We start from the raw sequence: 118,185 nt of genomic DNA, 5'->3' as shown, positions 1-118,185 counted from the left end.
TATCTCATCCCTTTAAAAAAACCTCACACCTACTTTCCACTCTGTTTAAAAAGCAAAGCAGCAAGGGAAATGTCTTGATAGTTCTCAAATAACAAACACATTTTTTCAACTAAATTTTTAAGCCTCTGTTACACATGAAGAGTAGGTGTAAAATATATTTGTTTCCCTTACAGAGCACCTTTAAATCAACTAAATAAATGTTCCTTCCCACTACACAAATTGTCACTTAAGCCAGTCTTTGTGAGCTGCAGTTTCTACCCATCTCTTGTTTTTGCTGCCTGAAACGCCATTTAAAATATTTTCAGCATCACCCCAAATACAGCTGATGCTTTTTGGAAGCAAGCACTTCAAATAAGGCTGGCTGTAAAGAATTTGCCTGGCACTAAACATCTGCTGTCAGTGCTGTTATCAGCAGAGTGCCATAAACCCTTCCTCACCTGTGGGATGCTAATAGGTTTATTGCAGTTGAGATGAAAGATGTCTAGTCCATAAGCCTATCCTGCTTCTCCCCATCTTCTTTCCCCAATCCAAACACCTGTGAAAGCATGGAGTGTTTATGAAGGTAGGAGTCTAACAGCACTGTTTGGAGCCAAACATAACATACAATCCTCCCTAAGGAGGCTGATTCACCATGGTCCTAGCTATGAAGATTTGCTAATCTAGCCTCTACTCCAACTCCAGCCCCTGCCAAATCTGCTGTGCCTCTAAATCCTGAGCACCAAGACCACTGCAAGCACTTCTTTGGAGCCAGATGTTCTTACTGTCTTCCAGTCCACTATAAATTTCATCTCAAATCAAGCCCCTTAAACTTTGAGCACAGTTCTACCCAGTGAATCCTTACTGGTAGGGTGAACCTTGTTAGAGCATTAAACCTCACACAGTCCAGGGAACAGCATACACATTCTCTAGAAGAAGGGCTGATAGAAAAATCAACTCATTTGAATTCAGCTTGGAAAAATTTCCACTTTATTTCACGCTTCCTGCCAGCAGAATGCAAAGCCTTTTTATCAGACTAAACCTTCTCCAAATCCCTGGGCAGTGGGTAATAATGTCTACTTCTATAGTGTACTTCAAAGCATTTCTTCAAAGCCTTCACTACCTGCACAACACCATAATGACCTTTATTTTACAGAGAGATAAAGCCACGCTCGGGAGCAGTATAGGCCAATCCAGTAAGGTGCAACGGCACAGTATGCTCTGCATGCAGATCTACGAAGTGCTTTTGCTGAGCGATGCGAGTGGTAAATTGGAAAGTGCTTCTAGGTCACAGAACAATGAAATCATGGAGACAGTTGCTCCATGGGCTAGTGGGCATTAGCTGATGCCAGACAGGATGAGGTGGACCTACAGGCAAACATCATTCCTCTGCTCCCACCTGACACAAATTCTTTAGCATTGGGTGCTCTGGGGCCACCTACAGCAATCTGGCGTTGCATTCTCTTGTCCCAGGTTCCTGGCTGCACTGCTTCATCCTACCATTGCTCCAGAGTATCCTTCCCTGGCTGCTGGTGTAGGCTCTCAAAGGGAGGGATGCCACAGCGTGGCAGGGAAACTTGCACAGAAGACCTGCTCTAGACTGGCTAAATTTGCCCAGTTTCCCTAGGGCTTACAGATCAGTGATCCATTTGCAGTTGAGAGGGTCCCATAGGAGTCCTCTGCCTACTCCCAGTCCCCTTCTCCTCTACCCAAGAGGTACTGGGAGATGGGTTAAGGGAACTGCAGACTACCTGCATGCTACAGCAGAGTCTGAGTCCTAAACCCTATTTGGGATCTCTAGAATCCCTCCTTAAATCCAACCCCAAACACCTAAAACAAAGGAAAGACAGGGGACATTTTCACTTGTGAATTTTCATCCACCAGCAGAGGAGCAAGTGTAGATATCAGAGAAATAAGAGTTAGTTACACTTCCCTGAATAATCCACTCTTGTCAACAGAGGTTGCTAATAGAGGCTCTGCTTGGGCATTTGGATGGAAATTAATGCATTGAGGAGACAAAGCCCTGTGCGGTTTGCAGACATGACACTAGCTCAGTGAACGGAAACGATACATCCAGCTTTATGGTAGAAGATTCTTGGTAGACATGTTTATTAAATGGCTTGCCTGCCAAAAGTGCTAAGGGATTCTCTGTTCTTGTCCTTCTGGCTTGCTGTATCACATATCTCTAGGGCTTCAGATGGAGCATCTCCCCATACTCTACACTTTTTAGGCTTTTCCCCCCATGGCATGATCTTAATGAGCATTGCCTTTAAAGCCTATAGGCATCAGCAGATAAGAGACTTCCAGTCTGCCCAGCTCTGAGATTCATTGCACTGAGATATTTTCACTCTTAGTTTCTAGCCTATCCAGATTCCTTTTGCATTATCTTTCTGGTTTCCCTGGTGTTTGTGATCCCTTTCAACTTCATGTCACTTCTGTGAATGCCTGTCATCTTTTTGTTCAATCCTTCTTTAGAGTCATCAATAAAAATGTCAAAAAAGACCAAAGACCAGATCTCTGTGATGCCCTAATAAACATAATTCTATAACACAGTAACTCCCTGTTTAGTATTCCTCTTTGTCTGCAGCCGCTCAGCTGTGATTTGGTCCATAGACTATTGCACTCAGATCATCCAAAGAGATAAATTTTATGATATGATATCAAATGCTTTACCAAATCCAAACATGCTCACAGATTTTTAAGATCAGAAAGAAGCATGAGAGCATCAAATCTGCTCCTTTCAATCCTCAGTTGAACTTGCTAATGGGTATCACTAAAACATCTCTTCCAGAATGTCTGGCGTTGAAGACCCCATGAGATGGGAAATCAAATACTTTGCTTCATTAATCACATATATTGCTTTTTTTTGTTTTAAAAAACTTATTGTTAAATTTGATCAGGCTTTACTTTCTAGACATTGTCTTTGTGTCTTTTTTCTCTAGATTAAAGATTGTCTAGTACCCAGTTGTTTCTCACTACACTTATTGATGTTTCATGCAGTGATCTTTGGGGTTTTTTTTCTTTTTTTTACTAACACTGCTCTTGATTCTGCAAACTCTTCATACGTACCTGCGTGTAGAAGTCAGTCAGTCTCTGTGATGAGGAGAATCTGCTTTCATGGGCAATTTGCAGACTTTGAACTAGAGTTTATAATTCTCCACATAAACAGCTATCTGTCAGTTCTGGCGAGGCTCCCTTTCCTGCACATCTTGCTATAGCTTGTGGGTTCCCTGATGTACTTTAATTTTCATGTCTCCACACATAACTCATTTTTGATCATTTAAAAGCTTAGGTAAGGTTCAAGACTATCTTTAAACAATGGTCCAGATTCCCTACTCACTCAAATGTGGGCAAATGCAGAGCAACTGCTTTGAAGTTAGCAATGGAAAACAGGTATAAATGTCAGGGGAGACAGACACAATCTCTTTTGATATCTCTGGAGCAGGTCATGCAGAAATAGCATCCCAAACAGTATCTGTGACCAGCTGTTCATCCTGTGCCTCCTCTTATTACCTCCACATACCTCAGATCCCATCTCCCAGCTCACAAGAAAACCAACTAATCAAAAAAATGGAATTACCTAATTTTCTTCCCCATTATCTGAGGCTCATAATAGAAATGTGAAACGACCTGCTGTATTTCAGCAGCAAAACCGAAGATGCTAGTTGACTCTCAGATCTCAATTCTCACTACATCATATTTCCATTTGCAAAGGTCAGGGTCAAGCCTGGTGAGGTTTTTTGTTCAGGAAAAGCTCCCTACAGATTAAATGGGATTCTTTCAGAGTTAAAGAGGGAAGAGGGAAAAAAGGAAAGAAAGGGCTGCAGGGTTTATTTAATGGAAAAAACCTACTTCTCAGGTGGTATAATTGAGGGTAGTTTTGCTGACTTACACCAGTTGAAGACTGGGAGCATCGTGTGCCTGTGCTCCACTGCCTCACCCCATAAATTGTGGCCAGGATGATCTAGGCTTCACTCTGTCCTTTCATTTCAGCCAGCAAGGGCTGTGTCATGCCTTTCTCCATGGGAAGGACAGTGACTCACCTGCCATGATGTGGATTCGGGGATTCCGCAGAGCCATCAGCGGAGAAGAGACAGGCGGCTCTCTCCTCACGCTCGTACCTGTGATTAATAGTAATCTCACAGGCAGGGAATCAAGAGGAGGGAGAGATATTTAAACATTTTCTTTACTTGCTCAACCTCTGAGTCCAAATATATGGGTGTCTAGGCCTGGGCTTCAGCTTGAGAGCTCTAAATAAGGAACTATAAGCTATCTTAAGCTTGTAAATCTCCCCGTCATCCCAAGAAATCAACTGACGTCATCAGTCAGACCCGCCAGAACACACTTCATTACACTGTTACTCAGGGTTGAAAGCAAACACTAGCAGAGCTTGGACCTCACAGAGCAAATGGAAGGTAGAGCAAACACGGCACCCGTAAGGAGCCCGCGGAGCCAGTGTCAGTGCCAAGGCTGCCAGCAGAGCTGAGGTGCTGCCTCTCCCGGGCTGTAGCATTAGATGAACGTGGCCAGCAGCTGGCTTCGATGCCGTGCAGAGCCGATGGTGTGTTCGGTTTCCTGGCATTGAGGTTGCCAAGGAAGCAAAGTCGCAGGATCTTCTCCACGACCATCTGCATTGTCTCATAAGGCATCAAATACATCAAGGAGATTTCTCCCCTGGGCCATCATCTAGACACTTGCTGGTGTGTTTGACTTGCATGGTAGTGAAATGCCATAAAGTTACGCAAATTATTCCAAAAGTGGAGAAGGTGAAAAGCTCTTTGCTATGAGCTCAGTGTCACAGCAGTAGGAAATTATTTTGCTCTTGGTTTTGAGTTTCACAGTGTCAGAAAGGCCTACATTTTATATCTGAGTGCCAGACCTCTACATCATTGTCCATGTGCCTAAATGAGTGTCAGCCCCAGGCTATGAATTCAGGCCAGGGTGTGTTTGCCAGGGCCCTGTAACAGCTTTTCATAACATGTTGCTCTCAGACCAGCTTCCCTGGTTGCGTGGCTTCCCACGCGCAGCACCACTCCACAGGCGTGCGGGTGATGGAGGGCAGGGGACCTGCCTGCCGTTTAGTGACCACAGCGGTAAAGACATCGTTTCCTCCCTGGCCATCCTTTCACAGCAGAGGCTGCAGCGGGATGGTGAAAGCACAGGTTTCTCAGGGGACAGTGAAGCCAGAGCGATGAAAGGGAGCAGCTTCGGTGAAGTGAAGAAGGGGGAGAGTGAGTCAGGCACGAGCACTGATCCACGTCCTGAACTGTGGAGCTGCTGTACAGCACATTGAGGGCTTTTTGGAGAGAGAGGCCAAGCCCTGGCTGGCAAAGTTACATCCAGACAGTTGCAGTGATGAATGGGATGTGATTCATGTAGCAAATGTGTTCCCATGGTGGAAATCACTTTGCTGGAGAATTGATGAGGCTTGGCATAGGTCAGTTCATCTCTCTTGGTCCCTCTGCCCTAGATTCTGCAGAACACAGAGACCACAGCTCACCCTCCACCAACCCCAAGCATCGCTCAGGTTGTAAGAGTGACTCAAAGCATCTGCAGGGGGTTGGCTGTATTGGAAGGATGGACGGTTGTCCAGATCCATTTGTGGGCAGCTGAGAGTTGTTTGGGAGCTCCAGCAGCCTGGCTGAAAACAGCTTTGCAGCCCCTACTGAAAAGCTGCCCATGGTAGGGAGGCTGCAGTGACTTTACGCCACAGGCTAGGTAAGCGGATTGCGAGGGAGCAAAGGGGTCTAGAAGAGGGTGTTCCTCAATTGAGGCTGCAAATAAGAGTGGAAGTTGCAATAGATCAAGTCCTTGGTGGGAAACAGCAGGAGGAACGAAAGCTGGAGACTTCTGCACTACTGTGTGTAAAGGTGTTTGGGAGTCCAGGGATAAGATAGTCCTTTTAAGCTCCTACTTCATTCTGCATCAGCGTGCAATCAGGAAATAATATAAGAACAGTGATATGACCTGGGGACAGGACCCCAGTTCTCAATTAATAAGAAGTGAAATCCAAGCAATCTTGTCAATTTTCTTTTCCCAAGTTCAGGATCATCTTGCAGAACCTTTGGGGATAACAGAAGGAAATTTTCCTCCTCGTTGGAAGCATCATTGCCGTGCAACGCAGGCAGGCTGGGAAGAACCGCGGAGCCGCGTGTGGTGGAAGAACAATGCCAGCCTGCCTCAGAGATTGGTGTTGCTGCAGCTTTCTCTCCTGCTCTATTTCAAGAGGTTTTTACTAACTCTTGGGTCCTCTTAAAACAGATTGTGTGATTCTTGGCAGTATATTTTGAGCACCCAATTTGTTTCATGGCACAGAAGCATTTGTGGACCATGATGTTTCTATGTCAACATGTGCTTGAGGAGGTAATTTTTTCACCAGAAGTGGCAGGTGTTAGAATCCAGATCAGAGCTCTCTCCACATCATTATTTTTAGTAAAGGACTTTTTTAATAAGACATGTTGATATGTTTTCTCTATGTGGGATTAAAAGCACTTTAGGCTCATGCACAGAATTTCTCTTTATAAATCTGTGGGAGTGCAGATTTTCTCCACTCTTGCCCACTCTTGTTATATTGCCTTTGTGAAATGGGAATAATAAACCTTGTCTGCCTCCTGAAGGGGCAGAGAATTAACTCTTTGAAGTTTGTAAGAACATATAAATGCCTTGCTATTATTAAAGTTACTACTACTCGGGCTTTTAAACAGCTGCCACATTTCACTTCAGAGGAGGTTGCCTTGAACTGGTAGGTGAAGCGAACGCAGTATATCAGGGTGTCATGCTGAAAAAAAGCTTTGGGATCTGTTAGGTTGAAAGGCACTGTATAAATATGAGTTATTTGTAGAAATGGATTTTATAGCACTATCATTCTCCTCTGGTGTACCTCTTAATCTAAGGGTTTCAGTATCCTTTATGAACACTTAACAAGACCTATATTAAGCTTCAAGCCTCTTCAGTGCACATATTTTACATTTACATTGAGTCAATGCAGCAGGGACAGATCCATTTTTTTTCCCAGATTACACAGCAGGTCAGTGATGGACCTGACTGGCCTGCTTCGGTAATTAGTAATTCATAATGACCTACTGCACAGAAAGCAATGAAAGAAATGCAATAGCTTTAGGAAGAGGTGGCCTCTTCACGCTGCCATGGTTTTGGAAGATTCGCCGCCTCTTTCCCTCCTTGCAGCTTTTCTAGGAATAGGTGAAGACTGATGGTCTCGTTTAACAAATGTAGGCTCCTGCTAAGTGGTTTTGGATTACAGGCACAAGGGCCAGTCTCCAAGCCTGGTGCTTCTGTGTTTGATCTGCATACACCTGTTCCCATACTGTTCATAAATGCCAGGGCAAGAATAATAAATGAAAGCCTGTGAGTGTCCCAATTAATGCAGTTATGGAGATACAGTAGGGAAACTGAGGTAACGAGCTGGTATTTCAAACAATTCTGTATTCAGAGTGCCAAACTTCTGATTGCTAGAATATATAAGCATTTCTTGAAGGAAGATGCATGAGGATTTCACTGCTCCTAGTCCCTACATTTCTACACTGGGAACCTTTTGAATCTGCCTTGAATCTTTGTCAAAGGAACAAAATCATTATTTCTAACCTTTGATATAGTATTTCTGCTTGAGGAAGGAAGAATCAAATTTTAATCCATGATACTTCAGCAGTGCAGAACGACACTGATGGACAGTAGCTGATTCAGCCTGTGTCTCATAACTCCCTCTGAACTTTCAAAGCTGCAGAGCAACAACAGGGCAGTGCAGCTCTCTGGCCCTTCTCAGGCAAAGGCTCTTCTCATGTTGTCCTCAAGACAGTGTGTATGGGAAGGTAGCAGTGTGTTAATGCGGAGTGGAGGAAAGCCATGAAATTAGTTGCTTGATTTTTCTAGTGTCAAGCTTAGACCAAGTTCTGTAAGCCAACAGAGGCCACAGGGATGCATGGACAAGCCCACAGCACTTCTCTGGGCACAAGGTTGCAGGGAGGTTCTCCATCACTCGGTGACCTGTCCCCTCTCCGTGGGAAGCTTCCAGGTCCTCGTGCTGGAACAAGGTCTATGTGCACCGTCTGTCAGGGGACGGAAAGCAGCAGGGTCAGAGTCCTTCCAGTCATCTCTGCAATCTGCTTTCAGGCCTCCCAACCTTGTCTTTACCTTTGTAATACTTTAAAAAGAGCAAACATTAGGTTTCCCCTAATGAAGCCCATGTTTTTGGCCGCACCAGATGGTAAATTTGTCTGGTCTTAACTCCTGTATCTCAACAGGTACATGCAGACCACAAATCAGTACGTGCAAAGGAGACTTTTATTGCAGGGAACAGAGTCTAAACCTCCTTTCTGGGAAGGTGCAGAGCAGGCAGGCACAAGAGCAGGAGGCTGCCTGTGCAAGGCAGCTGCCAGCAGGGTTGTAGGCCCTCTCCTGCTGCCTGTCCCTGCCTTGCCTCTGCAAGCACATGCCGATGTGCCACGGAAGATGCCACCCTGCCCACCTCTGCCCACCCGAGTGGGAGCAGCATGGGCAGCATGGGCAGGATGCTGCTGACTGACAGGGTTGTGTTTGAATCCCTCAGCCTTGGCCTGAAGGGACCTTATCCACAGCCAAGGGGAGAGGTCAGTTAACAAGTCAGTTTAATCATGAGCAGCTTTTTATTTTGCCTGTGAAGTCTTCACTGGCTGCTGAGTTACATATCAGGCAGCTGCAGGCTGGCTCACTCTTGAATTGCAGCTGTAGCCACTGGTTCTTACATGATGCCCAGGTCTGGGACAGTGTTTTAGCACTGAATGGCTCTTGATCCTCTGGCTGCTTTCCAGGAGCCTGAGACATTCACTTGGTCTCTCTCCTTCTGTTGTGCCTACTAGAACTTTTCCCACTGTGCTGGCTCACAACTGCTACATGCTGCATCCGCTGCCTGGAAAGGAGAAACTGCTTGAGGCAGGGAAAACCATGAGCTGGCTTGAGCTCCTGCAGCGATCCACCCACCCCTCGCAAGCCCAGACAGCTTCAGGGCATGAACGGTCTGATGAGCCTCTTCCCTCATCTGGGAGAACTGCTGTTGCTTTCGAATTTATTATCTGCGTAGCAGAAGGCTGTACCAACATATCCTTTATCCTGCTTCAAGCAGCAGTGGGCACAATTGCAGGGGCATGCAGGGGTACGTGCGTGGACCTGTGTGCTCTCCCCTGTGGCTCAGGACCAGGACCTGGTATCCAAGTCCCTGTGTGCTTCCACACCGTCTGGGTCCCTTCACTAGTGTCTTTGCCAAGTATCTATTGATTTCAGGCACACTGAATGCAGCCCCTTAAATGTGTTTGTTGCTTTGTGTCTTCAAAGTACTCAATGAGCATTAGCTAATTCATCTTTCTATTGTGGCCTGTAAAATAGGTAAATATTATTCTTGCTCTGGAGCCAGAGGAGGGAAAACAAGATACAGTGGCTCCACTAAGCTAACCCAGAAAATTGTGTTAAGGCCAGTAGCAAAGACTCCTGACTGTTGATGGCAGTCATCATCTGTGTTGCCACAGGCATACATATGTGTGGCAACCTTTTCTAGAGGAATTAACAGTCCTGACCTCATTTGTCTTCATGGTGATATGCCGAGATGCAGCACGAATTCTGATTTCTAGCCCTGTAACCCACATGGGCTTTACCAAGTGTGGAGTTACCAGAAGGGACAAAGTGGAGCGTCATCCCAGTTCTCAGCATCACTGTGTCTTAGATGCTCAGCTCTCTATGCTCAGCTGCATTTACAGGTGCCATGTGAGTTAGAAAATTAAATACTGTGAGACAGCCTCTTCTTTTACAGCCACTTCATTTACAGCTGCTGAGTAAATCAGATTTTGAAGAGGCATCTGAATTTAGGATGTTTCTTTCCACCAAACCACTGAAATTCCCAGACAGGTGAACTGTGGAGTCATGAGGGTACCCTGGATGTCAAAAATAAAGCCATTTCCTCTTGTTCTCAGTCTGGGCTAAAATTTCCCTATAAAAAATATGTAGCTGTGGGTGAAAACTATTTGCCTTACTTTTTGAATAATGTCTTAATAAGAAAAAAACACAGCCTAAGAGCTTGACCCCATTTTGCCCAGTTTGATGATCAAAAGTGCTTTTGTTCTTCCCGCTGCTCCTGTTTTACATGCAGAAGACTTTGGTAAACAGAGACTGAGGCCGCCCAGGCATCAGCAGAGAAGAGGATTAAACTCCAGGAGTGAGGCACAGACGATACCTGGAGGTGACACATTTTGTATTGAACATTTCATTAGCTCCCACAAAGCTGTCTAGCTGATGCCTGTTCATTAGCCACATACATCCCAACCCAATTGCCCATGCAGCTCTGCAAGGGATCCCAGTGCTTTATCCCAATGGTGTCACATACAAAGCAGGAAAGCTCCAGATTTCAAGCTAGCCCCTCAGCAGGAGATATAATTAGGGAGTCTTGTCCATCAATATTTCACTGCATCTCTGCTCCATGAGGGAACGGGTTGTGGGATGTTTCTCTGTAGCTCATGTGCTTCTTAAACTTATCTCCTTGACAAGTCTTTAGTTTAAACAAAGATTATTTTGGAACTGGATCTGTCAAAAAGACCAGCAGCTCCAGGAAGTTTTCTTGTTAAAATATGTTGGCTCGGCAGCACCATCTTCTGTTCTGCCCTTTAAACAGCCTTAGATGTCACACTTTAAAAATGAGTGCATGTGCCTTGGTTAGCTCGGGGCGAAAAGAACAGTTTGAATAAGATTGAGTTAATGTTTTCCATGCTGGGAGTCGAAGCCATAAAACAGATACAGCACAAGAGATTGGACTTGTGAGTCCAGCTCTGCAGACTGAGGGGCAGGCAGGCAGCAGGGACCAGTGAACCCTTGCAACCACAGGCAAATCGCTCCGAGTCAAGAGGTTTCCCAGGTGAGGTACCTTCACTTGGTGGTTGTACTCCTGCTTATAGGATTTTTCAAGGACTGTGCCCCCCTTGTTACTGCGGTGGCTTTGAGAGAGCGGGAACTCAGTGCCTGCTCTGAACAATCCATCTTGCACACTCGCTGAGCCCCGCATTACCCAGATTTTTGCTGTTGGGTTTGCTAGGCTTTGAGGTGAAGACATTACTCCTTGCCAGAAAAGTTGCTTGATGGTTGCTCTTTGGTGGTGCTGCACAAATGTCAGGTCCCACTCGGCAAAGCCCAGGGAGATCCAGGGACAGGAGAGGAGGCAGGGAGAGGGCAGAGCGGAGGAAGGACTCGGTGAAGCCAAAGCAAACTGTGGAGTTCTCATACAATAGTGAAAAATCAGGAATTACAGGAGGAACTGCTCTTTGTCCCACTTCTCCACAGAAGAGAGATTTGTGGCATGAAGGTTAAATTAGGAGGGCAGCTATAGTAATTTCTCATATCTTTTGGCTGGCTGCTGCCTCCTCTCAGCATCCTGCATACATCCTCCGGGCTGGCAGCTCACCTCCTTCACCTCCAAACACAGCTCTGCTTCCTCAGCCCACCATATAGGCAACTGCCCTTGTGTATCACTACACTGTGAGTAAGTGAGAGAGAAATGAGAAAGAGAGAGAATATCCATATTTACATTTTACTTCAGAGTATTGTTGCAGGCCCTAAGTAATTAATATCTGAGCAGCTCAGATCCTTGTGTGGCAATCATCACACAAGAGAAAAGTGTTCTTATGAAAAATACAACAAAGCCCTTAAATCTAAACCACAGCCGCTTTCTTGTAAGAGACACTCTGTGGCAGGATTCTACAACACAGCAATCAGTCTTGCTTTAATATACAGACCAGGGTAATGTAAGAAATACTTGGAGAGCAGCCACAGCTTTCACAGCAGCTGCTGTTACATTTTTGTCAGGATTAAGTTCATTTGAATTATAGAAAGGCTTGTGATCACCTGCTAGGAAGTTTTCAGCAGTTCGGGAGGCCGAGGGTGTGTATACAGCTATATTTAAATACCAAATGTGTAGCATACTCCAGCACCATCCCATTTGCAGAGCACTCTGCAGACATCCCCTAATTAAGTGTTTAAGTATAGATTCCTTCTTCCTTTATGGCGTGATATGAGCAGATTTTTTTAAAGATCCACATAAATCCTAATTTAATTTGGAGACAAGTGAGGAAGTGAGGAGACTGAATAAAATGGACATCATGCCGTGCATCCCTTTGTTACTGCTGCATTGCTCGGGCTATGCCAGAAGAGGGCTAAACATTGTACCTTTTTGTCGCTGCTTCAGCCCTGCACAATGAAGCCATGAAACGTTCTGTCCCAGTGTAAGTGCACAGATGCCAAGGCAAACCTCAAAAAGGAGAATTTTATTTTGCACAGAGGTCGATGGAAAATGCAGGCAGCAAGAAGGCTGAGAAACCCATGTGGAAGCCTGGACTCCCCCATGCAACCCCAGAGGGAGAAGAGGAGGACGGGGAGCTGGGACAGAAGATGACCAAGAAATGGTCTATGCGCAGTTTCACATGGCCCTTCTGCCAACCACTGACCCCAAAGGTCTCTTCCATGATGTAACTGGGCCAAGCAGTTGGAGCCTGCTTGGCTGCAGTGTGAAATGGAAGAGGCTTACAGGGATTGTTCAGGGTTTTAAGTGTGTTTTGCACAGTACTTGCAGCCTGTGACATTTCCCTCCCTGCTCCAACCCAGGTACAACTGCAAACACAGACCTCTGGGGCTCCCAAAGTTTAATCCTATTAAGACTTTGCCTTTCTGTGCCCTTATCTGTAGGTTTGCAGAATTAGTGGCAGATGGTCCCACGAGAAATACCAGTAACCCGTTTGACTGCAGGAGAAGGCAGGCATGGAGCAGGGAAGCCATTCGCCTCCTGCTTCGCCTCCTGCTCCCCATGGGGTGGCTGTAAGGGATGTCACTTTGCGGGGCTGGCCAGCAAAGTCACCACTGATGCTCCCCCTTCCTACCCTGCCTGTCTTGTCAGCATTGGACCCTGCAATCGCTGTGAAGGTGGCAAAAAAGGGACAGAAAACAAAGAGGCCCAAGGACTCTGACAGCTCAGGCAGAAGGAAAACCTTTCAGGGCGACAACAGCAAGGGCTTGGCAGCTGTGGGAAGTGACCTCTGGTGAGAAGGTCTGGCTTCTCATCTTCTGATAGCAACACTGGCAGGCAAGTCACAGCTATCATTTGACCTGGGGAATGATGTGTTTTAATTGTCTTTTTAAAAATAAATTAGGAAATGGCTAGTGCCAATTTTCAAGAAGTGTCAGAACAACAGAAGCTTCCTAGCACTTTCCAAAATGCTGCCAGAAGGTTGTTCTCAAAGGAATTAATTCTATCTAATTAAATATCTCCACAGTGCTCTCCAAGTATCAAACCAAAACATCAACACGCAGCACTTTGCAGACTAATCGGAATCACACTGAAGATTGCTGAAGTGTTAACAGATGGAGCGGATGGTCATGATGCAGTACTGGGAAGACAAACCTCCCTTTCCACCTCTGCCCCAAATGATGCACTTCATCCCTCATCTCAGCTTACCATCTGTTAAATGCACGGAAAATACTTCCTATAGCATGGATTTACCCAGAGGGCAAGCTAGCTGTGGCACGGAGCAGTGTGGCAGAGGCTTCGAGGGAGCCGAGAGCTTTGTTTTTTTTGTATGAGGTTGAGATGAACAAGGGTGGAAGCCCCGGTGGGATCCAGAGGATTACATCTCACTGCACCACTGCAGCATGACTCTTACTGCTTGCAAACCCTGAGTGTTCACGTCTGCCAGAGGTTGGCTCCTAAATCTCTCCATTTTGTTGTACATTGCAGCAGACATGGACTGGAGGGTTGAGCTGCATCCTGGAGGCAGAGGGCTGCTGCTGAGTCGTGCCCTGGAGCATTCTCTTCTTGGACTGCTAATTCGCAAAAAAAAATCAAGCACTTTTGCTTTCAGCCTGATTCAGTTACTGTCACTACTCCTTTGTAAGTCCCTAGGAAGTGGAAACCTTGTGTTACAGCCGGATCTGTGGCTGCCCTAAGATTTTATTCTCAACTCCTCCTCTTTATCGAAGAACAGTGCTTTTACATCTATGGCCATGTTTTGGCAAGCTGGAGAGATTTTTCACACTTGGAAAATAAAGCTTTTTGAAATGGTTCTTACTTCAATGCCTTCCATTTTATAAAACTGGGAGTATTCATTACAAATCAGTTTAAATGAAGAAAGTGGGAAATAGCAAAGTCCTCAAAAAAGTATAAATAGCCAGCTGAAATTGCTGGTGCAGCTTGGTACATGGTACAATACAGCCATTCAGTGCAGGCTCAATTATTTCTCAAACTCATCTGAAAAGCCCACTAGCTTTGCTACCTATTATGAGCATTTATCCTGTTTATGGGAGACATTTCTACACAGTGCAAACTCTGGATGAGACTCGACGTGGTGGCCACCTGATGCTCCTGAAAAGTCCTCCCTAAGTCAACCTCCGCAGTTCGCAATGAGACATGGTGCCTTAGCACAGCATGGGATCACCTACTTGCCAGACAGGAGCATCTCACCCTCTTAAAAACTGGCAGATTACTGATGCCTTGCAGGAGACAATAAAATTATTCCAGGGTGGGGGGTTTTTTGGCTGTTTTAGTGAAGTGACAGACATTCAGATGAATCATTTGCATGCTGGATGTTTTCTGTTGACACAGATAATCTTGCTGCAGTAGGAAAAAAAATTTAAAAATGATCTTTGGTTTTGTAAAGCCAAATAATAACGGAGATGAACATAAATTATCAGTGCTGTGTATCTATATCCACTTAAAATTTTCTATTTATAGCATCTCACATTGCCGTTGGCTTGATCCCCATAAATGCTGCATAACAGCAACAAGTCTCCCAAGGGTGGATAGGGGCTAAAGATGATTTTCAACAGGAGGGGGAGCTCTCTCTGCACCAACTGCCAGGGAACCACTGCTTGCTTCAGGCAGAAAAAGTCAGGGGAAAAAGCTGCTTACCATTTTGTTCCTTGTGTGTTTTCTCATATGTTTGCAAGAATTTCACAGGCTATTTAGCTGTAGTATTTGGTTTTATAGATACAGTAATGCTCTATAAATCTAATAGTAAAGCAAGCTTCCATGCAAAGTGTGCTTTCATTTGGTCCAGAAAGAAATAACATACCTGTTTAAATAACAACAGCTTAGGGTTTTGGAGAAGTTTGGCACAGGAAGGGAAGAGTACACTTGTCACATCCCTTAGAGGTCTGCAGGTGGGAACCTTCCCCTTATAATTTCAAGAAGTTTACAGAATGCTAAAAGCTGTGCAAGGCACAGCCACACTTGCTATCGGAACTTCCTATTTAAAAACAAACAAACAAACAACACAGTTCAGATCAGATCAAAGTATTGTTGCCCTTTTGACCTATTTTTTTTTTTTTAAATCAAGGACTTACAATTTATTTGGAGGGAAGGGAAGGGAAGGGAAGGGAAGGGAAGGGAAGGGAAGGGAAGGGAAGGGAAGGGAAGGGAAGGGAAGGGAAGGGAAGGGAAGGGAAGGGAAGGGGGAAGGGAAGGGAAGGGAAGGGAAGGGAAGGGAAGGGAAGGGAAGGGAAGGGAAGGGAAGGGAAGGGAAGGGAAGGGAAGGGAAGGGAAGGGAAGGGAAGGGAAGGGAAGGGAAGGGAAGGGAAGGGGAAGGGAAGGGAAGGGAAGGGAAGGGAAGGGAAGGGAAGGGAAGGGAAGGGAAGGGAAGGGAAGGGAAGGGAAGGGAAGGGAAGGGAAGGGAAGGGAAGGGAAGGGAAGGGAAGGGAAGGGAAGGGAAGGGAAGGGAAGGGAAGGGAAGGGAAGGGGCTGAACGATTCATTTGTTGACTCGTTTTTGTGCATTTACAAATATACCACATCTTTGGACTCAAGGAATTCGGGGCACTTTCCTTGTTCAGAGCTCCTGTCCCAGATCTTGCTCCGTTTCTTCAGCATCGCACGCCATGTCTCGCTCAGGCTGCTCAGGAACCCCCTTATTTCTCAACTTTCAGCAATGTTGCTTTTTACTTTGCCGTTTGTCTTGCTCCCTTGCATGCCTGAGGCAAAACACGGACCACCCCCACAGGCACACGCTCCCTCTCCGCCCCGCCGGTTCGACTTCCCGCGCTGCCGCCGGCCGCACAAGGCGCTGTCCCTACGCCCCGAAACCAAACCCAGCGCTTACGGGGGCGGGTCTCGAGCCTGCGCGCTCCAGAGAAGCGACGTGCTCTTCTTTCTTTCCTTTTTTTTTCCCTTTTTTACCTCGGGAATTGTCCCTGACGCTCCAGGTGGGGTTTTCCCGCCCGAGCCCCGCGGTGAGGGGGCGCGCGGCACCGCCAGGTGGCAGCAGCCGGTCTCCAGCGGCGCCGGCGGGGCCGGGCGGGGCGGCAGTGGCCCCGCAGTGGCCCCGCAGTGGCCCCGGCGCTCGCCGTCCCGCCGCTGCGGGGACGCCTCTGCCCGACAATTAGACGTGTCTTTCCCGGGTTGAGCAAAGGCGGCCCGTCCACCTATGCCCAAGTCGGTAATGAATGTCTTTTGGCGGGATAAATGACACGTCGTGACTCCCGAGTCCCTTGTCGTCCCTCGGTACCATCAATAATTTCATACCCGGTACTCCCACTGTTCGCCTCAGGGGTCCAGCTCCCACCCTACATCATCGTGAAGCCAGTTAGGTTTACCCTAGGTGGTGGAGGATAGAGAGAAAGAATCAATTTATTGGAAAAGGCATTAATCAGATAATACAATAACAAATACAACACAGCAGTTCATTAAGATCTTAACACCGTCTGCCCCAACTAAAAAATACATGTACAATATCTACCGATGTAAATAGCACCTGATTTGATAAATGACACGCGACCTTTTCCTGTCGGGAACTAGAGAGTCCTAGTTCTGCTAATAACTCATCATTGCCTTGATGCCATTTTCCACGTGCTCCCAAAGGAAATCCCATAAATTCAATAATAGTAGCATTTGTCAGTTCTGGAACTTGACCTTTAAGATGTTCATATTTCTTTACCTTCTCTGCCGCTGGGTCCACCAGATGCTGGTTTACTCTCATACCTAACTGTAACATCTACTGCCAAAGCTTGATCCCCTTTAACAAATACCAAATCCAGTTTATACAATTCATTTTGTTCATCTATCAGCAACAGCTCCTGAATACTATCCATTCTTTCTTTTCAGCCTCTTCCACCAACAGTTCACGTAGCTGGTTATGTCTCTTAATCTTAGTGTCTTGCACCACAGGGCAGTATCCAATGATATGCAAACAGGTCTCATTCTCCGCTTTTTTATTACTCCCCCTCAGTATCCCCATGAGGGTCCTTTGCTGCACATTTATAACAGGCTGGGAATGGGCACAGGGCAGGGGGTGATTTATCTCCAGCGTCACTGATAAGGGCAATATCAGTAACAACTGGCGGTGTGTTAGGGTGGTTTAGGGTTTGGGACTCCTCGCTGCTCCTGCTGGGTGCTAAAATAGGTCTCTCCTACCTCCATCCTCTGGGATCCCCAAACGGATCTGTGGGAGTTCAGATGTATTTTCTCTCATATTTTGTGCTTCATTTCATCGTATCCATTTGAATATCAGATGGAGTTTAATTCTTCTGGCTGTTAACACACTAGTATGGCAGAGTAGCAGCCCTTTCATTTGACTTCCTAATTACTGCCTTTTTTTTCCTTGCAATAGGAATGTCTTAACTCATCAGTGAGAATTACTTTCCAATGTATTGCTAGAGCAGTGAGTGGCAAAGATGTTTCCTTTTTGCACAGTGTTGGTTTTGGCTGGATTTCAAGTCTGACCTCTCCCTATATATATGTAGGTATATACTAGATGTTTATGCACTGCTGTGGTTGGTGCTAGACAGCAAGCATCGCCGGACAAGCAGAAGTTATTTTTTCTCTTTTGCAAGGGCTTTATCTTCAGCTTAGAACATGGAGGATTTAAGTCTGACAGTATCAGTTTGATTAAGAACATGGAACATTTTTCATTATTTCTTTTTTTGTTTCTTCATTGGAATCTTTGTTGGGATATTCTCAAGCACTAAGAAATTATGGAATCAAAATGACTGCTTAACTCATAATTGCAATAACTCATAATTGCGGCAACTCATAATTGCAACAGCCTTTGGAGTCAGTTTATACCTGACTGCTGAAATAGTTTTATTCACTGATAGAATATTTCTGTCTTTAGCCTACAATACATACCCTTAAAGCCATGACTTATGCTTCAGTCTTACCTGGGGAAAACCATAGGGCTTGTTTTGTTTTTTAGCCTAAGAGAGCCATAGTCACCTCTCAGCTTTGGTCACAAAATTCCTGGCAGAGTAATGGCATTTCAGGACTGATTTAATCTCTCTGTATTTCATAGTTATTTCCATGAGGCACACAGGGGACCTCAGCATTTCACAGTGACAACAGGACTGAGATGTGGACCTGCCTGTGCAAGTCTGCTCAGCCAGCAGCAATAAGGGTCTTGGGGCTAGAGCAGTCCCAGACCCACCTAGAAGAAGGAAATGGGGCCAGTGCACCATGTATTAACCAGTTCCTGACAAACCCCTCTTAGAAGAGGTCCACCAGTTTTCAAAGGTGCACATGCAAGACCTGCATTTATGCACCCAGGTGAGATGGCGAGGAGACACCACACATCTTCTCATCATAGGCCAGGCTCTGAACATGTCGGGCAGCACTGTGCTGTGTGACCGCCTTTCTCTTTAATGGCAGCTTTAACTGAAGCTGGAACACCAGGGATGGAAATTGATGCAACTCTCCCAGGAGGTCAATGGTCTCATTAGGTACATATTTAACAGAAATAAATTCCAGTGCTGAGACAAACCACAGCATTAGAGGTGAAGTCAGAGTCCCCGCAAAACCCACTGTCCTCTGAGCACTGCTTTAATCTCTCACCTACCTTTGGTATTTACATTCATTTCTTCATTAAAGCTTTTTAGTTTACCCAGGGTAATGTGTCATTCTTACCAGAGGAGCTCAAATTTTAGCCAGGTGCAAGTCATGGCAGAGCTTTATCAAATGGCCCGTCGCACTGCACTTCATGACACAGGGAAAACTGCAGTTCCTCAGTAGAAGAGGGGAAGCCCTGGTGCTGGTATTTACCAGCTCAGCCATGCTAACAGCAGGACATAGGGATAAGGCTGGGATGATGTTGTTTGACCCAGCCTGCTGAGGGACAGGTTGCCCAGAGAAGCTGTGGCTGCCCCCTCCCTGGAAGGGTTCAAGGCCAGGTTGGACGGGGCTTTGGGCAACCTGGGCTAGTGGAAGGTGTCCCTGCCCATGGCAGGGGGTTGGAACTGGATGATCTTCGAGGTCCCTTCCAACCCAAACCATTCCATGATTCTATCATTCTATGACCTTCTAAAGCCCTTGCAATGGCGGGCATCAGCCAAAACACCAGTTAACCCTTACAAGTGCTCTCAGGGGTGCTAGATTGGCATTATGTGTGTCCTGCAAAGGAGTATGCATCCTCTAGCACATTCCTCCAGATTTACACCATAAAGCAGGCAAACAGGCCATGATTCTCCATGAGAGGAAGTAAAGCTTCATTTCCTGCAAATTTGTGTCTGTATTACTAGACTTTACTGCAGAAAAATCCCCTCCCCATGTCTCCCGTCACACCCACACCAAGCAGAGAGTATGTGATGTGATGATATGCACACTAATTAGCAGGCTAAAATGCACATGCAGCCTGGCCCAGCAGCTGCTGCCACGCGGGATGGCAGATGGCCACACTCACAGCCTTCTTACCCCGAGCTTGAGAGTTTGGAGGTCAGGTGGGGGAAGGGGTTTTCAGGAGACACGCAGAAACTTCTCTTTGTTTCTTCTACACAACTTTCAAGTGTGGTTGGATTCGACAGTGGAGCTTAAAGTGTTGTAGGAGGCACTGCCAGATCACACAACACAGAGTTCCCATAGGAAAGGGGATAGCAGGCCTGGGCTGGGCTGAGCTGGCTGCTCTCTCACCTGACTCCACAAAATCTCCTAAACATCCTCGGCAAGTCTGGAGTTGCAGATGTCGTCACACCAGAACAAGCTCCTGTTGGCTGGAGCCTGTAGCAGCTTCCAAACTTTGCCTTTTCTGGGGTAACACAGGAATATGTGCTGGAGTTAGAACACATATAAATACTGAAACCAGAAGTGGAGTAACTTTTTTGTAAGAATGAAAGAGTTGGTAGGCTCCCTCCTATAGTTCCTCTTTCTATAGTTCCTCTATACCTACCTGCCCCCTTAGATGGTCATTTGCTCCGGCATTAAGGCAATGCAGAATAAGCTTTAGGCTCGTTCTCTTCCCCGGCTGATTTCACAGCGCACTCGCTGCGTGCTGGCTTAGGAGAGAACAACTGGCCGAGCTGAGAGCTGTGGCACTGCGGGGCTGTTTCAGGGTCAATGTGCACCAACCCCAGTCCTTAGTGCTGTTGGCAGGAGGCATCTTGCACTCCTCTGTCCCAGTCCCCTATTCCCACTCTCTGTGTGCTGGCCCTTGTGCTCAGGGAACTGATCCAGCTGAAAAGTAGAGAAAAAATGAAAAAGATGGAGTTTGAGTCTGGATTAATTCATCGGTCTGGCAGACAGCATGACCACTCGATAGCAAGCATCTCCACAAGAGAAGGGGCTGCTTTCTCTTTGAGCAGCAGCTGATCGAGAAGCCAGTTATTAAAAACAATCTTCCATAGGCACATGCGCTGGTGCCAAGAGCAGCTCTGCTTTCCTCCAGCCCTGGCCACTGTTTCCCAGCACCGCAGTGCCCTCTCCTCATGCTGACGGGTGGTTTCAGCCAGATCTGAGCTGGCTGGAAGCTCCTGGTTAGTTGTCAGCTAAATTAGTTCCCTGACCCACCACCCTGGGTGGCTGCGTGTGGCCGAGGGTGGTGGGAAAGCCATCCATCTCTCCCGTTCAACACTGACATGGATTTGTGCCCAATTAAAATGACTATTAACTGTGGCCTTTGTTAGTAGGATTGACGTTGGCAACTTTTAATCAAGCGTTTGGCTTGCGGAAGAGGTGGAGGAGGGAAAGGATCACTTCTCCATTTACCACAGATATGTTTAAAAAAAAAAAAAACCTAAAAAAAATTCCCCATGAGTAATTTGAGTGTGATACAGCTGGATTTTAAAATTCAGGATTTAGGCGTGGGAGGGATAAAATATATTTTAAATCCCCACTTTCTCTTCCTAGCCAGATGAATTTTACTAAGGATCAGGTTAAGGTGGTGACTGTTTTCCATGTTGGCTCTTGAATGTTTCTGCCAGAACTGGATTTTTATGTACCATAAAAAGGGGAAAGGTGCTGTAATGGAAGTGCTGACACCACTTCATCGCACAGCAGCCCTGCTAACGATGCCCACGAAGCTGGAGGAGCCGACTTGGCAGCTTATATGGGGCCAAGCCTGACAGAAAGGCTCTTTGAAAATAACTTACTGCTCTAAAAATAAACACAAAAAGACTAACCTTCTTTGCACTGAATGGGTGGCAAAATTGGTCTCAAATTTATTGGAGTCCCAGGACATTGTCCAGGGCTTCCCTAGCCAGTGCTGCCACAAGGGTTAATTGCTTGAGGTGTGGTGGGAATTGTTGGGTGTGATTTATTAACACTCTTTATCTGACATAGGAGGTACCTGAAGGAGAGAGGAAAAGCTAGTTGAGCTGGAATAGGGTGCAAGACTAAAGGTGTCTTATCTACACTGTGTCCTTCTGTCCCTGTGGGACTGCAGGAGGAGAGCCACTGGCCACCAAGTGTCCTCCCAGCCCCACACCCCAGCTCTCTGGGACTGTGCCAGGCTGTGGTTCCGCTCTGGGCTTCCTCACACATTTTTCATGACTGCGATCCCTTTCGCTTGTATGAAGTGGAAATCTGTTCCCAGGGAGGAGAAACAAAGGCTGGGTGCTTTAAGCAAGGGGATTTACAAATCTAAGTCACTTGTCTCCCTCGTCTGAGCGGGACGTGACATGTGGTCTTCAGGGAGTTTCCGATTATGTTCCTGGAGGAGCTGCCTTTCTCTTTTCTCCTGTTGAAACGCACGTTGTGCCACAAACCGCAGGGCAAACAGTCGGCAGAGCAAACCGACTGCAGGTGTAGGCAGCAACCGCTCTGCTCGGCGCAGGGCACATGAACCCAGGAGAAGTGGTACTACAGAAAAGAAGTTGCTGTTTTAACACCATGTGAAAGTGCTCCAGCTGGGGACACCACCATTTCTTTTTCAAGAAACCAAGTCCAAAGCTGAGTTTTGAGCAGAGCTGAACTCAGTTGTTTGTGGTGGGGAGAACTGTGCAAAAATCAGGAAGTTCCAAGGCTTGCTGAAGCAGAAATGCTTGTTCAAACTGAAAAATCTAGAGCGAAATTTAAGTGAGCCTGGGGATTTTAACAAGAAATTGTTCTTTTTACATAATGAGAGTTTCTCACAGCAACGCACCAGTGTTTCAGCAGAAAGGTGACACCTACCCATCAAGATCCAGAGCAGTGGAAATGCAAGGGATGCTTGGAAGGTGGAAGAGCAATGGGGACATCACATCACAAGAGCTGGGGAAATGAATTCAGAATGTGTATTTCAGTTTGGAAAAGCATAGGGATTACTTGAAAAGCAGGCAGAATGAGCAGATGTTTTAAACTCAAAACATGTTAAGGTGAAAAGCCCCAGTGCAGCTGTGCTCAGCGAGGCCCCTGGCAGGGTGCAGCACACCCCTTACTGCAGTGCACTGCCTCACTTTGGAAAACATGTTTATTTAGTGGCGGCCAGTGGCTGTGTTTACCCATTCCCCCGTGACAACAGTGTCCACTGTGTGGAAACCCAGGTTGCAGTAGTAAAGCTGGAAAGCTAACAAAGCTGGGGCATCTTTGCATTCACTCCCTTGTGTGTGTTTATCGAGCTCAAACCCTTTTGCTTTGTCTCAGACCACAGCATTGGAAAGGCAGTAGAAAATTCCAGCAATTCCCTCCAGCTGAGCAGAGGCTGCCACGTGGGCAGGTCCATGCATGACCACCGGTCCTCTCCACCATCAGATGTCTTTATGTAACTCCAGACTCAGACTGAGATTAGCTTTCACCCAGAATGCACATTTGCACTTCTTCCAGGGAGTCTCTGTACGAAGCCTTGTGTGCTGCTGAAGGATTTAATTTCATTTCTCCGTACAGCTTGTAAAAGGTTTCTTGGAAACCAGATCTTTGCATTTTACTTGAGTTCACTTATCTGCCAAAAGCTGTTTCAAGTTACTGTTTCCAAGCCATATTAAATGAATCCTTAGGTAAGAAGGAGGTAGCAACAACATATATCTTTGTTGAGAAGTCACCGCTTCTAATTACATTCCCTCCTTATAAGCTTTAATATCAAGGCCTACAAAATGAGGTCAACCTCTATTAAATGTAATGACTTTCCCTGTGGAGCTTGCAATGAAAGCAGCGTCGCAACAAAGGTTTCTATTTAAGCAGGGGGGTGGGGGGGAGTTTCTATTACAAAGAAGTCCCCTAACTCAGTACAGGGGCTTCATTTTCATTTGCTGGCTACAACAAAATGAAAAGATTTGGGTTGAGACTTTAACCAGCGCTTATCTGAGAAAAACAGATAGGAGATGAACCAAAACATGAAGATGGGGAAGAGCAAAAGTGATGTTGCTGCAGCAGCTGACCTAGAACCAGTCTAGCAAGAAACACCTTAAATTGCAGGCAGGTCCCAAGAGGGCAGAAAGCACAGCTGCATCCTCCAACCAAGGCAGGGCCATCATGAGCCACAGCTGCATGCAGTGAGCAAAACGGTTATAGCAAGAGGAGCAGGCTTGCCTCTCTCTTTTTGCTGCAGGCTAGACACAGTTGGCTCCCCATAGGTGCCCTGAGGAACAGGCAGTGTGGTTTGCTCCTTGAGGAGATGAAATGAAACTTGTAATGGATACAGGAGCTAATTCTGAACCCTGCAAAGAGCGCTGTTTATGCAGCAGTGCTGTGACCGTCCTGCTGGGCAGCTTTTGTGGCTGTGTGCTTGCCAGGCAGATGTTGCCCTGCCCAACTGGTAAGTCTGCAAATCTCTGATTTTCACACAGTGAAAGTGCAGTAGTTTGAATGGGCTGTTTAATGCTACTGTAGCTATTTGTGTGGCTCTGTAGCATGGCATTTTAAGCTAGGTAGGCATAATGCTGGCTTAAAAAATAAGCTTTCTTTCACACTGGAAACTGGAGGTAAACGTGGCCATAACTTTTAAAAAATTGCTGTTGTCCTGATAATAGTCTTAACAACTAGCAAAGTAAGTTTGCTCTTTCTTTAAAGGCATTTTCTCTTTCTGCAGCCTTGCAGGCAAAAATTTGCCAGGCAGTTGTTAAAACATTGCGCCTGCCAAGTGCAAGAGGATTATTCTGGCATCAGCTCTTGGCTAATATTAACTGTGCCGCGTTAAGGTCGCCATGTTTGAGGCTGTGTCGAAAGCAGTTTTAGAAAGGCAGCTGCCGGCTTGTTCACCTCCTGCCTCTGGCTGCTCGGCTCTTCTTCCCCCCCCCACCCCCGCTCCAGCTTAGCTCTCTGCTTTACATTTTTTAATCACCACAGTCAGTTGAAATATCATGCAAATGATATCTGCCTTTATTAACGCCTCAGCGTGCTAGTGACGCACTACAGCCTTTCTCGCAGGAAACAAAAAATTACCCTGGGGTGCGCTGGGATGCAGACCAACCTTCTCTGCCAGTGGAGATTCTCGCCCTTTAAGAAAAAGCCTGCAGTAATTTTCCATTACCCTGCACGGTCTTGTCTACGTGGCAAGAATTGTTTGTGGAGGCTGGAGCATCACGGGTGAGGCGCAAGGCCCGATCTGGCTGCCGTTGCTTGGCTACGCGCTCGGCATGCCGGCAGCACGCCAGGCTCCTGGGAAGCACCTTTGTTCCCGAGGAGGGATTTAAGTTGTGCTTCCATGCCGAAGGCAGGGGACAAATGCTGCCTTTCTCGAGCAGCCTGGCAGAACTGGAGCTTCTAAATAGCACGAGCCAGCCAAAATACTCAGTAATAATAATATGCTCGGGGTCCATCTCCTGTGATGGTTTCTCTGCCTTTGCACAAGGAAATGTCTTATAACGAGCTTGTGGTGTTTGTTTGCTGTTGCACTGATCATAACAGTCACTTAATCAAGGCAGTGTGTTGAATTGGGGAGAAATAACGACAGCAAAATCTCCCCCTGCTTTTGTTGTTTCCATCTAATAAACTAGATGGATAGTTGCTGTTCTGCAACTTGATAAACAGATTTTTTTTTTTTTTACGTAAGCTCTGGAGTCCTGATGGGTGCGTCTCTGCTCTAGCCCACTGAGGGCTGTCTGAAATGCCTGAAATATTTCAAATGCCACCAGAAAAATCTGCAGCAGCACAGAGGATCGAGTTTGCATGCTTTCCCTGCTCACTGGGGCTAGGCTTCAAGTACGGCAGCAGCGTTAGGGCAACAGGCATTTTCACGATGTCTTGAGCACGGCTTCAGCTGCAGAATAGCTTATTTTATTTGTGTGAGGCTTGATACTTCCATTAATAACACAGCTTTGTGCTCCTCTGCTAGCAGCCTGTGTTGTCAAGGTCTCTCCCTATGCCAGCAGCCAAACCTACACTGATAACTGTTAAGCAAACAAGTCCTCTCTGTTAGGTAACGCTGCCATTTGCTTTTTGCAGCAGCTCTGGGCACCCTCAGGAGGAACGAAGGAACATGTTATTTTGGGGTGTCTGGCTACCACTGGAAACCTGATAATTGAAAAACTTGGTATAGGGTGGAACACCCTGAGCGTCAGCCTTAATTTTGCTTTGCAGAGTGTGAAGCCAGAGGGGAATTTTATGCTCATAATCTGGCATCCTCCATCACACAGATGAACGAACCTCACCCAGCAGAGCCCTGGCACAGCTACAGAGGGGACCACCTACTCAGCCCTGCTCCTTGGGGGGGCTCCAGATGAATCATGGCTTTGAGGCATCTCTCCCTGGGCATTGGTATAGCCCTACCTGCAGCCCCATCACCCACCAATGTTTGTCTCCTAACCACAACCTCTCTGAGGTTTATAGCTTAAAGATGTGGCTTCCTGGAGTTGCTCTTGAAAACTGGCAATATTCTCTGCTTTCTGTGCTCCTTTTTGGTCCTGCTTCCTCACATCCAGCCCTTCTACTACCTCCTCTTCATCCCTGCTGCTGATGGCTCAGCTGATGCCCCTGCCATCTGGGGACCTGCACAGCACTCCCCATGTCCCAGAGAGGTGCACAGGAAGGGTGGAGCTGGGCATGTTTAGCAGCTTGGCTGTGAGCTCTCTCTCACCTGGATCATGCTTGTCCTTCATCACTGAAGTCTGCCTCGTATGTTGGGAATGACTGAGCAGATGTTTAGGATGGTGAGTTTCCATACCCCAGGTCAAATTTTCCCATATGAATAAACTGATGGTTAGAAACAGCACCTTATCCACCTTAAACACTGCTTGGCTCCCCTTAGTTAACTTTTTAACTTATCTGTCCTTGGATTGTTTTTTTTTAAAAAAAGTCAACTACTGCCTCTTAGCAATTTCCGAAAACCCTGGTATCCAAGAAGATAGGAGTTTTTTGGCTCTTGAAAAGCAATTAGTAGTAGTAGCCCTTTTTCTTTGTTTTCAGATGTGAAAATCAGAACTTCTGAAGTTTTGCATCTTTTCAAGAAGGCAAGTTAATACAGCAGCTTGCAAAGGAGGATCCCTTACGTGTGGCCCTGTGTTGTGTCTGCTACAATGTGCCCCCACTGCGACTTGCCTTTGCTTGGGATTTGCTCTGCACAATAAAAGGCGGAGGGTCTGGTCTGCCAGGAAGAGGGTTTGCCTCCCTTGTTTGAGCAGTTAGGAATGTGGGTGAGTCACTGCCTTGTCTGAGGAATGAAACCTTCCATCCTAGTTTCTTATGCCTTTGTTTGCTTTTAGAACTGCAGTGTTGTTGAAGGTAACTCGCACTCCCGTGGCTTCTCTGTGGCTCAGTCTTAACATCTGGTTTCACATTTTGTATTTCCTTCTTAAAAGCACATAGATGAGACTACATCTTTCTCTGTGTGCTTAGAAGTCCATAGGATCCAGCAGACCTTATGAGATCAGAGCAGGCAATACCACTTCTGTCCCCAGTGAACAAGGCACATTTTTGTTACAACCGGTGCAGCAGGGTGTAGTTCTTCTACAGCAATGTCGCTAATGAAAATAGTGGCAATTTCCAAACACAAAATTAGAAGAGTCTTTGAGGACAGTTTGTTTCAGGAAGGCAAGAAAAGCAGAGAAGAAAACATGTAGGAAAGGGACAAAAAACACAGCCCAGTTTTCTAACTTTTCTGGCTTTCAACTCTTTGATTAAGCTTAGGGATCTGTGGCCATTTTGTGAAAGAATTACCTGATTTCAAAGGTTTTAAATACTTCAAATTATATTGCTACCTTTGAAAATAAGATCTGTCCTTTATGTGGATGCTTAAGTATGAGTTTAGGTTCTTTTATGTTTTGCAGATTGAAAAAAGGAGATATTTTAAAAGACTCTTCATACATATGTTGTGCCATTTTACTGCAATTTGACATCTAATACTGATCTCTCTTCCTTATAATAGATAGCTTTCCTCCCTGGGTTTTTTTTACACTTCGATTTAAGTCTGCCAGTTACTCCCAAAAGCTTAGTATTTATATTTATTCCACAGCAAGCATGTGACTTGTGTGACTGCATAATTACATCAAAATGAATTTGGGTTCTTTTTTGTTGCAAAATGTTCTAGCGCTACAGATATGATTTGAATGCCTGATAAACTCCAAGTATTGAGATTACAAGAAAAACTATCTAAAAAATCCTATGGATTAAGGTCATGCATGAGATATTTAATTCTCCCTCCTGTGAGGTTTGATTGCAGATATAGTCTGCTCCCACTGACTCCTTAAAATGAGAAAGCTTGAAAATTTACTAGACTCTGTCAGATTTGCTTTGCTGCTAGAAGAGCTGGAGGTGTTGAAGAAACAGGGAACTGTGAGGAGAGAAAGAAGCAGGGACCAGGAGGGTCAAAATCCCTGCTGGCTCACAGCTTGAAAGCGAGGAAAGCCACCAAAATGACTCCCTTTCTGCCAGAATTTGATCCACTGTAGAATTAACTATATCAGAAGGGATGGTTCTTCCTCCTCTTTGTTGCTGTGATTGAAGCAGTGTTTCAAGGCTGCAGTTGGGATCCAGGCTCCATTGTGCTGGACCAAAGAATATATGTGCCCTTGCAAGTAAAAGATGCAAGGTGAGAATAGGAGGAACGTGGACAGCAGAATGGTGGTCATGGGGGGGAAGCACCTTGGCACTATGGAAATTCAGTTGTAGGTTTCTTTTTTTCCCCCAGAGGCAGATATATGATCAGGCAATATGCCACAGAGCCTTGACTTGATGGAAGGTAAAACTGGGATTCCTCTCTGTGGGCCAGGCAGTCCCTGAGGCACTGAAGACCACTGCTCACCTCTAAATCTGTCAGGAGCTGATTTTTTTTTTTTGAATAGAGGTGACCATTATTCTTCTGCTTGAGTTTGCTCTGGGATCACAGTTTTTTCCACGAGCTATTGAAAATCATCCAATGGGAATAACTTCCAGTAACTGATTCTGACATTCAAATGGAGTGTATCCTTACGGAGAACAAACCACCCTGTTTTTAACAGTTAGTGATCGGCTGCATGCACTCCCTCTCAAAATAACCTGTGGATGTAACAATTTCACCCTGTTGTAGACATTATTAGTCACTTCTGTCCTTCAAGATGCCTGTAACTAGGGCATCACTGCTGCTTATCTGCATGTCCCAAGGGAGCCTGGTGGTGTTTGTGCAAACCTGATTGGGCTGAGAGAGGGGTGGAGAAATGCAGTTCTCTGCCCAGGATATATTTAGTGAATGCAGCTGTGGGAGGCAACAGGAACAAGAGAGCTCTTGTATTGCCAGAGCTCTGACAGCTCACATGCTTAAATAATCTGCTTTTTTCTTAGCCATGCATTTTCCTCCCTCTACAGTGTTTTTAATTTGAATGTAAAGTTATACCTTAATGTAGTCAGAATTCTTCCTGGAGCTTAAAAGTGAGATGCGTTATGGTGCCAGCCTTGCTATAGCCCTTCAAGGGAAATAGCATTCAGCTTCCACATGCACTGGACTTTCTCCACGGCAAGCAGGGAGATTTAATTTAATTTTCATCCACAGTGGTGTAGGAATACGCCTTTCATGTCCACTGCAGCACTTACTTGGACTGGAAGCAGACCTGCAGGGCTAGTATGGCCCCTCCCAAGCAAATAAACTGCTTCTTGCCAGGGCTGACGAGCTGGGGTGGAGAGGCTGCTTTCAGTATGCTAGGGCACTTCACTGTACTCTGCAAGCTCTGCTGGTCTTCTGGCAACACTGGGAGTGTGAGCCAATATTCGCTGGTATGTCATGGAATTAAAAAAAGAGCACAAAAATAGGTTTACCGGCCTGCTGGGTCAAGTGGGAGCATGTTACTGTTGCTCTGTATTAGGTCTAATTTGTCTGTACTCCCTGGCTGTGTTCAGACTTGCCCCTGGAGAAAAAGACTAAGGCTGGGAATTCCCCATCCATCTTTTTCCCTGGCTTGTTCAGCAGCACAAGACAAGCTGTGAGCTAGTCTGCCTCAGGCATTTAAAGTTTATGACAAATTAAACTACAGAATATTAAAACTGTTTTTTTGGTCTTGTTCTAATGGAGGGGTTAGAAAGGGGCTAGAAAAACAAGACTGGTTCAGGGAGGTCCAAAGTGTGTCTTTGTGTCTGGGCACAGTCCAGGGATGAGGGAGACAGACTGCCATTTCTTTCTTAGTTTGCCCCACTTTTTGGTGTTTTTCCTGAGAGGCTGCAGTGACACAACCTCCTTCCTCTGCCAGGGCAGCACCCTGACCCTTCCCACCCCACGGTGGGCTGCACTGGTTTGCCGTTCCCATGGCAGCGACCTGCACCCACCTGAAATCTGTATTGGGAGTGCAGCTCCTGTGGGTGGCTGTCATGGTTCTGCCACAGGCTGGCACGGATCCTGAAACACATCCAGCTTCTATTGAAATTGTGTGGTATGTGTATTCTGGATATAGCTGTCCCACCTTTGCATGCTGTGATTTAAGGGAGCTTGTTGTTGTGTATCGAAAGTATTTAGTACTAAAGTGTCGAAAAATGCGTCTGTGAACAAATCTGCACTAAGGTCGATGCCGTGGGTACCCACGCAGTGTTTTCTGTCCTTAATCTCGCTGAGTCTGTGCCCGAGACTTGAGTTTTTTCAGCAGTTAAATGGTTAACTTCAGGACTAATTGGCTCTGAGCGCTCCAGTCCTTTGCAACAGATTATTGGCATGCTGGAAAGAGCAGCTCCCTTTCCCTTCCCCCATCATTATAAAAACATGTACTGTAGCGAGAAACCAAATACCACATGGCGCCCTACACGGAGCCCATCAGTGCTCCAGCTCAGTATTTAGCACAAAAGTCCCTTTATATTTGGGAAGCGGAGGGAGAAAATTCTGGAAACGCAAGATCGCGGTGATACCGGCTGAATCAGCAGATTTATTTGCACTGTACAGGGCGCTGGAGTCCAGAGCCCCGCGTAGCAGCCTGCAGGCATCCACTCACCCCACGCCAGCGTGGGGCAGTCCCGGGTGTTTCCCAAAAGCTGAAGGCAGGTGGGAGAGGCTGCTCCGGGCACAAGGAGAGCGCTGTGCGCTCCCCGTCGCTTCGCTGTTTGTCAGGTTACAGCTTTGCGGAGAGCTCTCGGGAGTCCCCGAGGGACTGAATGTAAAGAGAGAAAAATGAAGGCTTTAAAAAAAAAAAAAAAAGTTGCATTTCTGGTTTCCAGCGGGGTGTTTGTGCGTTTTTAGGCAGCTGTCTACAGAGGCAGTCGCCATTTCGTGAAGCGGCGTTAATGCAGCAGGAGGAGACATGTTGTGTTCATGGGAGTCTGTATTTTAAGGTTTTTCTCCTTGGCTTTAGGAGGCTTATTCATTTCACCTTCATCCTCTTTAAGTCCAACGCTTTCATTTTAAAACTTAAGGTAAAAAAAGTCATAACAAGAAAAACAAGGAAAAAAGGGGGAAGTTCTCCTAAGGGGATTTCTGTGCAACCAAAATCAGGTGTCTCTCCAGGAGACTTAAAAAAATTTAGAGTTGAAACGTGTTTCCAAAAATGCCACCAAACCTGTAGTGAGGATAACCAGGATGATAACATGGCAGTGCACCCAGCACCATGGAGGCACAGCTGAGGTGTTCAGGGAAAACATAGCACATCAGGTATGTTTTAAATAGAGTATTTGTTTCTAGTATATAAAGATGTCTGGTCTGTGAACACACGATACTGGCCCTTTGACTTTCACGGGTTGACTTGATCTCCAGTATTGAGATACTAGTTTTGATCTAAAATCTCAGACTACTGCTAGTGTTGCAAAACTGCTCATTTGATCAAAAGAGAAAATACTGATAGTGACAGGAGTGAGATCAGACTGAATCCCCCTCAGTACAAAACTCTTAGAGCAAGCAACAGCAATTTTTGTTAAGGGTCTTGGTGTCGGAGTTTACTTCTTCCACTTCAGGATCTTTCACTTGCAAAATACATTATAAGGCTCATTTGTTTAACAAGTCTGGGAGCTGGGAGAGGGAGCATTAATGCTGACATTTGGCAATACAGGCGATATTGTTGCATTTGATTTTGGTTTCATGTCATTATTTTCTGGTTTCAGAGTCAGGAAATGCTGCTCATTTATTTTTCATGTAGCTGTATTTTTATCCTGGCTGCTTAAGGAGGCAGGGCTTATGCAATCGAGCTGTTAGAGGCCTTGAGCTTTTGATGTTCAGTTTCAACAAATTTCAGTTCTAGAGTTTCTGTGCTTTGGGGGAGGCTGGAGGTTGTAGAGACAAATTAGTGCTTCTGCTAAAGAAAGAACTATGAAATGAGTGCAAAGGCTATCTTTTCTGCTTTCCTTGCTGACCAAGCAACCGGCATCTATGTGCCAGTTGACCGGACAGTAACGTATAGCTCAGAAATATCGCAGCCTCTGCTTGAGTATGGCACAGGAGTGGGGATGCTGCAGCAATGCAGCGCTGGTTGGGTGTGCGGCTGCCGACGATCAGGAAAGCAGGACTCGCTATTTCAGCTGCTCATAAAACACTTGATAACTTCTAACCATGATCTCAAATCCAGACTAGGATTGCAAAAAGTATTAGTCATATTTAAAACCCAGAGTAAGTCAGATTCCTCCATGTTAGCCACATCTGAATTTTGCAAGGCCTTTGGTCTCCTCACTCTGGGTGTAAGAGTGTCTCCTTTTCAAGCCTGTCACCTGCAAAGATTTCTCTTGAGATGGTGACTCCTCCATCACAGAAAAGCAATGTAAAGAAACCTTTTTGCCACCTCAAGATCATTACTTTCTTGATTTACCTTTGTACTCTGCTAAGGTTCCATTAAATCCGCAGGTCAAATGTAACTTGAATGCAGCCTGCACCCATGATCAGCAATATGTATGCTACAGAGTCTAGTATGAAGTTCATGCTCATCTTTGATTTGTCCATGTAAGACTGTGCATTAGAATGATAATACAAAGCATTAAAGTTTTAATATATAAAAATTACTTTTCCAGCAGATGCTAATGTGCCTTTCTGAACCTCTTAATTATGTTACGTTTTCTCCTAAATTTAACTCAATTTTATTAACATCACTTGAGCAGACTTTAGCTTCACTTTTAGTTCCAATTTAAATTATCTTTACATATATATATAAAAAAGATAATCCTTTATTACTTTTGAACAGTTTTTTTTCATGGAGCAAAAGTACTGTTCCTGAATATTCATTATCAGCACCTGATATACTAGCCAGGAGCACAATTTAGTAATTGAAGTTTAAGCAAAAAAAAAAGCCAGTTATTAAAGTGCCAGTGTTTAATTTTTGTTCATGTTATGATAATAAATTATTAAAGCATTTGACTTTATCTCCTATGTATACAAACTCACGTTCTCCGTACATTTTTTTTTTTTCCTCTGGAGTGTTCTGTGGTCGTCTTTATCTTACATGTTAGGTCAGAGTGTTCAAACGTGTACTGTTTAATGCCAGTAACGTGTGTGGCTTGTTCCAAGAAAATTTTAGATGGTTTCCCAGTTAAATGCATTTTATTTTGACCTATTTGCTTCTACTTAAGTCTAACATTTGGTCTCTTGATAGTCAGTATTCTATTTTATGGAAAGGTTTTAAGGTATACTGAAGGAGATAAAGGTGAAGTACCTAGCATAATTTAATATCTATTATTCCTTTGGCTATTATTAATAAAAAAATAGGCAAGAAAAATAAATGTAGGGGAAAATACAAAGAATAGTGATGCACTTATACCTGCATGTGCAAAACTATATGCTTGCTCTTACTCTTGAAATACAGACCTCTGCTTTATGTTCTCTTTCCCTTCTATGGACTGGGTTAGTTCACTTCAGTTGCATTTTTCCAAGTACTGATATACATGTCATTCCTAAATTCACTTCATATGCTTCCAAATCCTTAGGACAACATTCATTTTAGACACACTAAGAAAAACCTGGAGTGATTCCATTGACCTAAGTGTAATTACTCAGCACTGAATTAAAGGCACAGGCACAAACTCCAAATATGTTTGGAGTAATAAGAAGAGATCAAAATTTCAGTTTTTGTCATTAAATTAATTGTTTCTAGACAAAACAAGACACATTTGTAGAGAGAGGTAATAGCTTCTTGTTAAATCCGCTATTAAATCTTGACGAAAATAAGTCATGTTTGGGGTGTGTTTGAACCTTGTTTGGATCTTCCACTGGGTGAAATTGCAATGAATATTGCAGTCAGGTTTTTCGGTGGTGAAGTGCTGTGGATGTCTCACCCAGGATGTCTTGCATTCCCTCTGGTGCATTGTACAAAAAGCCATTGACCTCATTTTGTGACAGGACTAGTACCAACAGTGTTTTTCTTGGGCTGCTTGCGTTTTCTCACCAGTTCACCTTCTAATACTAATCTTTTACTAAATATATAAAAAAATACACTGTGAATGATTTCAAGCTGAGACAAAATTATCACCATTAATGGCTTGCTCAGAGAGAAAGAGTATTTGTTTCAGCATGCAAATCTGTTGCTGCAAGAGTTAAAGCTGCTAATTCTGGAGTTTAGATGCCTGACATGCACAAAACTGCTCTAGTCCCTAGGCTGATGAGCTCTCCTGGCTGGATAAAGCTCTGGCAGGAGCCAGTTTATAGAGAATTGACTGTAGGAAGAAAATATAAAAGCTCATGGGAAACATCAGTCTGACACAGAAGCTATTTCTGTTCAGGTGACATTCTAATCCGAGCGTGTCCCTGATATAGTATCACTACATCAAAAATTGATTGGACTCCACATCTAACAAGGATGGACAAATATGAAGAAGTTTGTTTTGAGCTACAAATATAAGGGGTCTTCTCACTTATAGATATGGTACATTACAACAGGGTGATTCAGTGCTCCTTCAGACTGTCTATAAAATAAAAAAAGTATATGCTTGTAAGATTTCAGAAAAAAGGCACAGTTTCTTTTCACTGCATGTGGCAATTTGCTGAATAATGCATCATTTTGTCAACTATTATATAGCAATCAATAAAATGCCCTGTGGTGTTACCTGCACACAAGAGACAAGAATAAAGATCGTTATGGAAACAGGCTTGAAGCTTGCTTGAAATAAAAATCCCAGTTCTATACTTGCAGTTTTGGAGGACTGGGTTGTTTTTCTTTTCATTCTAGAGTAGCTGTAATTTATCTTGTTCAATTTGAGTGAAATTCATCGTGTTTGCAAGGCTGGTATGAAGCCCTTTACCTGCAAACCTCCAGGGAGATTTACCAAGAAAGTGTAATTGTTGTTGTGCTTGTCATCTAAACTTTCCAAAGTCTGCACTAGAGCTCAAATGGAGAGTTAGTAAAAAATAAAAATTAGAGCTTATAATTGTTTTGGGATTTTTTTGTCCTTGATTTTTGATGTGTAAACACATATTTGTGCTAAGTCCCTTTTCTGCTTTCCCTTTTATGATCTATTCCTCAAACACTTAAGCAATCAAGCTTCACTGGCTCATGTTTGCAGCAAATAAATTTCAAGGATGGATAGATAAAAGCCTTTGGAAAATGAACTTTAAATCTGCACAAGGAAGTAATCATGCTAGAATTTCAAATTATCCAAGATTAAAACAAAACCCAAATTGTTATTAATTTTATTGTCTAGATCTTCTAAAAATGTATTTTTTTTCCCAGCTACATTTAAAATCCAAATATTCTGAAGATTTTGCTTAGAAGTTAGAAAATGTTCTCTCTGACTCTTTACATAACAATTGTGTCATCTATTGGAAAATGGGGAAACCATGTATTTATTTTGAAACGTAAGATTGGGTATGAGTCTTAGTCTTGCCAGTGCTGGTTTTTTAAGAGACTCTTGGTAAAACAATGACCATTTCCCAGCTCAGCAGAACACTGCTATGACTGTATTTACAGCCAGAAGGTAAGATAAAGAACACTGTTTGCAGGTTCTACCTTTTAAAGAGACTGAAAACCCTACCAATGTGTCTAATCCTTCCATGTTTCCAGTCCTGCAAGTTTCCAGGCAGCAAACCTCATCAGTACAGAGAAGTTAAAGTGTGTAAGTCAAGTCACAGAACCTGCCTTTGCATGCTGCAGCTGTAAGTGTTAAAGTTCCTGGGAAGGTACACATTAATTTCTTACTTGCTTTCAAAGGCGATTTCAGTAATAAGCAAAGTTGCATCATTCCTTTTCATGGAAGGAGACATGTAATACCTTGTTAGCACTCTTATAAATTCTAGTCTCTAAGTAGGTACAGGCAAAGTGGTCAATCAGTGTTTTTTCTACCATGTCCCAGTCCTCTTATAAAAGTCTCTTTGGCTTGGCAAAATAGTTTGTTACCTAAAAGCTGACCTTAAAAAACCAGATAATTTCATACAAATAACAGGGGTAAAGAAACAGATTTGTTGTTCCAAGCTCCAGTGGCTTACTTTAAGAAGCAATTAAATATATTATTAAACAGTCACCCAAATTCTTGAAGTTTGAAACACTCTAGAGTTTTGAATTGTCACAAGATTTCATCAAAATAAGGGCTGCTGTATGTTTCCCACTCTCCTTATACCTCTAAGGCTGCTGTTCAAGGCGATCGCTGTATGTTAAATGTGAGCAAATACAGCATAAGTACCTTGACTGAGGTGGATGCTATTACAGTTAAGATGGCAACCAGGGATAATTTAAAGATGATCTGTAATAACAAAAAACTTCAAGTTTCAAACCTCCTTAAGAAAAGTGGACTTGATTTCTCAAGAAAAAATATATATATTCCTTAGGCTAATATAAAGCACAATAATTAATCCTCTCACTAGACAACAGTTACTGGTCTTTTATTTGCTTTATTGTATACAGGAACTCATGCAAAACTGAAATAGCAAGGTGGGTGGGTTGTTCAACAGCTTTTAGATCTAAAATTTGATCTCAGGCCACAAGACCACGTGTACAGAAAGAATACTGATTCTTTGATGCATTGTGACCAACAAGTTAAAAATTTGTGTAGGAAAGACAGTTAAATCCCACAAAAGATACTGGTTCAATTTCTCACTTCCATTACATCTTTATAGTTTTTATTGAGAACTTATTTTTCTTTGAAAACAGGAATAAAAAGAACTGAATCTTGGTTAAAATTGCTTAATTTTGAATAAATCGAAAAAGCACTGGAGTTTAGCTTAGCAGACTAAGATTTTTTTTTTCCTTTACCGTATGTTTATGACACTGATAAGAATTGTTTCTAATTATTCATGGTAATAAATCTTTTTCTTGCCGTTCACAAGGGTCATCGTTCTAAACATGAGCATCATAAAAGTGCTAGCAAACCCCACCATATTAACATAAGCTTATTTTTCAGTGTTAAATCCTAGGAACAAAAAGGGCGTATGTAAAAGTTCTCCCTATGTGTGTAGATGTGTTTGCAATTATTCATTACAGGCTGGAACAAAACTCTGGATTTGAATTCCAGTTCCAGACCCAGAGCAGAATGAATAGCATGAGCTGATTGCTAGAATTGTTTTTTATCCTTGCTGCTTCTGCTCTTACTACTTCTGTTGTGACAGTAGGAAAAACTTTTGCTAGGATCAATAGGCCGTAATTGTCTTAACCAGTCACACAGGGAGGTTGGTTCCATGCTTAGAAGAACTTTGCCTTTATTTACATTTCTGTCGACATTACTCTGTCACTGATGTGAGAGGTCCACAGATGACAGCAGTGCAGGTGTAGCCGTACTCTTACAGTGTCTTTGTGTGCGCTGCTCCAAAATCCCAGGTTTTCAGGAGAGTGATAGAAAGTAATTTGTATCTGTCTGGACAATTACTGGGATTTTAATAGTGAATTACTGAGGAAGGAAACAGAAGGGGGGGTGGGGGGGTGGGGGGGGAAGTAGATTGTTTGGTTTAGTAACATACTACAGATTACATACAAAAACAGAAAATAGGACTATATTCAGGACAAAGTGACAATTTCTGTGAACACACAGTTTGCAGGAAGTTAAATGCCTACCACAAAACAGCTTGCTGTGTTCAAAGGGCATCTGATATCCTGTTTGCATATTCTTTATTGAAATAAGCCAAACTATTATGTTTGGCTTAGGGCCTAGAAAATTGTCATTGATTTCTCCTGAAAAGTGATAGAATTTTGGTTGAAGAAAAGTTTGGTGACATTGCACATCTCTCAGTCTTAAGCTCCTGTTTTCCCCTTCAGAAGGCAGATACAATATTTAACCATTTTGTCAAACGTTGGAGTCAGATCTCAGGCCTTTCCATTATATTTGTGTCTCCAAAGCCCTGTGTGCTACATTTGCACCTTGTGTATCACAAAGAACAAGCTGCTTCACCAATCTTCTGGTATCCTCTGGTACAGAGGGCATGTTGGGGCAGGCAGGGAAGGGGCACTGCGCTGTGAAATTACAGTGAGCTTTTGCATGTTGTCCCGAAGGGATAGTAACAGTCTTCATGGAGCTGGGGGGAAGGAAAAAAGGTTGTAGAAGAAAATAGTTTGGGTGAGTACCAGAAGTGAGGTTGTGTGCCTCCATCTGGAATTCTAGCCACAGATGCAGTCTCAGAAAATAGTTCCCAAATTAGTAATGGAAACATTAAATTGTCTCATTATTATCAGACATGTGGTTCATAAAGCATGGCTGAATTATTTGGTCTAATGATACACAAAGCAAGAAAGTGTCATCTAAAAGAGAAGAAATAAACTGTATGGAGGAATTTGCAGTTCTGTAGAAATGCTGAATTTAGAAGGAAAAAAAAAAGAGATAACCACAGAGGCAGTAGGAATGAGAATTTTGTGTTTACACAGAGCTGACCATGGGAGATAAAAATGTGAAAAAGGAGACGAGCAATGTTCTACTGTTTCATTAGGAAAGAAGAACGTAAACAGTTACTGGTACATGAGCAGCAAAATTGTCTGAGTGCCCCAGCGCTCTACTTAACGTTCACATATGTACAACAAGAAACAGAAGAGGAAATGGATACTTGTGTAAGCTTCTTCAGAGCTGCTTTAGGCCTTGGTGGCCAGGAAGCAAAAGAGCAGCACTGAATATATCTAATGAGGATATTAGACTTCCAGTAATTTTTTGATTACATGTAGCAGCAATCCAGTAAGTGACTTTCAAAAACATTTCTGCCTGTACATGTACATGAATAATTTTTTTTGAAGAGGAATAGTATTATACTAGGTAGTCTGGTATAGTTAGAGAAAATCAGGTAACAGTTTGAGTATAAAGGTTAGGTCTTGTTCAGTTACAATCTTAAACTGTGGCTGGAATCACTACTCTTACAAGGTGCAATTATGTCTTGAATGCCTGATCTCTCCCTTTCATGTGGTTATTGTAAGTGATCATACTTTATATATTTTTCTAGAAATGTACTTGAATTCTGGGAAGAAACAATAGAAAGGCTGGAAATTGTACACTGAACTTCTACTCTTGGTCTTTGCTGTGAAGTCAGACCTTGCAGCGTTGGCTGAAAATGCCGACATAAGAAGTGTTTTTGCTGTGCCCTACTTTGATCTAGTTCCTGCCTTATCCTTGGTTGCCTTTCCCCCGTCTTCACTGCTGGTAGTTTTCCAAGGAGACAGCATCTGTGTTCTGTCCATGCAAACACCTTTACATACAGTTATGTGTGAGTAGTTCCACTGAGAGCAAGAGGATTAGCCTTTACAAGAGTCTGAATGAGAATGAAGTTGCAGAACAGGCTTTCTCCTCTCCACAGTCTCTGTAGACTTCGATTCTTCTTGTGAGGGAAAAAAAGTCTTTTGCCCTTTTCCACCGAGAAGCAGTATCTGCTGTTTTGCTCCACCACTGGTTCTTTGGCTGGAGGCTCCCATGCTGTGGTTGGTACCTTTCTGCAGGCCACCACCATCCCTATCCTATATAAGGAAGTCAGCTTTTCTCTGCATTTTGAAAGGAAATCTCTCAGCTCAAAATCATTTTTCCTCAGGGATGTTAAGTGATTGTTTTCAGCTGACCAGCTATTCTGCTGAGCTGGGTCGTAGAAAAGCCAGATCACTGCTAAAGCCCAACTGCATGATTTCAAGTGCCAGACTAGTTCCTGAGACCTTCTGTAATAATTTTTAAGCAGTTGATTTAATTGCTGCCACAACTACCCACATCATTAGTATAAAAAAGGAAGAATGGAACACCTTTCTCTCTGCTTTTAATGGAGTAAGCTGTGCAAATAAGAGGAGAAAGGCATGCGTATAACTCAAAGTGACTGCTGAAGTATGTAAATATTAATTATGTTCTGTCATGTTTGCTGGGTGTGCCTCTTGCAGAGGAACATCAAAACTGACTGGCCAAGGACAGGCATTTATGACAGTGACCAAGAATGTGGGGGATGCCCCTCTTATCATGCTGATATCTGAAGTGGTTTCCATGGCAGTAGTCAAAATAGGAGACAGTGTCCTGGTGAGGTTGGCATACAAGCCAGTTTCTATGGTTTTGGCTAAAAAAAGCACCTGGTTTTACTTGGGTGTCTGTGGTGTTTTTGAGAGGTATTAAGGAGGACTGGGATTGATGCTGCGGACAGCAAGGCGATGTGGTTGCTCTGGCTCTTCCTGCCAGCGGGGCTTGGGAGCAGGTTGAGGATGTACAACATGGAGGAAGCCCAGAGCAGTTGGCTGCTCTCGGATCAAGAGCAAAGGTTTTTGTGGCACCACTTTTTGTGGTGAGGTGGAGCTGGTGCCCAGGCCTGGCTGGTGGGTGGGCTGTGCCAGGGCCCAGGCCGGGCTGCTGCGTCTCAAGGGCTGACGAGAGCAGAGGCGCTTTCTGTGGGAATGGCGGTTTCGGGTGCGACAGTAAACTGGGCCGTTAGGTGAGGGGTTCTTAACAAGCCAAGTTAGGGGGTTTGAACCTCACTGTGGGTCGGCGCGGGCTGACGAGGGGCGCCCTGGGCGGGCTGAGGTACGAAGAGATTCCTGAGGCGTGGGCTAGAAGAGAAGGCGGCGCTCAGACCAAGCGGGGTCAGGGCTGAGATGAGGCAGGGTGGAGCTGGGGACGCCCCGGCCAGGTGGGGTGGGGTGGGGAGGGGGTGGCGGCAGGGCCCAGGGCCGCCGGCGGGGCGGGCGCTCCGAGCGAGCTCCCCTCCGCCCCCCTCCCCGAGGGGAGTCTTGTGCGGACGGGGCGCGAGCCCGCGGCGGGCGGGGCCCGGGCGTGAGGGGGCGGGCGGGAGCCAATGGGGAGCGGCCGGCGGCGGTCGCTGAGGCGGTGCGCGCGGCCAATGGGAGGCCGCGGCCGCGGTGCGCGCGGGCCCGGGGTGGGGAGGTCGAAGGAGGGCGCGGCGCGGCCAATGGGAGCGGTGCGCGCGCTCGGGCCTGGCGGGGAGGGCGCGGCGCGGCCAATGGGGAGCGGGGAGCGGCGCGCGCGCAGCCGGGGGCGGGGCCTCTGTGTGTGTGTGTGGGGGGGTGTGTGTCTGTGGTGGGGGGGGCGCTGCGCGCGGTCGGTAGGGGGCAGGGGCGCGGGCCCGCCCCTTCCTCGCCGCAGTGAGTAGTGAGCGGCGGCCATGTTGTGCGGGGGGGAGGGGAGGAAGGAGTTGAGAGGAGACGGGAGAGACTCTCTCTCACACACGGCACAAGATGGCCGGGGAAGCAGCCGCAGCTGCAGCCGGGCTCCCGGGCGCTCTCCCCGCCGCTCGGAGCGGGGAGGCCCGGCGAGCGCCCCGGGTGCCGGTCTCGGGGGCTAAGTCGGGCCCGGCACTCTGGGGGTTCCGGGGCGACGGAGGGCGGCGAGCCGGGCTGCCGTGCGGGGCTGCCGACGGGCGAAGGGCAATGGCGGCGGGCTCCAGAGCTCTGCCCGCGCCTCTCCCTCGCCGGGCGGGCGCGGGGCCGTCCTTCACCGCGGGCAAGGCGAAGAGGGGAGCAGCGCCCCGTTCTCGGGGCCCCCGTTGCCTGCCAGCGGGCTACTCTTCGCTGGGTAAGTGCCTGAGTCTCCTCGCTTCTCATTGTCCTTTGTCCTTGGGAGGAAAAACAAAATGTCCTTGGAGCCGGGAGGGGGAGGGGGCGCCTGCCTCTCCCTGCCCCCCCTCGCCGCTCCCTCAGGGGAGCCTTGGAGACCCCCGTTCGTCTCTGTGACCCTTTTTGGGTGAGGGGGGAGCCGCGCAGTTCAGGGAGGGAGCGGCGGGAGAAGGGGTGCCGCAGAGGGAGCCCAGCTCGGCGACCGCCCCGGTGACACTCGGCTCCCGGGCTGCAGAGCGCTCCCCCTCCCCCTGCTCATGCAGCACCGAGGGGGCTCCGCGCACCCCGTCCCCCAATGCAGCACGGAGGATGGGGGCAGCTGCAGACGGGTTCCCCAGTGCAGCACTGAGGAAAGGGGGGGCTGCAGACCTGTTCCCCTCTAGTGCAGCATGGAAGGGGGGCATCTGCAAACCAGCTTATAACTCCAATGCAGCAGTAAAGGGAGGGGGGGAGAGGTGAAGCCTGTACGACATCATCAGTTAAATGTTTAGCCCCAAGCCCGTATCTGTTTAAAGAGCATTTGTTGCCCATTGCTGTTCAGATGAGGATATGTTTTCGTAGTTTGTAAGAACAAAGACGCCATGTCCTTTTCTCTTAAAAATAAAACTTGGTGTTTTTTTTGTGGGGTGTTGGCTTTTAACTCTTTCTAAACCACCAAGAAAAAACAGGCTGCGGATGAGACAGCTTAGTACTTTACTGAAACAATAGATAGAAATTTACTTCACTTGAAAAACAGCAGTTCACGTGCAGAACTTTAAAGAAAACTCTTAAGAATTACGTGCAATATGATTTTGCAATTAAAACGGCGATACAAAAACTTAAAAGCTTAAAAAAAACAAAGCTCGGTCATACCAAGTCTACAGTTTAAAGTTGGCGAAATACTACAGTTGTGATTTAGACGACACTATAAGAAAAGGTAGTTACTTAAAAACGAATTACGTGGTAAGGAAACGAATAGGTTTGTGACATTAAAAGCTTTTAAAAAGCATTTATTGGGTCAGTTTTCAGTATTCAGTTTATGCATTTTTCAGGGAGCTTGCAGTCATTTTTGTTTACGTAGCATTTTTAACGTTGTTTCGATGGTTAATAATTTAGAAGTTGTACAACACCTATTGGAAGTCTTTCTAAAAATGCGAGTTTAAATGGAATGCTTGTTTGTTTTGCGTTGGCTCGCATTCAGCAATTACCAATTTAAGGGTAAAATTGTAATTCCAAATGTATAAAAAGTCACTGTAGTGTAGAGCAAGAGGTAAATATTAAGAACTTTAGTTTTAATTGGAGATTGTGTATAACCATATTTGTTGGATTTATCCGGTGGGCACTTGTACAGGATTATAAAACTCCGGGCAGGTTTTAAATATCGCAGTTTGAGGTAAATCTACATTTTCGGTACTTCCTCAGCAAATACGAATCTATCATTACAACAATGAAAGTTGACTTTTTTTTAAAATATAAATACAAGTTTCAGCAACCATTGGACTTCTATCACCTTTATGCAAAGTGTTTGGTATCTTTATTTTAGATTTGGATTATGGTGGTTTTATAACCCCAGCAACAGTTCTGCAGTGTAGAACAGGTTCTGACATACCCACTTTGCTGAAAAGAAAGTTCTAGCTTTAGGTGGGTGTCTGCTGTAATTTTTTTTAAAAATAAATTAGGGGATAATTTTTTTAAATAGCTTTGACTTGTTTCTTTCAGTTACCGAAAAATAAAATAACAGCTAAGTGTCTCTGAAAAGAAATTAATCTTAATTCTTAATATATTTAATGGTTCTGCGTTTTTGTATATATAAGGTGTAGGATTTTTAATTTAGACATGTTTTAATGTAACATTAAAATGTTTTTTAAATGACCCACATTTACAGAATGATTCCAGACTTCTAGAGTATGAAAGTGGTGATAAATATAACTGCTGCAAAATAAAATGTTAAGCCTTTTCACAAAAGGCGAAAAAGTTGGCTAGAGGTAGTGCAAATATGGTGTTCCTTGTGTTAAAGAGCATAGTTTGGGATCTGATTAAAGGTTAAGAAGCTGAAAGCTTTAAAACTGTATTCTGAAGGGCAAAAAAAGGTATCTTTTTTTGGGGAGATCAAGTAACTTGCGACTTAAAATTCTGAGAAGCTGATGACAGAAGCCATTTTAAAATTACTTTGCTATCACTGTAGGTTTTATTTAATTTTGCATAGCCTACTTCTAAAGACTTCAATGTGGAAAAAAAGTACAAGGGCTGAGAGGTATTGTGTGATAAATTACTCTTAAGAAAAAAACTTAAATTGGCTAGACATTGGATCTTTAAGTCATCCAAAATTAAGTAATGGGAGACAGAAGAGCAGATTGCAGTTATTCATGCAAAAATCTAGATCATGCATGTTGTATGTCAGTCACTCTTCATCTCCAGTGTTTTTCTTCAGCCAAGTATGTACAGGCACCCGTACTTTTATTTTTAGAGTTGAGTTCTAAAGATACAGTTACTGCTATCATAAGTTTTTCCTAACTTAATAATTATCTAAAGATCAATAAATTTCAAGCATCTGACTTGTTCTGCTCTTCTAAAGCAAAATGTTGAAAATTTCCATACTTTCTTTTTTTTAGGTAGAATTCCATGAACAATACCTTATTTCCTGACTGGCTTCCAGAAGAATCGTTCATACCTTACTTTCTTAGGTAAGAGTGGTTATAACTTGTGGTAGTATGTTCATTTCCTTGTTATTTTTTGATCTTGGGATTTGCCTTTTTGCTACTGTGCAGACAGGAAGAAAAAAATCTTATTTTTAAATTGACGGGGACACATTTTATAAATTATCTCGTCTTCCTAAAAGCTTTTTTTTGCAGATATGGGTAGACTGTCTTAAAATAATGTGAAGTTTGTGCTGCTACTTCTGTATAAATTTTAGTCTACTAAGGCTATTTAAGTGGATTGTTAGTTTTTTATATATGTATATACATACATATGCATTGTATTTGGTGGGAAATGACAGTATTTTCATATAAACCCAGAAGTTCAGTATGTCCCATTTCACCAGTGAAAACGTGCATTGAACTTTAGAAATTGTTTGGTTTTTGTATTAAATGAATTTGTAGCATTAAAGAATTTGTATATGACAGTAATAACCTTAGACTTCAGGTATTCATACAGAAGGAGATTTTTGGGGCCTGTTTCTCGTTTTTGGAGACCTGAAATGCTAATGCTTGGCAAGGATAGAATATTACACTTTTGTACTGTATGTAAAATTTTTATTAATAATAAGATGCCTTATGTGTTTTGAAAAAATTTATATCACTCATGAGCACTAGAATTGTAGGTAAAACTTCTACCTTTGTTTTCAGACAAACCTGGTTTTGTTTTTTTTTCTTTAAAGGGTATTTCTGGATATTGTTCTTCCTTCCAAAGATTCAGATGGCTGGTTGGGTAAAAGACTTTGAGCAAAACTCTGTGCTGTGCATACCCAGGTATGTTATACTGTATTGTGTGGGGTTTTTATTATTCTGGAAGTTTTTTTTTTTATGCAAAATAAACATTGAACATTGCAGCTACAGTGTTTTACCTTGTTGAATTTTCTTGCAAGTTTTAGTACATTTGAAAACTGTTAGTACGTACTAAATACAGTAATGCTAATGTCTGCTTGCACATCTTCTAAGATTTTTTTTTTGGGTCACTCATAAATAAGACTTTTTTTAAGAATCTGAAATGACCATGTCAACATGTTGTAAAATAAAGCTGTGCTTATGAGGATTGCCATCTCTAAGGGACATTCAGTCTAATCGAACTTCAGAAATGCTTTTCCTTCAGTTCAAGGTATTAAGGTATTGGTTCCCTTAGCAAGTGACACTCAGAAGCTTTTCTTTTCCAACAAATTGTTTTCATACAACAAACTTAGAAATTCTCTTTTCAGTGTAAATTTTACTTGAAAAGCCTAAACCTGTACCCAGTCGGTATGAAGTATCTTGCTGTCCTTCTTGCAGTATAAACAAATCGGCTTTCTAATGTTTGATTTTTTTTTTTTTTTTTTACACTTTAAGGTTCTGCATTTAGAGACAGAGTAACATGTTATATTTGAGTCATGCTTTCACCGCTGTGTAATTAAAAGTTGGGGATCTTGTTTGCCTGTCTTAACTGGTTCCTTTTCACAGCTTACCATGCTAATGTCCTTCAATACATATTCAGGACCTCAAAGCGTAAGGCGTCTTCATGAAGACATGTGTATCAGCATTCTCAAAAATACTCTTGATAATTTATTTTTTAAAATTGCATAATTTATCATGATAACTTAGAAATACAGATCTTGTGAAGCCCTACCTGAGTGCAGCTGTTCTCTTTGGCTTGGATAAAGGCTTTAGCCTGGTCATATAAGAGAAGTCATACACCGATTTTTGCATAAGCTTTTTAAAAATGTCTCTTTAGGTTGCAGTAAGCCACTGCTAATATGCAAGGCAGAATCCAAATAATATTTATAGATAATAGACATGTACCATACAGCATGGATGTCCAGCAACAAAACACAGCTAACGAACAAGGCTGTTGGGTATGTTCTAGAACTTCATTGTGTAACTGTCTGATACGAAGTTTGAGAATTAGAAGTTTGTATTAGAAATGGTCTGGTACCTTGAGAAGAACAGCAGAACATACTTGAAATCCCACATGAATTTTCAATTTAGAGGGTCAAAATCACAAGATTTTGCCCAGTCTATTACAATGAAGGCAAGAGTAGCTTGATTCACATAAAAGTCTGGTAATGATGGGACTGAACTTGTCTCAAGACTTGCATTCCTAATGTTAAATCCTTAAATGTCTAAAGTTGCAACTTTTGATTCACCTGCTCTTAAAAATAATTTAAAAATAGTGTGCTCAAGAGCAGAGTCATCTTGACTGACCTGAGCATTTTATGATGAATATGAAATTGAGCACTTTGATCTTAATGTTCTTACATATTTTCTATCATCATCAAGCTGGTTGTGCTGGACAGATATTATAATAAAAAGAGTTTTAAATGTCCCTTGTTACTTTTGTGAGCTCTTTGGAGCTGTCTTTTCTTGCAAGAACAACATGTTTTCATCTAGTAAATGGCAGCTTGATCTTTAGGTTAGGTAGACCTCAGTAAGCTAGATGCACACTAATAGGGACTTGAGGAAAGTTTTTAAGTTCATGACCACGGTGGAGCACACTAAGGAGGATTGATGAGGTCAGAATAATGTTCTCTTGTTGAGTCTTAATAACTTTTTCAGTAGAGGAAACTGTTGCTCTGTGGTGATACAAAGCCATGTTAAGTATTTTCATAGAACTAATTTGTAGCATTGGCATCTTATATAGAGAAACATTGTTGTAGTTGCCGAAATACTTCCTTAATTTATTCTAAAAAATAATCTGGTGTCAGGTAAATAGCTTTAAAGTGCCTGACCTCCCCTCACGCTGTAAAAGGAGGTACGCTTTCCTGATTCTTGGAGCTAGCAGTGCCAGTCTTTTGGTGAAGGAGTCATGGACCTATGATGCGAGGCATGTTTTATGTGGCTTAGGCCATACTGTACTTATGACACCTCGTTCTAGAATTTAAAAATAAATATAAGCCACAACTACAAGACTACCTAAAAATATTAAATCCATGTTTATTTTTAAATAGGGAATGGATTTTTTTAATCACATGAGGGCTACCACAATTAATGTGAGTAGTCTGACTAAAAGATTTTTAGTTTGACATTTATTAATGTGAAAAAGGAAATACAGGTGTTCATCTGAAAGTCTTAATTTTTTTCAGTTGAAACTTTTATTTACTAGCTCTAGTTCATGGCTCTTGGCATAAACCTTCAGCTTTTCTGGTGCAGTCTATAGTTTGGGAGTGAATGTGTTCTGGATATTAAAATTCAAAACCTCAAAATACAGTGGTATATTTTATAATGGTGGAAAAATGATCATTTGGGTGGCCTTACGAATGAAATGTACTATGTTGTTAACATCTTGGTGCTGTTTTTACAAAACTCAATTATTTGGTTCATCCGTTCACTTCAGAGTAGAGAAGTTTCATTACTACTAAGTGATACCACCCTGACAAATATTACATTCCTTTTGCAAAATCTTGCTGAGATTAGAATGTGGTCTGATCAAGTGAGTAACTTTTTCAGTAGAGGAAGCTGTTCCTCTGTGGTGATACAAAGTCATATTAAGTATTCTCATTACAGTTTCTGTGAAATTACCATAACTGGATGCTAACTCTAGAATTAAAGAAAACAGGGATGAACTTGAATGCAGATGATGTATGTTTAGCTGTGCTGTAAATTATTAAAAATAGCTGGGAGCTGTAAGTTGAAAATCTTTCAATCATTGACTTTACCTAGTCTTCATATATTAGATCGTAGTTTCTAAGTGGCTTTTTTTGAGTGAAATGGTACATATAAGACAGAAAACGATTTAAAGGGCATAAGTAAACCTCTTTACCTAGTTTATTTCTTGTGCTTTGCATGACTGATAGATGCCTCTTGGATGATCAAAGTGGAGCAACCATGTTGTGTTTCTTCTATGAAGTGCCCATCCACCATTTTAGAAGTACTTCAGTTTTGTACTTCCATTTAATAGCAGCTGTGGATCACACCTAAATCCATGTTTTAAACCTCTAAATTTCATGTTCATTTGGGTATTCTACATGTTTGTGCCAGTTTACTAATGTAACTTTTTATCATTTCTGCTTTCTAAAAGGATCTTTTTCCATATTAATCATTTCAAGTAAATTATATCAACAAAGAAACTACAATTCTGTCATCACAGCTTGCTTTCTACACATCTGAGTAACTATGAATGTGAAGAGAATTTAGAAAACTGTAGAAAATTATGCGCAGTATGCTATCACTGAATAGGTTCATTAATTATTACATATTTAGGGTTATATTCCAATATAAGTAGATCCTGAAAGATCACAACAAAAGCAGTTTGCTTGTCGATGTTAGGTGGATAACTTGTATGGCTTATGATAATGGATGACTTGATTCAGTTGAAATTTATAGGGGAAAAAAGGGTTCATGACTTGTTTTAGAGTTTTAGGTCTTACTTTAATCTTACCTCTGCTTAAGGAGATGTTGGTTAAAAGTTTATTGATGTGGGTTGCCAATAAGTGTTTTCAAAGTTGAGTTCTCAAATTTGGACCTTGCCCATATGCAGATAACTTTGAGATATAGAGAAGATAATCTGTTCTGTATCAGTGTGTTAAATAATTCACTGCATCTAGCTGATGCGACCTCTCAGTAAAATGAGTATTTTATTTATTTTTATGTGAAGGACAGATCATTTAGTTTAGACATACTTGATGCCCAATTGATCTTTTCCAAAAATTTCAAAAAATTTTTTTGTTGTTGTTGCTTTTTTTTCAAGGGATTTGCCTACAGGATGGTGTCTGAATTTCTTGTGTGATTTGCCCAGGTTCTTCAATAGCAGGTTGCCTAGTGATACTTCAGGTTTTTTTATAAAAATGTCTTTTGTACTGTATGCTGTGATCTGCTGAAAATGTTTGGGGTTTTTTTTCATGTTAGGATAGGGTTTTTGTAATACTCCTGGGCTAGTGCTCTGGTCTTCTAGATCCTTAAGTGTTTTGTGGATGTTTGTGTTTGTTTTTTTTTTTTAAATTCAAGTGTTTAATATATCATTTTCCCTACAGATGTGTTGAGGAATTGATTTACTCACTGTAAGCAAAATAACTGCTCTTGGTTGAAGCACTGGTAAGTTGTAATTCCTAATAACATTTACTTTTTAGCTTTAAACCCTGCCCCCCCCCCCCCCCCCCCCAAACAGACATGGCTCTAATGTTTAACTTGCTGAAGTTTTTGGCTGAATACATCCTGAAGTTTTTTGCAGTGTGTCTGTGTGTGCGTGTGTGTTTCTAGAAGGCTCAGAAGGACCACAGGATCATTCTTGCTGGGCTCATAGGAAATGAAGCTATACTTGGATAGTACCCTCAACCTGTCTCGCTGGAGAACAGCTTTCATACCTAGTTGTAGTTCTTTGATCGTCTTCTTCTCAACTCCATATTTCGTTGAGAACTATTAAATTGTAGATTTGCTTGTCCAAAAGGGTTTGGTACGCAAACATTTGTCTCTACAGAGAAGTACTACACATAATTTGGATACCAAATGGTGTGGAACGTATCATAGCAGGAAGAACTTGTCCTACAAGCATCTCATGTTGTCCTTTTATGCTTCTGTCAGGATGAGTGAGAGTCTTTGAGCAGATAGTGACTGTCATCTGTTCTGTGATTGTTCTGTTTCTGTTCCTCATTCATAAAGCTTCAGCTTTGCAGAACACGGTATGTAATGCTGATACAGTTTTCCTGTATTAAACTGCTAGCTGATAGACTTCATTTAGGAATCATTCCTCATATAGTCAAAAGGCAAAATTGGCAGGCTTGAGTAGAAAAATTCATTCAGTTCTATACTGGATGAATATGGGGATAGGATTTTCTCCCAGTTTCCTTAACTAAAAGCAGTTTGGTCTTGATGACCTTTTGCTGTGTCTGGTACATTCTGTGACTCTTGGGAGTTGTGTCTGAAAAGACCCAAGTCCTTTTGTCTTCCTGTCTGCTTAAAATTCAGACTCCTTGATTCTACATTTTTAACTAGGGCATCCATTGCATTTTGTGTACATGAATTAACTTTTTTTTTCTCAGTGGGAAGCTCTATTCCTGTAGAACTATGCTTTGGATTATATGCTTTTCTTTAAAAGAGACAGTTTCTTGGAGACAGTTCTTTCAGCACGACATGCTACCTGATTGAGTAATGTCTGTCTTAGACTGCAGACAGCTTGAGAAAATGTTGTTCCAAGATGCAAATATTCTCTCAGTGGATAGATGGTAGTGATTTTTCACTGTCCAATGGCTATGTATGTTAGCAGAGACCTTCAGCAACCATGCTTGCCTTGAACAAGCTGCCATCGATGCTGGCTCAGGTACTAGAAAAGCAGCCGCTCCCTGTTTGTATTCCAAAGTCCCGTGCTTTCTTCTGATCTACTCACGTGATGTGGAGACTAATGTAGAGCTCTTCTGAAAGGAGAAAGCAGTTTGTGGGGATAAGGTGCAAGCCTCGCTAGGCCATGTTATCGTGGCCTTGTGCTGCTTTTAGGTACAATTCATTTTGAACCAATTTTATCACTGAGTTTTCAGTTGTGAAGCAAAACAGTAGAATTGAGGAACTTTAAGGAATTCAGTTCTTACTGGGCATACATGTGCTCAGTTTTGGTGATCTTTGATTAATGTTTCATTTTTTCTACTACTGTGTTCTGTAAGTTTTATTTGTTCTTCCAGAAGTCTTAAGCTACTCTTTACACTGCACGTATGTGTAGAACAGCATATTTCTTGCTATGCTAGAAGTAAATGTTACTCCTTCCAACTATTCCTCAAAACTCTTCCTGCTGTCGAACGTTGCCTTTTTTTTCCCCAATCACCTGCTGTAATCTCTAAACATGTGACTTGTTTCATTTTTATATTAATCTTCATCTGTTTCCTACCTCTTCCTGTGAGCATTTTTTCTGTTTTTCTCTCATTGGATTGTAAGTTAGCCGTTGTCAGATCTGATTTCTTGAGCAGAAATTTGGCTTTTCAGTTACACATGGAGTAATTCTTCTATCCTTTTCTGTTTTATAATCCTTACCTAAAGCAAGGAGTGAATGTGAAACTCTTAATTGACTTAAAGAAACAGATGCCTTTAGAAGAAGTTGCTTCAAAATGCATTTGTAATCACATCCAAATGTATGGATCTTTAAAGATCTAGTATTACCCTCTCTGGTTAACATAGATAATGTTTAATTGAAGCACTGATTTATTTTTTTTAGTAGAAGGGGGAAAATACTTGAAAACACCAGGAGCTTTATTGAAGTTGGCATACTTTGCTTAATGCAATAAAATTTATTATTTAAAAATAGTCCCTACAAAAGAGTGCATTTCTGAGTAAAGTCACATCTTACCCGAAATTAATTTCTAAATCAGAGAAACATGGCAAACAGCCTTTCTTAGCTAAAAATACCTGATCCTACATAAATTGTGCTTTTACTGCTTGTGCTTACTTGAACATCTAATAGCAGTGAAAGCAGACTTAGGACTGTCAGGAGTACTTAGTTACTTTTTGGAGGTTGAACAGAACATTCGGAGATTGAACAGAAGTTATGGACTTTAGATGTCAATAAAGGGCACGTCTGCTTTTTCCTCTAGTGTAAAAGTTACCAGAGTATGTGTCTTTGAGAATAAAATCTTGCTTTAATGAACTTTGAAGTGTAGAACTTCAGGTTTGGTTTGCTCAGAACCTCATTCTGTCCATTCAGCTCCCTCTGTTGGAGTGAATTCCCTTTACTACCAGTATGTCACCTCATTTTTAAGTTTAAGCTTCGGAGTATGAGAAATTTCACTCTGGAAAACTTTGTAGATGTGTCTTACGCACTTGCGCTGATGCACGGGTGTTTTACATGTTGTTACTGGCCTTCAGTCTCATACTTAAACACAAGGGTTCAGTAGACATGAAATTGCTGAGGCCATGGTTTTGGCCATAAGGGTTGTCTTTAATTGCTGTGGTCTCTTAATAGGTAGAGCAGCAAATGATTAATTGCAAAAAACTGAAGAGAAAAACTTTGTAAACTCAGATGTTGTAAAACTTTTGCCTTAAACCTTTAGGTATGGTTGTGAATGGTTTCTGTCCGTTGATTCAGAGTGTCATTATGTTACCAGTGATTTGGAGGAAACTTTGAAAGTATTACATGACTACCTAGGTCCCTTATTTATCACAACCAAAATACTGTATTTGGAAACAAATACAGTAAATTGTAGGTAATAGAAATGTGAAAAATGGGATGATGCCTAACTGATGTTGCAGAAGGGATGAAATATGTAATCTAACTAAAAATTGGGCTGTTCAGTGTCTTTAAGTGTAGGATCACTGCATATGTGTTGGTGGAGAAAGAGTGTATTTTGCAACATCATTGAAATTTCTTAGTAAAATGTGCCTTAATTCATAAGTAAACAAATGCTGTGAAATCTTTTTTAAAGCAAATGTAGATTTCACATGAAAAAGTGTACAGATGGCTATTAATATTTTGGCCATTACTATGGCATCTTTTTGATGTATGAATAACTTTAGAACAAGGGCTGTTGTAGCATGTTCTTAGTTGTTATATATCATCAGTTCCGTTTACTGCTAATTATTTTACAAGGTCAAGAGAAGAGATTAAAACGAATGTGGTGGGGTTTTTTGCGGAGTTTTTGGTACAGCCACATGTAGGTGAACCTAGTAGGGAAACTTGCCCTTAAATTGGTTTTGGCAGATCTCATTAGTGTCTTAAGGCAACAGGCTAACCCAACTGAAAAGGGCCTTTCAAGGTTGAATAATATGTGACTAAATTATATTTTTGAGAGGTGGGGAAAGCTGATGCCAGTAATTAAATTTTGTTATGTTAAGCTTCTTACAATAACTATAAAAATTATTTTAACGGTCTTATTTATGGGGTTCCCACTGTGTTCAAGTTAGTACTTCTGAATATTTGATTGTGACAATAATGGACGACTTTGATGGTTTATTTTTCATGTTTTGGTACCTTGGTCAAAGCATTAGCATTAAAAATTATTCAAAGTTCTAATTTATTTTCAAATGCCTAAATGGATTTGAAATTAGGCTAGTATACCAATAAGAACTAAAAAAAACCCAACCCCAAAACAACCCCAAAAACCTGTTTATTCAGTTTAGTGTGGGGAGAAAAAAAAAAACTTCAAAATAGATAATCTAATTCCTGGCTTATCTGAGGAAGAGTAGAATTCTTGAAACAAAGAATTTTCTGCAAACTTGAGTGTTCAATTTCTGGTTCTGGAAATGAAGATCCTGTGGTTGAATACTATTTGAACTATGCACGTTGCACAATGAAGAGTGAATTACCAGATCCTGTGTTCCACTTCTCTGTGCTGTGCTGCTTTTCCATTGTATTTAAAACAAGGAAGTCTACAGAGGAATATAGAACAGGACATATGGGCAGTTGTGAAAGTCTGAGGCTTGTTGGACTGGTTCCATTGCTCTTTGCTCTAACTGGTTATTTTGAAATGAGAATGGGGAAACTGGAATGATGAGACAGAGACCACTAGATGGCTCCACTGATTTTTGCTGTACTGTGGGCAGTTTCTGCACCACTTGTGAGAATCTTCCCAGGATTATCAGGGGAACAACATAGTGGTGGAGTTGGCTTTCATACTAAAATGAGGTTAAGGCTATACACATTCAAAAGAATAAATTGTCGTTGGAGTGCAGATACTCAAAATCATGAAGACATTTTAAAACCTTTTTTGTATGTCAGTCTCTTCTACAGTTAGCATTGGTTTTAAAATGATGTTCTTAACACTTAGTAACTTCCTGTACCTGATTTTTGCACGGTAGGAGGAGCTGTATTTTTTTTTAAGTACATGAGCTTATTTTCTTGGAAGAAAATGTAAAGATGGGGATGTTTGGTTTGTGTTTATCCATGTGGAAGTCATTGATCTGTTTGGTTTGTCACTCACCTGTGGGCTTGGTCGCTGTTATAGGAAGAGTAAAGTTGGAATATGGATCAGGAGTAGTACAGTGGTCTTGCTAAAGTCAACTAGTGTAACTTTTTACCATTTTCATGTGACTTCTGACACATCCTTTCCCACCAGTAACTAAACCAGTCATTCTGTTTAAGTGTGTGTTTGCTGTTGCGCTGTATGTCTTTCATGAACTGGAAAACTGGGTTAAGATGGTGCAATGTCTTGTCCCCAGTCACCATCTTTATATAGGAAACCAGTTTTCATGCCTATTACATTGGTTTTGATGGATCTATGTCTTTGAAGAAAGGAGCAGGGACAGTACTTAAAAAATTTTGCTTACTGTAATAAACTTGGTTTTCCACTAAGCAGTGTCAGCTTTAGTAGATGGGTCAGTCCAATAAAGATGGTTGCCAGAGCAAATATCTCAGATTTCCCACTATTGATTTCTCTAGTGTTTTAACACTTTGGAGAAATTTCAGATGGAATTTATGGAGCCTGGGAAGGGTTCTTGAACTTCTGATCATTCCTCCCCTACTTTATAGTTTTGGTTAAAGTTTATATTTTTGACTCTTGAACTGATGATTTGACATTGTTCATGATAAAAGTAGATGTTCTGGAATGTGTGATACAGAGTGAAGCATCAGTTATATGTTTAAACTATCCTCAAGGTACAGTAGTTGAATGTCTTAGTTTAAAGATATGATCTGTATTCCAACAGCATTTTTCTTTTAATTTTCCATAAAGAATCCAATCAGATGAAGCGTGTCAAAAGGAGTCTACGAAATGAGACACCAAGATGGCAGTTCCACTGTTGATTGAGAGGTTGAGGAAATGGACTAATGCATGAGTGCTGTGATATGTCTGTCCAAGAAAAGGATGTTAAAGCGTGGAGTCTCGTGTTATTAAACCAGAGAAGATCTGGGTTGTGATCATCCTATCAAAATGGACTTTGCATTTGAATTAGGGGACCGTATCAGTGACTGTCCAGTGATGGATCTGTTTGAGGACTGGGTGGCAAAATTTTGCTCTCGGGTTGTGCATGCATAACAGGCAAATTCATTTGGTAAGAGATCTGTTGCTGTCCCTTTGGAGAAAATGTAATGTTTTTTTTAAGTGTCTTAATAAAAGGTTTTGGTTTCTTTCACACTTTGTGTTTGTCCTTTCTGGCTGAATATTTATTTTTTTTTTTATTGTGTTGATATTGAAGTGGGTTTTTGGTTGCTATTAAAGTGAGAAATATTGTAGCTGCTAAGCACTAAAGGAAAGGTAAAATTTTGTGCTATAGTTGATTTAAAATGTGGTTTTCATTTGCAAATTATGTTCACTTTGCCATGACTTCCAATGAATTTTTACTCGCTGGTTTGTTCATTCAGGTGCTTATGTTAGGGGTTTTTAGTACTTGGCCTATTGTCAGAGTACTTCTGCTGAACTTTCTGAAGTTATTTTAAGATGGAATTGATATCAATTGAAGGCTGGGCAAATATGACAATAAAGGAGTACTTGAATGTTTTGTCTTAACTTTTTTAGGTATGCTTCTTTGGTTGTATATGGGTACAGAAACTTTCAACAGATTTTCTGGATGACGTACTTCCTAAACAGTCTATTCGGTCTTAAAATTGTTCTGTACAAGTGTCCAATCTGCTTCACTGCTATTTAATGTAGACTTAGCTGCATGATCCTGTACCATGTATTTGATGAGAAATAATGGAGTTGTTTTTGATATTGCTACAGATGACATGTTAACCTTTACAAATGAATTTTAAAATGGTTCTAATGGTCAAAACCCCATTTTCTTTCAAGTTTCTTGTGGATCAAATAGTTAAACTGTAGCCACCTTCCTGTGTAGGTTTCACCTGAAATTCAGTTGTCTTTGTTTTGTGCTGGAGGGCCAAGTTGACAAACCTGGTACTGACATAACTTAGGTGTTTTCTTTTAAAAACAAAACACAAACAAAACTAAGCAAAACCCCACTGTGTTTTTAACCATTTGGTTTGCTCAGACTTCTGTGTAAATACCCATTTTTGCCATGATGAATTGTTCATACCTGTTTAGTCCAGCCATTTTGATGATACATGCTTGCTCAAGTTTGGTTTTGCCATGTATTATATGGTGTTGGATACTGGGACCAACCTAAAGGGATCTCCATTCAGATGAGTGGATTTTCTTAGTGTTACCCAAGATTGCTTGGAATGGTCTTGCATTGTGTTGTTTGGTTCTTGTAGTTAAGGTGCAGGGGTCTTCTGTAAATCAGTAAGGTGAAATTCTTTAAAATGGACAGTGGCAACAGAGCATTCCTACTCAAACCCCTTCATGTGGAAAGATGATGGGTTGTTGGAGGATGTGAATGGCAAGTGTGTGGAGGAGTTGACAGGGACTATCTTGGTTCTACTGGTAAAGTCGATGTTTTTGGGCTGTTGGGGTGCTGTGCCATGGATGTCCTCACAGAAACCCATTAGCCCCTTCCCTCCCAGCAGTCCCCCAGCATCTGATTTCACTGTCTTGTTGTGATGCTTACGAATATGTCAGATGTCCTTGCACTTTAAGGAGTCTGTTGCTTGTGGGAAGACAACTGTTAGTTGAAATACAAGTGGTTAGGGGATGCTTGGATCTCCTCCATTTCCTGTGATGCATCCCCTCGCTACTAGGATGTTGTACTTGAGATGGTGCTTGGTGTCCAGTTCTCCAGCTCGGCTATTAGATGGCTTTAAAATGCATTTGTTGTGTTAAAACCTGTTAATGAGCATTAATGGGTTAAGAAAGTGAATTAGAAATAACCCTTTTAATGGTGTCAGACTTATTTTACAGTAGTGCCTTGGCATAACTGATGAAAAGTGTGTTGCTGTTGGATTTTTGTTGTTGGGGAAAACCACTAGGGAGGCGCTGTCGAGCTGGAGGGGGTTCTCAGCAACGTGGGGCTTTCCTGGGAGCGTGTGATGCTTTTGTCCCAAGCTTTAAGTGCAAGTGTTGGGTGACGAATGGTGGAGCTATTGTCTGGGGATACTGCCACTGCATTGAAAAAAAGCTACCCCTCGGGTGGGGTGAGCCCCAAGGTGGGTTGTTGCTGGCTGCATGGCTGTTAGCTCCACTTCCATTCTTTCAAAATGGCTTGCAACAGCACCACTTCCTGTCCAGGGAGGAAGTAATTTTAGCCCAGGCACTGAAATATTTAGCAAATCTTTAAAACAAAAGGCACAAATTCCATTTCTTTCTGGTTTCAAAAGGGTGCCTGAGCCACATGGGGTTAAGGTGCCCCTTCAGCTGGGGTAGTTGGAAGAAGCTAGGGCTGTGGGGGTAGCAGGCACCCTTTAGGTGGAGGCTATCTCTTTTTTTGGTAGAAATGAAGGGGTGGGTCTATGGTACATCACCTGAGTTGTGGGGTAAATGTAGAGAGTGTCAATCAAAGGCAGAGCTCAGAGCTGGGAAGGAGCTCTAGATGGCGGCTGTGCCTTAGAGAGAGCGCGCTCAGCTCCGTGCCTTCCCCAACACTTTACGCAACTTTCCCTAACTTTCGGGCAGCCTCAGGGGGCCCCCACAGCCCCTTGCCTCTCCTAGGCACTAATCGGGGGCCGAGCGGACCTTTTTCGGGCAGAAAAGCAGCTTTTGAGGGCTCCCTTTTCGTGCCTTGCTGGAAAGAAGAAGCCGTGGAGAGAGCCCAGGTCGTTGTTTTTCCAGCTTAGAAGCCATGGCGTACCTCCATTTTTGTGCGCTCTCCTAATGAGCTTTTTCCCCCGGACATTTTTGTACTAATTATCGCTTCTTTTGCTTTATCGGCATCATATTTTTGGGATTAGAATATATATTTTTTTTCATTCTCTGAAATTCGTATTTTATCATTATAACTCTAAATATTTTGGATCTAATGTTTTTCCACTACCCGAAACTAATATCGACTTGGTCCTGGCGGCGGTGCATGGATCAGGTAGGTGAGCAATTAATAATAATAATTTTTAGATTTCTGCCGTTTTGAGTACTTTGATTTTCGACCGATTTGAGCTGTATTGGGATGACGCAATAAGATACAGAGATTATTTGCATCCAGTGTTACTTTGGGAAAGTTTGCAGGATGCTCCTCTACTGTGTTTATTCTCGGATTTTTCTTTTAAAAACGATTATTTGTTTTAAATCTCCGTTTTGCCGTGTTGATCAGTGTTGTGTATTGTTATAACAATATCATTGCAGCGTCAGGACTTTGTTCCTGATAATGAAAGCCAGTGAAACGAACTGGGACCTTACCTTTCTTTCAACTTTTGACAGTAAATACCTGGGCACAGGACTTCAAAGCAAACAGACACCCCTGACCCCCTCTTAATATTTAAGAATAAAAAGATGATGAGAAATAAGGACAAAAGCCAAGGAGAGGAGGGTTCAGTCCACAGCAATGCATCGAGGTATGATCTATCAACTTACTTTTTTTTTTTTTGTAAAACCTGTGAATACCCTGTTTACTTTGACAGCCTTGGGTTACTGTCAGTGCTTAATACAAAACATTTTATTGATTTTGCTTCCTTTTTAAGGAATGACCTTGAGATTGTTAGCATGCCACACCCTAATTTTTTTGGTAGCAATTTCTGAAAGTTGTGTTGTGACTTAAGGGCCCATGTCATAGTCAAAAGGTACTGTACCTTTATTCAGGGGAGCCCTTTCCTCTGTATTATGTTTTTCCAGCTTTTGAATTTCAGTTTTTAGGTTTTTTGTGCTGTGAAAAATGACCTTGTCGGTTTAGCCATTGCTGCATTGCACCATTTTACATACAAGGCAAATTTTTCTTTGAAGAATCTCAGAAGTCTAAACTTTAACTGAGGGCCATACAGAAGCCTGGTGTAGTAGTAAATTATAGTAAATAGGTACAAGAAAAAGTTACATGAATGAAAAAAACCTCATTTTAAAATATAAACTGGAAAGTGCCTGTTTGTCTGATACCCCTTACTTCAAATTTTATTTGAGGTTGTAGAACTTTGATACTGTTTAGGTATTTTCGAATATTTTTATACAATTTAACCAGACTTTCTCCTGTTGGTGATAGTATTTCATATTATAAAATATACACTGGGACTGTTAACAAGAGGCTCCAAATGCTTTGCTTGTTTGTTTAATGCATTTTTGCTGAGAGTGTTTTTATTTACTTTTGTTGAATAATGAGATTCTTTACAGATTTTTATAAACTTAACCTTGATGTGGGAAAAGTATGAAATACTGGAAATGTTTGTTTGCTAGGAATGCAGAAGTATAATTACTGAATTGCTGATTTTGTATTTAAAGGGTCGGCTTTTTTGAAAATTGGAAATTAAACTGCATTTTTGTTTTCTAGTTTGTAAATAACACTTGAGTTTTGCATTTTGATAATTTTAATTGAATCGTGGCCTGTTTATTTTTCTCTGGTGTTGTCTTCAGTAATTTTTAACCAACATTAATAAAAAAGAATTCTGAACTGTCTGTATCACATGTGCCCTATGTGATGTTTGCAGGTGTTTGAATAGTATTCTCGATGTCCAGTATTTAACCTACCTTTAAACACACAAACTTGAAATAGTGTGAGAATATGTATATAAAATCAAATTGCTGTAACCTTCTAACATAAACTTGGATGGTATTCTGGATGTATTAAAATTGCAGTCAAATTTTAAATCCTGATATGGGTAAGTTTGTTTAATTTGAAATTATTATTAACTAAATTAGCCTCAGGGACTGTTGAAGCATTGCATACAGCACCAATACAGAGTTTTTTTATAATAATGCAGTTTAAAAACACATCAGACTTTCAAACCGTTCTATCTTTATAATACTGTAAATACTACACACAAAATATTGCCTCAGTTTTTTAAAAAATGACTTATGATTCAGCTTATTTAAGTCTTTATGATTTTTTTTAAAGTGCAGATAATCAGCAAGAGCAATAATAGGTATAATTTGTTCAGGTAACTTAAATTAAGGTATTTTACCGGTGTTAGAAACATGCTGAATAGTAGATTAAATTGGAGACATCTCACAGGAGTTCCACAGAAAGAAGACCTTTGGGTTTTTTGACCTTAGGGGTGTTACATTTGCATAGTGTCTCATGTGTGCTTTTGCTGTTTTCACTGAAAGGTTATTTATCATAATTGATCAATTTACATGTAACACCTGTTGTGTGAGGTTACCCTTCTCCCCCTTCACAATTTTTTCTCAGAATAAACCTGCTGTGGGTAACATCCACTCACCTGAAGTGTGGGAACAATTGAGCACAGGATATTTGTAAGTGAGCCTTGTCGAGCTTATTTTTGAGCTGTGAGTCAGCTGAATGTCGTAAAATGGACTTTACTTCCTGAGGTTGACTTGAAGTTGTAGGGGAAATGATTTCTAGGAAGTGAAGCCACCACTTTGCTTTACTGTAGCCCAGAAATGCACTGATGTCTGCACTTCACATGCTGCTGGCCAGCTTTCTCCCCAGTTGTGAGACCAGCTCGGCATCTGTGGAAATATGTGAAGTCCTGTTACATAAACCCTGGTGTGAGGCCTGGGTGATGGAGACGGGTGGAAAAAGTAGGTATGGCCGGTGCCATTCACCTGGGCTGGAGAAGCAAAAATGCTGGACTAGAGAAAGGTGATAAAGCAGAAGAAAATACAACTCCTATACACCACCTTAGTGTCCTGACTGGGGGATATGTTTGGAATTGACTCCTGCCTTTCTAGTCCTAATGAAACACAAAGGCACATGCTGAATAAACAAAAATGCCTGAGAATTGTTCCCAGACAGATGATTATTCTTGGGGAGGGAAACAGTGTTAACTCTTCACAGTTTGTAAGCTGAGGGGTGTACTTGGTGCTTTCCTAGATGAACAGCAACACCTGTCCTTTGTGTATTGACAGTAAATCTTCCCAAACTTGAAGCTGATTGATTTCATGCAACTTTCTCCACCTAGGATAAAAGTTGGTATGCTGCAGTTACAAACAACCACCACCTGTGTATCTGGGACTTGCATTAAATAATTGAACAAAATCCTGGTGTGTTTTCTAGCATCTTCTGTGCTGCATTTTTGAAAGGCAGGTGGTGTGAGAGGGTACATCCATGGTGCAGCCCTAATGTGAACTTCAGAGGCGAGAGGCAGGCTGGGGTCCCCCTGACATCCGGGAGTGAGTTTTGTAGGGGATAACAAGTAACACACGATGGATACGTTGTTTTTCTGGTTTCCCCTGGCCTGCATCTGTAGCAGTTGCTCTTGCTCCTCCTAAATACCCTTGTGTGGGAATGGTTTCTGCTACAGCAGCTGCAGGGCTGAACAAACCCTTGCATCTGTATCCAGCCCTTGGCTTCCCTAGCACTAAAACATTGGTTTTTGGGGAGAAAAAAAAAGGTTGCAGTGGGTTAGATCTCAACCTGGTGTTTGTTCAGAGAGCTGGAAGCCTGAGGTCTGAAATGGTGGGTTTTTTTGCTCAGCAACCACCTTACAGAGGCAGAGTGCTCTGCAGCGTGTGCTGCAGCCTTCACAGAGCAGAACACCCTTGTTTTACGTGGCAGCCATTTTATGAAGATGTAGCTACATGCGAAAGAGGATTTGGGGGGGGGGAGGAGGAAACGAAGATGTTAAACAAAAATTGCCCTCTGTGGCTGCCGATGAAAGCAGAGGGCATCTCTGTGTTGTTTTGGTAGCGCTCGGGAAGCCCCGATTCCCCGTGAAAGGAGAGGGAAAGGCTGCACCGCCTGGCATTTTGGTGCGGGTCCAGTTCAGTCACAAAATGGCTGTTCCTTTGTGCCGCATAGCTGACAGACATACTGCATTGCACTGTGTGTACTCTAAAAACAGCAGGAAGTTGCTGGTGGGGAGTTCAAAGGCCATCTTGTGCTCGCTGGGGACGGGGATTGGCTGCGCTCGCTTGGTAACAGGCGGACGGTGGCGGCGGCTCATGCGGAGGCAGAGCTGTGCCTGCGCGTGATGGCTGCGCACGCCGCACGGCCTCTCCCACGCCAGCCCCGGGCTCTGCTGGGATGTACTGGGCTGAACTGGGAGCGTGGCTGCCTTCCCTCGCTTCCTCTCATCTGGCGGGCGCGGGCTTTTATGATTTTCTTTTTTTAATAGTGCAGGCTATTTTGAGAAGCAAGGGACTTGAAAAAGGAGTAGGGTTATTTTTGGTGTGGCTTTTTTCTTTTTTTCTTTTAAACTTCAAAAGGAATTGCAGAATATCGTAGTATTCCTGGAACGTCTGGCTTTTTTTTATAGCATTATGGCTTTCATCATTCTTTAAGTCACTAAAACTCACTCTTGCTTTCAGCGTGCATTTTGCAACTGATGTTCTTTGAGCTGAGTGGAAACGTTAAACACATTTATTAAAACGCCTTTAACTACGGGTTTCAAATTTTTGTCCAGGCTGATGGGTTATTTTTTAGCTGTTGTGGCCATCGTGTATGTACAGTCTTTCAGTTTCATTTGCACTGCTGGATTCTTTAACAAGGATTTTTTTTTCTCCTTTTCAAGCTTTAACCCTTTATGAAACTGTCTGGAGGCTTTTTTGAAAAGGGAAAATGCTTGATCAGTGCAGGGCACGAAAGGAATAATGTGCAAGGAATTCATATGAATAATGATGTAATCTGTGTGCAGCACAAAGGAGATTGTTCTTGTTTTGCTTTGTTACTTCTGTTTCACATTACCCTCTCAAAGGAAATGTCTCATCTAATTACGAATGCACAATTCTGAGACTTTCAACTTCTCTGTTTCCTGTTTCGTGATTGCTGCCAGAATGGATACAATATATACAGCGCTATAAAAAAGGCTCACCAACTGCAAGAAGCTACATTTAGCTGAAATTTAATCTCTTCTGGATTGTTCTTTTTAGTTAAACATCTTTAATCAAATTTTATGTATTCTCTAAATGCATGACTGTTTTGCTGAATAAAAATGAAGAATGGGAATAAAGAGCTCACCTGGTTAATTCTGTAATCCTGCAAAGATGCTTCTGTGGCACACAGCGTGTGCTGCTGCCGGGCAGTACTGTGCATGTGTGCACGTGCATGCACACATGCTCCCACACCACTCCTGCTTAAATTTATTAGTGCCTTCAGCCAAGAGAAGTTGATGTGGCTGAGATTGTAGATTAGAGCCTGTTCCGCTTTCTGTTGGCTTGATGTTTCACCTGCTGTACTTTGAGGGCAACAGTTACCCTTATCTGCACCTTCCCCCATTTCCTTTACAAGCTGAAGCCAAACTCTCCCACGGCTCAGGGAGAAATAACATCGTGTTGCAGTGCCACGGGGTCATACCCCAACTGCTCGTGGGAGATGGCACTTCTGAGAACATGGGATCTCACGTGTGTGTCTTGGGAGCGGTGTGGCTGGCTGCATTTGGGCTACAATAACCACATTTGCATTAAAACAAACACTTCCACTGTTAACTTTGTGTTAGAGCTTTGAGAGGGCTCAGAGGGGGGAGAGCCAGGAAGGCAGCGATGTTTAATTTGAATCTCTACAACTAGGTAGAGGGAGAAATCAGTTCCCATCTTTGTTTTCGTGTTTCACCTCTCGTCTCGGAAAGCGGTTCATATGATTAGCAGGTTACAGAGTTGCTAAGCCTGGCTCTGAGGAATTTTTATACTGGCGTGTGTCTTTATTCAGATTTATCACTGCTAGTTTTAAGGATAGCAGTGGCAAATGCAGTGAGACTAGCCCCGTGGTTAAATACCTGGGACTCTGAGCAGGAGTGTAGGGACTGAACTGAACCTCCTGATGCTATGACTTTTGAACTCAAGACAGCTAAAACGAACATACGTTGGGTTGTTTTGGCAGTTTATGCTGAAATTGTGTCTCCTGATACATAACCTGGAGGTGTGTATATCCACTGTATCTTGTTTTGTATTGCAGACAACAGTTCCAGCAGGAATTGCAATGATAAATTAGACTGTTAAGTTCTGAAGATGGAGAAGCGCTTCTAAGTCTCCCATTGCCCCTAGCTGAAATCCAGCTCAGGAGGGTGGTGATAATGGATGGAGGAAGATTCTGTTCTGCATTATCTCTCCTCTCCTCTCCTTCAAGGAAAATAAATACAAACAGCATGGCACTGGGGGAGGGGGGGTTACCATAATTAGATAAAAGCAGCCTTCTAGCAAAGGATGTACTGTTCCACTGACATGGTGTCTTACATAAATTTTTCTGGTGTGTTTTTATTAAAAGATGTGTGCTGAAATGCCATTTGAAGATGCTCTTTCAACAAGTGGTGGTGTGCTTGTAAAGTCTGCCTTTATATCCTGTAAAGGATACTTGAAATGAAAGCAAAAATGACTAGATGAAAAATTCACATCTAGTGACTCGCAGTGAAGCTTTTGTAAGTCTGTCACACTGTTAATGCCTCCTTTTCTTGGAGCAGGGAGTGTCTTTTGGATAGAATAAGAAGCAAAATGTTGGTGAGTCTTCCCAAATGTGCAGTAGCTCTTATTAGATCACTGCTTGTGCAGCACCACTGTTAAACTATAATTTTCAATATACAGCTTGCTTTATATTTATTTGTGGGCTGAGATAATCTACAGTGCAGTATGTGTGTTTTCCTGGTCTTGACTTCTAAGGTTAAAAAAATAAAGAAGTTTGAAACAGTGATCTCAGATTCCCTTCTGGTATTGTGTTGGTAACGCTTGCATGGCGTTTCGTCTTGGCAGGGCTTCTGTGGAGTGTGTTTGCCAAGCACCGGGTGCTTCACAACGCTTCATGGCTCACAAACCTTTACCCTGGCTATGAACAAGTGTGTTGCAATGTCAGGAATCCACTGACTCCAGAACACCTGGCTCCTTAGAAAAAAATTGTGTTGTAATTATTTCTGTTTCTTGCAAGTTTTATTATTACTAGGTATAGACGACTTATAGAATTGCTAATATATTAATTATAGGAGTAATTTGTGTCTCTTTCATGGGGAGGAACCTCTGCTCTTAACTACAGAGTTGTGACAGGGTGAGAGCTTTGAATGCCATGTGCTATCAGTAAAACGGAGGCTTAATGATGAGCCTTAAATCTCTCGGTTAAAAACATCTTTTAAAAGTCACTTGGAATAAAACCCTCAGGCCAGGTCAGACTCCCCTCGTCTGAACTGCAGGTCATCTGGAACCAGAAAGGAATTTGTCCACCTTCATGTTCTTATTAATGATTTTGGGTCCTAAATTTCTGTATTGCTGCATTTCTTTAATCTGTTAGGTCTTAAAGGAAGTTTGCAAATGTTATGGGAGAAAAACCCACTACCCTTCCTGTACTAATTTAAGCCAAAACTGTGTGTGCACGCTCCAGTCCCCCCTGCATCTACATGTCCTTACAAAAAATGGGATGGTGCCTGTGTGCAGAGTTCCCTTCGTGCTGCTGCTGCCTTCAGCCTGGCTGTGTCCTGCTGTGACAAAGCAGAACCTGTGGCTGGGATGGCAGAGGGGCACAGCCGCTTAACCCCTGCCTGCAGTCTTGGCCTTACAGGAAGGTCTGTGTCCCTGGGCTCCTTTCCTTGCGTGGGTGCGAGGAGGTTGGCAGTGGTGGGTGCTGCCGAGAGCCAGCCTCGGGCCTCCCATGGATGGTGCATGTGGAGCGCTGAAACACTCCGTTGCCTTCCCAGGGAGGGAGAGATGGGCCGTTTTCAAAACCCTGAGAACTGCAATTGTCCTTCCCCTTCTTTGTTAGGGAAGGGGCAGGATGCTGCCTTTGGAGATTCTCAATGGCACTCCTTAATCAAGCAGACAGGTTTTGATTCCTTTTGTCCCTCTGCTGCTTTTCTTTCTTCTTTTTTTTTACTTTCCCACTAAACATCGCAAGCATTTTCAGCCTCTGGCTCAAAGATCAGAGAGTGAGCCAGCTCTCCTAATGATGAATGAACTGCTCGTTTTGCTCGCTTATGCAAGCATAATGTGGTGTCTTTGTAGTGAAGAAAAAAAAAAAAGCCACTTTTGGAAAATACTTGTCATTCAAGGTGGCCCAATGTGCTTTACAGGGAGCTGCAGCAGAGTAGCCAGGGATATATTTAGCTCACTGGGTGCTCAGGATTACTTTGCCTTTGGCATTTGGGAGTCCTGTGCCGGGGCAAGCAGGAGTGATCAGAATGTGTGTGAAGATTTCCCTCTGCCTCCTCCCCTTCCCCTCCTTTGAGCCAGGCTGGAAACCTGCACAACCCAATTCAGATGGTTATTTAGATAGGATACCTGCTGAGTCCTTAATTCCTCAGTTGTTACAGTAGCACCGTGGCTCTATTGTGCCTAGTGCTGTGTAAGTGTAATTAACACCCAGGCAGGCTCTGCAAGCAGGGTTTACAGCCACCTGTGGAAGTCAAGTGTCTGTTCTCCATGGTAACTCTTCTCACTTGCCTATTTAAGAAGAAGAAGGTGCCTGGTCACAAAATGAGGTTGGGGAAATAGTTTCTGTTTTTTGAAGGACACGTAGGTTATCTGGTAGTGGCAACCTGGTAGCCTTGGAGTGTTTGTTGTGCCCCTTGAGTTTGCCAGATTATATTGTGAGTATTCAGAGTTAAGAGATTTGCTTCTAAACAGTATGAAGAAGCTGACTCTGTTTAGTATAGTCTAGTTTAAATTCCTGCTTTAGGGCAGATCACTGTTAAAAATACATACTGCATATGGGTACAGATAGCAGAGTAGCTATCTGGGATACTTTTCCTCATCTGCCCCTTTCCCCCCCCGCCCCTTTCCACTTTGGCTGCAGGAAGTAGGGGAAAGCTCTTTCCCCAACTGACCCTTCTCAATGCTTATCACTCAGAAAATCTTTGCTTTGGGAGACAGGCAAGCACCAATCACTCTTTTTAATAGACTTCAGAGTAAAATAAAGGGAACTCAAAAAGCTAGGAATGAATTTATCTTCAGTATCACAATGAGTGCTATTCAGTTAGCTCTCCTGTAAGCTCACGGTGCTGTCTGTCTGGCCTTGGCTACACTTACTATAGTGTTTACTCATGTTTCTTTCCCAAGGCAAGGAATAGGTCCCATGAAGTCGTTAGTCCTCTGTGGTCCACATATTATCATCCCCTCTTTATCAAATGTTATTCCCTCTTCAGCAGATGATCTGTAGCCAGAATCAGTCTGGTGTTTCTCCCTGACTTGTTTAGCTGAGAGGTGAAATTTAATGTGGTTTGGTGCTTTTTTACAGCTACTGTGTGACTTGGGTGCATGGGTCAACATTTGCTGATGGGGCTTGTTTTTCTTTGCAGTATATGCAGGCATTTCATGTATGTTTCTATACAGTAACAGGGAACATCCCATTTATAGATCAGATACTGAGAGGAAATGTTTAACAGCAACATGTCATGCAGCTGAGTCAGTGCGTTAGCATGGTCAGTAGTTTGTCACTGTGTCTTTGTACAAGAGTTTGTGCGCAGGTCACTTTAGGAAGACGCACGAGTTTAAATAATTGAAAGTTGGTGTCCTGGACCGGCTTTGGTGCTGTGTGCTTTGGCCGGTGCCACTGGTGGGTGGGTGAGGCTGGCAGGCCTGGCTGAATGGCTGCAGGGGCCGAGAAGCCTCTTTCACTGGCAGAGCTGGATCTGACAGTTACGCCTGGTCTGGAGAAGATGTCCTGCTCGGTTCAGAGAGGCGCAGCTTGGCTGCCCGCTGCTGTGCTGTGGGTGGTTGGTGCCGCATGGGAGCAGGTGGAGTGGGTGGACCTGGGTTCCAGAACTTGACCCTGCTGGTGTCCGTTTGAATGGAATGTTTGAGCTGGTGCAGGCAGTTGGCTGGACACTGCCCGAGGGGGACGTTGAGGAGCCAGGGGTGGCCAAGCTGAGCATCTGGCTTGCTGCTGCCCCAAAATTGGGGTCTTGCTTGCCCCTTTTCTCCTGTGCAACTCCTCTGCGATACCAAACGTGGTGTATTTCCTGGTTTCTGTGAAGGCTTGGTCGTGATTTGAGTCGCTAAAGCGATGTTTCTCTGGGCTATTGCTACCCAGTTCAAGTGGCTCATGGAGAAGTTCAGCAAGTGAGTCAGTGCTGGTGGAAGCACAAGGTGAGTGCTGGGAACATGGACTGTAGGGTGAGGGTGGGCAGGAGAGGGGAGGGGCTGTCTCCCAGCTACCTGCTGTTGGCCTTTGGGTGGCAGCGAGCTGCGATGTGGATGGACACCTGGGTGTCAGTTATGCACAGGACACGTGGAGCTGTGTCCAACAAGGTGTAAGGGTTAAGCTTACGTTTGCTGGAGGGGAACAATAAATTTGGTTTCTGACATTATGCAGCTCCTGATACTATGCTGCTGTGGGAGTTTGTGCCAAGAACCTTCTCGAGCCTGCATGAGGTGGTTTTGCTGGTGCTGAGTCCCTGCTGAGATGCGAAGCCCGGCAGAACATTGCCGTTTGGATTCCACCTTGTTTAGATTCAAAATGTTCACAACAGTTTTTAAAGCTAGGAGAAGCTTGGCTTGTGGGAGGGTCTTGGGTCATTAATCCTCCGTTGTCCCCCTGGATGAATTCTAGTTCTGTCCCTCAAAAGCAAAATTTTGAAGTCTGGCGCAGAATGGTATCAGATAAGAGCCATTCCCTCATCAGCTCTTGGTTCCAGAAGTGTGTATTGGGTCATTTCTTCAGCTTGTCTTGCACCTTCTGGAAACATATCTACTGTTTGTACTTGTTGAGAGCTTATAAAATGTTTTGTTGCTGTTAGCAAAGATGATCCCCTATAAAATGAAGTCATATGTGAAATATTAAACGCTAAGGCTGGAGGCTTCAGGCGCGCTGTAATTGCCTTGTAAACTTAGATGCCTGATTGTAAAGGGCCTTATCACTGCCATTCAGCTACTTATTTCTTGGAAGCAATGTGTCCTTCTTGGTAAGGGATGATTTGGTTTTCTTCCCCCTCAAGTAAAGAGCAGACTCTTAATTAAAACAGAATTACAACCTGAAGTATTACTTAGAAGCCAGGGGAACATAATTGGCTGAGTCTTAGCAGATCTCAATTTTTATAGGAGTTTCTCACTTCAAGGTTGGACCAGTGGTTGGACCAACAGTCCAACTGTAGCTTTCTTGAGGTTCACAGGTGCTTCTCTGCTGAATTTGGAGGAGGGTGGGCTGTTTGAGTCATGATTTTTGAGACTATTAATTATAGCTTATCCCCCACTTATAATTTAATTTAAAGTAGGTCTTGTTTGGATGTTAACTTAGGGGCATTAAAGCACTTACATCTCCAGTTATGTACAGTGTAAGGCCTGAATTGACATACAATGTTGCTAATTGTTCACACTCTGTTGGCAGGTAGAAATGCTTCCTGATTGTCTTGGTAACAGAAAGGATTATTTTACAGAATAAGTCTTTTCAGTTCTCTTTATTTCTACATTGATAGAATAAAAAAAGACAAGCATATACCCTTTTGTCTTGATAACAGGTTGTTTATTAAAGGTAATTATTTGCATCAGCCTTCAAAAGGACATACCAATTCTCATCTAAATTTCTTTCCTTAGTAGGGAAGCATGTGCATACCTGTACATGCAGATGTGTACGTCATCTGTCTCTGTCACTAGAGAAGTTGCCCTCTTTTCAGAGGACAGTTCACATCTTGGAAAAAAGAATTACAGTGTCCAGATAATGTTGTGGGTAAAGCACATGAATTATCGCTCTTGATGTACGGAAAGGCTGTGTCCCTGTGTCCTTGAAATAAAGCTTAGGGAGAAACAAAGAGCTCCAGAGTAGGAGGAGGCCAGTAATTGCTGCTCTGCCTTTAAACAAATATGGTCAAAGCTGTCTGGCCTCAGTCTAGCCTGGGTGGTTATAATTTCTTCCAGCTATTGGTAATAAATCTGATTGAAGAAAAGTGTCTTCCTCCTTCATGAATCCCCGTGGAACGTGGCACACCAACATGGCTCAGCCGCAGCCTGATGTTGCCCCTTTGCGTCGTGACAGTAGAGGTTTGGATGGCTCCAGATCCCCTTCTTTAGGGTTGAGTCTCTGTCCCTGCAGGAGGCTCTGTGGGACGGTGTCCTGCCGAGCCCTGCCCGTGGAAACCGGCTGTCCTCAGAGCTGCTGGAGTGTCATTTCCTTGAGTGGTGTGGCAATGCTTCCTAATAAAATTCCCTTGGTTTTCTTGAAAAAAACATGGAACTCTGGAAATTCTCCAACGGAGAAATTTCATCACTTGCTCTAAGTAGACTGGGTTGCAAAGTGATGTGTGTAAGTGGGGTGTTGGGAGCAGATGTCAGCAGATCTGTGAATGCTCAATGAGAAGCTGTGCGGAGAGCTGCAGGGTGGCAGGCGAGCAGGGAGAGACGCAGTGGACGGTGCTGGCAGTGGGGTGTAGCAGGAAAGCACAACGATGGAGGGCTGTGGTGGAGAAGAGAGGACTGGACGTTGCAGAAAACGTAGAGAAAGGGACAGGCGGCAGCAGGATGTAGCGAGATGTGTGGGGCTGAGACTTTGGTTATTGCGGAGAGGAGTGGGACAGGCAGGAGCGACCGTCGGCCTGGAAAGGTGGTAGTTCAACTTGATTTTCCAGCCCAGCTAGGAGGAAGCAATCTGATACCCCTGTCTCCTTCAAAACCAAGCTGGGATGATGAAAGCAGCAGCCATCGGTGGCGGCTCCCCCTCCACTCCTTGCTGAAAGGGCTCGGTTTCTGTTACTTCAGCCTTAGAAATTCTCGCTCACTCCTGTTTCTTTGTCCCCTGCGCATGCTACGCTCTTCCATCTTACCACTTGGGAACAGACCCAGAGCCGCAGCCGCCACTGCAACGGAATCGCAAGATGGTGGAAGAGGGATGGCCGTAAAATGGCGGCCGGGAGCCTGGCTGCGCGCCCTCGCCGGCGGGATTTCTGGAGCAGGTTCCCGCGGCGCTCGGCTGCCGCCCTCTGCCCGCTCCCTGGGAGAGACGGCGGCGGAGCTGAGCCGCTGCGGGGGGCGGCTGGAGTGGCTCCGCTGATGCACGAGCTGCTGGCGGCCAGGCCTGTTAGATTTCACAGATACCTTAAGAATTTTTATCTGAGAGTGGAAGACTTATTTCCGGGGTGTAAATTAGCCCTATTGGCATGTGGCTATACCTGTGAACAGGAGCTGAGTCTAGTGATCCTGTCTCCGTAGCCTGTGTCGATTTCTGTAGAACTGTATGTAATCGTACACATGCTTTTGCTTTTTTTTGCCTTTGTATTATTTCTTTCTTGAATTGTGAAATCTGAGCAGAGCCTTTGATGCATCTTGTTACTTCCATAGTTTTGTACAAAAGGAGAAAAATTAAAAATGTGGCTTCCCTTTGCAAAGTTTTCCTGACTCTTCTTTCATGATGTTATATCTGCAGTATGCTCTTAAATATTATGAAAGCACCCAGCTGCAGATCAAGAGCTGACTTGTAAAGAGATACTCCTTGTTCAAGAAGTTTGTAGTATCGTTACTGCTGCTCTGTATTTTGGTCGGTGACAGAGTGGGGTTTGTAATGCTGCCTTATTAGCATGTATGTTACGTTGTAATGAGGTTTCAGTTTTCTTTAATTGGATTTTAAAATGAGAAATAGATGTTGGAGTGATTGGGCAAAGGTATTTGAATATTTTGGCCACCTAAAATAGTTTGGCCTCTCATTGTTTTGTTTTGTTGAAGAGCCTGCATTAAAATGAATATTCTGTGTATTAACCCATTGTAATATAAAGAGGGGGGGAAAAAATAGTTATTTGATGTTCTGCTCACCCATGATTGGCTGTTTGAGAAGTACAGTCTGCACAGCATTGGTGTAATCCTTTAAATAGGAACTGCCCCAGCCACATGCCTGTATAAACTCCTTTCTTCTGCTTTGTTGCTAAATTTATTCCTTTCACAAGAAGCAAGATATTTAATATGTAGTATTATGCATACATTACTTGATGCTGGCCTCTTTTAGAAATTGCATGTCAGATTTTTGAACCACTGACTGTACTAGGATGTAGTGGAGAGCTCTGCTGGACCAACTGCTTATCTTTAATACAGCAGGATGGTCTCTGGATACTCCAGCTCCCAACATACTTTACTCTTGCTAGCTCTGAGTGAGCCAGATTCTCCCAGTAGGGCCTGTTCTGCTGGTATTGCTAATGCTTCTCTTCGTGGTACCACCACTCTTTCTGTTCTGGTTGATGAGCAGGAGATACTGCACAGTGATTTTTGAGGCTCATGTTTCTTTCCCAAGGCAAGGAATAGGTCCCATGAAGTCGTTAGTCCTCTGTGGTCCACATATTATCATCCCCTCTTTATCAAATGTTATTCCCTCTTCAGCAGATGATCTGTAGCCAGAATCCGTCTGGTGTTTCTCCCTGACTTGTTTAGCTGAGAGGTGAAATTTAATGTGGTTTGGTGCTTTTTTACAGCTACTGTGTGACTTGGGTGCATGGGTCAACATTTGCTGATGGGGCTTGTTTTTCTTTGCAGTATATGCAGGCATTTCATGTATGTTTCTATACAGTAACAGGGAACATCCCATTTATAGATCAGATACTGAGAGGAAATGTTTAACAGCAACATGTCATGCAGCTGAGTCAGTGCGTTAGCATGGTCAGTAGTTTGTCACTGTGTCTTTGTACAAGAGTTTGTGCGCAGGTCACTTTAGGAAGACGCACGAGTTTAAATAATTGAAAGTTGGTGTCCTGGACCGGCTTTGGTGCTGTGTGCTTTGGCCGGTGCCACTGGTGGGTGGGTGAGGCTGGCAGGCCTGGCTGAATGGCTGCAGGGGCCGAGAAGCCTCTTTCACTGGCAGAGCTGGATCTGACAGTTACGCCTGGTCTGGAGAAGATGTCCTGCTCGGTTCAGAGAGGCGCAGCTTGGCTGCCCGCTGCTGTGCTGTGGGTGGTTGGTGCCGCATGGGAGCAGGTGGAGTGGGTGGACCTGGGTTCCAGAACTTGACCCTGCTGGTGTCCGTTTGAATGGAATGTTTGAGCTGGTGCAGGCAGTTGGCTGGACACTGCCCGAGGGGGACGTTGAGGAGCCAGGGGTGGCCAAGCTGAGCATCTGGCTTGCTGCTGCCCCAAAATTGGGGTCTTGCTTGCCCCTTTTCTCCTGTGCAACTCCTCTGCGATACCAAACGTGGTGTATTTCCTGGTTTCTGTGAAGGCTTGGTCGTGATTTGAGTCGCTAAAGCGATGTTTCTCTGGGCTATTGCTACCCAGTTCAAGTGGCTCATGGAGAAGTTCAGCAAGTGAGTCAGTGCTGGTGGAAGCACAAGGTGAGTGCTGGGAACATGGACTGTAGGGTGAGGGTGGGCAGGAGAGGGGAGGGGCTGTCTCCCAGCTACCTGCTGTTGGCCTTTGGGTGGCAGCGAGCTGCGATGTGGATGGACACCTGGGTGTCAGTTATGCACAGGACACGTGGAGCTGTGTCCAACAAGGTGTAAGGGTTAAGCTTACGTTTGCTGGAGGGGAACAATAAATTTGGTTTCTGACATTATGCAGCTCCTGATACTATGCTGCTGTGGGAGTTTGTGCCAAGAACCTTCTCGAGCCTGCATGAGGTGGTTTTGCTGGTGCTGAGTCCCTGCTGAGCTTGCGAAGCCCGGCAGAACATTGCCGTTTGGATTCCACCTTGTTTAGATTCAAAATGTTCACAACAGTTTTTAAAGCTAGGAGAAGCTTGGCTTGTGGGAGGGTCTTGGGTCATTAATCCTCCGTTGTCCCCCTGGATGAATTCTAGTTCTGTCCCTCAAAAGCAAAATTTTAGTGTCCATGTAATTATAGTGTCCAGATAATTTTGGGGATAAACCACGTGAATTATGGCTCTTGATGTACGGAAGGGCTGTGTCCCGCTGTCCTTGAAATAAAGCTTAGGGCCTGGAGAAACAAGAGAGCTCCAGAGTGGGAGGAGGCCAGTGTTCTGCCTTTAAACAAATATGGTCAAAGCTGTCTGGCCTCAGTCTAGCCTGGGTGGTTATAATTTCTTCCAGCTATTGGTAATAAATCTGATTGAAGAAAAGTGTCTTCCTCCTTCATGAATCCCCGTGGAACGTGGCACGCCAACATGGCTCAGCCGCAGCCTGATGTTGCCCCTTTGCGTCGTGACAGTAGAGGTTTGGATGGCTCCAGATCCCCTTCTTTAGGGTTGAGTCTCTGTCCCTGCAGGAGGCTCTGTGGGACGGTGTCCTGCCGAGCCCTGCCCGTGGAAACCGGCTGTCCTCAGAGCTGCTGGAGTGTCATTTCCTTGAGTGGTGTGGCAATGCTTCCTAATAAAATTCCCTTGGTTTTCTTGAAAAAAACATGGAACTCTGAAAATTCTCCAACGGAGTGATTTTTGAGGCCGCATTCTCACCCATGTGTGCAGTGCCTGTTCTGGGAAGGAATAGCTTCTGCTTCAATATGCCAGTGGAGAGTGTCTGTTTGGGACCGTATGGTTCACACTTGCATTTAGGCTATTCCAAGCTTCTTGTAGTTTGGAGATGGCTCAGGTTTTCTTGCTGCATATTTCAAAGCCTGTGACAGTACAGTTAAAATGTGATCTCTTCTTTCTCTACCATCAGTCACTCAGCATCCGAAGAAGCCTCTGGCTCTGACTCCGCAAGCCAGTCTGAAAGCGAGCAGGGCAGCGACTCAAACAGCAGCTCGGAGTCCTCTGAAAGTCAGTCTGAATCTGAAAGTGAATCAACGGGTTCAAAATCCCAGCAGACCCCTCCTGAAACCAAAGAAAAACCTGCCTCTAAGAAGGAAAGGATAGCAGATGTTAAAAAGGTATTGCCCCTGCTGCTCTGCATTAGCCACGTTACCCCTGTACCCATCACGAACGGGCAGACAGCAGGACCTTAACGAAGCTCTCTTCACCTTCCCTGCCACTTCGCACAGTGACCAGACAGCCTCTGACCTTTGGTGTCCCCAAGTCACTCGTTGGCTTTTTGGTCTGTGTGCTTTTTCCCTGCTGGTGTCATCCTTGTGAGCAGGAGCTTGTGTGTCTGCTGGAACAACCCTTTGGGCACCAGATAGATAGAGGTGGGGCTGACTGGTGGAAATGAGGGGCACACACCTGGTCATCAGTACATGGCCCTGTCATTTCATTCTCTCCCTCTGCCTTTCCACTCCTCCCTCCTGTCTCTCCTGTCCTTCAGAAGTAGTAAAGCTTCCCTGTATGATATATAAACAGAATGCTTGTCTAGGATTTGGGACACTTCAGTTTGTTTCCATCACTGTCTTCCTCTTAGAAAAAAGTAAAGAAAAAAAAGGAGGAAAAAAGATGCTTAACTTTTATTATTTATTATAGTGGTTCTTTGTTGTGTTTTTTTTTTCTGAAGCTTCCCAGCTACTCCCTAGCAATACTCCCCTCAAATAGGCAAGTTTGCCCTCCACCTGTTGCTGCACAGGAGGAAAAGGGATTTCAAGTCTCTAATGCACGTGGTGCACCTCTGTTTGGCGAGAACCTCCCCAGTGCAGCAGCTGTGCCTTGGGCACCTGCTTTACCCAGGTGGAGGCACCTGAGTAACACAGTGTAGTGTGAGGTGAGAAAGAGGAACCCAAATACCCATTTGGGAGACAGGAACTCGGTGAACTGAGTTTACATGGAGAGAGGAAAATCAGGTTAGGTCAGGGTTTTGTTGTTTGTTTGTTTGTTTGTGGTGTGTAACTATCCTGTTGTTCTTAGCTGTGGTTTGCACTTTGCACAGCTTGCTCATGAGAGGGAGTTTTATGGAGAAAGTTGCTATGTATGTAAAGACTGAGAAGGAAGGGCGTGCTTTCAGCCTGCACTCACCACGTACCTGCAGGGGAGAAGTGAAGGATTTTGTTACCAGCTGCTTCTCACAAATCTCTAGGCTGCCAGCTGAGGTCCTGGCTAGATCTCCTGTGTTCAGACTGCATTTATAAGGCAGTCGTGGTAAAACAATATTCAAATTCCTGTTTTATTGTTGATATGTGGGGACTGAAGGAAGCTTTATCTTCCTCTGTGAGCTTCTAAGAGCATGTCCCTAACAATAAACATTAAAATTATCCTATGAGGGAGCGCATCCATACACAGGGTGATAATTAGCGTGGATGAAACATGAAAAGGTCAGGGCACCCTCTAATAAGAAAGCCTCTCCCTTCCTTAATTTCTCTGTTAATGGGTGTTTTCCTTAGCTAGGTCTAACCTAAGCACGTTGATACCTGTTCCCCTTGAATAACCAATGCAATTAATTATTATATTATTGTTTATTTTGTATTTCTGTCTAGATACACCCATGAAGGTGAGGTTAATTTGCGTTAGGTGCTATTCAGATTTGTCATGGGAGTCGATCCCTCATCCAAAACCTGTGCCATTTAAAAGATGAAAAGACAAGTTCTTCGTACGGTTCGGGGAGTATTTTGAGTTTTTCTTTCACGTGAATTTGCCTCATCTGTACTCGCATGCCCAGCAGATACGCACCTTTGCAATCTGTCTGTTCCAGTGTTATCCCATTACTCCTTTAACAGTAGCAGAAAAATTGCTGGGCTGCAGCCTTGTATTAATCACGCTGTCAGTCCAAGTCGCTGCTGCATCTGGCACTGTATTTTGATTTCCTTTTCCTGCCAGTGGCTTGCAGAGGCATTTGAGGACTCGAGGGAGAGAAAAGCAGAAGGAGTATGAATAGGTTTAGAAAACTGTAAGAGGATAAGGTCTGCTGAGGGAGAGAGCAGCTGTTGGTGTAGAAGTTTGAGAGACATGGTGGTGGTTTGTATCTGCCCTATAAACCTTCTGGTGTCCTGTGTCACCAACACAGTTCTGCATTCATATCCCTCAGGGCATCAGTTCTTGTCTCCCCCTTCTCCTCCTGTCCATCCAGCAAGAACAAATGCATGCTGTTATACACAGTGTATGAAACTATTTAGGGCCTGGTTACAGCAAAGAGAGCACAACCATTCCCAGTAGTCAGCTCTGCACATCCACGTGTCCTGCGCTGCCAAACCACATTCGCATCAGTGCATTCAGGAGAAGAACCAGCAGCACCACTGCCTTGCCTTGCCAAAGGACAGGGTGTCCTGGTCCATTTGCCATCCGGGCTGGGCCACAGAATTCACTTTTGAAGTTGCTGCTGGCGATGTCTCGTCACTGGGCTTGTCTGGCAGCTGGTGGGGTATTCCCTATGGAAAGGAATTTTGGTGGAAGCTGTTAGTGACAGTGAATTGTCTGTTTGAGTTGATCGGTCCATTCATTCCATGTGCGAGGCGTTGCCTCCTTCAGCACCATTGCTCGCAGAGGGCTGGCTGTCTCGATGCTATATCCTTCAGCCTGAATGAGCTGGAGGGTAATTTGTACCCTGGTGGAAAGATGAACCACTGTAAGGATAATGCTGAGATAAAACATGGTGCTTTAGAGTGTTACCAAATACCCCAAAAGAATCATAATCCTTTTCAGCCAGTTTTTTAAAGTGTCCAGCTACTGGTTGCTAATTCCCTAATGGTTTTATGCTGATTTATTTTAAAAACATTCACCATCAAACTTCTAAAATGTCAGAAATAATTGGGGTGAAGCAGGCCTTCTGATGGTCTGTTTATTTTGCAGATGTGGGAAGAATATCCTGATGTTTATGGGGTTAGGAGGTCAAACCGAAGCAGACAAGAGCCATCGCGATTTAATATAAAAGATGAGGTAAGGAAAAAAAAAAGGATGAGGGATTACTGAACATATAAAACCAACCAAACCCAAAGAGCAAAGGCAGGTCTCGTCTGCATTGCCTTGTAAACACAGAGTCCTAGCTTGGTGTGTGTATGTTGGAGCTCACAGTTAAGGTCCCAGTCCTGCAGTTGGATCCTCTTGGCCTGAGACCTCTGGAGTCAGCAGGACCCTGCGTGGGCTGAGATCTGCATGCACTGATCTGATTGCTGGAATGGGGTGTAATGCAAGTCATGCTCTGCTGTAGAAACATCCTGGAGAGAATGAGTCTGTGTAGAAAGAAAAAACCAAAACAAAACACAACACAAATCCAACCAGGAATAAAGGAAACTTCCCAGAAATACCTCATAACAACAAAGCAGTCATTGTTGCCCATCCCGGAATGGATCATGCTGATAAATGGCATTTGTGTGTGTTCAGCTGTATGAACCGTCAACTCTGGTTGAATACTGAGGAGTCTTATTCTTCAGTTGGAGGTGAGGGTGGTCAGAACCTGGCAGACAAACCTTCTAATTGTTCCTTTTTCAGATCATTGGTTTTTTTTCTGACAATTAGCTGCCACCTTCATTTGCATCTAACAGTCTTTCTGCATAGAGCTTTTCATCTGCAGGTCTTCAGGAAGGATGAGTAGCTATAGCACAGAGGAAAGAAAACCAGGGAGAGGCTTAGACCAAAAGTAAAGCTTGGGGCTTAGAGCTAGGTACAGAAACATGCAGTTGGGAATCTGAGGATAAGCAGCCAGATTTTCAGCAGAGTGGGAGCCCAGTGGTGCTCTCTGACAGTCAGGCTGTTTGTGCTTTGCCACTGAAAGGCGCATTTGGATGCTCGAGGGGTCCGAGTCATGCAGCAAACACAGGTCTCTGGCTCCTTACTCTGGTGCGTTATCCTTGAGCCTTGCAGCACCCCCAGTGCCACCACCTGCCCCTCCAGACTCCTGTGCTGGATGTCCCACATAGCGGCAGGTTAGGAAGGGGCTTGGGGCACATCATTGACTTAGCTTTTGTTTTCCTTTTCAAGTTCGGCAAAGCCCAGGCTCGCTGGCCGCCTCTCTGTGCGATGCCCCGGCATGCACTGTGCTGGCGATGTCACACCCACCACTGACCTCCGCTGCAGACCCGAGTGCCCTGTTAGGGGCTCAGGTAAGTCCCATCTTTTTTTGTTTTACAATATTACGTGGTTTTGCAAATGTTGTTTTCTTTTTCAATATCTTTATTTCCTACTACTTAAGGTACGATAAAGTTTTTTAAAAAAAAAAAAAAAAATCCGAGATGTAAAAACTTTGCTATACCACAAAATATTGTAAAAAACAAAAAAAAAGTCCTGCAAATGACCCCACTGCCACCTTTGTGAAATGGAAAGCCAAAATTAACAAAATTGGACCACCCCCTTCACCTCTCTCTCCCCAAATCAACACTGACTGGTCCCTGTAGGGCAACTCCCATCTGCAGCAGAGGCCGGTGGAGGGTGTGACGTGTCAGGAGCACAGTGCTGGGGCCTTGCAAAGAGCAGGAGGAGATGAAAAGTCTTGCTTTTGGAAGATCTAAACGCCAAGAGGGAGGAAATAGCGTAGCTCAAGCCTGCTGGAGCTGTCAGAAACCCAAGGCGCTTGACACCTCTTAAGATTGCTTTTTACCTTCACAGGGTTAAGCCTGTCGCCAGTGACCTGCTCTTGTCGCTTGCTGCTTGGGACTTCCAGCACAGTGTCTAGGAGCTTTTAATTGCCTTCTTCCCTAATGCTTCTCTGCAGTATTAACAAACAGCATCACCCCGGCAGCGTGGCAGGCTCAGAGCGCACAAGAATCAGCCGTCGCTCCTCCCCATGTGCTGCCCCGTGACTCACCCTGGTCGGGGGAGATGGCGTGTAGGTGGAGGTGGTTCAGGTTTTGGGGCACTGTTCAACCACTAGTCTGTCCTCTGAGATCAACAGTTGGGGCAGGGTTATTTCTGTGTTAGAAATTACTGCCTTCTGGGAACTGCCCAGAGGCCACCAGGCACCGAGCTGCAGTCAGAGAGGGTGATAACTTGTGATCAGTACCGAGGTGTGGGCTGACAGATCAGGAAGCGAAAGTGCAGTTTTGCATATGGGTACAGAGATGCGCAGAGCACTAGAGCTGTCTCCAGGAATAAGAGCATGTGTGAGTTTTTTAGTAAAAACAGTACTTGCCCATGCGTTTTCTTTGCAGTTAATAAATCAGCTTCAGGTTTCAGCCAGGGGAAGTGAGACTTGCAGAGCCAGGTGCCTTTCGGAGTGTTCTGGGGTAGTCGAGAAATAAATGTGCCCAAAACAGATGCAGTCTTTTTGCTATAAAAAGAATGATTTGAGATTGGAATTAGTAATAAATGGCATGGTGCATCTTTTCTGTGAGAGGCCACAAGTCATGCACATGAGGTGTTCCCAAAATGCAGCTGGTTTTATTATTGAAAAAAAATCCTGCTCATTTACATTTTAATTAATGCTTTGCCTCATGTCTTTGCTGAAAGTTCAAATGCTACCGGTATTGCTGGGAGAGAGAAGTTCAGCAGACGTAAGAAAACTAACCTGGCGAGCTGAGATTCTAATCCAGCTTTTCTGGAGCACTAGAGCTTGGCCTCTGTTAAACCTGAAATGAGCAAATCCTCACTTTGACTTTAGTCTGAAATATTTATTGCCTCTCTTTAAGCAAGTCTTCATCTCTCCTAGTAGGCAGCATGAGCTGAAGAGGCTCATCTGGACCATGACAGTGGCCTTGAATCTCCATTTGTCCTGCCCTGGGCTAGCGGTGAGGACACTCATGGACAATCTGTAGGACCAGAACTTCAAAGCTGCTGCTGTGTTGCTCTGCTTGGTGCTACGTATGCAGCATCATTATATTTTGTACAGTGTTGCTCCACAGCAAAATACAGCATAATTAATCTAGTAAAAGTGTGCCTACTTTATGTGCTGGGAGAGAGAAAGAATAAATTAGATGGGAGGCGTCAGTGAGGCGTGGAGAGGGAAGGCTGATCCTTTCAGCTGGAGGTGGGGAAAGCAAATTGCAAGAGACCAGTTTCTAGTCCAGTTGGAAGTACTGGCGCAGGAGGAAGTTGGGCATGTTTGTAGCATTTGGTAGGGAAAGGGGGGACTGGGGAAGGCAAGTTCTCGTTCCCTTGGCCACGGCAGCAGCACCCCAGGGGGGTAGTCTAAGCCCAGCAGAGCTTTGCCAGCGCTGGTACTCAGGCTCTGAGAGCGAGTGGTGTGCCCCCGGCATCTCTTCCTGGGCTGACAGAAGCCCTGCTGGGGACTGGAGATGGATTTTGTCAGCTTAGCTTGTGTCATTTGGGGAGGTGACGTTATTAAAATTCAAGTTCCACGCAGTTTCCCAACCAGTCTACTTCCTGATGATGGCAGGTGGCAGGCTGGAGTGCAGACGGGACCTCAGGTGCATGCTCTGGACCTGGCATGCTCCCAGCTCTCTGGTTATCGTCTGCACTTCCTTAACTGAGGAATTTACCACCAGCCAGAGCCTGTGGGTTGATGCTGATAATGAGTGTTACAAGCACAAGCTCTCTTTGTGCTGCAGAGTGCAGGGCAGAGGTGCACATCTCGCCCTTGGGCTGATTTGAGCAAGTCGGCATACGGTTTTGCAGCTGGGTCCTGAAATGTGCATTTAAGTGGAATTAAGAGGTTGCTAAAATGTGCTTATGCTTTTTTTTAAAAATGGTAGAAAGCAGCTTTCAGGCAGAGTCAGGATGCCAGGAGGAGCTGGTGAGAAGGAGACATGGGTCGGTGGTAGGCGAGGGAGTGGGGAGGAGAGGCTGAGTCACGGGTGGCTGCACGTGCGGGGCTGCAGGCACGGTGATTCCCCGCACTCGGACTGGGAGGATGTGGGAGCACAAGGCAGGCAGATGACTCAGGCTGGGGACTGGCTGTGTCAGAGGATACAGAGCTGGGCTTGACGTGCATCCAAAAAAGACAATGGTGTCTTTGAAAAATGTAACTGAAGGCGGCTGAATTGCAGTCACAAGTTAAAGTTTTCAAGGCAGGAAGAGGTGAGGAAAAGACAAATGTCTAAGAGATGAGCATCAGCTTTACAGAGGGAGCGACAGAACAGGGGGAGAATAGAGGCATTAGGAAAACAGACGCTAGAAACTTGGAAAATGGGATTTTGGCAAATAAGTGGGAGTTAGTTTCAAAGAGCCAAAGGTTGTATTTGGTTTTCTCCAAATCTGATCTTTGACACAGAGCAGAAGAAAAATCCACCTCTCTTTACTTGTGGTTTGCCAAAAGACAGCAAAAAGTAAAATGCATTGAGGGACAGCTCTCAGAAAACCTGCCAAAAATTGGAATAGCAAAGCAGCACGCATCAGAAGGCGGATAAGAGATTACAAGAGAGAAAGAAAACTGAGGACTTTAAAACTTCGCTTGTTGAAACTAATCTGTGGAATGCCTGGCTTATGTTGCAAGGGTAGGCAGGGCTTTCCGTGATGTTTGTCAGTTACTTGCTGCCTGGATGCTTGGTAAATGAGACAGGGATTTCATGCAGGGCCATGAAACAGGTGGATGAATGTGTGTTCCTTAGTAAGATACGGTGCAAAAGGTATTACTGTGTCACATGTAAATGTGACAAGCTTTCAATCTAATGTGGCAGCCAGTATTTCAGCATATTTTAATGGAAACACTGATGCAAGGGAGAGGACAATTTCTGTGGTGGAGAGGAAGCTGGACAGTGGAAATAAAGGATACAGAAAGCAAGCAGAGGGATGGGCCAAGGCTCTCCAGAGCCTCGACTTTTTCATGTTGCAGCTCACACCATTTCACAAAATTCTTGTGTGAACAGCTCTCAGTTGTAAGCTTTGCTAGCTGTATCCAGGAGAGTGGTGGGTGGGTGTACCAAGAGATGCGAACTGATGTACCTGTGGTGATGGACAGACATTACCTAGAGCTAGAGCTGAATGCTGGGACAAAAAGCAATATGAAGTGGAAGATTTCCAATAAGCATGTAGAGCAAGGAGTCTTGGAGGCTACTTTCTATCATTTTAATACTCCTTTAGAAACCTCACATTGGTTTCTGCAGTTTTCTCCCTGCTGATTTGTATTTTCTGGGCAAGTATATAAGGTGAAGTCATCTGTTGGTTGAGGGGTGTTGTTTGTGTGGTAATCTGTTTTTATGGTTGATTAGTTTTTACAAAAATGGGGTTGTGTACAACCAGCCTAAAGATATTTTTTTTTTTTTAGCTATCTTGGTCTGTAGGAGTTAATGACGCCCACATTTAAAATAGTACAGCAAGTTAGAATATCTCTAGATATATTTAGCCGTAGAGACTTCACTGGTGGAGACTGGAGGATTAGGAGGAAGGAAAGCAGCAGGACATAGCTCTGACTCAGTCAGATTCTCAGTGAGTCAGGAAAGCAAGGATACTCTTGTGGTGAGAATATTGTCTTTTTATAAGAATTCCCTTCCTTATAGGAAGTTTTTCTAATGAAGGCAGAGATCCCAATGCATTTGTGTGGCTGTGAAAGTTTCTGTAATCCCAAAAACTAAGCCTGAACACCCCAGATACTGCAGGATTCCTGCTGGAATTGCAAGTATGGGCGCTCACAAAAATACATTCAGCCACTGCACTTTCATTTAAAAGTCTTGTAAAAGAGCTGAGCCTTAGCGCTGCGGCAGGCCCTGAAGGTGCTGTCCAGAAAGCACAAAGTCACGCTGCTGCCTGATTCTCCAGCATCAGGCAGGAGTGATGCTCAATGCTCGCCTTGCACTGTAGGCAGAGTAGCAGCAGCTGAGCTGCCTTCTCTCTCTCCCTCTCCGGGGTTTTGCCTCCAGCAATGGGCAGTGCAAGGTTTGGCGGGTTAAATTCACCCCGTGGTTCTGTAATCCACGGGGTATTGCACACACTGCGGGTCTGCCCGGCCGCTGCCACTGCTGAGATGGCATCTGCTGCGTGTGGAAGGGAGATGCTGAGGGGTAGGTGGGTTGCATCCTTCTGCCTCGAGCTCAGGGGCTCCAGGACAGATGTAGCAGAGCTCTCCAGCCTTTCTGCAGAGTTACCTTCTTCACACTGAGAGTCCAGCAAGATTAACCCTGCAGCAGAGGGAACTGGCTGCTCTTGTGCAGCCCCGTCGCACCAAAGCATCCTTCCAGCGCTGCGGTGAAGGAGCAGTCAGGCTGTGTCCGGGCTCAGACCGTGTGCATGCGTTTCAGTTGCGTCCTTGAGGAGACAGTCCAGAGTGAAGCCTACAACCTGATTTTCTTTCTTTTCAATTAAAGGCAAGTAGCGAGTCTGAAAATGAGAGCCCAAAAAGAAGAGGCCAGAAGCAAATGAAAAAAACGTAAGTTTATAGGGAAAGGGTTTTGAATAGTGGTACTTTGTTTTGGTTTATTTTTCGGAATAGTAGTATTGGATTGTTTGATAGGTGTTGTCAACACAGAGAGCTGTTATTTAATTATTTATTATTTCCAATAATAATACTTAGGATGACTGAAATTGAAATACGAATTTGAATCTATGGATGGATGCAGTTTCCCAACTTTTCTTTTGTTTATATTTTCCCACTTTGCCTGTGATGGAATCTGAACAAGTCAGGTTCACTTTTTGTTGTCAGTCTTTCACTTCTCCATCAGGTTACTAATTCTCCTTCAGAGATACTTAAAATAGTTTAATCCATTCTTCTCCCACCTTTTTGATTAGCAGAGAATAAAATGCTAAATTATTACCCTCTTTTATCTTTTGTAACCCTCTGCTAAAACAAAAGAACTCCCATGAAGGATATTTTGGATGTCTGATCACCGTAACTGAGTTCACTTACAGTCATATTTCACTGCCTTTTTCCATCTAATAAGTACTTTTTAGTTTTTCCAAACACTAAACTGAACTGAAGGGAACTGCAAGCTGCCTGCTGGAGAAAACTGAAACACAGCCACATGATCCTGCTCTCTTTCTCCTGTTTCTCTTGTCTTTTAATTTTTCATTTAGTTGTACACATCAGTGCAGGAAGGAACGTAATAAAGCACAGGGAGGACTGTAGTAGTATGGACATCTCCTGGGCAAGGGAAATAATCCCTGTGTACTCCTCATGTCTCCTTGGAGAGGGAAGGGGCTCCTTTGAAGGGCATTTCGGAGCTGCAGTTTTTCTCTGAATTGCCCACAGAGAACATGCTTCCTTCCACTAATGATGCGGTGTGATTTGGCTTCACGCTTGGAAACTTTAATTGCCTGAATTTAGATGTCAGGATCCTTCTTGCTCCATTTTCCAGTCTACAAGGAGATCATGTAACTGTGCATGTTGTGACTTGTACTCCGTAAGTGAAAGCGAGCACTTCTCTTGAGATTTTTCCATCTCGTTTCAGAAATGCAGAAGTAGAAAGAAAAATAATAAATCGAAGCACTTGTCCACCCAGTTGTAAGAAGTACAGCTCTGCCACAAGCACTGTTGTAGTTAGTATGTGTTAAGAGCCACTGTCATGCAACATATACTGCCACTACGTGAACTAAAACCTAGGTGACCGAGTCCTCTTCCTAAAAGCAGAGAATCACACCATAAAATCCCCCATGCATTGCACTGAACAACCTAGAGTGCAATTTTGAACTTTTTCTTGTAATTATGGCCTGCTAGTATTAACCTAGATGGTTTGGATGTTTGCTTAGCCAAGTATTTGTGTTGAAATATGATTGCCCTTCATGACCTACATTTCTGACCATAGAAATAAATGGAAAAGAGAGGTCTCTGGTGAAGAAGAGGATGAAGATGGAGGGGAGCAAGGAACCAGTGGAGAAAGTGAACCTGAACCGAAGAAAGTTAAAGCGAGACGACCTGCCCAAAGGAGGTAAAGAGTGGTTTGTTCACTCTGTCTCTTTTTCTGCATTTGTCTTTTCTGCCTATACTGGGTGGAGTGGTAATTTCTATTTATCACTAAAGAATTTATTCTTCTGCAATATTGCCCTTGTTTACAATCTAGTAAACCTAGGACCTAGTTACTCTCTTGTCTACCCATTTCATGCTTCAGTGAGTGATGCAGTTGTTTCCATGGTAGTTAGAGCAGACTAAATCCCTAGGATGCTAATATTTGAGATTCATGCTTTCTTAAAGACCTACTAAAATGGATGTTTATGTAAAACATGCTGTATTACAGCTTTCTATTAATTCTTATTTTAGAACTGTGGCCAAAACCAGTGTTAAAAAACCTCACAAACCCCAGCGTGGGAAGAAGAGAAAGAAACAGGTCTCATCTGAAGATGACGATGATGACGAAGATGATGAGACCCCCAAGAGACAAACTCGACGAAGAGCAGCCAAAAATGTCAGGTATCAAAAAGTGTGGGGTTGCTTGGTGATGAGAGCTGGCTTGGCTGGGAAAGAGGTGACACCAGAGGGCCCTGACTCCCTGTGTGATTCTGCAGAGACCCTGCTCTGCCCTGCAGATATCTGTTGGCTGAGATGTGGTTCTTCTGACAGATTCATGCTGTGAGCATCTGACTTCTCTCTACCTTGTTTTGCCATCTGTAAAGGAGGGAATATTTACCAATCCCTGTTAGAGAAGTATGAGGACGTTTGCATAATGTTTCTAAAGCACTCTCAGATGAGATTAAGAATTGCAAATAATAGATTAAAATGAGTAAAAGGGAGCAGCTGTGCTAGATTGGACCAGTTGTCTGAGAGTGGCTGATAGACAGTGCCTTGGGACAGAGCATTGAGACATGGTAAGGTAAAGCATAATCTATTCCTCAATGTACCTTCTCACCTTTTGGAAGTCATAATAAGGGGCATGCAAAGAGCCACCATTTTTGGTGATTAAGTGTTCATCAAAGATGAGAAGTGTAGTTCCTAGGGCGGTGTAGGCACCCATGCAGCCTTTCAGTGCTCTGCAGCCTCCATTGTTAAAATAATCTGTCACCAGATAGAGGAGACTTCTTCTGTTGATGGTCTTGCTTCTGCTGCAGGGATTATTCCACCTCCTTATGAAGCATCTGGTGTTGGCCATGGTCAGAAAAACTATATGGACAAGATAGAATATTAGTCTGATAAACTGTAGCTGTCTGATTGTCTTGGGGAACAATACTGAATGGCTAACTTAAGAAATGCACGTGCTGAACGTGCACTGAATCACAGGATAAATGCTGAAGAGGGCTTGCTCCAGTCCATGCCATTCTGTGTGTTTCTGAACTGGGAAGAGTCAAGGGCTTTTTATCAGTTTGGTTTTCATCTTGTTCAGTTACAAAGAAGATGATGATTTTGAGACGGATTCTGATGACCTGATAGAGATGACTGGGGAAGGAGCTGATGAACAACAAGACAACAGTGAAACTATTGAGAAGGTCTTGGACATCAGGCTTGGAAAAAAAGGAGGTGCGCAGTTCTGGAAAAAGCCTTCATTTCTGATGTCAGTCATGTGCATTCCTAGTTTGTCTTGAGCTGGTGCAATGCTTTGCAACTTCAAAGTGGGGCCAAGGGTTGTTTCAGTGCTCTTTACCCTTTCTTCTGTGTCTCTTATTGATGTCTTCTGGCAGCGTTTGCAAAATCTAGTATTGAAAAACCTAAAATGTCAAGTTTATGCGCTTGGCAGCTTTCATTTAGCATGCACACATTTTAAAGACACAGTCGTTCTGCGATTCTTGCTGTTCTTCTCTTTGAAATATAAAAGAGATCTTCCAGTAGAGTCAGTTTTCATAGCTCCATTGACAAAACCATTATGAAGATAAAGCCGATGTTTTGTTCTCATAGCCTTACAAAAGTGGTTTTGTAAAACTGAATGGTTGTGAACATTTTCAAAAGACTTTGAATTATCCTTAAAAGACATTTATGACAGAGAGATTTAAAAAGATTCTGTTGTATGGAAAACTTGTGTGCCTGTCTTATAGGGTTTCAGAATCTGTAGGATATTATTTGTGCTGTGTCAGAAGATGTATTAGAAAAATAACTTTCTGCTCTAATGCAGTTTATGTCCAGTGCTTGGTGACAAAGGTACCAACTGCAGCCTGATTTCTTTTGCAGCCACTGGTGCTTCCACCACAGTGTACGCAACTGAAGCCAATGGCAACCCAAGCGCTGACTTTGATCCTGAAAAGGATGAGGGAGAGGTTCAATACCTGATCAAATGGAAAGGCTGGTCATACATCCATAGCACATGGGAGAGTGAAGAGTCCCTACAGCAGCAGAAAGTGAAGGGCCTGAAAAAGCTAGAAAACTTCAAGAAAAAAGAGGAGGAGATCAAGCAATGGTATGCTTTACTTCAACCAGTGATTTGGCAAATCTTTTTTAGTCAGAGGTTTGCAGACTTATGACTGAAAACACTTGATTTCTTCTTGCAAAGCACGTTTCATCCAAAGCAATTGTTTTTGGTGCACAACACTCACATCTCTCTTTGTCTCCTGATGAACATCCCCCCTTATAGAGATGATGTCCGTGGCCATGGTGTTGAAAGACAGAGGAAGAGGCATGAAATCCACAATATTGCCACTTCCAGGCTTAAGAATTGGGTAGCTGACAACAAATAAATGGTGCACAGATTCACCTGGCCTAGGAGGTGACATGAGGGCTTGCAGCTTTATTAACCCTTGTCTGTATGCAAGTTTTTGCATCAGTTTATGTCTGACCTCCCCAGGAACTATAAGAGAAGCTTCGGTGTGTTTCCAAAGTTGATAAAGCTGGAGTAGAAGCTTCCATCTCTGATTCTGGTTTGGAGACTGATTCTCGCAGCAGAATAAGGTGTCATTTAACAGGGAGGCAATATAAGCATCTATGACATTTGCTTCTCAGTAATAATTTATAATTATAGGAAGCTTTAGGAAAAGTCATATAAGCAGTGGTCTGCTTCAGTGACAGAACCATATAGGAAAGTAGAATTTCTATATGTGGCCTCCATGAGCATTATGACAGAAGCATTATAGTGGTTTTTTGTTTTGGATTTTTTTGCATCTAGGCTGGGCAAGGTATCACCTGAAGATGTAGAATATTTCAACTGCCAACAAGAGCTAGCTTCAGAGCTGAACAAACAGTATCAAATAGTGGAGAGAGTAATTGGTAAGTGAACCCAACACTTTTGTAAAGGGTGAAGACGTGGGAACTTTAATCTCTAGTGACAGCAGAATGAGTGTACGGCTCACTCTTCTCTGTCCTCTAGTGTCTCTGGAGAAAAACACTGGTGTTAAGTGTACTTCAGTGTGTGAAATTCAGGGATTTGACGAGTAGAAATCCAAGTTTACAGATTTGTGTTTATAAGCAATACAAATCAATCATTCTTCTTGCCTGGAGTGTGGGATGATACACTGCTTTCCCAGGGGATGTTGAAGTTGCTGCTGCTGAAGTTCTTTGACTTCAGCCCTTTGCATGCAAGGTGTTTGCATCCAAAGCAGCAGTAGAGGCCTGGCTTTTGTGAGGACCACCTTTAGTGACCTGGTTGAGGATGTGGTTAGGCTGCAAGGCAGCTCAGGGGTTAGATTTTCATGATTACTTACTAAAAATAAAAACAGGACTTACTGAGCACTTCAGTAATATCACAGGCATGTCAGTCGGAGGTGCTGGCATCCAGTTGTTTTGGGAATTGGCTTGGAGAGCTGTTGAACCAGTTTCCATACAATTTCTATAAAAATGCCTGGGATGTGTGGCAGTGACACTGCCTGCCCTGCTCCCTCTGCTGGCTGCCAGCACTCCAAACCCTTCCTTCCCTTCTGTCTCCAAACACAGCTGTGAAGACCAGCAAGTCTGCGACAGGACATTCAGATTTCCCAGGTAAATGAGCGTTTTTTGGTCCCTCTAAACTGTTCCTACTAGCTGAGACCTGTCTTGTGGCTGTATGGGTGGTTCAGACTGCCCTTGTGAACCAGGCTTGTGGTTCAGCCACAGAACCACAGTTGCTGAGGTTTGGGCTTTTTTGCATATTTTGCAGCAAACAGTCGCAAAACATCCTCGAATGACCCCGAATACCTGTGTAAGTGGATGGGGCTGCCCTATGCTGAGTGCAGCTGGGAAGATGAGGCTCTGATAAGCAAGAAATTTCAGCACTGCATTGACAGCTTCAACAATCGTAACAACTCCAAAACGATTCCTACCCGGGACTGCAAGGTTTGCTTGCTTCTCTCCTGTTACTGGGTTTCTCCAGGCTGGGTGGTGACACAAGCAGTGGGAATGTGAAGTTTTGTCAGGATAAATGTCAGAGAACATTTTCCCATCCTCCCACCAGTGTTTGAATGGTGATTTGCTGTTCTTGTACTTTAGGCAGAGATGTGAACCCCTTTTAATTTACTCTGTGCACAGTGAGAGTGTTATGTCCCCCTGGGGAGTGGGAGGCTTAATTAATCCTTGCAAAGTGCTTCCTCCTCACAAGGAGCTGCAGCAGAAATGCAAAGTTTTAATATCAGTTGGATGAAAAAACAGCACACCTGGGAAAAGAGGAAACCTACAAGATGCTGATACAGTGGAGGAGAGAGATGGAAATAGTGGGAGAAAAACCAAAAGAGGACAAAAAGAAAGTGGAGATTGTTCCATCTAGTGTGCATTATGTACAACTTAGTGAACTCTTGAGGGGACATTCAGCCCTGGTCGTCAGAACCAGAGGACAGCAGGCAAAACATAACACTGCGGAGTGGTTGTCTGGAATGCAGACATAAGCACTGGCTAGGAAAATGTGGACAGACTTTAACTGGTGAAGAGATACACAGTCTTTGACAAATTCATAGATTTCATTGCTGAATTTTCAGCCTTATTTTGTCTTTTTCTTCAGTGGACTTAATGGCAAAGTCTTTTTCAGGTATTGAAGCAGAGACCGAGGTTTGTTGCCTTGAAAAAACAGCCTTCTTACATTGGCGGTGAGAATCTGGAGCTGCGAGATTACCAGCTGGAGGGCCTCAACTGGCTTGCTCATTCATGGTGCAAGTACGTGCAGATGCTATCTGACATTCATTTTGTCTCTCCTGATTTCTGTCCCAGTAAGATCTGTCCCTCTTGTTTTCAAGTGAGGTCTTTACCTGGCCTCCATCTGCACCTTGAAGGATTTCGAATGTTATCACACCCAGCTGCATTACAGACACCGCAAGCAAGAATTATCTTAAGCATGAACTTAAGAAACCTTGTGCAAAAACAAAAAGCATTTTCCCTGTCTGGGCCTGTTCACATGCTGGTCTTGGCTGCTGTGTGAGCTTAGTACGTATCAGCCCTAATTTTCCATTGCCTTAACTGAAAAAAAGGTGTCTGGCTCAGTGTGCTTACACACATGTTGACGTCTTTGAGAAATGTCCTTCTGAAATTAGGCCACTGACTCCCCTCTTCCTTTGCCTTTGCCCTTTCTTGCCAGTTCGGAGTGATCATAGTCTCTTCATTTTTGCAACTTACTATGCTACCTACAGTCTGGATGTCCCTGGGATTCGCTTGGAAGTGTTTGGATAAATGTTTTTGCACTGCCCCCTTTCTGTCCCTGTTGTGGATTGCTATTCATGCTGGTGCACAGTAAATGAGTAGTGGCAGAAATGTACTCAGACAGCATTTATGCTTGTTCTCTTCTTTCTCAGGAACAACAGCGTGATCCTGGCTGATGAAATGGGACTGGGCAAGACGATTCAGACAATATCGTTCTTATCATACCTCTTCCATCAGCACCAGCTGTACGGCCCTTTCCTGGTGGTGGTGCCCTTGTCCACTCTGACCTCATGGCAGAGAGAGTTTGAAGTGTGGGCACCTGAAATAAACGTGGTGGTTTACATCGGAGACCTCATGAGCAGAAACATGGTGTGTAATCAGAAAGCAAAGGGTGCGGTGTTGGGTAGAAACGCTGGGTGCAAAGCAGCAGCTTCTCTGTGACATGTGACCCATTCTGCTGGAGAGGCTGACAGGTAGTACTGTCAGTACTGCAGGCAGCTAGAGCTGGTATAGCTGAGCACTTGGGTATAATTCACTGCTGCAGGGACTTTGCTGCCTTATTTCCCCTCTTAGACTGGCTTCTCTCAGAGTCTGGAAACCACTACTGTGCTGGGCTGAAACATGCTGTAGGAGGAGTGTAGCAGTGTAAAAGTGTTTGTCTCCTATGTTCTGAATTACTCAGATGTTGAAGCACACAAATGTTGTGAGTTTAGTGGTGTCAATAGTGAGGTGATGCCTTCACTTGGCAGATAAGGATAGTGTTACAGCAGCAAGTTGTTTGACCTTATTTTGTTACCTGTGCAAGGGCAGTTGAACCATGTGTGCCCTAAAACAAGCTGCTCCTTGGGTACCCTGAGCTCATCAAATGGCTCCTTGAACAGCAGGGTTTTGGATTTGGTTGGAGTCTCTGGCTATAGCTACACTAAAATAATTATTGTTAACTCATTCCTTTTGATAACATTGGTTGAAGTTAACATTTGTCTCCTCTCGCAGATACGTGAATATGAATGGATCCACTCTCAGTCTAAAAGGTTGAAATTCAATGCACTTATCACAACATATGAGATCCTCCTCAAGGATAAGGTAAGGAACGGTCCAAGGATGTTTTTATTTAGACATTCTCTTGCTTGCAAAGGGGGAAGCTGGCCCCCGGCTAGTGGGTTTCACCTCTCTGTGGTGATGGAGAACATATAGCCACTATTTGCTTTTGCTTGCCAGTAATGCAGAGGGAAGGGATACCCATTACAGTGTCTTCACTCTTGTACTGCACAGTTATTCATTTTACTTGTAAGACCCCAGGCAGGACAGTAGCTGGATTTTACCTGGTTTAATTCAGGCTAGTTAAGAGGACAAAACATTACACTGAACTGCTGGCCACAGTGTTAACAATATCTGGATTTGTACACTGATGAGAAATCTATCCACTCAGGAAATGCTCATCAACCCTGTCAGTACATCACTGAGTCCTAGCAGAAAGCAAAAAGCTTAATACTAAAAAAAAAAAAATAAAAATCAAAACTCTCAGGTTACCTTAACTTTATAGGCTTGTTTGTCTGCTCTCCTGCTGCTGCTCCAGTGGAGCCAGTGCTACAGCAGGGCCCCAGAGGCATGGAGAAAGGGAGGAGTAGGGGTCTGGAGGAGGACTGTGCTTTCTGGGTAAAGCAAAGGTGGATTACAATAGGTATAATTGCTGAAAGACTATTCAGATATGGCAGGAGTGCTACACAGCATGGCTAGTTTTCACCTTTCCTTTCCAGGAAGTAAAACTAGTGCGGGCATCTTGGTTTTGTTAACAAGAAACTCTTGTGAACCCCAGTCTTTTGATGGTGGGTCTGGCATCGGGGCTGAGACAGGACATCCTAGAAAGCACACACTGCAGTGCTTTCTGGCCATGGGGAGAGAGGCATGTGCAAGGTGGTGAGGCTTGTCTGACTCAGCACCTCCTTAGGGCCTGTTTTTTTTTTTTTCCTCCTTTTCCTCCAGGCTGTTTTGGGAAGTATTAACTGGGCCTTTCTAGGCGTGGATGAAGCCCATCGGTTGAAAAATGATGACTCTTTGCTGTACAAAACGTTGATTGATTTCAAGTCCAACCACAGGCTCCTGATCACCGGGACCCCACTTCAAAATTCACTCAAAGAGCTCTGGTCCCTGCTGCATTTCATCATGCCAGAGAAGTAAGTCTGATTTAGGTCCGTTAGAAAAATACCTCTGTGTCCATTCTTGTCCATTAAATAGACTCGGGGGAGTGCAGAATGGCAGAAATCCCTGAATTAAACTTGGTGGAGTTAGAGCAATGAAAGGGGAACAAACACTGGTGGGGAAAATCAGAGATGAAATGACTAGCACAAGGAGTATTTCTGGCAGCAAATTGAATGGGGAAACCTAATACATGCCTTTCAAATCTGTCTGCTGTCTTAGAGCCATCTCTAAAAAGCTAAACTTGTTTGAAGAACTCATTTCAACCATTTCTGAGGTTTCCAGTGCCTCGCGGTTCAACCACACTTGCCAACCGTTTTATGGCAGTCTCTGGGAGTATTGCTCAAGGATGGTGCTGTCTAGCTGATTGTTCACGTGTCCGCATTATAACAAATGCTTTGTTTTCTTTAAAACAAAATGGGCTGTGTGCATTGCTAAGGCTAAGAGAAGCATGCTCCAAAAGTCACTAAAATTGTTTGACTTCAAAAAGAGCTGTCCCCCAAATTCTTTTTGTTTGATCACAAGAAGACTGAAGGAAAGGTTTGAGTCTCCCAAGTGGAGGAGAAGAGCAGATCTCCATCTTCCTGTTGGAGGAAGCAGCAATCCTAAAGAGCCTTCAGAGCAGTGTTGAACACAGTGCAGTTGTCAAAGCCCTGCCTAGGGGAGGGCACTGGGGAAAGTTCAGAAACTGCTGCTAGGTAAATGCCAGCAGGAGAGAGCAGAGCAGAATACTGGAAAACTTGGGATTTCGGGTCCTGGGAGTCAGTGTGGTACTCAAAGATAAGATGCTAGGAAGGCACCTAAGCCCAGAGAGCTTCTAGCTTTGCTACCAATCTGTTTAGTTAGCCAGGGCAGAGTGAACCTTTTGTCCTCCACTGTATCTCCATTAAATTGATGATTTGCTGTCTTGTTGTTCAGCAGGAGCATATATGATATCACATCGCACAGTATATATATATAAGATGAGGTATTTTCACCCCTCTCTGCTCCTCATTTCTGTTGCTAGGTTTGAGTTCTGGGAGGATTTTGAAGAGGATCACGGCAAAGGTAGAGAGAATGGCTACCAAAGCCTTCACAAAGTCCTGGAGCCGTTTCTCCTGCGCAGAGTGAAGAAGGATGTGGAGAAGTCTTTGCCAGCCAAAGTGGAGCAGATCCTCCGTGTGGAAATGTCTGCTTTGCAGAAACAGTATTACAAGTGAGTCGTTTATTTCGTTACTGGGAGTGCCAGTAGAAATGGGCACATCTTTCTATGTGCTTTGAGAATGTGTTTCAGAATGTAATGTGACAGCCATCACCTGTAGTACCAGGAGCTTCCCAGTAGGAATCTGAGGTAGGGTAGTTGGTATCTTTCCTTCTAAAAAAGGTTGTAGAGTGATAAAATTCAGCTGGCCAGCTTTGCAGGACAGAGGCTATGTCTTTCCTGGGGAAGTAAGGCTCCCCACAAAATTGTGGTGCTGTTTAATGTTAAACTGTAATAATATGAATAGGAAAGTAAGCTCAGGGTTTCTAGTGAGGAAACAGCAGTATCCTGTAGAAGTGAAGAGAGATGGAGGGAGGGAATTAGACTGGTGTCTGAACAAGATGTCCCTGAAGGTTTTGTTACTCCAAGACTCCAGCATGCCCACTCTGCACTGTGAAATGATCTGGACTTTTCATTTTCCTGCCTGCAGGTGGATTCTGACAAGAAACTACAAAGCTCTTTCAAAGGGGACGAGGGGGAGCACATCTGGTTTCCTGAACATTGTGATGGAGTTGAAAAAGTGCTGCAACCATTGCTACCTTATCAAACCCCCTGAAGAAAATGAGAGAGAGAATGGTCTTGAGACCCTGCAGGTGGGCAGTGTCTTTGGTTACCACCTTTTTTCCTTAACTTTCATCTTTCTTCTGTCATCCCACCAAGATAAGATCTGGTGAAGCTTTAGCTTCTGCAGCTTCTCCATCAGAAATAGTCCTCACAGTGAAGCCACTTTAATCTCCAGCCCTCTGCTTCCACTGTAGGCTGTGTTTTGTGGCCATCTAGAGTGGGAGTTGCATGCATTATAAAATCTATCTTGGATGATTCATTCTGTGTGTGACCTCTGCTGTGTAAATCCAGATGATTTGATTAGAGATGTACAGAAGAAGCATGACCCCAAAAGAACCAAATCTCTGCATGTCTCTGTGTAATGTGTGTAAGGGTAAGGTTGGAAAGCATCAGCTGGAATGACGGTTACTTCTTCAGTCTCTGATCAGGAGCAGTGGAAAGCTGATTCTCTTGGACAAGCTGCTGACCAGGCTGCGGGAGAGAGGCAACAGAGTGCTCATCTTCTCCCAGATGGTGAGGATGCTGGACATCTTGGCAGAGTACCTGACTATCAAACACTACCCTTTTCAGGTGAGAAACATCAGCATAGAAAATAGTGGGGTTCACTTAAAAATTTAAGAAAATGTAGAGGGAGCCTGAGCAACAGGATTCACTGACTTTCCCAGAGGTTGGTGGCTGGGATTGCCCATTGCACTTACTGAAAGACGCTGGAGGGAACTGGGAAGTCCCTTCATTTCAGTGTGGCCCCATCTCTGCAAAACACTTCCTGTGACAGGCCCCTGCTTTGGCCTTCGTCCTATGATAAACCCCGAGGAGAGGATAGCAAATGCAGAGACCCTGGCTGGGAGCCTGTAACGAGAGCTGCAGTGTCACCCGCTGTGTGACTGTTCCCTGAGCATGCCCTCCTCCTGTCCTCGCGACACAGCGGGCTAAGGCAGTGCAGTTATTTTTAATTGGCGGTTATTTTTAATTATTAAATGCTCCAGGCAGGGAAGGGGGCTGTAGGTCTCCCAGAACAACTTGGGTGCAGCAGTTCCTCAGGGCTCTTTTACCTTCTTTCTTTTATCATTGTTGTTGATTTTTCCAGCGCTTGGACGGCTCAATCAAAGGGGAGATCCGAAAGCAGGCGCTGGACCACTTCAACGCTGACGGCTCTGAGGTACCGCAGCTGGGGCTGTCCTGCTGCAGGCGGGTCCGGGTGGGCTGCCCGAGCAGCGGGCGTTTATGGCTCAGCCACAGGTTCTGACTGCCAAGAAGGGGATTAGTTCAGTTCATTTCTTTTTACAAGACCCCAGATACTTTTAAAGACACAGACATAGCAGGTTTTGTAACTAGCCGTATTGCGTATTTTAAATCTCCCACATCCAAAGAACAGAGCTGCAAGTTGCATCTTCAGAAAGTCCTGAAGAGGCTGGGAGGAGCCAGAATTTAGCAATTCTCTCCCCATAGTCTGGGGAATGAGATGGTTACTAAATGATTCCTTGAGTCTGAAGCTGGTTTTGGATATGAAATGGCAGAGGCAAAAGGGGGGTTTTAAGTGTCAGCAGGCAGTGGAGTCTGGTGTCAGAGGTGAAAGTCTCCAGCGTAATAGGAGAGGGCATCTCGAGCCTCTCGTCTGGGCTTGCTGACTCACAGTGACTAGTGCAAGGCACTTGTTTTGGGCCACAGTCAGCACAGCCTTGAGAAATACCTGTCCTTGCTCCAGAAGCCTGGATGGGGCAGGGGGGGGATCTTGGCTGACGCAGGAGATAACAGCTAGGTGCTTCATGATAGTGGGAAAAGTAACAAATAAAGGTGAGAAGGAGACAACAATATGGGTGGGAAAGGAGCAGGAATGCCCACAGATGCTGCTCTTTTCCCTCTCCTGGGGAGATCGCAGGGGCTCAGACATCCTGGCTCTAACCTGGCACCTCGTGCCCTTGGGCAGTGACTCAAACAGTCTGTTAGTTGCTGACTCACCCCCAGCAGGCTTCAGGCAACAAAAAGCATGTGTTCACCCACTGCCTTTGTAGGATTCTGGTGGGCAGCGTGGTCTGACCTTCCAAAGTGACTGCAAGGTGCCCTTGCCCTGAGCCATTTGCGTTGCTCTCCCATAACAGTGTATGCTGGGCTCTTCCTGGAATAGCACACCTTTCACTTGTGGTACTTAACCTGCATGAGCAGGGCGTGTGGGAAGGAAGTCCTTTTTCTGCTTTCTTAAGAAGCACAAGTGCAATAGAGCCCTCCTTGTGTTTCCTTGCATAGCTTTGAAGTCACCACTGCTATTTTACGTCCACAGTTAAAGACTGGCTAACCCACAGATGGTTTTTTCTCTCCCCCAGGACTTCTGTTTCTTGTTGTCAACACGAGCCGGAGGGCTGGGAATTAATTTGGCCTCTGCTGATACTGTTGTTATCTTTGACTCGGACTGGAACCCCCAAAATGATCTTCAGGCTCAGGCTCGGGCTCACCGCATTGGACAAAAGAAGCAGGTTGGAAGAGTAACCTGAGTTGTTTTGTCTGTGGCTTCAGTGTGGGCATCTAAATGGGCTCCCACCTCACCAGAGCTTCTGAAAACATGGTCTTTTTGGCCCCAGTCCTGAGTCCAGAGAATACTGCCAACTCAAGGGAAGCTCATTTAAAAGCCGGGAAACACAAAATCAGCCCAGGTTTGCCAGATGCCAGGTCTTTCTATTGACTTTGGATTTTGACAGGGTTCAAAACCAAGAACCCAACCTGTGGCATCACACTTCTCGGGCTCGTGGACATTTCTTTCTTGTCCTGAAAAACTTGGAAAGTAGAATATCCACCTTTATTAGGGTTTTATTAGATATGTGAAAAGTTTGACGATAGTTTGGATTTAGAGGGATTGTTTCAGAAGATTTTTCTCTGGGCTTAGTCACACTGCATGATCTGTGTTAACCAGCCTGATTTTAGCTGATCCTCCTGAGATATAAAAAGTATGTGATGGTTTTTATTCTAAAAAGACACATCTATGCATGAAGGGACTGTGTCAGCAGACTAGTCTCCTGTGAAACCACTGAGGGATGCATCGCTGTGTCAGCAGAGCCATTCAGGACCAGGAAGTAGTTCTGTTTTTTTCTTCCCCTTCAGGTGAATATTTACCGCCTGGTCACAAAGGGTACGGTAGAGGAGGAGATCATTGAGAGGGCCAAGAAGAAAATGGTGCTGGATCATCTGGTGATCCAGCGTATGGACACCACTGGCCGGACGGTTTTGGACAACAACTCTGGGCGATCCAAGTAAGTGATTGTGTCCGGAGATGGAGATGTCTGGTACAGCATGTGGCATAACCAGCTTCACCTGCTGGCATTTCCCAATATTTGTTTGATAGGGTACAGGGCAGAAGGCTAATAAATGCAGCTTCCACTGATTTGGCTTATGCAACCATTCATTTGAACACATAGGATAAAGATGATCAGAAATAAAAAAATAGTTTTAATGCATTACTTGGTTTTCCCTCAGTCTTACTCCCAGAGATCATCCTGGTCTGAGGGAACCTGGTGGTGGTCATGGAACAGCTGCAGTTTGGCAGTGACCTCTGACTCTCCCCGTTTCCCACCAGTAGATGGAAGTTGTTCCCTTTACAGTAGTTGTCTGTGCTAGAGCAGGAAAGAGATGAATAAAAAAGCTTTTTATAGTGTTGGGTAGAAAACTTACTCCTTGCTTTAATTAGGAAAAACTTTGGTATGGTTTCGTGCTGTAGCAGTGCTGACTTAACAGCTCAAAACACATTTTCCTTCTTGTTTGTTCTTGCAGCTCAAATCCTTTCAACAAAGAGGAGCTGACAGCTATTCTGAAGTTTGGAGCTGAAGATCTCTTCAAGGAGCTTGAAGGGGAAGAGTCAGAGCCTCAGGTAGTTTGAAATTGAAATCAGATAGCTGTTTGTAGTCCCCTGCAGGTCTGCTTGGGGGATCATGTGTGTTTGCTCCCTCTTTGTACTTGCCTGGTGCATGAGAATAGGTTGGTGAATAGGGCACGTGTGAGTCCAGAGAAGCTGAAGAAAGCTGGAACTGAAGTCTGGAAAAGCTGAAGCTCTGGGGTTGGGGGATCAGGGGGTTGAGGAGAGCCTTGTTTTAAGGAGTTATATAGTAAGGTCACCAGGAAAGTCCCTTGGCTCCTGAGGATTCCTTTGCTAGTTATAGCACAGTCTGCTGAAAGCTCATCTCCCTGCCTCCTCTGACCACTTTGTCAGCATCCCTTTTTGATTGTCAGCGCAGTGAAGTCGAATAGGTCGCTGTCTCCTGTCTCAGTGCAGCATTGCTTGGCAGTTTACTATTGAGTGCTTTGACCAGTTCTTTTAATGACATGAGTAGCAGAGCTTCCCCTGAGGGAACCAGTCCACAGTTAACATACCTCACTGTCTGGAAATTTTACCTGTTGCTCAACAGGGTATAGTATTCTTTTCTTCTGTCCTGTCACCCTTATTTCTACTCTTCTGTACCACTTGAGATAGTTCATCGGGTTGACATAGCACTAAGGGATATGGTAGAGTTGAGAACGGTCAGTGTGAGGTTAATGGTTGGACTAGATGATCTTCAAGGTCTTTTCCAACCTAGATGACTCTGTGATTCTGTGATCCTTGTCCTCAGTGATGACACCCTGCAGATATTTGCACTTTATTTAGCTCATATCAGCACAGTGCATGTTTAGCTATCGCACCCCATGAGTCTGTTCTCAAAGCCTCTCATTTTCTGCTGTACTCAGCACCCTCCGCTTCATCACTCTTTCTTTCTGACTGGTAGGAGATGGACATTGATGAGATTTTGCGTCTGGCTGAAACACGAGAGAATGAAGTGTCCACCAGTGCCACCGATGAGCTCCTCTCCCAGTTCAAGGTATGGACCCACCCCCAGCTCTGTAGTGGGGTGCAGGGATGTGGCCCCCACATCTTGCCACAGAGGTCAGGTCCAAAACAGAACAAATCAGGCCCGGTGAGAGGTGAACTGTACAAAAGCAGTTTGCTGAGGGGTTGTCTGGGTTTGGTAGCTGGGGAGGTATGTAGGTATTAATTTCATTTCAAGTAAGTGGTTTTGAAGGCTGTGAATAAAATGCAGAATTTACCAAATTTGGAAACAAACCCAATATCTTACAGAGGCTCAGCAGTACTTCTTAAACTGCACGTACTTCCTCAAAAGCTGCTAGCCCAAAGACATGGCAAGGAACCAGGAATGTAGTGACACAGAGATCAATTATAAAGTAGTTGTGGAAATGTTGGCAAAATTCCTATGGGGAAGGAGTTGAGGCTTAGCAGACAGCTCTGGGGTATTCCTGCCAGGGGAGGGAATGTTTAAAAGTGTTCCTTTGCTTATAAAAGGTGGCCAACTTTGCAACCATGGAGGAGGAAGAGACAGAGCTGGATGAGCGGTCCCAGAAGGACTGGGATGATATTATTCCAGAGGAGCAGAGGAAAAAGGTGGAGGAGGAGGAAAGGCAGAAAGAATTGGAGGAAATCTACATGCTGCCTCGAATCCGGAGCTCGACTAAAAAGGTACAGCCCATCTCGAGGAGCTGAGAGGCAGGAGGAAAGAGCTGGCAAAAGCGACACTCAAGGGAAGCCTCTTGCCATCTGAGTACTTCTTTCCCTCCTCCAAAGTTTGTTAGGAGTAAAGCACAGAGGTAGCACATTGGCCTCTTGTTGGCATCGTGCATTGAGCCCATGGTTTGTAACGCAGTGTGAGGGTCCATACTGGATTTGGTACAACTTGCCTTGTTTTAGCAGACAAAATAGAGAATCTGTAGTGAAGACAGGGTAAAATAGCCAACTGTATAATGCAGATTTTACTGCAGCTTATGCCATTTTCTGGCTGTTTCTCTTCCTGGGGCTCTCTAGCTCCCTGGGCTGCTCTTGCTTAAACATGGCTCTTTCAGGCAAAAGAGATGGTGTCTTCTCAAGTTCTTTTTTAGATGATGGGATCTACCCCAGTCCAACAGAGAGCAGGCTGTGCAAGGAAGCTCTTCTGGGATAGGGGACTTTAAGGGGCTGTGAACTGCTTTCTGGGATGAGCTGGGGAAAAACTAAAGTGAAGACTGGAGAGAAGGATAATCCGTATTGGATGATTCCAGATTCATTTCTGAGATATCCTGGTAAACAGCCTGAAGGACTGTGGCACAAAACCACGGTGATCAGTATGTTTTAATATAGCTTATACCTTAGTAAATCAAAATACAATTGTGAAATTGCTGCCTAGAAGGCTCTAAAGGGACGATGACCACCAGAGCCTTTGCTAGCTGGGAACTGCAAGGATGCGTGCAGCCTCTCTGGGTTAATTACATGGTCTTCTGCATCTTCAGGAAGAGATGCCAAGGTGTTTTACAGTCTGAATGTGAAATAGTGCTACTGCATGGGAGGGACAGAAAAGGTTGGCAGATTAGCAGTTGTTAACTGTACTGCTGTTTTTCTGGTACATACAGGCTCAGACAAATGACAGTGAATCAGATGCAGAAACTAAGAGAAGGCTTCAGAGATCATCTGGATCAGAAAGCGAGACTGATGATACCGATGACGAGAAGAGACCAAAGCGCAGGGGGCGTCCTCGGAGTGTTAGAAAAGATACTGTGGAAGGATTTACTGATGCTGAAATCAGGAGGTCAGTTCTGAGCACAAGAGACAGTTCAGAAAACAAATACAGAAATCCCATGCAGGTGGAGAAAACTCCAGATTAATCCAGGAGGTGTTTACCTGTAAGCACATCAGTGGTTTAGGTGGAGCTGGTTCATTGGGCCAGCTTCTGCATCTTTGTGTAATTCAGTTTGCTCCCAGCTGATGACCTTAACATTCAGGTCTGTGCAAAATGGACTGGGTTGTCTTTAGTCAGGCTGCAGTGAAGCTGGTACCTTCCTAAAATTAATCCTTATTGTAACTGCCCTTCCTGGGCCAAGTGGATTGAGTTTATTCCATATTACATGTGAGGTCTTAAGTACCATAAGATACAGAGCTGGAGAAGCCAAGGACTCTGGCCTTCCTGACATTTTTCTGGCAGTAGTCCTGCTGATTTGAGCTTTAAGCGAAAGGCAAGCTCTGGCAAAATAACCCCATGAGAAGCACTGGTCCCGTTGATCCCAGCAGTTACGTATCCTCTTCTGCACTGTGTCCCTGAAGTCAGCTGGGGGCTGAATTCCAGAGCGTTATTTTCTTCTCATATCTTCTAACTACTGAGCCTTTTCCAAAGATCTTTGTTTTATGGCTCTGCCCGGATGTTCAGCCAAAGATGGAGAAGAGAGGATTGTGAGTTTTCCTTGACTCTCGTTCCATCTCTGAGTTGATATATTTTTAAACAGGAGATGGTCAGACTTTTCAGATTTTGATAGCTGTTTAGGTTATTGTGATGTAGCAGAAAGAGGCTGAAAGAACACAAGATGAAAGAAAGAAGGGGAAATATTAACTCATTTCAAAAATAATCTGTAGTTGAAGCCGTTGTGTCTACTCCCAGCACAAGGCACTGTTCAGTTGCAGTAACAGTGTCTGACTCTTACCCTAAAGTTGTGTGTTAGCCATGGCAGTGATTTTCACAATAAAAATAAGATGTAAAAATAAATAGCAATCCTTGTCTGCAGACCTCTGTGATGGATTACACCACATTTGGCTCTTTTGTGGTGGGTTGTTATGCTTATAGCCTGAGCGTTAAAATTACTGATGACATTGATCTAATGCCTTTTTTCTTCTTGGAAAAATGAAGTTAATAATTACCAACATGGTGTGAGCCAATGCTTGCTTTTAATTTTTTTTACACTACAGTTATGACTCTCCTCTTTTTTTCCTTATCTGTCAAACATCCAACATTCATAATAATGTTGTGTTCTTCTCCAGCCGAGGTCACAAAACTCTTTGTGGGGCTTAATGGATTAGGCTTCCCAGTTCTGAGTGATGCTTAGCTAATCAGTGTGGAATGCAAGGTTGATAACGTGGCAAGCTGTAATTAATATATTCAAGTGTCTTTGTGATATTGGACCCCCTTTTTATGGCAGTTGGTTTAGTTTCTGTTTTCCTTTTTGGTTTTTTTTACTTAGGTTTATCAAGGCTTACAAGAAGTTTGGACTGCCTCTTGAACGGTGAGTCCCAACCTGGCCCTGCTCCAGGGGGTTATCATGGGAGGACATTGTGTTTGATACAGCCTCCACGGACAGCACAAAGCTTTGCTGTCGTGTGATCAGTAACCCAAGCACTGCCGTACAGTCCCTCCTGTCTCAGTTGATGGGTACTGATGAGGAATGCTGGCCAGAAAGCAGCCAGAGCAGTAGTGGCGCCGGGCCGTACACAGCATCATCCTGCTGGCAGAGTCTGGCCCTTGGGGCATTTCCACTCTGCCTAGAAAGGAGAGAGAGCAGCTGTCTGAACAGCAAATGCTACCCAAAACGCTTGCCAAGTTTCTCTATGCATATTAGTTTCAAGACTGAATTTGGAGCGTCTTTCTCTCGCTGCCATATCCCTCTTGAAGGGAGGCGGGGGGAGGCACACACCGTCCTTGAGCGTGGGTCTGCAGGGCCCCGCACAAGTGCTGTGACCCAGTATGAGGGAGGGAGGGAGATGGGCACATGTGCTGGGTCTGGAAAGCTGTAGCCCTTGCTGAGGTCTCAGAGCTGAGGGAGAGATCCCTGCATGTATTGTATGATAAATGACTGTGTTTTTTCAGCTGGTTGTACTCTTCTGTTGTGAAATACAAGGTTTGCGTATGGGCCTTGACATTACTAACTTCAGCCAGGCAAAAGGGACAGCAGATGGCAGCTTTGGACCATCAGATGGAGTTAGTATGGAACAGAAAGCAGGAAGGAACACTGGACAGTCACAGAGGGTGTCTGTTGTGCCCATGGTAGACAGTTCTCACCTTTGTTTTAATACTAAAAAATCCAAAGGATTGGATCAGTTATACTACATCTGCACTGTACTGAAGCTGTTAGACCTAAAAAAAGATTAAAACTGTGTTGTTTCCTGTACAGACTTGTGAAGGTTTCATACATTCATACATATACAGCACTGACTACTAAAAGCTATGAAACAATTGCTCAGGAAGTGACTGGGAGGAGATATGCTGTATCAAATACAAAACTCTTTTCCCCTTTCCCAGGCTGGAGTGTATTGCCCGGGATGCTGAGCTGGTGGATAAGTCTGTGGCTGATCTGAAACGGTTAGGGGAACTCATCCACAACAGCTGTGTGTCAGCAATGCAAGAATACGAGGAGCAGCTGAAAGAAAACCCAGGTGAAGGTAAGCAAGAGGGTTGTGTGCTGCTGTTACGATGTTTTTGGGGGTGTTCCATGGAGCTGGTGAGAAAACCGTTCCCTTGCTGGACGGGGAGGCATGCCACATTGTGACTAAAAAGCAAAGAACAAGCACACACTTAAACCATCCTGTCTTTGCCAGCCAGCTCTCACTAATGAAGAGAAACCCCTGAGTCTTCTGCTCACACTGGAAAGTGCCGTTTGGGTCTGTTGTCTTCTGCTGAACATGAGTTTTCGTGGGGAGAGGCTGAAGTAATCAGCTTATTTAATGCTGGGCCACAAGGCAAAGCTGATCATATTTTAAGTGCTCCTGGGATTGGGAATCAGACTGGTGCTGTGTACTCCATGGTAAAGCTGGATCCACAATTAGCACTTCCCATAGCTGTCATCATCAACCACTCCATGTATGGCTGTTCTGTGCTGTTGGTTTGGAGATACAGGGGTCTGGGCTGGATTTCCTGCTGCGTCTCTGCCTGTTGCAGCTGAACAAAACTACTGAAGCAGCAGCTCCAACGTATTTAGACATATTTTTAAGAAAATGATACTGGAAGGTGTTTGGATTGCAGATCTGAGCGAGTTAGTGAAAGAAAACTTATATTTTGGGTCTGCCTTAGCAGACAGCCTTAGGTTTAAATAAGAGGTTGTGGGCAAGGTCTTGATCTCTGTGTGTCTAGACATTTTTACAGAGGCACTTCTTTCTGTAAGAGTTCTCTTAGTTGCCATGTTTTATTGTCGAGCAGGGAAAGGACCTGGAAAAAGAAGAGGTCCTACTATCAAGATTTCTGGTGTCCAAGTCAATGTGAAATCCATCATCCAGCATGAAGAGGAGTTTGAAATGCTGCATAAATCCATTCCCACGGACCCAGAGGAAAGGAAGAAGTGAGTTTGGCTAAGTAGGCAGTGCAGAAAGAGGCTCAGGGAATTTGGATTTTGTGGTGGAAAGAGAATAGCCTGGATATGTGGATTTGCTTTATTCTTCACAGCATTAAAAGTAGCTCATGTTTGAAATGCCTTCAGGTACCGCCTGACATGCCGTGTCAAAGCTGCCCATTTTGATGTAGACTGGGGAGTGGAGGAGGATTCTCGCTTGTTAGTGGGAATTTACGAGCACGGTTATGGAAACTGGGAGCTAATTAAAACAGATCCAGAATTGAAGTTGTCTGATAAGGTAGGTCACTTTGCTTGTTGCTTGCATTGGGTCCATTGCAGTCTTCATAGAGGACATGTTTAATTTATTCCAGAAACAGACGTTTGTTTGTAACCACTCCAAAAATAATAATAAATAATAACGAGGAAAACAGTGACCTCCATGGAATGTTGCATGCTTGATGGAAAGCAGAGTTGCATTATTTGATTGGCAGTAAATTTTCTCTGAACGTTACCATATGAACCACACTGAAATAATGCAGGAAGAAAATGGTAATGCTGACATGTGTGGTTACATGCACAGTATAGAGAGTGCATTGCATAATCGTGGCTTGATATTTCCTTGAGCATCTCTCAAGAATCTGAGTCTGAATTTCTGTGTGGAAATAATTTTTCACAGATTTGACACTGCTTATGTCAAGACTGCTCTGTCTTCGCTTTGAGGGCATAGTTACATGACTGGCTATGGCGGCAAAGCCAGCTGGAAAGCCTTTGTCTAGTTCCTCTGTTCCTCACTCATTCCCATAAGAACTGTTTACAGGGGCCCTGTTGAAATGATCCAGGTTAAAAATAAGCCGCCATCCTTTGTGTCAGCACAATGGAAGGAGAGTGAACTGCAGCACAGGGCTGAGGAACACCGAGAATCTCTACACCAGCTTTGCTGCCAATATGCTACATTCCCATGACATCCCCGCTGGTGTGTTTAGCAAAGATCAGACTGTGGCTGTGAGCCCTCCTACATGAAGTTCAGAAAAGCATTTTACAAAGGAAATAATTATCTGAGACATGCCAGCCAATTTCCAATAAAGTATGAAGGTAACCTAGTTGGCAAACTGAGATACTTCCTCCACAAAGTGGCACCTTGCAGCCTTGTTTTCTGCTAAAAATTCTGCATCTGTATCATCACTGTGGCAATGTCTCAGGTTACCAGAGGGGACCAGCCTGCTGTGACAGAGCTGTCACAAACAAATCTGATGCGTTAAGGAGAGTGGACTCAGTTTTGTAACTTAAGGCCCCAAGTATAGTTTGCAAAGTTTTTTTTTCTTCTTTTTGCATACTTAGAAGAAAGATCGTAGAGAATCTAGAGAGCTGCCTTGGGGTCCTTTCACTTTTGCAAAAGGCCAAGGGGAGGGGTGCCTTGCTAGGAGCTTTGCCTTTGGCTTTTGTCTGTGCGGAAGCTGGAAGAAATGCTTGAACCTTCTTGTTCCCCCAGAAGGTGAAGCATCTCCAACCCTTTGCTGGGCCTGGAAGAAATGCTGCTAGTGTGTATCTCTTTTGTCAAGGATTGATAGGTGCATGTGGGTGTATTTTTTTTCTTCTTTATCAAAGATCCTGCCTGTAGAGACAGATAAGAAACCTCAGGGAAAACAGCTCCAGACCCGAGTTGATTATCTACTGAAACTGCTGAAGAAGGATCTGGACAAGAAAGAAAACATGAAAGATGGGGAAGAGGTGAGATGTGGCTGCTTGATTCTGGGGGTTTCAGGCTGAGTGATTGACTGGTGGAGGGAGACAGCCTGTGTTCCCAGGTCACTGAACATCATCTACATGAAAGAATATGGACTTGTCTGTTGTGTGATTGTATTGTGATGCTGAAGTGATAATTAGTAAGGGGCAGGTGATTATTACACTTACTGAAGGACTGGGGCACATCAGGCTTCCTGCTGTCCTGCAGGACCTGCAGCTGTTTTCAGGATGTTCAGGAGATGGAGTATGTCCCCAGGAAGTAGCTGTAGCTGTTTACTTGCCCTGACTTGTTCTGTGTTTTCACCAGGGCAAGCTAAAGAAGAGGAAACCACGAGTAAAGAAAGAGAACAAGGCTCCCAAAGTCAAAGATGAGCATGGGAATGAACTCTCCTCTCCTCGTCACTCAGACAACCAGTCAGAAGAAGGTGAAGTCAAGGTGAGTCAACTTGGTGAACAGCAGCTTTTCCAGGTTTCCTTGAGCTATGTTGTTCCTGCAGAAACTCACCCTGAGAAGCATCCTTAGCAAATGCCCTGTGGAGTTGGGGGGCATTAGAGAGTGCATTCCCCCAGGAGATTGGCAAACTCACAAAAACAGCTGTCAGGGTGAAAGAAGGAACTTTCCCACCCACTCTTTTAGGTTAGTGCTTTAAGGGTTTTGGGGGATCCGAGAATGGCCACACACATCCACATATTGACTTGGAGGAGAGGTTGTCTCAGGACAAAGCCCTTATAAAGGAGAGAAAGAAGAATTGTTTCCCTCTCCTTTTCAGTTCATCTGCCAGTAGTGAAGCTGGAGTTTACCAAGGTCATGCTGTTGCTTAGAAAACCTTCTGTCTTTGAGTGGTTTGGCTTGTAGTCTGAGGCTTTTTGTTCATGTGCTGATCAGTATCTACCTTAGGGGCTGAGCGTTCTCGAGCGCAGCTGGCATAGGAAAGCAGTGCTTATCTACAGTTTGCCAGCTAGTTAGAGACTGGGGCTCGTCTATTTTTTATACCCTTTTGTCAAGGGTTGGGTGGATTGCAGCTGGTTAAGCAGGGCTTGCTGTCTGGTTAAAGAGGTGTGAGGGCAAATTTGGATGGACCTCAAAAATTGCCTGTGTTTCAAGGATGTAAGTTTTATGGAAGAAAGTTTATGTGAGGTGATGGACTCCAACTTTGTGCTGTGACTGATTTTCTAGGAGGATGGCTTGGAAAAGAGCCCAGTGAAAAAGAAAAAGAAGAAAGAGAACAAAGAGAACAAGGAAAAGCAGACAACCACTAAGAAAGAAAAGGAAAGCGACAAGGAGAAAAAGAAGACAAAAGACAAGAAAGAGAAGGTATGTGGTACTCTCAGGAGCAGTTTGAGAGATAAGAAAGTCTCTGAGCAGAAGGGCAAGTTAGGAGACTTATGATTCATTAAAGGCCCTGTGTGAAGATACATCAGTGAAGCACTGTGGGGTGGGGTATTACCTCTTTTTCAGCCCTCCTGAATGCTTATTGTGAAGAATTGCAATAAAAAGTAGAAAAGGCAATATATCCTAAAGCTTGATGGAATGTGAGCAAAAAGGAAGAGATTTTGTCAGACTGCCTTTAAAGTACAGCTGTCCCTCTTGACAGCAGTATGGCCCAATAGCTGATGTTAAGAAAGAAAGGAGGAAGAGCCAGGAGCGTCCAGATCAAGTTCTGTTCAGCTGTGATTTATCACAGGGTTGGCAGCAACTTGTCTGTATTCCCCTTTAATTTAAACTCACCCCAAATAACCCAACTGTCCACACCATCAAGACTGTAAGTTGTCCTTGGTGCTGTTCAGGACTCACCAGAATGAATGTTTCAACATCAGTGGTATGTTGTGGACTAAAATGTCCCCAGAATTTTGGGTACAACTGCCCTGAGGCTGGGTTCAAATTGGAAGGGGAGTAAAAGCTTCTGTAATAATGACCTGAAGTACCTGTCCAAGGAACAGGTATGTACTGCATGCCCAGTGTGTTTTGACACTGAGGTCACAAGTGCAAACCAAGGAGTTTTGCTGCGTATGTAGGGGAAAGTTTGCTTTCTGGTGATTTTTGGTATGGCTTTGACTGCAGATATGTCATATAAGTCAAATTTTACACTAACAGGCCATGATTTGAGGTTGCTTTTCAGAGAGTCTGAGGACTAGCAACATCACATGAAGTTGCAGATCCTCGTCGACAGGAGACTACTCTGAGCTCTGTCTTTTGCAAGGGATATATATTCTTTAGCTTAACCTTTCCTCCAAGTCTTCAGCGTTGGTTTTCTCTCCATAAGTATGAATATCGTATTCATGTCCAAAATGTTGGCTCTGACTTCTGTCTACTCCCTCAGGGGTGATGTAAAGCTAAGTAGAGGCATTGCAGCTAAACTGTTTGAGATCTTCGGAGGAAAGTTGTAGGAGCAGTGCCCGGGGTTTAATAAGTGCCAGTAACAATAGTGCGGAGGTTGTTAGTTGGATCACTTGGGATCCTGCAGTCTAGCTCATCATGTGATGTGTGTAATTTGTCCTTGTAAAGCCTAAAGGTGGTGAAGCCAAATCTGGAAGTAAAGGGAAGAGATCACAAGGTCCCGTCCACATTACCGCAGGGAGTGAACCAATCCCCATTGGAGAAGATGAGGATGATGATCTGGACCAAGAAACATTCAGCATAGTGAGTATTTTCCTTCGGAGATGGGAGGGTAGTAGCAGAGAGCCCAGCAAGGCAGCCAGGGTTTGCTTACATGTTATCCAAAGACATGGTTTAGGAGTCAGGGTGTGAGCCCCCTCCCAGTGCCCCACAGTGATTTCCTCTGGATGATCTGAGAGCGTGGCAGAACAGCCCTCTATGAGAGTTGTCCACCAGCCTCCTCTGTGCCTACCAGCTGCCTGCTGTAAATGGCACTTCAGCTGGAAGAAACTTCAAAGCTCTTTCAGCTCCCAATTCTCACCAAGCAATTGCGATGTTAAGGGGTTCAGATAACTCTCCAAAATGTAGCTTTGCATGAGTGCACATGTTCATCCCCTCCCTCTGCCAGGGATGCCAGCCAGGGCAGGAGAGGGTAGCATGTCAACAGAGCATGCAGAAGGGCTCTCTCCTTCAGCTGTTAAGTTCCCACCGTTCATTTGACCGTCCTGGGTTACAGAAACCCTGCAGCCTTACGTGGCATTATCTCTCCTGTAGAAGCCCAGGAGCCATTGGGGCTCTTCCAGGCAGGGAAATACAGGAGAGTATTGAGGGTGACCTTGTATGGCTGTAGGAGGTACGGAGTTGACTGAGCTGTAAACACTTCCCTAGTTGTGTAAATGCTCTTGCAGCAAACATGCCTGCAAGGCTCCTTGTAAAAATAGCCTTTTAGTAAAAGTTGTCATGGCAGACTCTACTTGGCCTGACTTGCACAAGGAAATGCTGAAATACCACTTTTTAAAAACAGTTCTCTAAATGCAAATCTGTGTATTCGCTGCAGGTCCTGTGTTATTTTTGTCTGTTTTTCTTTAACTTTCCCTCTGTGATACATGAAAGGTCCAGTCAGGCAGTAGAAACCTGTCTGATTTACTGTCTGTGCGCAGTGTTGATGCGCACAGCTGAAAAAGATGGTGCTTTCATCTCATGTCTTCCAGTTTTGGTAAAAGCAATAGATTAAAGAGACCACAGATAGGGATGGACAGGGAGGCTATTGAGTGAGCACTCATTCAGCTGGGGCTGTTGGTTCAGCATGTGTATGCTCGGTTACGCTTCCCTGCCTGCCGTGGGATCAGTGCAAGAGCAGACCATGTGCAGTTACGGTTTGCAAAGCAAATTGTTCCCCTCTAAAAGGCGGGAGCAGTGGAGGTGGGGACACTCTTGTCTTTTCCTTATTATTTTCTGCAGCATGTCTAACAAATTGCTATTTTCATAGCTGATTTCTCCTTGCCTAATGGTCAGATAAAGCTAATATCTTGTGCTAATGAACTTCTTCCAACTCTGTCTCATTAAGAAGGGAACAGTATAGAGCCCCGTGCCAAGTTAATTACTTTCTGCTCTCTATTGCTTTTTCAAGTGCAAGGAAAGGATGAGACCAGTCAAAAAAGCACTGAAGCAGCTCGATAAGCCTGATAAGGGACTGACAGTTCAGGAACAGCTGGAGCACACACGCAACTGCCTCCTAAAAATTGGGGACCGCATCTCTGAGTGCCTTAAAGCCTACACTGACCAGGATCATATCAAGCTATGGAGAAGGTGAGGGATCATTTTGTTTTCTTCGGCTGGTTTATGCTATTTAAACATGATAGTTCAGAGGCTGCTGGGTTTTATGTGGATGAATGTGCGATTTGCCTCTTCTTTAACCTGTGAAATCTTGTGTTCTGTAGCCCACTCAGTCCATGACCAGTCTCAGGTGAAGGTTTTGTCTGCAAGTTGTGCTGGTTTCATTTAAATTGTTTTCAGGGCTAGTTTAGATAAACTAGTGCAAACATCTTTATTTTACTTTGAAGAATTTGGTTCCAGCTCTCGTGATCATCTTGTCCTGAGCTGGGTTGAGACTATTCTCCAGGGAGGATAGAACTGGTGTTGGTTTGAAAGCAGTTGGTAGTTAAACTGCTGATGTAGCAATTAACATAAAATGTTCATGTCCTTCTAGGAACCTATGGATATTTGTGTCAAAATTCACAGAATTTGATGCTAGAAAACTGCACAAACTCTACAAGATGGCTCATAAGAAAAGATCGCAGGAAGAGGAGGTGAGATCTGAAGTGCCTTTCCCCCTCTGTTCGCTGTCTTTAAAAGTTGTCACACTTGAAGTGTCAATACTTTCTGCCTCGTTGTTGGCTTTCTTTGTAGTTGTTGTTGGCAGTGTGTGGTTTTCTTAACATCTAAATAGTCTGTTAGCATTTGTCTCCTCTTCCCTGTGGCATTTTCTCCTTTCACCTAACAACACTGGTCACTTTTCCTGGCTGTTCTGACCAAGAAGAAGCATTGCTTGGTGTGGCACGTTGTGTTGAGTTGACCTTTAGAATGAAAAGCCTGGGAGTGCTGCCCTGTAGAGATAGGATGTAGAAGCAGAGCTGTGTGGGGCAGAACTGTGCCTCTCCTCCACCACGTTTGTACCATTGCCATTCATACCATGCTGGGGCACAGTTGGTTTACCCAAGTCCTCAAAAGAGATGGGTGGCCCACAGCGTGAGGAGTCTGCAGAAGAATCCAGAGCCTGACAGACAAGGCCATTGCTCACATAATCTGAATCTTACGGTGGAAGAGCAGTTGAGCTGTAATCTTCTCTTCCACCTTGCAGGAGCAGAAGAAGAAGGAGGACATGTCCAGCATGAAGAAGCCATTCCGCCCAGAGCCTTCAGGCTCCAGCCGCGATTCTGTGATGTCCCAGTCTCACGTGCCTCACAATCCTCATTCCCAGAAGATCCACCTGCCCTCTTCCCATGCCCAGCAGCAGATGCACGGGCACCCACGTGACAACTATGGCCATCCAAACAAGAGGCATTTCAGCAACACAGGTGAGCTTTCCCTTCTAACCTAATGGCTGTTTGCTCTTGGACACAAACCCTTCTGAGACTCATGGCTGGTCAGGTTTAAAGGTGATGGGATGGAAGGTATATTACCAATGTACTTATTGCTGGATTGGAAAACACAATATAGTGATAAAAAGAGTATAAGAACAGGACATAATAAGATTTTCTAGAATAATGATAGAGAAATTCGAAGAATAAAATTTGGCCCACATAGTTTAGGGAGAAGAAGGTCAAACGGGCACAGCAATAGTTACAATTTCTTTGAGAATTCAGCAAAGAAATGGGCTTAAAGTAAAGTATGAAAGATCCTTACTGGTGCTTTCCTCATTGCAGACCGAGGGGAATGGCAGAGGGAACGAAAGTTCAACTACGGTGGCAACAGCAACCAGATGTGGGGTGGGGAGCGGCATCACCAGTATGAGCAGCACTGGTACAAGGACCACCACTACGGGGATCGTCGATCTCGTGGAGAGCCCCACCGGAGCTCTGGGAACTACAGACCAAATAACCTCTCCCGCAAGAGGCCATATGAACAGTACAACAGTGACCGAGACCACAGAGGCCACCGAGATTATTACGACAGGTAAATTCCCTTTCATCTCAGAAAGGCTGGAAGGAGAGGCTTCACCTCGATTACTGTGTTAGTTTTGGGCCCCTCACCACAAAAAGGACATGGAATTACTGGAGCGTATCCAAAGAAGGGCAACGAAGCTGGTGCAGGGTCTGGAGCACATGTCATATGCGGAGCGGCTGAGGGAACTGGGGTTGTTTAGTCTGGAGAAGAGGAGGCTGAGGGGAGACCTCATTGCCCTCTACAACTACCTGAAAGGAGGTTGCAGAGAGGGGGGGATGAGTCTCTTTAACCAAGTAACAAGCGACAGGACAAGAGGGAATGGCCTCAAGTTGCACCAGGGAAGGTTTACACTAGATATTAGGAAGCATTTCTTTACAGAACAGGTTGTTAGGCGTTGGAATGGGCTGCCCAGGGAGGTGGTGGAGTCCCCATCCCTGGAGGTGTTTAAGAGTCGGGTTGACATAGTGCTGGGGGATATGGTGTAGTTGGGAACTGTCAGTGCTAGGTTAACGGTTGGACTAGATGATCTTCAAGGTCTTTTCCAACCTAGGTGATCCTGTGATTCTGTGAGTTTGCAACTGTGCGCCTGGCTGCAGCGGCCAGGCTTTCCTTGGGGAACTGATCTTCATCCACTTGTTTTCTCTCTGCAGGCACCACCACGATTCCAAGCGTCGACGATCCGATGAGTTCAGGCCTCAGAACTACCACCAGCAGGATTTCCGACGGATGTCTGATCACAGGCCACCCATGGGCTACCATGGCCAAGGACCTTCGGACCACTACAGGTCCTTCCACACAGACAAGTTGGGAGATTACAAACAGCCTCTTCCTCCACCTCACCCTGCAGTGTCGGACCCTCGCTCACCTCCCTCTCAGAAATCCCCTCACGATTCCAAATCACCTCTTGATCACAGGTCACCTCTGGATAGGTCATTAGAACAGAAAAACAATCCAGATTATAACTGGAATATTCGGAAAGCATAAAGTGACTGAGAGGGGGAAAGCGCACATCGGAAATACTTGGTTTGATGCAACAGTGGCTGGTTTCTCCAAGCCAGCAACCAGAAACTCTGAACATGCTGCTATCATCTTGCTGGGTCAAGGAGGATTTTGGGGGGGTAGGTGGAGGAAGATTTTTCCCTAGTTCCCGGTTCTGGTTTTGGATTCCTGTTTCCTTTCCCCTCTTCTATCATTGAATGCTGGAATCAGCCTTACTGCCTCATTCTTTGTTTTGTTTTTGTTTTCCCCATTTTGATGGACCCAAGGGAATTTTTCCCAGCCAGTGTTTCCTCAAACCAAGAAGGTGGATCGATGCTGCTTAGGATTGTGTCGAAGGCTGTTTGCCTGCTCTGACTTGACATTATGTGACAGATGCTGCTTTGGGACTGGGGGTATAAACCGGTTGGGCTGGGCTTTGTTTGTAACCAGTATAGGGCAATGGAAGGATATATTCGAGGAGGGACAGGAGAGTCCCTCAGCAGCCAAGCTTGGTTGAAAGAGGGACTCAATGTCCCTGCAGAGTGACTCCAAAGGAGTTGGAACCATGCTGGTGACAATCCATCACTTTCCTGGCCACGTTATCATTTCTCATGTCTTTATCCATTTCAAGAAACTGGCTCTGCTTAGATTGTTGTTGTGTCCCCTGCAACAGAAGAGTTGTGGGGATCTTCCTCCCATCTCCAGGGCTGGAACTGGCAAATCTTGACTCCGGGGGACTTTGGGATATTTAAAAAAAAAAGCCAGACTTCCTTAGCAAAGGCTTAGTTCACTTCTAACCAGTAGGAAAGAAATTGGGGTGAGAACAGTATTTCCCAGTGGACAGGGCTCAGGAGTTCATAATAAAACTCCTCTTCTCTTCTGACATGGGCAGCTTGGATGGTCCAGGAACTAACAGATCCTGGGAGCTGCAAGGTCAAAAATGGCTCTGGGCATCTGGGGATCCTGAAGCTCCGAATCTCCCTGCCGCTGAAATGCTCCTGTCTTTGGGCAAGTCATTTCTCTCTGCGCTTTGCAGAACAGTGATCACAAACCTTTCCTGCACCCAAAGGATGAGGGATGATAGTGCAGACTTAAATAGGAATTCAGTGGACTGATCACTGTTCGGTGAACAGGTCACCTTCCTGCCACTGTTCCAGCAGTCAGCAGTCACTCTAAATTGCTCTGAAAGACCTCCTGTCTGTCTGAGTTGGAAGTGTGCCTGGGGGCTTAGCACCTAAGTGAGCAGGGAGAGAATGAGGAATTCAGGACTGGGTCCTTAAAATTCCTTGGAGCAAATATCTTAGGAGCTCAGCATGGCAAAGGGAAAAGAGGAGTCTACAGTGGAAGCTCAGTGGACTTCAGAGCAAACACTCCTCCAAGTATTCGAGCCACAGCATATGATGCAGAACAGTGTCCAGCTGGCCAGAAGGAGCTTGGGTGATTATTTTTCAGGTCCTAGGTCTTTGTTCGTAGAGTCACATCCCCAGAGACCACAGAGCTCTCCCAACAGCTGGGCTGCCCTGAGCGTGGTGTCTGGGGATGTGTCATCTCCCGGAGGTCAGTATTAACCACCAGGCTGTTCCAGACTCCTTTTTTTGGCGGGGGACAGGATCTGGGCCTCTTTTTAACATGCCAGTATCTGACCCTAATAAGCTGTGATGTCCTTTTCCCGGAAAGACTGAGGGGAGATGGGTGTTCAGGGCTGGCTTCCTGACTCCAGCCAGCACCTTGAAAGGCGCACGCAGACTGACACTAATAACCCCACAATCCCCCTTCGATGCAGTGCATCCCTTGAAATCTGCTGCCATCACTCACTCCTTTCTGAGTCCACTGCTTTAATGGGACACACGGGAAGTGTTTTCCTCCCCTTTTGTTTTTATTTTGCAAGATTTCCACCAAATGCAGGGCAGTTTTTCTTCCTTAGGGGTACTGTATTGCCCTGAGAAAGTGTTACACTTGTGTTTACCTGTGCAGGAGGAGGTGAAAGCAAGTCTTCCAGTCTCCCATGGAGCTGCCGGGTGATGGGAGGTGTTGAGATAGCATATTTCCACAGCATTTCTCACTAAGCTGTGATTGCAGGTGTGCTTGCTGTGGTATTCAACAAAGAGGTCCTTTCTTTTCAGAGGTATTAGCTTTTAATGTGAAAATGGAAGAAACCTCGGAGGGGCAAAGAGAATTGTTCTTTTTGTTCACCAAGTGGTGCTATCATGTTGGAAAGTTCGTGCCATACACTTGTAGCAAAAGGCAATACTGGCCAGACCAGTGTTTACGGTTGGCGCAGGAAAACTTTGAACCCCAGCAGGAGGCATTTTCTGTGTCCAGATGGGGGTGGTTTCTGCTCGTCCCGGGTCCAGGTATGAGGTTGTTTGGGGTTTCTTTCTTGTGCAACAGCAAAAGCTTCACCCGTATCCACCGAAGAGCTGTCCCCGCTGTTGTGTTAGCTGATGCTGAAGTCACAGTTTTGTTCACTCATGGTGGGTGGGTCTTTGCTTTGGCTTTAATGAACCTGGAGACCTAGATTTGGGAGAAAGTCCTTCCTGAGCACACACAGACATGCATTTTTGTGTCCCCTCCACAGAGGGACCGTAACCAGACACAGTCACTTGGATGTGAGTGGGATAGGAGGGGACAGGTCCACAGCCATAAACTCCACTGTGGTGTTTGTGTCAACATCTGGTACAGCTCTTCCTTCCGAACCAGCTGCGGGATTCCCTTGAGCCTCTTCGCAGGAAGAAGTAGCATCTTGCTGGGATTTTATTTTTTAAAAAAGAATTTTTCAGCCTGACCCCTTTGGAAATGGTGTAAAGTTGTGAATTCATGCGATGGAAGTCCTGCAGACCAAAACCACCTGCGGGGACAGGCAATGTGGTGCCCAACCAAAATGGATACTTAACAGCGCTCTTAGGTGAACAGTTTAAGTGATCCACACAAAAATACTATTATGCTTTCACCCGTTTCCTCCTGACCTCCGCCTCCCCTCTGGGGAGAGAAGGACTTTTACTGTAAAAATGTGGACTTTTAAACCTGTTGACTAAAAACAGTAATTAATATTAATTTATATTTGTGAAAAAAATGCCACTGTCCTAGTGATTTCTGATGTAAATATGTTGTTTATATAGTAAGTATTAAATTTTCCTACATTGTAAAACTGCTGTACTTTTGATTCTTGTATATTAAAAAGTGTTACTGAGATTTTCAGAACCGCGCCAGCGTGGTGTGTCTGGGGGGTCCTGCGGCCCCTCGGTATGGCGGCAGGGCTGGTGGAAGCACAGCGTGAGCACCTAAAACCAGGGCTGTTACGGGATCACAGGGCCCTTTCCTGCCAGCCACGGGCATGCCACAATGGGTATTTTCACGGTGCAGGAATAAGCATGTTCTTGGCTGTTTTACATAGTTTCAAAGTCTGCGGTGATAGAGACTTGGAAACCCCTTTGGATGGGAATTTCCACCCCATCAGGAGAAGCTGTGCATTTCCTCCCCCATTTCCACCAGGATTTCACTGGGATGGTACCAATGTTTATGTTTATCCACCCTCTGTCTTTTCTGGATCTCTGTGGGTGTGTAAACTTCTTTTTTGACCCTTTCTGGAGAGAATTCTCCTTTCTCTAGGAAAAGTGCTGCTCCCACTGTATCAGTGGAGTTCTCTGCTCTGTCCCCAGCCCCTCCAAGGCAGGACATGCCTCTCCCCTCTCCTCAGGTGGGATGTGATGGCATCCAGCAGGCTGTTTTGGTTTGGTTTTTACTCTCTACCCGTTCACATTGAGGCCCACACGGCAAGACACGCTGCAGGGGTTGAAGCCATTTCTCCCAAGTTACAAGAGCTCATTGTAAAAAGGGCTTTTCACACCTGTAGCTGCTGGGTCCAGCCTTTCCCAACCTCTCTGCTGCTGAGCCAAGTTTCAGCCAAGAGTGAAATTTTACAGCTGAGTTACATGCCCCTGAAAAATGGATTTCCTAATGGAAAGAGTGACAGGCTGTTTGCTGTGGGGCTGCGGCAGGGAGAGGGGTATCGGCTGGAGGGAGGCGCAGGGACTGTGGAGAGCTGGGACACACGGACACAGGGCTGTGAGGCAGGTGATTTTTTTCTTTTTTAATTCAGCGCTGGTTCATTCATCTCTTACCCGAGGGTACCCATAGGGAAGCTGGAGAAGCAGCAGCCTGAGGAACCAGAGCAGTGGGGCAGGTAAGGATATGGTCACTGTAATGCCAGGGGGCATTGGCATCGGCTGCCCGGCATCCCCCTGCCAACCCAATCAGCAGCACCATGCTGCAAACAGTTAAAATCCTGAAGCCTTATCAAAGCCGATGGGGAGGCGACCCCTTGGCATGATGCAGCTTCCCAAATCTCCCTGTCAGGCAGGTCCGGTTGGTCCCCCAGGAGCGTCTCCTCCCTCAGGACAGGGTCCATGCAGCGCTGTGGCCATCCCATGGTGCTGGGCTGTGTCCACACTGCGCGGGCTGGTCACTGCCGCTGGCGTGTTATCGTGAGGGGACCCATTGCCCAAGGTGGTCGGCAAAGCCGTTGTGCAGCCGCAGGGAGCAGGACCCCCAGCCCTGCCTCACACCCTCCCCAGTGAGGGGACGGGGAGGCCGAGAGACCCCACTTTTTGCTTTAGGCCGTGCCAGAGAGGACCCTCTAGAGGGCAGCCGGTTCCCAGCAAA

The 118,185-nt window shown here is 44.3% G+C and overlaps 1 protein-coding gene across 13 annotated transcripts; it reads left to right on the top strand.

The window, feature by feature from the left end:
* The first annotated feature begins 23,688 nt into the window (after positions 1–23,688).
* On the top strand, positions 23,689–116,724 carry CHD2 (chromodomain helicase DNA binding protein 2). 13 transcript variants are annotated; one of them, XM_074880311.1, is made up of 43 exons: positions 23,689–23,914; positions 43,982–44,053; positions 44,749–44,839; positions 49,027–49,087; positions 54,640–57,814; positions 58,150–58,283; positions 74,264–74,471; positions 77,248–77,334; positions 83,589–83,650; positions 85,023–85,145; positions 85,475–85,624; positions 86,532–86,665; positions 87,311–87,536; positions 88,239–88,339; positions 89,003–89,047; positions 89,205–89,380; positions 90,066–90,190; positions 90,823–91,039; positions 91,664–91,753; positions 92,654–92,844; positions 93,873–94,061; positions 94,537–94,699; positions 95,088–95,240; positions 95,758–95,829; positions 96,992–97,141; positions 97,764–97,912; positions 98,430–98,526; positions 99,416–99,508; positions 99,988–100,161; positions 101,085–101,260; positions 102,681–102,722; positions 103,736–103,875; positions 104,630–104,768; positions 104,907–105,057; positions 106,365–106,487; positions 106,810–106,938; positions 107,680–107,817; positions 109,009–109,143; positions 110,510–110,688; positions 111,089–111,188; positions 111,740–111,956; positions 112,305–112,554; positions 113,196–116,724. In XM_074880311.1, the coding sequence occupies exons 6-43, from the start codon at positions 58,222–58,224 to the stop codon at positions 113,527–113,529; spliced, it is 5,490 nt and encodes a 1,829-aa protein (XP_074736412.1). In that variant the 5' UTR covers positions 23,689–23,914; positions 43,982–44,053; positions 44,749–44,839; positions 49,027–49,087; positions 54,640–57,814; positions 58,150–58,221; the 3' UTR covers positions 113,530–116,724. The 13 variants fall into 13 exon arrangements, with proteins under 13 accessions (XP_074736412.1, XP_074736413.1, XP_074736416.1 ...); XM_074880312.1 differs by lacking the exon at positions 23,689–23,914 and adding an exon at positions 26,125–26,246; XM_074880315.1 differs by lacking the exon at positions 23,689–23,914 and adding an exon at positions 29,261–29,280.
* Positions 116,725–118,185: the final 1,461 nt, after the last annotated feature.

Source organism: Strix uralensis, chromosome 11, assembly GCF_047716275.1.
Source record: "Strix uralensis isolate ZFMK-TIS-50842 chromosome 11, bStrUra1, whole genome shotgun sequence".
Classification (NCBI taxonomy): Eukaryota; Metazoa; Chordata; class Aves; order Strigiformes; family Strigidae; genus Strix; species Strix uralensis.
This window is presented reverse-complemented; position numbering and strand designations above follow the sequence as displayed.

Coding starts and splice junctions, on each gene's coding strand:
- CHD2 (XM_074880311.1), top strand. CDS start 58,222: ATGATGAGAAATAAGGACAAAAGCCAAGGAGAGGAGGGTTCAGTCCAC. Junction 101,261..102,680: donor ACTGATGCTGAAATCAGGAG/GTCAGTTCTGAG, acceptor TTTTTTACTTAG/GTTTATCAAGGCTTACAAGA. Junction 103,876..104,629: donor GAAAGAAAACCCAGGTGAAG/GTAAGCAAGAGG, acceptor ATTGTCGAGCAG/GGAAAGGACCTGGAAAAAGA.